This window comes from Ranitomeya imitator, chromosome 2 (assembly GCF_032444005.1).
Source record: "Ranitomeya imitator isolate aRanImi1 chromosome 2, aRanImi1.pri, whole genome shotgun sequence".
NCBI classification, from domain to species: Eukaryota; Metazoa; Chordata; class Amphibia; order Anura; family Dendrobatidae; genus Ranitomeya; species Ranitomeya imitator.
In genome coordinates, this window is record NC_091283.1 from 635,998,074 (window position 1) to 636,142,252 (window position 144,179).

Sequence of the window (144,179 nt, forward strand, 5' to 3'; positions counted from 1 at the left end):
CAGGTTATAGGCTTGTTGGAAGAGGTGGGTTTTCAGGCTCTTTTTGAAGGCTTCGATTGTAGGCGAGAGTCTGATGTGTTGTGGCAGAGGGTTCCAGAGTAGGGGTGATACGCGAGAGAAATCTTGTATACGATTGTGGGAAGAGGAGATAAGAGGGGAGTAGAGGAGGTCTTGTAAGGATCGGAGGTTGCGTGCAGGTAAGTACCGGGAGACTAGGTCACAGATGTATGGAGGAGACAGGTTGTGGATGGCTTTGTACGTCATGGTTTTGTACTGGAGTCTCAGGGCAATGGGGAGCCAGTGAAGGGATTGACAGAGGGGGGAAGCTGGGGAATAGCGGGGGGACAGGTGGATTAGTCGAGCAGCAGAGTTTAGAATAGATTGGAGGGGTGTGAGAGTGTTCGAAGGGAGGCAACAGAGCAGGAGGTTGCAGTAGTCATGGCGAGAGATGAGGGCATGGACTAGGGTTTTTGCAGATTCTTGGTTGAGGAATGTACGGATTTGTGAAATATTTTTGAGTTGAAGTCTGCAGGAAGTGGAAAGGGCTTGGATATGTGGTTTGAAGGAGAGATCAGCGTCAAGGATTACCCCGAGGCAGCGAGCTTGTGGAACTGGGGAGTGTGGGCAGCCATTTACTGTAATGGATAGGTTTGTTGGGGGGGTCACGTGAGATGGGGGAAAGATGATGAATTCTGTTTTGTCCATGTTAAGTTTCAGAAAGCTAGCGGAGAAGAAGGATGAAATAGTGGACAGACATTGAGAGATTCTGGTTAGTAGGGAGGTGATATCTGGTCCAGAGATGTAGATCTGTGTGTCATCAGCTTAGAGATGATACTGAAAGCCATGAGATTCTATGAGCTGTCCCAGGCCAAAGGTGTAAACGGAGAAAAGCACGGGCCCTAGGACTGAACCTTGTGGGACTCCGACAGATAGGGGGTGAGGTGAGGAGGTGGTGTGTGAGTGGGAGACGCTGAATGTCCGGTCTGTTGGTTATGATGAGATCCAGGATAGGGCCAAGTCTGTGATGCCAAGGGATGATAGGGTCTGTAATAATAGGGAATGTTCCACTGTGTCAAAGGCAGCCAACATGTCCTGGAGGAGGACAGAGTAGTGTTGCTTGCTCTTGGCGGTTAAGAGGTCATTGGTGACCTTAGGGCAGTTTCAGTGGAGTGGTGTGACCGGAAGCCAGATTGTAAGTGGTCGAAGAGAGAGCAAGAATAGAGATGGGAGGACAGTTCAAGGTAGACGTGTTGTTCCAGTAGCTTGGAGGCATAGGGGAGAAGTGATATAGGGTGATAGCTAGATACAGAGGATGGGTCAAGAGAGGGCTTTTTGAGGATAGGTGTGATGGAGGCATGTTTAAAGCTTGAGGAGAAAACACTAGTTTATAACGCAGAGCCGTGAAAATAAAAAATCTTTCTTTTTTCCCCACAAAAATTATTTTTTAGCCCCCAATTTTGTATTTTCCCAAGAGTAACAGGAGAAATTGGACCGAAAAAGTTGTTGTCCTATTTGTCCTGAGTACGCTGATACTGCATATGTTGGGGTAAACCCCTGTTCGGGCGCACGGGAGAGCTCGGAAGGGAAGGAGCACTGTTTTACTTTTTCAATGCAGAATTGGCTTGAATTGAGATCGGACGCCATGTCGCGTTTGGAGAGCCCCTGATGTGCCTAAACAGGGGAAACCCCCCCAATTATAACTGAAACCCTAATCCAAACATACCTCTAACCCTAATCCCAACAGTAACCCTAACCACACCCCTAACCCTAATCCCAACCCTATTGCCAACTGTAAATGTAATCTAAAACCTAACCGTAACTTTAGCCCCAACCCTAACTGTAGCCCTAGCCCTAACCCTAGCCCTAATGGGAAAATGGAAATAAATACATTTTTTTTTTATTTTTCCCTAACTAAGGGGGTGATGAAGGGGGGTTTGATTTATTTTTTTGATTGGCAGCCGTCACACACTGAAAGACGCTTTTTATTGCAAAAAATATTTTTTGCGTTACCACATTTTGAGAGCTATAATTTTTCCATATTTTGGTCCACAGAGTCATGTGAGGTCTTGTTTTTTGCGGGACGAGTTGACGTTTTTATTGGTAACATTTTCGGGCACGTGACATTTTTTGATCGCTTTTTTATTCCGATTTTTGTTAGGCAGAATGACCAAAAACCAGCTATTCATGAATTTCTTTTGGGGGAGGCATTTGGTAAAATGGATAAAGCAGTTTTATTCTTTGGGTCAGTATGATTACAGCAACACCTCATTTTATATCTTTTTTTTTTTTATGTTTTGGCGCTTTTATACGATAAAAACTAGTTTATAGAAAAAATAATAATTTTTGCATCGCTTTATTCTGAGGACTATAACTTTATTTGTTTGCTGATGATGCTGTATGGCGGCTCGTTTTTTTGCGGGAGAAGATGACGCTTTCAGCGGTACCATGCTTATTTATATCTGTCTTTTTGATCGCGTGTTATTCCACTTTTTGTTCGACGGTATGATAATAAAGCGTTGTTTTTTGCCTCGTGTTTTTTTTCTTACGGTGTTTACTGAAGGGGTTAACTAGTGGGCCAGTTTTATAGGTCGGGCAGTTATGGACGCGGCGATACTAAATATGTGTACTTTTATTGTTTTGTTTTTTTTATTTCGATAAAGAAATGTATTTATGGGAATAATATATATATATAATTTTTTTTTCTTCATTATTTAGGAATATATATATATATATATATATACATACATACATACATACATACATACATACATACATACATACATACATACATACATACTTTTATTTTTTTTTATTTATTTTTTTTTAAACATTTGGAAATTTTTTTTTTTTTTTTTTTACTTTGTCCCGGGGGGGACATCACAGATCGGTGATGTGACAGTTTGCACAGCACTCTGTCAGATCACCGATCTGACTTAGAGCAGTGCCTGCTTCACAGTGCCTGCTCTGAGCAGGCTCTGTGAAGCCACCTCCCTCCCTGCAGGACCCGGATGCCGCGGCCATCTTGGATCCGGGTCTGGAGCAGGGAGGGAGGTAGGAGACCCTCGCAGCAACGCAATCACATCGCGTCGCGGGGGGCTCAGGGAAGCTCGCAGGGAGCCCCCTCCCTGTGCGATGCTTCCCTGTACCGCCGGCACATCGCAATCATGTTTGATCGCGGTGTGCCGGGGGTTAATGTGCCGGGAGCGGTCCGTGAGCGCGGCCGATCGCGTATGACGTACTATCCCGTCGGTGGTCATAGGGGCCCACCCCACCTCGACGGGATAGTACGTCTAATGTCAGAAAGGGGTTAAAATAGGGGGACCCCCCAAAAAATGACGTGGGGTTCCCCTATAACTTATAGCCAAAAAGGCTACGCAGACAGCTGTGGGCTGATATTCATAGCCTAGAGAGGGGCCATGGATATTGCCCCCCCCCCTCCCCTACAGGTACCAGCACCCAGCCATCCCAGAAATGGCTCATCTATAAGATGCGCCAATTCCGGCACTTAGCCTCTCTTTTCCCACTGCCCTGAAGCGGTGGCATATGGGGTAATAAGAGGTTAATGTCACCTTTGTATTGTAAGGTGACATCAAGCCCGGTTAGTAATGGAGAGGTGTCAATAAGATACCTATCCATTACTAAACCTATAGCAGTGAAAGAGTTAAAAAAAAAAAAACAGCCAGAAAAAAGTATTTTAATATTCTTAATGTCACAATACTTACAACCACACCTAATTCCCCGAAGTCATCGATCACCTGCAAAAAAATAATAAACCAACTGTATTCTCCCTGGTCCAACACAGTCCAATTAACAAGTGTCCCACGATGATCTCCCCTATAGAACAGTGACATCAGGAAATGTGACCGCTCTATAGGCCTTCAGTGACACACTGACGGGACAATGACTCCTGCACTGTTATCACTGAGGGTTCAATGAGTTCTTTGCACTCACTTTATGGCACTGCTGTGTGAGAATTTTTCCACGCAGCTGTGCCGCAAGTGACAGTATGATCTGTACTGACAGCGGCGGAGGGATACGGTGCAGAAGGATGCATCTGCTGATGTGACAGCTCTCCACGGGAGATAATTGTGGGACACTCGTCATTACATGGCTTACTGCGGATCAGGGAGTATACTTTTGGTTTATTTCAATATTTTTTTTACAGGTGATCGATGGCTTCGGGGACCAGGTGATTGGTGAGTATGTACTATATATGTGTTTTTTTTTTTTTTTTTTTTACTACACTTTAACACAGTAGCCAGATGATGGGGCTATACTGTCCCATCATCCGGCTAGCTCTCACTGTAGCAGGCATAGCCGGATGGGACTGTAGTCCCATCGGACGATGCCTGCCTGCATACAGCCCGGCATACGCGCACACAGCCCTGCAGATCCCCGCAGAAAGACTCGCACACAGACACGCACATCTCCACACATAGTCTCCGCCCACACATAGTCTCTGCCTACACACTCCTCGCTCTCCCTATCAGCGTTTCTCACACGCAACTCCGCAGCAAAACCGCAAATCCTGCAGTTTTGCTGCAGATTTGATTGAATCAATAGCAGTCAATGGGTGCAGAAACGCTGCAGATCCACAAAAAGAATTGACATGGTCCTTTTTCGAATCTGCTGCGTTTTCAGTGTGGAATTTTCCGCACCATTAGCACAGCATTTTTTTTTCCCCTATTGATTTACATTGTACTGTAAATCAGTTGCGGATCTGCAGCATTTCTGCAAGGAAAAAACTGCTGCGGATCCGTAGGAAATCTGCAACGTGTGCACATAAAAAATAATCTGAATTTTTATATAGCGCTAACATATTCTGCAGCGCTTTACAGTTTGCACACATTGTGAACCCCATCGGGGACAGCGATGACAATCTACAATCACGATCAGTATGTCTTTGGAATACCTACATCCCCTAAGAGACAACTGTCCACAACCTCAAACAGTCATACTCCAAACTCCACTATGGTGAAGACCAAAGAGCTGTCAAAGGACACCAGAAACACAATTGTAGCCCTGCACCAGGCTGGTAAAAACTAAATCTGCAATAGGTAAGCAGCTTGGTATGATGAAATCAACTGTGGGAGCAATAATAAGAAAATGGAAGACTGACAAGACCACTGATAATCTCCCTTGATTTGGGGCTTCACGCACGATCTCACCCCATGGGGTCAAAATGATCACAAGAACGGTGAGCAAAAATCCCAGAACCACACGGGTCCTAGTGAAATGACCTGCATAGAGCTGGGACCACCATAACACAGGCTACCATCAGTAAGACACTACGCCGCCAGGAACTCAGATCCTGCAGTGCCAGATGTGTCCCCCTGCTTAAGCCAGTACATGTCCAGGCCCGTCTGACGTTTGCTAGAGAGCATTTGGTTTATCCAGATGAGTATTGGGAGAATGTCATATGGTCTGATGAATCCTAAGTAAAACCGTTTAGTAGAAACAAAACTTGTCGTGTTTAGAGGAGACAGAATGCTGAGTTGCATCCAAAGAACACCATACCTACTGTGAAGCATGGGGGTGGCAACATCATGCTTTGGGGCTGTTTCTCTGCAAAGGGACCAGGATGACTGATCTGTGTACATGAAAGAATGAATGGGGCCATGTATCGTGAGCTTTTGAGTGCAAACCTCCTTCCATCAGCAAGGGCATTGAAGATGAAACATGGATGGGTCTTTCAGCATGATAATGATCCCAAGCACACTGCCAGGGCAACGAAGGAGTTGCTTCGTAAGAAGCATATGATGGTCCTGGAGTGGCCTAGCCAGTCTCCAGATCTCAACACCATAGAAAACATTTGGAGGGAGTTGAAAGTCCGTGTTGCCCAGTGACAGGCCCAAAACATCATTGCTCTAGAGGAAATCTGCATGGAGGAATGGGCCAACATACCACCAACAGTGTGTGCCAGGCATGTAAAGACTTACAGAAAACGTTTGATCTCTGTCATTGCCAACAAAAGATATATCACAAAATATTGAAATGAACTTTTGTTAATGACCAAATACTTATTTTCCACCATAATTTGCTAAATAAATCTTGCCAAATCAGACAAGGTGATTTTCCGGATTCATTTTCTCATTTTGACTCTCAGGGTATGTGCACACGTATTTTGGAGCTCTGCGGAATTTTCCGCAGCAGATTTGAGAAATCTGCAGGTAAAAGGCACTGCGTTTTACCTGCGGATTTACAACGTTTTTTTGTGCAGATTCCACCTGCGATTTTACACCTGCGGATTCCTATTGTGGAGCAGGTGTAAACGCAGTGGAATTCGCACAAAGAATAGACATGCTGCGGAATGTAACCCGCGCGTTGTTTTCCGCAGCATGGGCACTGCGGATTGGTTTACGTTGCACGGATCCGCAGCAAAATCCACAACATGTGCACATAGCCTCATAGTTATGGTCTACCTATGATGTCAATTACAGGCCTCTCTCATCTTTTTAGGCTATGTGCACACATTGCGGATTTTGCTGCGGATCCGCAGCGGATCTGCAGCTGCTGGTCTGCAACAACTTTCCATGCTTTTACAGTACAATGTAAACCTATGGAAACAGCAATCCGCAGTGCCCATGCTGCGGGAAAAAACGCGTGGAAACATTCTGCAGCATGTCAGTTCTTTCCGCTGCGGTTTACACCTGCTCCACAATAGGAATCTGCAGGTGGAATCCACGCAAAATCTGCGGTAAAACGCAGTACCTTTTACCTGCGGATTTCTCAAATCCGCTGTGGAAAAATCCGCAGCGCTCCAAAATACGTGTGCACACACCCTTAATTGGGAGTAGTTGCACAATTGGTGTCTGACTAAATACTTTTTTTTTTGCTACTGTATATGTACCGTATTTTCCAGCGTATAAGACGACTTTTTAACCCCTGAAAATCATCTCAAAAGTCGGGGGTCGTCTTATACGCCAGGTACAGCGTGTGCAGGGAGAGCGGTCCTGTATGGATCCCAGGATCTGGAGGAGAGGGGACTCTCCTTCAGGTCCTGGGATCCATATTCATGTAAATAAAAAGAAAAAATATGGGATATACTTACCCTCCGACGGTCTGCGGCTCTCAGCTGTGCAAGTGGTGGCGTCTGTTCCTAAGGATGCATTGAGCAAAGGACCTTCGATGACGTCACGGTCAATGCTCAATGCATCCTTAGGAATGGAGGCCACCGCTGAGAGCCGCGGGCCGTCGGAGGGTAAGTATATCCCAGATTTTTTATTCTTTTTTTTTTTACATGAATATGGATCCCAGCACCTGAAGGAGTCTCCTCTCCTCCAGACCCTGGGAACCATCCGCACCGCACACGCCGTGTAAGATGACTGGGCGAATAAGATGACCCCCGTCTTATACGGCGAGTATATCCCAAACTCCATATTTTATATGGAAAATTTGGTCTTATACACCAGAAAATACGGTATGTATGTGTAATTTTTCATTGTTTTATTGCAGCCATTTGGTAAATTCCAAAAAGTTCATTTTTTTCACATTAATGTACACTTTGCACCCCATCTTAACTGAAAAAAAAAATGTAGATGTTTTTTAACCCCTTAAGCCCCGAGGGTGGTTTGCACGTTAATGACCGGGCCAATTTTTACAATTCTGACCACTGTCCCTTTATGAGGTTATAACTCTGGAACGCTTCAACGGATCTTGGCGATTCTGACATTGTTTTCTCGTGACATATTGTACTTCATTTTAGTAGTAACATTTATTCGATATAACTTGCGTTTATTTGTGAAAAAAATGGAAATTTGGCGAAAATTTTGAAAATTTCGCAATTTTCCAACTTTAAATTTTTATGCCCTTAAATCACAGAGATATGTCACGCAAAATACTTAATAAGTAACATTTCCCACATGTCTCCTTTACATCAGCACAATTTTGGAACCAAAATTTTTTTTTGTTAGGGAGTTATAAGGGTTCAAAGTTGACCAGCAAGTTCTCATTTTTACAACACCATTTTTTTTTAGGGACCACATCTCATTTGATGTCATTTTGAGGGGTCTATATGATAGAAAATACCCAAGTGTGACACCATTCTAAAAACTGCACCCCTCAAGGTGCTCAAAACCACATTCAAGAAGTTTATTAACCCTTCAGGGGTTTCACAGGAATTTTTGGAATGTTTAAATAAAAATGAATATTTAACTTTTTTTCACACAAAATTTATTTCAGCTCCAATTTGTTTTATTTTACCAAGGGTAACAGGATAAAATGGATGCCAAACATTGTTGTACAATCTGTACTGAGTACGCTGATACCCCATATGTGGGGGTAAACCACTGTTTGGGCGCATGGCAGAGCTCGGAAGGGAAGGAGCGCCATTTGACTTTTAAATGCTAAATTGACAGGAATTGAGATGGGACACCATGTTGCGTTTGGAGAGCCACTGATGTGCCTAAACATTGAAACCCCCCACAAGTGACACCATTTTGGAAAGTAGACACCCTAAGGAACTTATCTAGATGTGTGGTGACCACTTTGACCCACCAATTGCTTCACAGAAGTTTATAATGCAGAGCCGTAAAAATAAAAAATCATATTTTTTCACAAAAATGATCTTTTCGCCCCCAATTTTTTATTTTCCCAAGAGTAAGAGAAGAAATTGAACCTCAAAAATTGTTGGCCAATTTGTCCTGAGTACGCTGATACCCCGTATATGGGTGTAAACCATTGTTTGGGCGTATGGCAGAGCTCGGAAGGAAAGGAGCGCCATTTGACTTTTCAATGCAAAATTGACTGGAATTGAGATGGGACGCCATGTTGCGTTTGGAGAGCCCCTGATGTGCCTAAACATTGGAACCCCTCACAAGTGACACCATTTTGAAAAGTAGACCCCTTAAGGAACTTATCTAGATGTGTGGTGAGCACTTTGACCCAACAAGTGCTTCACAGAAGTTTATAATGCAGAGCCGTAAAAATAAAAAATCATATTTTTTCACAAAAATGATCTTTTCGCCCCCAATTTTTTATTTTCCCAAGGGTAAGAGAAGAAATTAGACCACAAAAGTTGTTGTGCAATTTGTCCTGAGTGCGACGATACCCCATATGTGGGGGTAAACCACTTTTTGGGTGCATAGCAGAGCTCGGAAGGGAAGGAGCGCCATTTGACTTTTCAATGCAAAATTGACTGGAATTAAGATGGGACGCCATGTTGGTTTGGAGAGCCCCTGATGTGCCTAAACATTAAAAACCCCCACAAGTGACACCATTTTGGAAACTAGACCCTCTAAGGAACTTATCTAGATGTGTTTTGAGAGCTTTGAACCCCCAAGTGTTTCACTACAGTTTATAACGCAGAGCCGTTAAAATAAATTTATTTTTTTTTCGCAAAAATTTTTTAGCCCCCAGTTTTGTATTTTCACAAGGGTAACATAATAAATTGGACCCCAAAAGTTGTTGTCCAATTTGTCCTGAGTACGCTGATACCCCATATGTGGGGGGGAACCACTGTTTGGGCGCATGGCAGAGCTCGGAAGGGAAGGAGCGCCATTTGGAATGCAGACTTAGATGGATTGGTCTGCAGGAGTCACGTTGCATTTGCAGAGCCCCTGATGTACCCAAACAGTACAAACCCCCCACAAGTGACCCCATATTAGAAACTAGACCTCCCATGGAACTTATCTAGATGTGTTGTGAGAACTTTGAACCCCTAAGTGTTTCACTACAGTTTATAACGCAGACCCGTGAAAATAAAAATTCTTTTTTTTTTCACAAAAATGATTTTTTAGCCCCCAGCTTTGTATTTTTACAAGGGTAACAGAATAAATTGGACCCCAAAAGTTGTTGTTCAATTTGTCCTGAGTACGCTGATACCCCATATGTGGGGGGGAACCACTGTTTGGGCTCATGGCAGAGCTCGGAAGGGAAGGAGCGCCATTTGGAATGCAGACTTAGATGGATTGGTCTGCAGGCGTCACGTTGCATTTGCAGAGCCCCTGATGTACCCAAACAGTAGAAACCACCCACAAGTGACCCCATATTGGAAACTAGACCTCCCATGGAACTTATCTAGATGTGTTGTGAAAACTTTGAACCCCCAAGTGTTTCACTACAGTTTACAACGCAGAGCCGTGAAAATAAAAATCCTTTTTTTTCCCACAAAAATGATTTTTAGCCCCCCAAATTTTTATTTTCCCAAGGATAACAAGAGAACTTGGACCCAAAAAGTTGTTGTCCAATTTGTCTCGAGTACGCTGATACCCCATATGTTGGGGTAAACCCCTGTTTGGGCGCACGGGAGAGCTCGGAAGTGAAGGAGCACTGTTTTACTTTTTCAATGCAGAATTGGCTGGAATTGAGATCGGACGCCATGTCGCGTTTGGAGAGCCCCTGATGTGTCTAAACAGTGGAAACCCCCCAATTATAAATGAAACCCTAATCCAAACGCACCACTAACCCTAATCCCAACTGTAACCCTAACCACACACCTAACCCAGACACACCCCTAATTCTAATCCCAACCCTAATCCCAACCGTAAATGTAATCCAAACCCTAACCCTAGCCCCAACCCTAGCCCTAACCCTAACCCTAACCCTAACCGGAAAATGGAAATAAATACATTTTTTTAAATTTTATTATTTTTCCCTAAGGCTAGGTTCACATTGCGTTAGGGAAATCCGTTTAGCACTAGCGGATTGCGCTAACACAATGTCTTTTTAGGTGTCGTGTTTAGTGGTCGCGTTAACGTCCCCGCTCTGGAAGATCGGGGATCGGACCTCGGGCGCGCCGCGGACGCTGCAAGCAGCGTCTGAGGCGCGCCACAAAAGAATGGCACCTTGCTAGCGCGAGCCGAAAATGGCACGCTCTAGCGATGCGCTACACCTGAAAATCACATTGCTGTCAATGGTTGTGCTAACGGACCCGTTGCACGGCGTTAATTGTGACATTTTCGCCGTGCAACGCTGTCCGTTAGCGTTAACCCATTAACGCAATGTGAACCTAGCCTAACTAAGGGGGTGATGAAGGGGGGTTTGATTTACTTTTATAGCGAGTTTTTTAGCGGATTTTTATGATTGGCAGCCGTCACACACTAAAAGACGCTTTTTATAGCAAAAAAGTTTTTGCGTCTCCACATTTTGAGACCTATAATTTTTCCATATTTTGGTCCACAGAGTCATGTGAGGTCTTGTTTTTTGCGGGACGAGTTGACGTTTTTATCGGTTACATTTTCGGACACGTGACAGTTTTTGATCGCTTTTTATTCCGATTTTTTTGTGAGGCAGAATGACCAAAAACCAGCTATTCATGAATTTCTTTTGGGGGAGGCGTTTATACCGTTCCGCGTTTGGTAAAATTGATGAAGCAGTTTTATTCTTCGGGTCAGTACGATTACAGCGACACCTCATTTATATCATTTTTTTTATGTTTTGGCGCTTTTATACGATAAAAGCTATTTTATAGAAAAAATAATTATTTTGGCATCGCTTTATTCAGAGGACTATAACTTTTTTATTTTTTTGGTTATGATGCTATATGGCGGCTCGTTTTTTGCGGGACAAGATGACGTTTTCAGAGGTAACATGGTTATTTATATCCGTCTTTTTGATCGCGTGTTATTCCACTCTTTGTTCAGCGTTATGATAATAAAGCGTTTTTTGGCTCGTTTTTTTTTTTTTTTTCTTACGGTGTTCACTGAAGGGGTTAACTAGTGGGCCAGTTTTATAGGTCGGGTCGTTACGGACGCGGCGATACTAAATATGTGTACTTTTATTGTTTTTTTGTTTTTTTTTTATGTAAAGAAATGTATTTATGGGAATAATATTTTTTTTTTTCAAGTGTGGAAATTTTTTTTTTTACTTTTTCACTTTGTCCCAGGGGGGACATCACAGATCACCGATCTGACAGTGTGCACAGCACTCTATCAGATCGGTGATCTGACATACAGCCGGGCAGGATTAGAGCTGCAGCTGCAGCCTGATCCTGACCCGGAAGTGCTCCCTGCAGGACCCGGATGCAGCCCGGCGGCCATTTTGGATCCGGGGACTGCAGGGAGAAGACGCTCGGTACACGGTGAGCACATCACCGTGTACCGATCGTCTCAGGGAAGCCCGCAGGGAGCCCCCTCCCTGCGCGATGCTTCCCTGCACCGCCGGCACACCGCGATCATCTTTGTTCGCGGTGTGCCGGGGGTTAATGTGCCGGGAGCGGTCCGTGACCGCTCCTGGCACATAGTGCCGGATGTCAGCTGCGATAGGCAGCTGACACTCGGCCGCGCTCCCCCCGTGAGCGCGGCCGATCGCATATGACGTACTATCCCGTCCATGGGAATTAAGTCCCAGGTCACCTGGACGGGATAGTACGTCATATGGGATTAAGGGGTTAAAATTTAATTAAAAAAAATATCACATGGTCATAAATATGCAGACCCTTTTCTCAGACACTCATATTTAAGTCACATGCTGTCAATTTGCTTGTGATTTTCCTTGATGGTTCTACTCCTTCATTGGAGTCCAGCTGTGTTTAATTAAACTGACTTGATTTGGAAAGGCACACTCCTGTCTATATAAGGCTACTTTCACACTAGCGTCGGCCCGTCGTACCAACGCATCCTGTGACAACGCAGCACAACGGGGGCAGCGGATGCATTATTACAACGCATCCGCTGCCCCACTGTGAGCTGCGGGGAGGAGGGGGCGGAGTTCTGGCCACGCATGCACGGTCGGAAATGGCGGACACGACGCACAAAAAAATGTTACATGTAAAGTTTTTTTGTTCCGACGGTCCGCCACAACACGACGCAACCGTCGCACGATGGTTGCGACGTGTGGCAATGCATCGCTAATGTTAGTCTACGGGGAAAAAACGCATCCTGCAGCCAACTTTGCAGGATGCGTTTTTTCACCAAAACCACGCATTGCGACGTGCGTCATATGACGCTAGTGTGAAAGTAGCCTAAGACCTCACAGCTCACAGTGCATGTCAGACCAAATGAGAATCATGAGGTCAAAGGAACTGGCCAAGGAGCTCAGACAGAATTGTGTCAAGACACAGATCTGGCCAAAGATACAACAGAATTTCTGCAGTACTCAAGGTTCCTAAGAGCACAGTGGCCTCCATAATCCTTAAGGCTATGTGCACACGTTCAGGAATTTTTGCGTTTTTTTCGCTATAAAACCACGAAACAAATGCATACATGTAAGCATCCTATTTATTAGAAAGCAATCTGCATTTTTTGTGCACACGTTGCATTTTTTTCCGTGGTGGAATCGCATTCCGGAAAAAAACGCAGCATGTTCATTCTTAGTGCGGAATCACGGGAATGCATTGATCCGCTTACTTTCCGCATGTGGCTATGCCCACCATGCGGGAATTAAGCATATCATGTGCAGTTGGTACCCAGGGTGGAGGAGAGGAGACTCTCCTCAGGCCCTGGGAACCATATAATTGTTAAAAAAATTAAAATAATAAATCGTGATATTCTCACTTTCTGGTGTCCGTCGCAGCGTTCCCGCTCCTCGCGATGCTCCCGTTCCCAATAATGCATTGCGAGAATGACCTGTGATGACATGCGGTCTCGCAAGACCGTACGTCATCTGGGGTCATTGCCACAAAGCATTACTGGGACCGGAGGAGCGGGAAAGGCTGCCGGGGACGCCGGAAGGTGAGAATATCATGATTTTTTACATTAGATCTTTTTACTATTGATGCTGCATAGGCAGCATCAATAGTAAAAAGTTGGTCACACTTGTCAAACGCTGTCAATCAGTTTTCCAAGCGATGCTACAGATCGCTTGGAAAATGCTAACATTCTGCAAGCTAATTACGCTTGCAAAACGCTAGTGTTTAGCAAGAAAACGCATGCCAATTCCGCATGCGTTTTTCCAGCAGCAGGGAGTTCCAGAACTGCAGCGGAAATTTCCGCGACAATTACGGACGTGTGCACATAGCCTAAATGGAAGACGTTTGGGACCACCAGAAGTCTTCCAAGACCTGGCCGTCCAGCCAAACTGAGCAGTCGTGGGAGAAGAGCTTTGGTGAGCGAGGTAAAGAAGAACACCAACATCACTCTGGCTGAGCTCCAGAGATTCAGTAGGGAGATGGGACAAAGTTCCACAAAGTCAACTATCTCTGCAGCCCTCCACCAGTCTGGCCTTTATGGCCGAGTGGCCCGACGGAAGCCTCTCCTCAGTGCAAGACATGAAAACCCGCATAGAGTTTGCTAAAAAAACAAACCAAAAAACACATGAACTCCCAGACTGAGAAATAAGATTCTCTGGTCTGATGAGAGGAAGATAGACCTTTTATGGTAATAATTCTATGTGGTTTGTGTGGAGAAAACCAAGCACTGCTCATCACCTGCTTAATACAATCCCAACAGTGAAACATGGTGGCAGCATCATGCTATGGGGGTGTTTTTCAGCTACAGGGACTGGACGACTGGTTGTCATTGAAGTAAACATGAATGCGGCCAAGTGCAGAGATATCCTGGATGAAAACCTCTTCCAGAGTGCTCTGGACCTCAGTCTTGGCCAAAGGTTCACCTTCCTACAACACAATGACTCTAAGCGCACAGCTAAAATTACAAAGGAGTGACCATTCTTGACTGGCCCAGCCAGAGCCCTAACCTTAACCCAATTGAGCATCTCTGGAGAGACCTGAAAATGGCTGTCCACCAACGTTCACCATCCAACCTGATGGAACTGGAGAGGATATGCAAGGAAAAAAGGCAGAGGATCCTCAAATCCAGGTGTGAAAAACTTGTTGCATCATTCTCAAGAAGAGCTGTACTAGCTCAAAAGGTGCCTCTACTCAATACAAGCAAAGGGTCCGAATACTTATGACCATGTGATACTTCAGTTTTTCTTTTTTAATTAATTTGAAAAAATTACTGCATTTTTTTTTTCAATCAAGATAGGGTGCAGAGTGTACATAAATGAGGGAAAAAATGAACTTTTTTGAATTTACCAAATGACTGGGGGAAATAATTTTGATCCCTTGCTGATTTTGTAAGTTTGCCCACTGACAAAGACATGAAGAGTCTATAATTTTAAGGGTAAGTTAATTTTAACATTGAAAGAGAGAGTATCAAAAATAAAATCCAGAAAATCACATTGTATGAATTATATAAATTTATTTGCAATTTGCAGTGAGAAATAAGTATTTGAACTTCTACCTGCCATTAAGAGTTCTGGCTCCTACAGCTTCTAATCAACTCATTACCTGCATTATAGACAGCTGTCTTACATACAAATCCAAACTGAAGAAAGGGACAGCGCCACACCGGATAGTGAAAAAAGCAGCTCACATTTTATTCTGCCTCCTGCAGCAACGTTTCGGTCAGAAGACCTTTGTCAAGCCCAGTACAAAACTGTTGTGAATTCTGCTCTTGGGCTCCCTCCGGTGGTTGAGTGGTAGTGCTGCTGTCTGTGGATCGCACCATTTATCAGGTGTGTTCAATTTGGACTCAGCTATTTAGTCCTGCTTGATCCTTTAGTCAGTTCCAGTTGTCCATTGTTTTTGGAGGATTCACATCCCTTCTGGTCTCTCCTCTTCGCTGTGCTTTTCTTCAAAGATAAGTCCTGGCTTTGTTTTTGCTGTCCACCTGCTGTGGACCTTATAGTTCTGTGCATTTCCATGTTTCATCTTGTCCAGCTTTGTCTGTGAAGGATTTTTTGCAGCCTAGCTGTGTCTCTGGAGATGCAGATATACCCTCCATGTCTTTAGTCAGATGTGGTGATTTTGTATTTTCTGTGGTGGATATTTTCTAGTGTTTTAATACTGACCGCATAGTACTCTGTTCTATCCTTTCTTTTTAGCTAGTATGGCCTCCTATGCTAAATCCTGATTTCATGTCTGCGTATGTTATTTCCCTCTCCTCTCACAGTCAATATTTGTGGGGGGCTATCTATCCTTTGGGGATTTTCTCTGAGGCAAGATAGGTTTCCTGTTTCTGTCTTTAGGGATAGTTAATTCTTAGGCTGTGTCGAGGGGTCTAGGGAGCGTTAGGTACCCCCCACGGCTACTTCTAGTTGCGCTGCTAAGTTCAGGGTTTGCGGTCAGTACAGGTACCACCTTCTCCAGAGTACGTCTCATGCTGCTCCTAGGCCACCAGATCATAACAGTACAACTGGCCAACAATGAGTTAATTGCATCTCAAAAGAAGGGAGGAAAGGTTTTGAGCCATTTTTTTTTCCTAAGCCTGTTCCTCCATCTTAATCTCTGGGTGGCTACGGAACCTAGTAATAACATGAGTGTTCAGGAGTTAGTTTCTCGTGTGGATCAGCTTGCTGCTAGGGTACAGGGTATTTCAGATTATATTATTCAGACTCCTGCCATAGAACCTAGGATTCCCACTCCTGATTTATTCTTTGGTGACAGATCCAAATTTTTGAGTTTCAAAAATAACTGTAAACTGTTTTTTGCATTGAGACCCCGGTCTTCTGGTGATCCCATTCAGCAGGTTAAAATCATCATATCCCTGCTGCGTGGTGACCCACAGGATTGGGCATTTTCCCTGGAAACTGGCAATCCTGCTTTGCTTAATGTTGATTCTTTCTTTCAAGCATTGGGGTTATTGTATGATGAGCCTAATTCTGTGGATCAAGCTGAGAAGATCTTGTTGGCCCTGTGTCAAGGTCAAGAAGCGGCAGAATCGTATTGCCAGAAATTTAGAAAATGGTCTGTACTGACTAAATGGAATGAGGATGCCTTGGCTGCAATTTTCAGAAAGGGTCTTTCTGAATCCGTTAAAGATGTTATGGTGGGGTTCCCCACGCCTGCTGGTCTGAGTGATTTTATGTCTCTGGCCATTCAGATTGATCGGCGCTTGCGCGAGCACAGAGTTGTGCACACTATGGCGTTGTCCTCTGAGCGGAGCGCTGAGCCTATGCAGTGTGATAGGATTTTGTCTAAAGCTGAACGTCAAAGATTCAGGCGTCAGAATAGGTTGTGTTTTTACTGCGGCGATTCTGCTCATATTATTTCTGATTGCCCTAAGCGTACAAAGAGAATTGCTAGTTCTGTTACCATCAGTACTGTACAACCTAAATTTCTGTTATCTGTGACCTTGATCTGCTCATTATCATTTTCTGTCATGGCATTTGTGGATTCAGGCGCTGCTCTGAACTTAATGGACTTAGAATTTGCCAGACGTTGTGGTTTCCCCTTGCAGCCTTTGCAGAACCCTATTCCTTTAAGGGGCATTGATGCTACACCGTTGGCTAAAAATAAACCTCAGTTTTGGATACAGCTGACCATGCGCATGGCGCCAGCCCATCAGGAAGATTGTCGTTTTCTGGTGTTGCATAATTTGCATGATGATATTGTGCTGGGTTTTCCATGGTTACAGGTACATAATCCGGTGTTAGATTGGAGATCTATGCCTGTGACTAGTTGGGGTTGTCAGGGGGTTCATGGTCACATTCCTTTGATGTCAATTTCCTCTTCCCCCTCTTCTGAAATTCCTGAGTTTTTGTCAGATTTCCAGGATGTATTCGATGAGCCCAAATCCAGTTCCCTTCCACCGCATAGGGACTGTGATTGTGCTATTGACTTGATTCCAGGTTGTAAGTTCCCTAAGGGCCGACTTTTCAACCTGTCTGTGCCAGAACATGCCGCCATGCGGAGTTATATTAAGGAGTCTTTGGAGAAGGGGCATATTCGGCCATCTTCTTCACCATTGGGAGCAGGTTTATTTTTTGGTGTTGCCAAGAAGGATGGCTCCTTGAGACCCTGTATTGATTATTGCCTCTTGAATAAGATCACGGTCAAATTTTAATACCCTTTGCCTTTGCTTACTGATTTGTTTGCTAGGATTAAGGGGGCTAGCTGGTTTACTAAGATTGACCTTCGAGGGGCATATAATCTTATTCGTATTAAGCAGGGTGACGAATGGAAAACTGCATTTAATATGCCCGAAGGCCATTTTGAATACCTTGTGATGCCATTCGGACTCTCTAATGCCCCATCTGTGTTCCAATCCTTTATGCATGATATCTTTCGGAGTTATCTTGATAAATTCATGGTTGTATATTTGGATGATGATCTGATTTTTTCCGATGATTGGGAGTCTCATGTGAAACAGGTCAGGATGGTATTTCAGATCCTCCGTAATTATGCTTTATTTGTGAAGGGGCCAAAGTGCCTTTTTGGAGTGCAGAAGATTTCTTTTTTGGGCTTCATTTTTTCTCCCGCATCTATAGAAATGTATCCGGTTAAGGTTCAGGCCATTCATGATTGGATTCAGCCCACATCTGTGAAGAGCCTTCAGAAATTCTTGGGCTTTGCTAATTTTTATCGTCGTTTCATTGCCAACTTCTCCAGTGTGGTTAAACCTCTGACCGATTTGACGAAGAAAGGCGCTGATGTGACGAATTGGTCCTCTGCGGCTGTTTCTGCCTTTCAGGAGCTTAAACACCGATTTACTTCTGCCCCTGTGTTGCGTCAGCCGGATATTTCTCTTCCATTTCAGGTTGAGGTTGACGCGTCTGAGATTGGGGCAGGGGCCGTTTTGTCTCAGAGGAATTCTGATGGTTCCTTGATGAAACCGTGTGCCTTCTTTTCTCTGAAGTTTTCGCCTGCGGAACGCAATTATGATGTCGGCAATCTGGAGTTGTTGGCTATGAAGTGGGCATTTGAGGAGTGGCGACATTGGCTTGAGGGGGCCAAGCACCGTATTGTGGTCCTGACCGATCATAAGAATCTGATTTACCTCGAGTCTGCCAAACGGCTGAATCCTAGACAGGCTCGATGGTCTCTGTATTTCTCCCGTTTTGATTTTGTGGTCTCGTACATTCCTGGTACTAAGAATGTTAAGGCGGATGCCCTCTCTAGGAGTTTTTTTCCTGATTCCCCTGGGGTTCTTGAACCGGTCGGCATTCTGAAGGAAGGGGTGATTCTTTCTGCTATCTCCCCTGATTTACGACGGGTTCTTCAGGAATTTCAGGCTAATAAACCTGACCGCTGTCCAGTGGGGAAACTGTTTGTTCCTGATAGATGGACTAGTAAAGTGATTTCTGAGGTTCATTGTTCTGTGTTGGCTGGCCATCCTGGGATTTTTGGTACCAGAGATTTGGTTGGTAGGTCGTTTTGGTGGCCTTCTTTGTCGCGGGATGTGTGTTCTTTTGTGCAGTCCTGTGGGATTTGTGCGCGGGCTAAGCCTTGCTGTTCCCGCGCTAGTGGGTTGCTTTTTCCTTTGCCGGTCCCTGAGAGACCTTGGACGCATATTTCTATGGATTTTATTTCAGAGTTTCCGGTTTCCCAGAGGATGTCTGTTATCTGGGTGGTTTGTGACCGGTTTTCTAAGATGGTTCATTTGGTACCTTTGCCTAAATTGCCTTCCTCTTCTGATTTGGTTCCGTTGTTTTTTCAGCATGTGGTTCGTTTGCATGGCATTCCGGAGAATATTGTGTCCGATAGAGGTTCCCAGTTTGTTTCTAGGTTTTGACGGGCCTTTTGTGCTAGGCTGGGCATTGATTTGTCTTTTTCTTCCGCATTCCATCCTCAGACAAATGGCCAAACCGAGCGAACTAATCAGACTTTGGAAACTTATTTGAGATGCTTTGTGTCTGCTGATCAGGATGATTGGGTGGCTTTCTTGCCATTGGCCGAGTTTGCCCTTAATAATTGGGCTAGTTCTGCTACCTTGGTTTCGCCTTTTTTTTGTAATTTTGGTTTTCATCCTTGTTTTTCTTCAGGGCAGGTTGAGCCTTCTGATTGTCCTGGTGTGGATTCTGTGGTTGACAGGCTGCAGCAGATTTGGGCTCATGTGGTGGACAATTTGGTGTTGTCTCAGGAGGTGGCTCAGCGTTTTGCTAACCGTCGTTGGTGTGTTGGTTCCCGGCTTCGGGTTGGGGATTTGGTCTGGTTGTCTTCCCATCATGTTCCTATTGAAGGTTTCTTCCCCTAAGTTCAAGCCTCGGTTTATTGGTCCTTATAGGATTTCAGAGATTATCAATCCTGTGTCTTTTCGTTTGGCCCTTCCGGCCTCTTTTTCCATCCATAATGTTTTCCATAGATCTTTGTTGCGGAAGTATGTGGTGCCCGTTGTTCCCTCTGTTGATCCTCCGGCTCCTTGATTGATGGGGAATTGGAGTATGTGGTTGAGAAGATTTTGGATTCTCGTTTTTCGAAACGGAAACTTCAGTATCTGGTCAAATGGAAGGGTTATGGCCAGGAGGATAATTCTTGGGTTGTTGCCTCCGATGTTCATGCTGACGATTTGGTTCGTGCCTTTCATTTGGCTCGTCCTGATCGGTCTGGGGGCTCTGGTGAGGGTTCGGGGACCCCTCCTCAAGGGGGGGTACTGTTGTGAATTCTGCTTTTGGGCTCCCTCCGGTGGTTATGAGTGGTAGTGCTGCTGTCTGCAGCATTTATCAGGTGTGTTCAATGTGGACTCACCTATTTAGTCCTGCTTGATCCTTTAGTCAGTGCCAGTTGTCCATTGTTTTTGGAGGATTCACATCCCTTCTGGTGTCTCCTGTTCGCTGTGCTTTTCTTCAAAGATAAGTCCTGGCTTTGTTTTTGCTGTCCACCTGCTGTGGACCTTATAGTTCTGTGCATTTCCATGTTTCGTCTTGTCCAGCTTTGTCTGTGAAGGATTTTTTGCAGCCTAGCTGTATCTCTGGAGATGCAGATATACCCTCCATGTCTTTAGTCAGATGTGGTGATTTGTATTTTCTGTGGTGGATATTTTCTAGTGTTTTAATACTGACCGCATAGTACTCTGTTCTATCCTTTCTTTTTAGCTAGTATGGCCTCCTATGCTAAATCCTGATTTCATGTCTGCGTATGTTATTTCCCTCTCCTCTCACAGTCAATATTTGTGGGGGGCTGTCTATCCTTTGGGGATTTTCTCTGAGGCAAGATAGGTTTCCTGTTTCTGTCTTTAGGGGTAGTTAATTCTTAGGCTGTGTCGAGGGGTCTAGGGAGCATTAGGTACCCCCCACGGCTACCTCTAGTTGCGCTGCTAAGTTCAGGGTTTGCGGTCAGTACAGGTACCACCTCCAGAGTACGTCTCATGCTTCTCCTAGGCCACCAGATCATAACACAAAACATTTCAACCACCATTATATACCCATAAGCCCTCCCCTTTAATTAACCATCTACCAATGGGGATACAATAGAAAAAACACATAACACAATTCACATATATATATACACATAAAAAAACAATTATACATGAGTAGCAATCACTGCAACACCCTCTCTAACATAGATCAACTAACCTCGATCGCTCTTTTGTACACATCCTGTCACAGAAAAACAGATAAACATTGAATGTAAACAGACCATGTCCCACCTATCAGAGCAGTGCTTTAGCAGTTGCCATGGTATCCAGACACTCCCACAGGCGTGCTCATAGAGGATACAGTCCAATCATATCGCCAGACTACATGCCCCCATGTAATGTGCATCACTGCGCAGGTCCAGCTAACACATCCATAGTCCAAATGATATTCTCAACTGCGCATGTCACCAGCAGGACTCCGCTCATAAATAACAAAGTCCAACACACTAGTACGCATGTCTGTGAGGTCCGTAAATCCGGGAATATCATTGCGCATATGTATTGTTCCAATCAATGTCCGCAAAGAGGAAACAGGTCAGTAATGCGCATGTCCGGAAATCTTCCTCGGCATTCTTGCATTCTGCACCAGCATACAACAGAGTGATTGTGCGCATGTCTGGAATCCCAGTCCGTGTCCATATAAAAAAGATAGAGCGATATTGTGCATGTCCAAAAGATCTCCTTCAGCCTTCATATATTCGGTAGAATGATAGCACATATATCCGGTAACCATCTCCAGTATTATTCCTTTATATGTGTCCTCAATATTCCAAATATTATGCCGAGACCTATAACAGAATACCATATACGGTACCTAGAAAGGAAAACGGAGCTCTCCCAATAATTTAATGTTAGAAATATCACAATATAAAGATGGGAAACCACACTCACATACTGTAATATAACGCCCTGACAAGATCATAATGGCATGTTGATCATTTGGTTCTAAATGCAGGTAAAAAAGAAATATGACAACACACACAACTAGAACCATACCAGATTATCCCGGAAAAATAGGAGGGTCCATTTATGTTACTAAAGCGTATCGCCGAGAATAATGAGAACATATGGCCACAATAAAACTATAAAATATCCCTCATCCGAACAAAGAAAGGTAAAGAATATAACGTACCAGACATCATAATATATAGTCCATATCTTTTAGTTAGGGAAACCCCATAGAGACAATATGATTATAGGGTGCGGTTTTACTGTTTTCTTTGGAATTTGAGCTGTCTTACATAGTCACCTTTATAAAAGACTCCTGTCCACAGACTCAATCAGTCAGACTCTAACCTCTACAATATTGGCAAGACCAAAGAGCTTTATAAGGATGTCAGGGACAAGATCATAGACCTGCACAAAGCTGGAATGTACAACAAAACCATAAGTAAGGTGCTGGGTGAGAAGGAGACAACTGTTGGTGCAATTCTGTGAGTGATTGGGAGAAGGTGCTGTGGTCAGATGAGACAAAAATTGAACTCTTCGGCATTAACTCAACTCGCAGCGTTTGGAGGAAGAGAAATGCTGCCTATGACCAAAATATCACTGTCCCCACTGTCAAGCATGGAGGTGGAAACATTGTTTTGGGGGTGTTTCTCTGCTAAGGGCACAGGACTTCACCGCATCAATGGGAGAATGGATGGAGCCATGTACTGTAAAATCCTGAGTGACAACCTCGTTCCCTCTGCCAGAACAATAAAAATGGGTCATTGCTGGGTCTTCCAGCAAGACAATGACCCAAAACATACAGCCAACAAAGGAGTGTCCCAAAAAGAAGCACATTAAGGCTATGGAGTGGCTTAGCCAGTCTCCAGACCTTAATCCCATAGAAAACTTATGGAGGGAGTTAAAGCTCCGAGTTGCCAAGAGACAGCCTCAAAATCTTAATGATTTTGAGATGATCTGCAAAAGGAGTGGACCAAAACTCCTCCTGACATGTGCGCAAACCTCATCATCAACTACAAACAACGTCTGACTGCTGTGCTTGCCAACAAGGGTTTTGCCACCAAGTATTAAGTCTTGTTTGTCAGAGGCATCAAACACTGCAAAATGCAAATAAATTTATATAATTTATACAATGTGATATTCTGGATTTTATTTTTGATATTCTGTCTCTCAATGTTAAAATTAACCTACCCTTAAAATTATAGACTGTTCATGTCTTTGTCAGTGGGCAAACTTATAAAACTAATGAAAAATAAAATAAATAATATATATATTCTAGTGTGTGGCATTGTTGCATATAGCACAAGTGATTGTACGATTGCTTCAAGTCCTCTAAGGGGATAACAAGATCAGGTAGAACAAAATTGTTTAACATATGACAAAAAAATAAAACAAAAAAAATAAAAGTTCAATTTACCCTCCTTTCTCCCCACTGAAAATAAAGATATTAAAATAATACACATGTGATATCTCTGTGTTCAGAAACATCTGATCTATCAAAATATAAAGACCATTAACGCAATTGGTAAACACCGTAAACAGAAAAAAAATCATGAATGCCAAAATTATTTATTTTTTTTATTGCCACAGTTCCCCAAAAAATGCTGTAACAAGAGGAAAAGTCAAATTTATCCCAAAATAGTACTATTAAAAACGTTGTCTCGCCCCTCAAAAAATAAGCCACAAACCGCTCCATCAGCCGAAAAATAAAAATGTTACGAGTCTCAGAAAAAGGGGACAGAGCTCCAAAAATTTTTGCTCCAAGTGTTTTTCTTTTACCCCTAAAATAAAAAAGCTGGACATGTTTCATATCGCTGTAAACGTATTAATGTGAAGAATAATATCTCAAATTAATTTTTACCATAATGTACACCGTTAAACTAACTCTCCAAAAATGTCAGAATTGTGGTGTGTTTTTTTTCCCAACAATTTCACCGCACTTGGAATTTATTGCCTGTTTTTGAGTACACTATGTGGTAAAATAAATGACATCATTCAAAAGTGCAACTCATCCCGCAAAAATAAGCCCTCATATGTCTGTGGACTGAAAAATAAGATTTTTGGCTCTGGGAAGAAGGGGAGGAAAAAACGGAAACGCAAAAACTGAAATTGGCTGTGGCCTGAAGGGGTTAAGATGAATTTGCTTCTTTCTCCCCACTGGACTAATCTTTTATTATGAAAATTATCAGGCAAAATCTGCCTACAGGCTTTCCCAATACCGAGAGGCTATCACACAGCATCATGGGCATACACCTTGCCATTCGGAGACTTGACACTATGAAGAAAAGCGTTCTCTTCGGGCTATACCCTCTCCTTGGACACCAGGCAACTGTGTTAGCTTTGTGTCTGTAGGTGCCAGACATGACCTGTATCAGGTATTCTGCTGGTTTTCTTTACATTTTTAAGTTTTCTTATTTTCACAGGTGTTGCGGATGTCCTCCACCTTGTGTTCACCATCCCAGGGAGGACACACTGTGCACTCCAACAGTATTGTACCTCCCTGCGAAAGTCACTCATCCTCCATCACTTCAGACATAGTAGAGTGATAGAAAAAAATTGGAACCTTGTAGCCCGGAGACACCAGTTCTCTGACCCAGGCACTGTGCATGTAAGCCATCCAGATCTCCCTGGCTCAACAGGACTGGATTTTCCTTTTCTTTTTCAAAAGAAAATATAGTGCATACAAAAGAAAAATTTACATGGTCGACATGACCCAGTCGACGCGTTTCGACTGCACTAGGCAGTCAACCATGTAAATTCTACTTTTTGTATGCACTATATTTTCTTTCGAAAAATAAAAATAAAATGAAAATCCAGTCCTGTTGAGCCGGACTCCAATTTTTTCTATTTTCCTTGATGTGAGGCCAGGGTGAGGCCAATGTCTGAGTCCCAAGTGGATGAGCATAGAGCAACTGAGTGAGCTGGAATAAAGTTTCTATAGTAGTCATGTCCCTATGATCTGTGCGAGAACCACCAAAAGGATGACCGTATGGGCCTCAAAAGACGTCGGATGGCTGAGTATAATTCTCTCATATGGTTTTCAAGCTATTTTTTTCCTGTGTTCCAGACGGTGTACACAGTTCTGCAGACACCCTATTTCCGCCTCTCTTTTTCTTGTCTTTGCACACGCTTCAGTAAGAATTCAGGCCCAACTGCAATCCGTCGCCAGCACCATTTGGCGGACACAGATATGTGGCGGTACAGCGCCTGCACCTCTTGGTATCAGTAAACCCCTTTCTGGGCCTATTTTCATGTCTTCTTCTCAGAAGGACTACCCACAGTCACCCCAAAGGCAACCCCATGTCACCTTGGATTCTTATTTAGTTTGTGCTGCGACAAACGTTTGCCATGCAGTTGGCTGGCCTCCCTCTGCACCCAATACCTTAACACCCCTCCTCCCTGCCTGGTTAAGACCCTTCGAATCCTCTTCAGGAACAGAGCTACCCTGAATGGGCCCAATCCATGACCCATGCCTTAGATAACTTAGTCATTCTCTCCCAAGCTATGGTCGATTCATTGGAGTGTTTGCCCAGCTTGCCTGTCAGTGTTTGCTTGCCCAAATGCATCCTGCAGCTGACACAGCTTGCGGACACTCCCAATGCTTTCCATAGATACTGCCCCAGGAAACATAGAACGTCTTCTCACAGATCCACTTTTGGCGCCTCCTGATAATTCATGGCACAGACCCACAGCAGATGTCATCGCTTCTCCCCCTGCCCAGTTCAATTTCTCAGGAAACCCCCTGAGTCAGAGCAGAATTTGAAATAGTCTTTGCCTATTCAGGACCTTATTCGGGCATGACGGACACTCTCAAGTTAATGAAGTTGTCCACTACTTGGACAACTTCTTTTCATACCCCTCGCTTGGCCCCCATAAAATAATACTCACCTCCCATGCTGGCATTCCATCTCCTGGGGCTTCCGTGCTGTTTTTGTGACTTAACTTATCCATCAGGGAGATCTGGATGGCTTACATGCACAATGCCTGGGTTAGAGAACTGGTGTCTCCGGGCTACAAGGTCGAATTTGCCTATCTGCTCCCAAAACAGGTCCTTTCCTTCATACCCTTACTTGTATGTAATCCCTTCTCATGTACAGCACCATGGAATCAATGGTGCTATATAAATAAATAATAATAATACCCTCCGATGGTTCACTATTGCATGCTTGCATTTTTCGGAGCCATCCATGACCTTCAGCTACAATGAGTTATTGTTCCTGTTCCATACATGCAACATTTCCTGGAATACTACTTCAACCTGTTCACAAAAAGGATGGCTTGGTCAGACATATCCTGGATTTGAAAAGACTGCACAGATTTGTATCCATGCAATCTGTGATCACATCTCTGGATCATTCCTCACTTCAATAGACATGCGCATCATGTATCTTAACCTACCCATTTCCAAGCACTTTCTTCACTTTGCTGTTGGTTCTCTTCACTTCCAGTTTGTCACATTCTCATTTGAACTGCTTACAGCTGGCAGAGTTTTCACCAAAATGCTTGCTAACCTGATGACACTTCCCGGAGGAATGGAATCTACTTTTTTTGTATTCGTTCTTGGCAGGATGTTCTGCTTTTCAAAGCCGTATACTTCGCACAATTTCACACTCGCCTGCTTCTGCTTCAACAGTCCGTTCTGTATCTCTGGAACAAGTCAGTGGAATCCTTAGATCGTAGTATCTGTCTCCCCATTTGAGTTCACAGAGAACTTCTTTGGTTGACACACCTTTTCTGGTTTTTGGAAGATTATTTCTTTCCTTTCAATGGCAAGTGGTGATGACTGACACCAGTCTCTATGGCTGAGAAGTAGCGTTCAAGCATCATGCCACTCACGCATCCAGATCAAATTACTGGAACTGAGAGTCATCTTTCTGGACCTACAATTCGAATGCGGTGACCTACATATACCATCGGGAGCACTAGGAGCCCTTCATCCATGAGGGACACTGCCAGAATTCTTTTTGGGAAGAACTCTACTTTTCAGCTCGCCCCATAGTCCACATTCCCTGACCTGGAAAACTGGTCTGTAGACTTTCGTAACTGAGAAACTTTGGATTCGTTAGAGTTGACTTTACTCTGAGAGATCTTCTGAGGTCCAAAGCCATGAAAGCCTTTGTGCTATATATGTTCTGGTAACTACTTGTACAGAGTTTTCTTTGCTCTATCTTTTCCCTTTTTTTTATTTTTCTACTGCTTTTCCATGTTCTCCACTGGCTTAAGGCAAAGTGCATTACAGTGATCCTGATGGCTCTAGACTGGCCTCGCTGGGCATGGTATTCTGACCTTTATATAGCTGGTCACCAATGCTCTATGGATCTTCCCTTCTTTTCTTGATCTTCTTTCACAGGGTCTTTTATTACACCCCACTTTTAATTCAGCTACATTTAATGACATTGTAGAAGCAAAGCTTCTAAGATCCAAGTGCCTGACTCCGTTGTAAAACCCATTCTCAAGGCTTGTAGGCTGCAATCTGCCATTAGAGCCCATCTTTCAGTTACAAAAGCATTTCAGAGTTCCAATATCTCTTTTTGTGATCCCTGATGGGACACGCAAGGGCTTAGTGGCCTACACTATGATTATTTCTACATAGACAAGGTTGACTACTGTGGAACACTGCAACTCCCAAGGACAAACCTTAATCCTTTTGGATAAACTGTTCATTCCACAGGGGCGCGTGGTGTCCTCCGAGCAGTCAGGGATCAGTCCCCTGTTTTGTCAGGTCTGCAAGGCTGTCACCTGGGCCTCTGTTCACACGTTTGTCAAATTGTGCAAGATCCACTCTATGGTTTCCGCCTATGCCGGCTTGGGATGAAATGTATTGTAGGCTGCTATGCAGTCCATATGTTCCGCTGTTTCTTTTCCCCCCACCCATTGCTACTCCTAAGGAAAGTCCCATTGCCCTATGTGCTGCAATGCTATTAATGAGAAAATTGTATCTTTATCATTGCTATAAAATCTCTTTCTCTTTGAAAACCTTGGGGGACACACCTCCCACTATTTCCTGTTCCTGGGAATCATTTCTGTTGCCTTGGCTAATTATTTTTTTTTTTTTCTCATCCCCAGGTTCAGGTCATATTGTTAAACTTAGCTGCCTAATGTCTGAGAAGGTATTGCCAACCAGATGGTGCCAACATTTTTTTTCAGCTGTCAAGCTGTCTAGGGGCAGGCATACACCTATGGCCCTGTGTCTGCCAATGTTTTTAACGAAAGAGGGATTTTTCATTAGGTAACAAAATACAAATATATGTAAATAAAAGTTTTATAAAGGGATTGAATGTTAAATACGTTAAAATTGAAAATATAATTAAAGTTAAATATTTGTGTTTTTAAACCTGGTGGAAAGTGCTGCTGTCATTTATTATAGTTTTTGTTGCCTAACCCAGAAGTGATCCAACAGAAAGAAGTATTAGCCCTTTCTCTAAATTATACATATCCTACAGCAAGATAGCTGGTATAACCAGAACACTACAGTCAATATGTGTGTGTCTTAGTTTTAGGTGTGTGGCACCTGTGAAGTAAAGTGGGAGATACATGTATCTTACAATAGAAGAAAATGTAGTACAGCCGCTGCCAAAATGAAAATATAGCCTGTTAGGACAGATCAATTATGATGTATAATAACAAATTGTATTGTGGTACCGTGTTAGCCAGAAAAATCGATGTGAATACTTTTCTGCCCAATGATGACAGAAGTATTCTCGGAGTGATACCTTTATTGGCTAACCAGAAAATAATATGTTTGCAAGCTTTCAGAGCACAGTGGCTCCTTCTTCAGGCTGAATTACAAATAGATTAATAAGAAACAAGCACAACATTTAAAGAATACTACAGTAGGACATTTGCTAGGGGGTGGGAAGTGTGATGAGTCCATAGATAAGCCAAGGAAATCAAATTAGGCATTTTCTTACAAATGGAGAGGCAGTGGGAATAATGTTCTTAGTTGTCTGGAGTATGTCAGGTGGAGGTGTGAATTGTATCCATCTAGCGACTCATAAATCACTTCCCACCCCCTAGCAAATGTCCTACTATAGTATTCTTTAAATGTTGTGCTTGTTTCTTATTAATCTATTTGTAATCTTGCCTGAAGAAGGAGCCACTGTGCTCTGAAAGCTTGCAAACATATTATATTCTGGTTAGCCAATAAAGGTATCACTCCTAGAATACTTCTGTCATCATTGGGCAGAAAAATATTTACATCGACAAATCAATTAAAAAGCCTAAAAATCTAAAAAGATCTAGACCTGTGAAAATAGATGAGCCAGAACCTAGAGCAACCAATAGAGGTGGCAGAAGTCAGGAACCTACATTTTTTGTGGTTAACATTCTTTTGCAGACAGGCTCACTGAAAAATCACAAAAAGGACCTCCCGAGTCTTAAAGGGAACCTGTCACCCCGAAAATCGCGGGTGAGGTAAGCCCACCGGGATCAGGGACTTATCTACAGCATTCTGTAATGCTGTAGATAAGCCCCCGATGTTACCTGAAAGAGGAGAAAAAGACGTTATATTATACTCACCCAGGGGCGGTCCCGCTGCTGGTCATGTCGGATGGGCGTCTCCGGTCCGCTGTGGCGCCTCCCATCTTCATTACAAGACGTCCTCTTCTGATCTTCAGCCACGGCGCAGGCGTACTTTGGACAAAGTACTGCAGTGCGCAGGCGCCGGGCCTCTGACCTTTCCGGCGCCTGCGCACTGCAGTACTATCCTCTGCCCTCAAGAGGGCAGAGCAAAGTACGCCTGCGCCGGAGCCGTGGCTGAAGATCAGAAGAGGACATCTTGTAATGAAGATGGGAGGCGCCGCAGCGGACCTGAGATGCCCATTTGACCTGACCAGCAGCGGGACCGCCCCCGGGTGAGTATAATATAACGTCTTTTTCTCCTCTTTCAGGTAACATCGGGGGCTTATCTACAGCATTACAGAATGCTGCAGATAAGCCCCTGATGCCGGTGGGCTTACCTCACCCGCGATTTTCAGGGTGACAGGTTCCCTTTAAGAATAAAGATGTGCCATATGAAGTTAGAATGGTAAGTATCTCTAGCTAGTACTATTGTCACCCAGAGCTATCTCTGGCAAGGCCAACTGGGCTTCAGCTCTGCCTGAGATGCTACATTGATTTTTGCCCTATCGTCTGATACGGCATTTGCAGAAGACATTGAATACTTCATGTCTAAGGAGTTGGAATGCCTTGTTGCCCAATTAATACCAACCCGTACTCATCTGGTCTCAGTCGTCGTTCTCCTGGGTTTGATTTCACTTTTTTTTTTAAATACTATTAGAAGATTTTGGATAACTTTAAGCTAGGGCTACAGATTCATCACTACTGAAGGCTTCTAGGTGCATCTCTAACTTTGATGGCCCTGAAAAAGCGATGAGGAAAAATTCCAGCATCCGCAAAAGGTAAAGATATTAACAAATGAGACATCTGGCATAATTAAACACAGACCATGAATAATTACAATGAATGAAAATTAAGAAACAGATTCCACAGGAGAGACATAATTACAGAGCTCATAAAAGGAAACTATGATGTGGATACATGTCAGAAGAACATTATACATACTACGATAACAATTGCGTGATAAATAATATTCACGGAATATCTCCAAAGCTATCACATATATTGTATGCAGATACAGTTTGCACAAAAGAGACCTAATCAATTGGCACGAGGCAAAAAAACCCCACTGCAGTGCGAATGCATACCAAAAAAGAAATCTACAGTATACACAATACAATTCAATACACTCCCCCGGAAGAAGGCACACGCGGCCGAAACGCGCGTAGTGGCTCTGGCACCATCTGACCTGAGGTAATGTAGTGCGTGACTTACTATGTATGTCTTTTTATGCCACATTTGTGATAGTGAGCTATGGGATATAGGATTATCATGCCACTTGGCGTAATGAATTGTTAATCTATGGGAGATCTATATAATGTGGCAGTAAGGATATTTATAACAGGTCTATGGTGCCTTATCATTGGTAATTATCCCCATCATTGTTGTCTTTTGTTGTGTTTTAACCTTAATAAAGTTTGGTATTATTTGTACTTTGAGGTTTGACTTGTACAATTTATTATAGGTATATAGATTTGTTTGTACGGGACCGGTATGGTTTAAGTATCTCCTGACGGTCACAGGGGTTCATTTTCATTTACTCTGTGTTTTGTTTGTCCTAATTGGTAATTTTAGTATACACAATAGTGAAACAAACTGCACAATAATTAGAAAACACAGAATATATCCAAATATATCAAACACATACTATGTATAAGGGGCTAATGTAAGTATAGTAAGTCAGTTTTATAGCTAAGTCCCCTAGGGTATCTTGTGTCCAGTTTCAAGATCCAATGTGCCTCACACTTTTTAAGAGCGTTTTTTTCCAGTTGCCCCCTCTACGGGTCCGATTAACCCTCTCAATACTAGTCGCCCTGAGCGAAGCTGTACTACCCTGATTTACGTCTAGTAAATGCCTGGAGATGCCTGACAATGAGCGTTTGGTTTTAAGAGGATTCTAGGCGGCATCATATATGTGCTCCGCTCTCCTCACTAATTTACGGGGACTGCAGCCTACATATTGTGTAGCACGTTTTACATTCGGCTAAGAAAACAATATGGGTTGTGTTACAATTTATGAATGTATTTATTTGGTATTGTGTCAGAGAGCTGTAAGATACTATGGTTGAAGTTTTGGACATATATCCGCATACATTATATTTGGATAAGTGTGAGTTATAATTAGCCAATTATTATGAGCGTGAACCGGCTCGGGGAGAGCATGTCTCCAATTGATCTGGCCCGGCGTGCAGAATGTCTTAGGCTATGCATTAATTTGTTGGTCGGTTTGTCATCTTGTAATAGAATGGGTAAGTTCTTATTGGCAATAGAGTAGCCTGATAGTCAACGCTAAAGGAAGTTACTATCGTAACGGTAGCTAATATGTTGCGTAGTCGCAAGGATGCATTAAGGAGATCGCGCCATGATTCAGAAGCCGATCTCCCTTCCCCTCACACGATTGCCCTGAAAAAGAAACCGGTTATTAAGTTATTTTTTCTGCTGAATGACCATAAATCACATTGCAGGTTCCTTATCGATTTCTCAGGGATAGGTTCTTGTGTCTACAGATCATGGGTATTTCTCCTTCTTGGTCAATATCTGTACTGCTGACCTTCACATCCCTTTTTGTCCAGGCTTCACAGCATATTGTGCACTTGGCTATTTAGTCACAAAAGTATGTTGCCCTTCTCTTTTCGCTTACATTTGTGCCCAGACTATTTACCAAGTAACTGCAGCAATCGGGGCAACTCTCTGCTAGTCACCTATCTGTTAGCCTTCCTTGGGAGATCATTAAGTGAACACAGTGTGTAAGTTTGGATGGATCATCAAGAACTAATTTTTCTGCCATATTCAATATATGCAGTTCTTGGGAATACTCTTCAACAAACGAACGTTCTCAGAAGAAAACAGTTACATGTGTCAGAATAACAAGGTCTTGCTTCAGCCAGGCCTGTGAAGTCTGTAAACCAAACCACCGACTCTACTTCATCAGTTTCCCTGACTTCTGACTCCACAGCTCTGGCTCACTACTGAACATGTACATACCCCGACTCCACCGCACTGCCTCACTACTGAGCATGTACATACCCCGACTCCACCGCACTGCCTCACTACTGAGCATGTACATACCCCGACCCCACAGCACTGCCTCACTAGTGAGCATGTGGAGCACCCACCAGGGCAGTGGGCTACTCAGTACCGGGTCCGGTCTTAAGGGGATATCACGGTGGCCGCAACCCGGTCCGTGGCCCTGGGAGTCCAATTAAACGAGAAAGGTCTTTTAAGGGGAATTCTCGTAAAGTCTGTCGTGACGCCACCTGTGGTGTCCGGTCAATAGTGGGACCGAAGCTGAATTAAACAGGTCCTCTGGGGGATGTTATCGCAGAAATGATGGTAACGCTTCCCACAGGTGAATCGGGGTCCCCATTGAGTCACTAGTGAGCATGTACATACCCCAACCCCACAGCACTGCCTCACTACTGAGCATGTACATAATCCGACTCCACAGCACTACCTCACTACTGAGCATGTACATACCCCCACCCCACAGCACTGCCTCACTACTGAGCATGTACATACCCCAACCCAACAGCACTACCTCACTACTGAGCATGTACATACCCCCACCCCACAGCACTGCCTCACTACTGAGCATGTACATACCCCAACCCAACAGCACTACCTCACTACTGAGCATGTACATACCCCCACCCCACAGCACTGCCTCACTACTGAGCATGTACATACCCCGACTCCACAGCACTGCCTCACTACTGAGCATGTACTTACCCTGACTCCACAGTAGTGCCTCACTACTGAGCATGTACATACCCCCACCCCACAGCACTGCCTCACTACTGCGCATGTACATACCCCGACTCCACAGCACTACCTCACTACTGAGCATGTACATACCCCCACCCCACAGCACTGCCTCACTACTGAGCATGTACATACCCCCACCCCACAGCACTGCCTCACTACTGAGCATGTACATACCCCGACTCCACAGCACTACCTCACTACTGAGCATGTACATACCGCCACCCCACAGCACTGCCTCACTACTGAGCATGTACATACCCCGACTCCACAGCACTGCCTCACTACTGAGCATGTACTTACCCTGACTCCACAGTACTGCCTCACTACTGAGCATGTACATACCCTGACCCCACAGCACTGCCTCACTACTGAGCATGTACATACCCCGACTCCACAGCACTGCCTCACTACTGAGCATGTACATACCCCCACCCCACAGCACTGCCTCACTACTGAGCATGTACATACCCCAACCCAACAGCACTACCTCACTACTGAGCATGTACATACCCCCACCCCACAGCACTGCCTCACTACTGAGCATGTACATACCCCAACCCAACAGCACTACCTCACTACTGAGCATGTACATACCCCCACCCCACAGCACTGCCTCACTACTGAGCATGTACATACCCCGACTCCACAGCACTGCCTCACTACTGAGCATGTACTTACCCTGACTCCACAGTAGTGCCTCACTACTGAGCATGTACATACCCCCACCCCACAGCACTGCCTCACTACTGCGCATGTACATACCCCGACTCCACAGCACTACCTCACTACTGAGCATGTACATACCCCCACCCCACAGCACTGCCTCACTACTGAGCATGTACTTACCCTGACTCCACAGTACTGCCTCACTACTGAGCATGTACATACCCTGACCCCACAGCACTGCCTCACTACTGAGCATGTACATACCCCGACTCCACAGCACTGCCTCACTACTGAGCATGTACTTACCCTGACTCCACAGTACTGCCTCACTACTGAGCATGTACATACCCTGACCCCACAGCACTGCCTCACTACTGAGCATGTACATACCCCGACTCCACAGCACTGCCTCACTACTGAGCATGTACTTACCCTGACTCCACAGTACTGCCTCACTACTGAACATGTACTTACCCTGACTCCACAGTACTGCCTCACTACATGTACTTATATCACAAGGGGTTTGATCACATAGTGGAAAAGAAGTGACCTAGACCATGGTACTGGTAAAAACTAACATTTTATTAAAGAATAATACAATTTAAAAACAGGGTATAACAAATAAAGAAAGGTACTTGACCCTAAAAAAGAGGGACACAAAAGCCATAGGCTACACCCCAATTGTGGACCTAAGCAGCATACAGGCACAATCAATATGCCTTTGAAAAATGTATCATATATACATAATTACCAGCAATAAGAAAATCATGGGCTCAAACTGTACTAATATTATTAATGATATTTATAGGTGTGCTATGCTCATCCTCTTGATATGGCACATGATGATATGCAACAGGCACTATGTGTTATGCTGAAATGGGTAAATTACCTTAAGATCGGCCACAAGGGTGGATGCCCCGGCGTCCCTCTGCCCCGACGCGCGTTTCGCACTGCTTCTTCGGGAGGCGTGTCAGGGCAGGGGGCTGGCCGGTTTAAATATAGTGGGCAAGTTGTTTATTGGATCTAGGGCATTCCGTAACTTAAATCAGGTGGATGCAAGTGATTCTTGGCCTGGCCGCCAAGCCCGGCGTATAATTGTGCGACCGTACAGGAAGTGAAGCAGAAAGTTCCCATGTTTCAATAGTGTACGGACACCGGAAGTTCAGCACAGAGGCAGTGGTGTACGAATTCCGGAAGTTTCACAAAAAAGCCTCTAGTGGATATGCCCGGCTAAACACATGTAATGTACGGACACCGGAAACAATATGGCGGGGCTCTGATGTACGGATATCAATCGTATCCAAATGAAGGTACAGGTGATCAATTTGGGCAGTAAGATGGATATGGCGGCGCCTGCACAGATTTGCGCGATCCTGCCATAATGGAAGACCAGGTCGCGGTCGTGGGGCAAGAGGCAGCAGGTCGTCCAATAGTGCGACTATGCCATCTCACTCCCCCAAGTGACCGCTTGCCGATCCTCCCAGGTCCGCAATCCGCGCAGGCGCACTATCCTAAAGGACGCATCTGAAGAAGAAAAATAGATGTATAATGTATAGTATTGAAAGATGGGGATATAATAATGTAATAAAAAAATAATAAAGATAAATGAAATAATAAAATCGGGGGTCTAAGTATAGACAGAAAAGGTAACCTAACCGTAATAATGAATCTGGTGAGATGATAATAAATATATATAAGAAAGTGACAAAAGGGTAGAATTATCCCAATAAAATGTCGAGTGTGAATAAAAGTGCACTCTATTGTGGATAGTAATGTGATCAGAAAAATAATGTAATAATTGGTATGGTGTTATCCCTAAAACTGGATTGTAGACTCTTCACAAGATTTTTGATATATAAAAGGATTTTCTATATAAAATGTGATGTAATGTGTACCAATCTGTATGTGCGCATATAGTCACTATGTGGTGGTGTCTCAAATATGTTAGTGACATATGTCCACTGTGTATGTGCACAAATATCTAAATATATTATATGTTTTTTGATAATCAATTTATATAATCATACTAAAATAGTCTAAAATGTGTCTAATATACGCTATGCACCCACTTACCGGTGCAAATGTGTGTAATAAAATAATCCCTCATAAATTGAAATGAGGGAATATAAAGCCCTAACTGGAATATAAAAACCCCCAAATATAAAAAAAAAAAAAAAATAAGAGGTACATGAATATATTTCATAGGAAGAGACAACACCTGCTATCTCCTATAACAACGATACCCGTGGCGAGTGTGTAATAAGATCCTTCACATAATAGTCTCTAGGATTGGTATGTTAATGAAAATAAAGATATCCCCTCTTTTTCTTCCTTTTTCTTCCTAGGTGCAATCTTCTCCACGGGCTCCAAACCACCCGAGTCCCTCAAAAGATGGTCCTCCAGGTTCGATCACCCCCCATCCACATGGAAGACGCCAATGCCCAATCTCTCCAGTACGAGTAAGTAAATATACTAAAAAAAGCATAAAACAGAAAAATCAATAAAACAACACCAACATACTAACAATATAAATAATAAAAAGAGAGTTTTCATAATGTCTCTTATAGAGCATGTATAACCCCCTGCCATACTACTACCTCAAAAAAAATTCTTGTTTTTTAAAAGATGTGAAAAGTTTCTACAAAAATGCTCCAAAGCCGAAACTTTCATTAAGGCCATACGGAACCACCGTTCCCAATCGGTAGATCCACTGGCATTCTTTTTTTGCCAGCCTTTTACCAATGTCTCCCCCTCTACAACCCAAATCCAGTATGTCAATACCTTTAACGGAAAGTAATTTCGAGTTACATTGATGGTAACGCTTAAAATGCCTGGGAAGGGTCTTCAAGGTGGTATCATCTAAGGCTGTTTTTGCTTTGTCAATATCCAGGCAGTGCTCACGAACCCTGATTTTGAGCTCCCGACTGGTCATTCCCACATAAATTTTGCCGCAAGGGCATGTGGCATAATAAATTATACCTTTTGATGAGCATGTAATACTCGCTCTGATTTCAAATGTTCGTGTGCCCTCCTGATTTTTGAAAGTAGTACTTCTTTTCATGTTGGCACACCCTTTGCATATACCACATGGAAAAAACCCCTTCCTAGTGGCATTTCTTTTCTCCTTAATTGTTTTTTTAGGGTCATATGTACTGTGTACTAACATGTCTCGTAGACTGGGGGCTCTTTTTGCCACCAAGGATGGAGAACTGGGAAGAATCTTTTTGAGAATCGGGTCCGTAAACAATATATTCTAGTGTTTCTGGATAATATTACGAAGTTTGTACCATTCATTACTATAGTTGGTAATAAATCTTACCTGACTTTCCTGTTCCTTTTTCATTGGGATAGGTTGGTTTTTATATAGCAGTTGTTGTCTAGGAGTGTTTTTTGCTCTCCAGTATCCATTTTGAATGATTCGTTGGTTGTATCCTCTCTCCTGGAATCTTTCTCTAAGGGCTTGTGATTGTGCTTCAAATTGGGTTTCCTCCGAACAGATTCTTTTAACACGTAGAAATTGCCCGATGGGTATGCTGTTGGTAGTAGATTTGGGATGTAATGAGGACGCATGTAGCAGTGAATTTGTTGCTGTAGGTTTACGGAATACAGTTGTGGATAATGTCCATCGGGTAGTGTTGTCATGTATAGGTCCAGGAAATCAATCTCTCGTCCGTATTTATATGTTAATTTAATGTTTTTATTGTTCTGATTTAATTTATTCATGAGAGAATTGAGTTCCTCCACTGGTCCCTCCCAAATGAACAGAATGTCATCAATGAAGCGAATCCAATTGTGGATTCGCTCCATTCCCTGAATCTCATATTCCTGAAAAATTGACCACTCCCACGCTCCCATGAACAAATTTGCGTACGAGGGGGCACATGAGGCCCCCATCGCCGTACCCTGTAGTTGTAGGTAAATTTTACCTGCAAATGTGAAAACATTGTGTGTTAGAATAAATTTGAGCAAGGTAAGCACAAATTCAGATGTCTCTTTCCATATTGCTGTGCATAAGGTATTTCTCCACCGCCTGCAGGCCATCTGAATGTCTAATACATGAGTACAATGCCTCAACGTCTGCAGTAACTAGGACCATGTTTTCTGTCAATTGAATATTTTCTAAGTGCCCCAAGGCTGCTGTGGTGTCCTTAATATATGACGGAAGCTGCACTACTAAAGGTTTGAGATAGTATTCAACGATGTCACATATTCACCCCTTCATGACCCAGCCTATTTTGACCTTAAAGACCTTGCCGTTTTTTGCAATTCTGACCAGTGTCCCTTTATGAGGTAATAACTCAGGAACGCTTCAACGGATCCTAGCGGTTCTGAGATTGTTTTTTCGTGACATATTGGGCTTCATGTTAGTGGTAAATTTAGGTCAATAAATTCTGCGTTTATTTGTGATAAAAACGGAAATTTGGCGAAAATTTTGAAAATTTCGCAATTTTCACATTTTGAATTTTTATTCTGTTAAACCAGAGAGATATGTGACACAAAATAGTTAATAAATAACATTTCCCACATGTTTACTTTACATCAGCACAATTTTGGAAACAAAATTTTTTTTTGTTAGGAAGTTATAAGGGTTAAAATTTGACCAGCGATTTGTCATTTTTACAACGAAATTTACAAAACCATTTTTTTTAGGGACCACCTCACATTTGAAGTCAGTTTCAGGGGTCTATATAGCTGAAAATACCCAAAAGTGACACCATTCTAAAAACTGCACCCCTCAAGGTACTCAAAACCACATTCAAGAAGTTTATTAACCCTTCAGGTGCTTCACAGCAGCAGAAGCAACATGGAAGGAAAAAATGAACATTTAACTTTTTAGTCACAAAAATTATCTTTTAGCAACAATTTTTTTATTTTCCCAATGGTAAAAGGAGAAACTGAACCACGAAAGTTGTTGTCCAATTTGTCCTGAGTACGCTGATACCTCATATGTGGGGATAAACCACTGTTTGGGCGCACGGCAGGGCTTGGAAGGGAAGGAGCGCCATTTGACTTTTTGAATCAAAAATTGGCTCCACTCTTTAGCGGACACCATGTCACGTTTGGAGAGCCCCCGTGTGCCTAAAAATTGGAGCTCCCCCACGAGTGACCCCATTTTGGAAACTAGACGCCCCAAGGAACTTATCTAGATGCATAGTGAGCACTTTGAACCCCCAGGTGCTTCACAAATTGATCCGTAAAAATGAAAAAGTACTTTTTTTTCACCAAAAAATTATTTTAGCCTCAATTTTTTCATTTTCACATGGGCAACAGGATAAAATGGATCCTAAAATGTGTTGGGCAATTTCTCCTGAGTACACCAATACCTCACATGTGGGGGTAAACCACTGTTTGGGCATATGGTAAGGCTCGGAAGGGAAGGAGCGCCATTTGACTTTTTGAATGAAAAATTATTTCCATCGTTAGCGGACACCATGTCGCGTTTGGATAGCTCCTGTGTGCCTAAACATTGGCGCTCCCCCACAAGTGACCCCATTTTGGAAACTAGACCCCCCAAGGAACTTTTTTAGATGCCTAGTGAGCACTTTAAACCCTCAGGTGCTTCACAAATTGATCTGTAAAAATGAAAAAGTACTTTTTTTTCAGAAAAAAATTATTTTCGCCTCAATTTTTTCATTTTCACATGGGCAGTAGGATAAAATGGATCATAAAATTTGTTGAGCAATTTCTCCCGAGTACGCCGATACCTCATATGTGGGGGTAAACCACTGTTTGGGCACTCGGCAGGGCTCGGAAGGGAAGGCGCGCCATTTGACTTTTTGAATGGAAAATTAGCTCCAATTGTTAGCGGACACCATGTCGCGTTTGGAGAGCCCCTGTGTGCCTAAACATTGGAGCTCCCCCACAAGTGACCCCATTTTGGAAACTAGACCCCCCAAGGAACTTATCTAGATGCATATTGAGCACTTTAAACCCCCAGGTGCTTCACAGAAGTTATAACGCAGAGCCATGAAAATAAAAAATAATTTTTCTTTCCTCAAAAATGATATTTTAGCCTGGAATTTCCTATTTTGCCAAGGATAATAGGAGAAATTGGACCCCAAATATTGTTGTCCAGTTTGTCCTGAGTACGCTGATACCCCATATGTGGGTGTAAACCACTGTTTGGGCGCACGGCAGGGCTCGGAAGGGATGGCACGCCATTTGGCTTTTTAAATGGAAAATTAGCTCCAATCATTAGCGGACACCATGTCACGTTTGGAGAGCCCCTGTGTGCCTAAACATTGGAGATCCCCCAGAAATGACACCATTTTGGAAACTAGACCCCCAAAGGAACTAATCTAGATGTGTGGTGAGGACTTTGAACCCCCAAGTGCTTCACAGAAGTTTATAACGCAGAGCCATGAAAATAAAAAAAAAAAATTATTTTCTCAAAAATGATCTTTTAGCCTGCAATTTTTTATTTTCCCAAGGGTAACAGGAGAAATTTGACCCCAAAAGTTGTTGTCCAGTTTGTCCTGAGTACGCTGATACCCCATATGTGGGGGTAAATCACTGTTTGGGCACATGCCGGGGCTCGGAAGTGAAGTAGTGACGTTTTGAAATGCAGACTTTGATGGAATGCTCTGCGGGCGTCACGTTGCGTTTGCAGAGCCCCTGATGTGCCTAAACAGTAGAAACCCCCCACAAGTGACCCCATTTTGGAAACTAGACCCCGAAAGGAACTTATCTAGATGTGTGGTGAGCATTTTGAACCCCCAAGTGCTTCATAGAAGTTTATAATGCAGAGCCGTGAAAATAATAAATACTTTTTCTTTCCTCAAAAATAATTATTTAGCCCAGAATTTTTTATTTTCCCAAGGGTTACAGGAGAAATTGGACCCCAAAAGTTGTTGTCCAGTTTCTCCTGAGTACGCTGATACCCCATGAGTGGGGGTAAACCACTGTTTGGGCACACGTCGGGGCTCAGAAGGGAAGTAGTGACTTTTGAAATGCAGACTTTGATGGAATGGTCTGCGGGTGTCACGTTGCGTTTGCAGAGCCCCTGGTGTGCCTAAACAGTAGAAACCCCCACAAGTGACCCCATTTTAGAAACTAGACCCCGAAAGGAACTTATCTAGATATGTGGTGAGCACTTTGAACCCCCAAGTGCTTCACAGACGTTTACAACGCAGAGCCGTGAAAATAAAAAATCATTTTTCTTTCCTCAAAAATTATGTTTTAGCAAGCATTTTTTTAGATTCACAAGGGTAACAGGAGAAATTGGACCCCAGTAATTGTTGCGCAGTTTGTCCTGAGTATGCTGGTACCCCATATGTGGGGGTAAACCACTGTTTGGGCGCACGTCAGGGCTCGGAAGTGAGGGAGCACCATTTGACTTTTTGAATACGAGATTGGCTGGAATCAATGGTGGCGCCATGTTGCGTTTGGAGACCCCTGATGTGCCTAAACAGTGGTAACCCCTCAATTCTAACTCCAACACTAACCCCAACACACCCCTAACTCTAATCCCAACTGTAGCCATAACCCTAATCACACCCCTAACCACAACCCTAATTCCAACCCTAACCCTAAGGCTATGTGCCCACGTTGCGGATTCGTGTGAGATATTTGCGCACCATTTTTGAAAAATCCGCGGGTAAAAGGCACTGCGTGTTACCTGCGGATTTTCCGCGGATTTCCAGTGTTTTTTGTGCGGATTTCACCTGCGGATTCCTATTGAGGAACAGGTGTAAAACGCTGCGGAATCCGCACAAAGAATTGACATGCTGCGGAAAATACAACGCAGCGTTTCCGCGCTGTATTTTCCGCACCATGGGCACAGCGGATTTGGTTTTTCATATGTTTACATGGTACTGTAAACCTGATGGAACACTGCTGCGAATCCGCAGCGGCCAATCCGCAGCCAAATCCGCACCGTGTGCACATAGCCTAATTCTAAAGGTATGTGCACACTGCGGAAAACGCTGCAGATCCGCAGCAGTTTCCCATGAGTTTACAGTTCAGTGTAAACCTACGGGAAACAAAAATCGCTGTACACATGCTGCGGAAAAACTGCACGGAAACGCAGCGGTTTACATTCCGCAGCATGTCACTTCTTTGTGCGGATTCCGCAGCGGTTTTACAACTGCTCCAATAGAAAATCGCAGTTGTAAAACCGCAGTGAAATGCGCAGAAAAAAACGCGGTAAATCCGCCATAAATCCGCAGCGGTTTAGCACTGCGGATTTATCAAATCCGCAGCGGAAAAATCTGCAGAGGACCAGAATACGTGTGCACATACCGAAACCCTAACCCTAACCCTACCCCTAACCCTACCCCTAACCCTACCCCTAACCCTAACCCTACCCCTAACCCTAACCCTACCCCTACCCCTAACCCTACCCCTAACCCTACCCCTAACCCTACCCCTAACCCTACCCCTAACCCTACCCCTACCCCTAACCCTATTCTAACATTAGTGGGAAAAAAAAAATTTCTTTATTTTTTTATTGTCCCTACCTATGGGGGTGACAAAGGGGGGGGGGGGGTCATTTATTATTTTTTTTATTTTGATCACTGAGATATAATCTATCTCCGTGATCAAAATGCACTTTGGAACGAATCTGCCGGCCGGCAGATTCGGCGGGCGCACTGCGCATGCGCCCGCCATTTTGGAAGATGGCGGCGCCCAGGGAGAAGACGGACGGGACCCCGGCTGGATCGGTAAGTATGATGGGGTGGGGGGGACCACGGGGGGGGGGGGATCGGAGCACGGGGGGGGAATCGGAGCGCGGGAGGGGTGGAACGGAGCACGGGGGGGGCTGGAATGGAGCACGGGGGGGTGGAACGGAGCACCGGGGGGGTGGATCGGAGTGCAGGGGGGGTGATTGGAGCACGGGGGGGTGATTGGAGCACGGGGGGAGCGGAAAAGAGCACGGGGGGAAATGGAGCACTGGACGGAGGGGAGCCGGAGCAGTGTACCGGGCAGATCGGGGGGCTGTGGGGGGCGATCGGAGGGGTGGGGTGGGGGCACATTAGTATTTCCAGCCATGGCCGATGATATTTCAGCATCGGCCATGGCTGGATTGTAATATTTCACCCGTTATAATAGGTGAAATATTACAAATCGCTCTGATTGGCAGTTTCACTTTCAACAGCCAATCAGAGCGATCGTAGCCACGAGGGGGTGAAGCCACCCCCCTGGGCTAAACTACCACTCCCCCTGTCCCTGCAGATCGGGTGAAATGGGAATTAACCCTTTCACCCGATCTGCAGGGACGCGATCTTTCCATGACGCCACATAGGCGTCATGGGTCGGATTGGCACCGACTTTCATGACGCCTACGTGGCGTCATGGGTCGGGAAGGGGTTAATTCACATAGTCCTTCATTGGCCGCCACTATAGGTCTTCCGGGTGGATTGGTAGGATTTTTATGGACCTTAGGTACCAGGTACAAAGTAGCCAACCTAGGATGTAACTTCACATATGTGTCCACCAGTTTTTTTGGGATGACATTATTCTCAAAAGCCGTTGTAAGGATGTGGATTAATTCCTCCTTATATTGATTTATTGGGTTATACGCAAGTAGCTTATATTCTTTGGTGTTATGTAGCAGTTTTTCAGCTTGTGCTTCATACATGTAATTGGGCCAAATTACTACATTGCCTCCTTTGTCGGCATTTTTGAAAACAACGTCATCCCAACTGCCTAATTCTCTTAAAGCTATTCGCTCCCTCTGAGTCAAATTGTCCCTAGTACCTCCTCTACATTTGGTTCTTATATCTTCAATCTCCAACGTTACCATCTTGGTAAACGTGTCTATTGCAGGGACCATAGTGAGTGGGGGAAATTTGTTAGATTTGTTAATCAATGTCATTGGGAACTTACTTTTGTCAGTGGTATTCTCCTCAAGAAGGGAAACAAGGGCCTCTAGGGCTTCTTGTTCTCCAGTGTCCGTCATAATATCTTCTGGATCCTTATGGTGTAATTTCTTTAGAATTAATTTTCTAGAGAATAGGTGTAAATCTTTTATTGTAGTGAATGTATCTATAGTGGATGGAGAAAAATTTAGACCCTTTTGTAACACACTTTCTTGGGCATCTGTTAGTACACGTGTTGAAAGGTTAATTACCTTGACGGGTTCCCCTTTACGGGTATGATTTCCATAAGTGGATCCCTTTTTGGTATACGGTCGGGTTCTCGGACCACTATATCCATTATGAGTAGATTCACCTCCTTCGCTCAGTGATGATATTGATGAGCTTCTTGATACATTTCTCTGAATGGGATTTTTTACGATTTGCCATTTAAAGATTTTTTTATTTTCAAAGTCCGTCAGATCTCTCTCATATTTTTTCTGTTTGTTTAGAGAGATTGTACCCTCCCATTTTTCAATTTCCTTATCCAACTTGGCAATCATTTCTTGAAAGCAATCAGCCTTTAAGAGAGATTGTACCCTCCCATTTTTCAATTTCCTTATCCAACTTAGCAATCATTTCTTGAAAGCAATCAGCCTTTAACTCCTTTTGTAATATTTTCTGCAAGGAATCAATTTCCATCTCAATATTTTTCAAAGAGGCTGTATTGCTTTCAATTATGATATTGATAAATTCCAATGAGCAGGCATTGGCTGCTTTTATCCATCTGTCCTTGAGGGATTCATTATTAAGATCAAACGTAGGGAACAGGTTTATTCTCAAACCTCTTGGAACAATTTGTTGTGCAACATAATTTTCCAAGGTTGTTTTCGTCCACCAGATTTTAATATTTTTATGAAGAGCATTTTTGTACTTTTTAACATTAACATTTTAACACTAGTGAGCATGTACATACCCCGACCCCACAGCACTGCCTCACTACTGAGCATGTACATACCCCGACTCCACAGCACTGCCTCACTACTGAACATGTACTTACCCTGACTCCACAGTACTGCCTCACTACTGAGCATGTACATACCCCAACCCCACAGCACTGCCTCACTAGTGAGCATCTACATACTCCGACTCCACAGCACTGCCTCACTACTGAGCATGTACATACCCCGACCCCACAGCACTGCCTCACTAGTGAGCATGTACTTACCCTGACTCCACAGTTCTGCCTCACTACTGAGCATGTACAGACCCCAACTCCACAGCACTGCCTCACTACTGAGCATGTACTTACCTTGACTCCACAGTACTGCCTCACTACTGAGCATGTACATACCCCGACTCCACAGCACTGCCTCACTACTGAGCATGTACAGACCCCAACTTCACAGCACTGCCTCACTACTGAGCATGTACTTACCTTGACTCCACAGTACTGCCTCACTACTGAGCATGTACATACCCCGACTCCACAGTACTGCCTCACTACTGAGCATTTACAGACCCCGACTCCACAACTCTACCTCACTACTGAGCATGTACTTACCCTGACTCCATAGTACTGCCTCACTACTGAGCATTTACAGACCCCGACTCCACAGCACTACCTCACTACTGAGCATGTACGTACCCCAACTCCACAGTACCGCCTCACTACTGAGCATGTACATACCCGACTCCACAGCACTGCCTCACTACTGAGCATGTACATACCCCGACACCACAGAACCGTCTCAATACTCAGCATGCACATACCCCGACTCCACAGCACTGCCTCACTACTGAGCATGTACATACCCCGACTCCATAGCATTGCCTCACTACTGAGCATGTACATACCCCGACTCCACAGCACTGCCTCACTAATGAGCATTTACTTACCCTGACTCTTCAGTTCTGCCTCACTACTGCTCACAACTGAGCATTTACAGACCCCAACTCCACAGCACTGCTTCACTGCTGAGCATGTACTTACCCTGACTCCACAGTACTGCCTCACTACTGAGCATGTACATACCCCGACCCCACAGCATTGCATCACTAGTGAGCATGTACTTACCCTGACTCCACAGCACTGCCTTACTACTGAGCATTTACAGACCCCGACTCCACAGCTCTACCTCACTACTGAGCATGTACATACCATGACTCCACAGTACTGCCTCACTACTGAGCATATAGACCCCGACTCCACAGCTCTACCTCACTACTGAGCATGTACATACCCCGACTCCACAGCTCTACCTCACTACTGAGCATGTACATACCCCAACTCCACAGTACCGCCTCACTACTGAGCATGTACATACCCCGACCCCACAGCACTGCCTCACTAGTGAGCATGTACTTACCCTGACTCCATAGTACTGCCTCACTACTGAGCATATAGACCCCGACTCCACAGCTCTACCTACATGTGTCAGAAGAACAAGGTCTTGCTTCAGCCAGGCCTGTGAAGTCTGTAAACCAAACCACCGACTCTACTTCATCAGTTTCCCTGACTTCTGACTCCACAGCTCTGGCTCACTACTGAACATGTACATACCCCGACCCCACAGCACTGCCTCACTACTGAGCATGTACATACCCCAACTCCACAGTACCGCCTCACTACTGAGCATGTACATACCCCGACCCCACAGCACTGCCTCACTAGTGAGCATGTACTTACCCTGACTCCATAGTACTGCCTCACTACTGAGCATATAGACCCCGACTCCACAGCTCTACCTACATGTGTCAGAAGAACAAGGTCTTGCTTCAGCCAGGCCTGTGAAGTCTGTAAACCAAACCACCGACTCTACTTCATCAGTTTCCCTGACTTCTGACTCCACAGCTCTGGCTCACTACTGAACATGTACATACCCCGACCCCACAGCACTGCCTCACTACTGAGCATGTACATACCCCAACTCCACAGTACCGCCTCACTACTGAGCATGTACATACCCCGACTCCACAGCAGTGCCTCACTACTGAGCATGCACATACCCCGACTCCACAGCACTGCCTCACTACTGAGCATGTTCATACCCCGACTCCACAGCACTGCCTCACTACTGAGCATGTACTTGAATCTGTGCTGCACTTTATCTCAACTAAAAGCCGCCGAGATCCTTAGATCAGGAACACATCAGACATTTATAGGACATTTAATAATTTTCTCAATTTATGATAGCAATTTGTATATTTTAGAAGTTAGTCCGTCCATTTTTTACCAACTCTGACTCCACAGCCCTGACTTCAGCATTCCTCAACAGAGTTTTCTGCTCTTTTGTCATTTATAGCATTTCCCATCTACTAGAGAACATCTAAAGGCTTCTATTCATTGTGCACTGATTGCACCCTACCGATATTCCCAACATAAATTTATTTCTAGGGGTCTCAGCTTGGTCCTGAATTTTATGAACCAGACTTTGAATAACTACATGAAATATCTCATAGGTTTCTCTCCTGAAAAGTGTTTATTTTCCCTCTTACCATTACCACCATCTGGCAATTTTTTTGAACTGGCAAAGTTGAGTGTTCCAAATCATAAGGACTAGCCTTGCACTCTCTAATCTGCTTGATTGCTCTCTTTAGGGTATGTGCACATGATGCGGATTTTGCTGCGGATCCGCAGCGTTTCCCATGAGTTTACAGTACAATGTAAACCTATGGGAAGCCAAAAACGCTGTGCCCATGCTGCGGAAAAAAACGCACGGAAACACAGCGTTTTATTTTCCGCAGCATGTCAATTCTTTTTGTGGAATCCGCAGCGTTTTTACAACTGCTCCAATAGAAAACTGCAGATGTAAATCCGCAGTAGAAAACGCGATAAATCCGCAGTAAAAACCGCAGCGGTTTTCCCCTGTGGATTTATCAAATCCGCTGCGGAAAAATCCGCAGAGGAGCTCTATACGTGTGCACATACCCTAAGTGGCTTGGTATCAGAAAGCCTACGTGTGTGCACCTAGGTTACTTTCTGAAAAACGACTTTGTTTAACCCCTTTACCCCCAAGGGTGGTTTGCACGTCAATGACCAGGCCAATTTTTACAATTCTGACCACTGTCCCTTTATGAGGTTATAACTTTGGAACGCTTAAACAGATCCTGGTGATTCTGACACTGTTTTCTCGTGATATATTGTACTTCATGATAGTGGTAACATTTCTTTGATATTACCTGCGTTTTTTTGTGAAAAAAATGGAAATTTGGCAAAAATTTAGAAAATTTCTCAATTTTCCAACTTTGAATTTTTATGCAATTAAATCACAGAGATATGTCACACAAAATACTTAATAAGTAACATTTCCCACATGTCTACTTTACATCAGCACAATTTTGGAACCAACATTTTTTTTTGTTAGGGAGTTTATAAGGGTTAAAAGTTGACCAGCAATTTCTCATTTTTACAACACCATTTTTTTTTTATTTACTTTTATAGCGGGTTTTTTAGCGGATTTTTATGATTGGCAGCCGTCACACACTGAAAGACGCTTTTTATGGCAAAAAATATTTTTTGCATTACCACATTTTGAGAGCTATAATTTTTCCATATTTGAGTCCACAGAGTCATGTGAGGTCTTGTTTTTTGTGGGACGAGTTGACGTTTTTATTGTTAACATTTTCGGGCATGTGACATTTTTTGATCGCTTTTTATTCCGATTTTGGTGAGGCAGAATGACCGAAAACCAGCTATTCATGAATTTCTTTTGGGGGAGGCGTTTATACCATTCCGCGTTTGGTAAAATGGATAAAGCAGTTTTATTCTTCGGGTCAGTACGATTACAGCGATACCTCATTTATATCTTTTTTTATGTTTTGGCGCTTTTATACGATAAAAACTATTTTACAGAAAAAATAATTATTTTTGCATCGCTTTATTCTGAGAACTATAACTTTTTTATTTTTTCGCTGATGATGCTGTGTGGTGGCTCGTTTTTTGCGGGACAAGATGAAGTTTTCAGCGGTTCCATGGTCATTTATATCCGTCTTTTTGATCACGTGTTATTCCACTTTTTGTTTGGCGGTATGAGAATAAAGCGTTGTTTTTTGCCTCGTTTTTTAAAAAAATTTTTTTACGGTGTTCACTGAAGGGGTTAACTAGTGATATAGTTTATAGGTATAGGTGGGGTCGTTACGGACGCGGTGATACTAAATATGTGTACTTTTATTGTTTGTTTTTTTTATTTAAATAAATGTATTTATGGGAATAAGATATATATATTTTTTTTCATTATTTAGGAATTTTTTTTAAATTTTTTTTTACACATTGGGAAATTATTTTTTTTTACTTTGTCCCAGGGGGGGACATCACAGATCGATGATCTGACAGTTTGCACAGCACTCTGTCAGATCACCGATCTTACTTACAACACTGCAGACTTACCAAGCGCCTGCTCTGAGCAGGCACTTGGTAAGCCACCTCCCTCCCTGCAGGACCCGGATGCCGTGGCCATCTTGGATCCGGGCCTGGAGCAGGGAGGGAGGTAGGGAGACCCTCGCAGCAACACGATCACATCGCGTTGCTGCGGTGGTCTCAGGGAAGCCCGCAGGGAGCCCCCTCCCTGCGCGGCGCTTCCCTATACTGCCGGCACACCGCGATTATGTTTGATCGCGGTGTGCCAGGGGTTAATGTGGTGGGGCGTGGTCCGTGACCGCTCCTGGCACATTGTGCCGGATGTCAGCTGCGAGAGGCAGGTGACACCCGGCCGCGATCGGCCGCGCTCCCCCCCGTGAGCGCAGCCGATCGCTATGGCGTACTATCCCATCGAGGGTCAGATAGGCCCAGGGCACCTCGACGGGATAGTACGTCTAAGCTCAGAGAGGGGTTAAGGTCCTCAATGGGTCTATGGCTTTAAATCCACTTTCTTCCACTGCACCTATTACTAGAAACAGAGTCTCCTGAACTCTATCCCTCTTAGTTCTTTCTCTAGGGGCCATCTCACTGAGAGGCGCGTATTCATCTTTAGTCTATTTTTTGTGTGAAATATGGAAACAGCTAAGCTTAGCAATAAATTGCAATGCCGTCACTTCCTTCACAACCAGGGGCTGTCTCATCAATCAGAATGGGGGTCCAGGATCCATAGGTGACTTCCTACGTATACACGTGATACATTTCTGCTCCCAAGACTGTGTGGCTCTTTAAAGATGTCTAACAGTGCTGTGTCCCAAAAAAACAAATGACAACTAGATCTTTTGTACTTAATGTACATTGCTTTTCTTGTTGGAGTCATTTGGGAAACATAGAAACCTATTGGTTTCTGAATATAATGTATATAGACCACAACCCGCTCCATTCTTTTCATGGATAGTACTTGGGCTTAAAATATGATTGTGTGGACAAGCCCTGATATGAATAATTTGACTTCACTGTCATCTGTAAGGGTGCTTTCACATTGTGTACTGTGTCCCCATTGGGGCAAACGTCCGAAATCCTTTTCAAAATGGGGTTCGGACGCATGTGCACACGGGGCCATAGACTTAATGGTGACGGCCTACAGGAGGCGGACATTCACACCCAGTCTACTACATCTGAGTATCCACCTACAGGAGGCATACAATTCTGAAAATGATGCACAGCAGAGCGCACAGTCGCTCTGTCGTCACCATTGCAATCTATGGCCCCGTTGGCGCATGTGTCCAGACCCCGTTTTGAGGAGGATTTTGGACGTTTGCCCCAACGGGGACACGAAGCACAATGTGAAATCGCCCTTACTAATGCCAGTGCAATCAAATTATTCATATCAGGGCTTGTTCCCACGATCGTATCCCAGAGTCTTTCCTTCATTGCTGACGGTGGGACCGGTGATTTCTGGGAAATAGCTGCGATCCAGTTACCAAGGAGGCATTTTTCTCCAACCCCACTTCAGAGCTTTGCACATCTCTTTCTGTCTTTGTTTTTTGGGGGTAGTTTTTAACTCTTAGAACAACACAACCATGAGTTTTAGGAGAAAGCTTTCTTTTTATGTCCATAACCAAACCATAGATGTTCAAGAACCCTCCAGGTAATCAAACGATCTGACGGCCCATAAGATATTAGTAGTAAGATATTTCGTCACAAATGTGCCACAATGGAAGTTGCTTTGTGATCTAACGCTGCTTGACTCGACCTGGGGCCTAGGTTTTATAGCTATCACGTGGAAGTGAGTATTGTTAAATATTAATTAATTGAATTATTCTTATTCTCAATTCTGTACTAAGCACATTGCTTCTTGCTGACATTGCAAAAGCTATTTCTGGGTATGTAGCTCAGAGTATAAGTTAACACCATATACAGAGAACACGTGGTCTGTGGGACATATAAATAACGTCTCTTAGGAGGGTGGGGCCTTTTGTCACGTGGGAGCTGTCACCTCCTGCCTTCACCATCATTCTCCATGGACATCGGACAGGTCGGACAAGAAAGCAACAGCTGATAGCCATGAACAGCTGATAACCATGATGATTTCGGACTTCACACAAACAGACAGACGGTCTTATTATTCAGAACTCTGGGAAAGATGAGTAACAAGCGCTGATATTTATACATGGACAATCTGTTCGTAACTATTTCATCTATTTTTATGTTTTGCTGCAATGTGGTTTTTCTGTGGACAATTCAATAAACCACTATACTTTTTATGAGAATACCATGACATTTTTCTTTAAGAGTAAGCACCTGGTGAATAGTCCTGATTAAATAAATGTGTGAAATAACCATATTTTAACATTGGCCAAGCCAGCCAGTTTTGAATTTTTTTTGTGCTATTTTTGCGTGAATTTCCTTCAATCTTGCACACGGGGAAGACAGAAGAGCTCTGCTAGATGTTATGCAAGTTTTCAGGAATTCCACTTCAAAACTTCAAGTCACAAAGATCTCACAAGAACCTATGAGTAAAGAGACTTTAACAGGTGTCAAACGGTTTGACAAGCACTAGCATCGGAGGTGCTGAAGACAGACGTGCTGAAAACAGACGTGCTGATGACCAGAGCCAGCGTTGTACAGCAAAGTAACTACAAGCTGAGACATTTCAAGGTAAGACAAATGGATTTAATTTATTCATATGCTAAATCAAGTCAGATAGAATTTGTAAGTTTGTACAAATCTAGTGTAGAAATTTTCTGGCTTAGCTTATTTGCAGAATGCAAGATAGCAAATCTAAAGTTAGATTCTAAGCTAGTATCTAGGAAAAAAGAAAAAAAGCAACTGAAAAATATTTTACATATGGTTTATGTATTTAACGAGTTTGTTACAGAGAAGTCCAAAAAAGACTGTGTAGAAAGAATTTCTAAGGAAACTAATGATGTTCCCAAGATTGACTGTAATGTGAAGAGTGAGGAAGATGTGACACACGTCTGTGATGACCACCCAAGGTGACTTTGTGACTCATGATGAAAAACAAGATGGAGGAAACGTAGGAGACATGACATCTGACAAAGATGATGTACAAGGGCCATTAAAAATAGACGACTCAGAAGCCCAATTCCAAATTAAATCTAGAAAATTTTGCTAAAATTATGCAAAATCATTCCTGCATATGATGACAAAATCCATGTGTGCAGAAATTCAGAGATATTTGAGAGTTTTGCTGATAAGTTTGATTTGACTTATAAGAATAAAAATCAATTATTTAAAATGTGGCTTCCAGTAACTTTCTCCAGGAGACTCTCATTAAAAATCCAGAATGATGAGATCCATGAAGACATGACTGATGTAGAAAGATTAAAAATTTTCATATTCTGCGGATTAAAAGAAAATTTTCCAGATATTGATATTCTTCTAAAATTGAGGATTGGCCGAAAAGAATGTACTTTTACATTCATGTCCATTTTTGAAAGGGTGTACAAATTGGTCAGTACGAATTTGAATAAACAATCAATGATAAATTGTTTTGTAAACAAATTTAAATTCTTAAATCCTGCATCTCGTGTTATTGCGTCACAAAAAGATTCTTTATTTGAATGTGTGCAATCCCTTGATTTTTCTAGAAAACATGAGAATCTTGAAAGGAAAACAAATCACACTAAGTTTTTTAAAACATGCAGAATTCAATCTTATCAAAAGCCAAAATCAAAATCTTCAAACCTGATCCAAAATCACATCTATAAAGTACGAAGAAAATTACAAATTTGCTACAAACCCTATGAGTCCATTAAAGAAGTTGCTCTGAATGGGTTAAAAGCTGAAGGGCCAGTTCTGTCTGTAAAGATGGCGGAAATTGACAAACAGAAGCAGGTGTGCAACAACATAGGGAGTGAGCTGAACACTCAATTATCACAGCAGCTCTTCAAAGGTCTAAAACTGACCTTATTAAATAGAGCTTTTCAACAGATTATCGACAGAGAGTTGAATTTTGGTTTAGGAATTTGCTAAAAATGTAATTATATTATATGATGAGTTATACAATGTATTATTAATGTAATTATTTTATACAATATAATTCTGCAGTTACCGTATTTTCCGCTTTGTAAGACGCACTTTATTTCCCCCAAATTTGGGGGGGAAATGTGGGTGCGTCTAACAAAGCGGATATACCGCTTACCATTACAGGCTGGGATGAGGGGGTGTCCGCCGCCGCTACCGCCCGCCGCCGCTGTCGTCCGCCGCCGCTGCCGGGGTTGTCCGCTGCTGCCCCGGGTGATGCTGGAGGCTCCGGTGCTGTGGGGGGCTCTGGCGACATTTTGTGAAAGACCAGAGCCCCCCGGCAGTTCATCCATGCGTTCCAGTATGACTAATTCCGGGAAAATGGCCGCCGGAATCTCGGGAGATGAGATTTCAGCGCTGAGATCTCATCTCTCGAGATTCCGGCGGCCATTTTCCCGGAGTCAGTCATACAGGAACGCATGGACGAACTGCCGGGGGCTCTGGCCTTTCACAAAATGTCGCCAGAGCCCCCCGCAGCACCGGAGACAGCCCTGCAGCACAGGAGCCCCCTGCAGACCCCTCATCCCAGCTTGCAGCACAGGAGCCCCCCTGCAGACCCCTCATCCCAGCCTGCAGCACAGGAGCCCCCCTGCAGCACAGGAGCCCCCTGCAGACCCCCTCATCCCAGCCTGCAGCAATGCTCCACTCCTGCCTCCAGCAACGACCCTGGGACCCTGATCCACAGCAGCCACAACCCCTGGTAAGTAATAAGACGCATGGATTATAAGACGCCCCACCAATTTATTAAAAAATTTTTTTTCCTATTTTTCTCCTCAAAATTTGGGCTGCGTCTTATAATCCGGAGCGTCTTACAAAGCGAAAAATACGGTATATATATTAATATAGTATACAGTAAATACTGTAGCATATTTGTATAAGTAGAGATTATATATTAACTGTATTTTTATATGTATCATGAAATAATTAAAATTGACTCCAGTAATAATATTTAGAATTACATTAAATACATTTATTAAATATATACATATGTATAAGATATTTAAATTTTGTTTTTAAATAAATATGAAATTAACCTTTATCTGCATCCCCCCTACTTTGGAATGCTCTACCACAACATATCAGACTCTCGCCTACCATCGAAACCTTCAAAAAGAACCTGAAGACCCACCTCTTCCGACAAGCCTACAGCCTGCAGTAACCACCGATTGACCAAACCGCTGCACGGCCAGCTCTACCCTCACCTACTGTATCCTCACCCATCCCTTGTAGATTGTGAGCCCTCGCGGGCAGGGTCCTCTCTCCTCCTGTACCAGTTGTGACTTGTATTGTTTAAGATTATTGTACTCGTTTTACTATGTATACCCCTCCTCACATGTAAAGCGCCATGGAATAAATGGCGCTATAATAATAAATAATAATAATAATAATCTTTCATTTTCCCTTAGAATTTTACTTTCAAAGCAGGAATTGAACACAGAAACCTCTTACATAACCTTATGTCTTATTCACACAGGAAGTTATATTATTAACTGCATGATTTTTATATATTTAACACTTAATAGGTATAATATATAACTAACAATCTAAAATTTGTGTACTACATGTAAGTTTTTCTTGTAACATAATTTCCTTTGCATGGTAATAATATTTTCCCCAGTGCATGGTGCATGACATGTCCCACCCCTGTTTCAATTTAGAGCTGTAAGAAGAAGCTTTAGGAATTTCCTCAGCCTTTACATTCAAATGGATTTGGAGCGTGGAATGTGCGGTATGAGAGGCCTCATGATTCATGGTATGTTGGGAAGAAAAGAAAAAAACAAACAAAGGAAAAAACCTTGTGTTAATGAGAAAATAAGATTCAGTTAAATTATTAGAATATTAAGATATATTTAAATATTATTTACTCAACATATATTTCTATATTTCTTTAGTAATTATTATTTCTTGATTTAGTTAATAGTGAATAAGTGCAATCACACATCAATATGGTTTATCAAGAAAATCTACATTTAGAACATTTTTCCTAATGATAATTTTATGATATTCAGTGTTTTTTTTTAATAGTTACATAGATGAGTACATATCTTCAAACAAATATAAGTCACAAAGTTGATATGACAGTTATGAAAACAATTATTTTTAATTTGGGTTTTTACAAATTAATTTTTTCATAAAATAATATTTTTTTATATTAAGGGGGAAATGTGTTTTTGATCCTAATCACATCATCACATTTCATCAATACCTCTTCTTCACACATTTTAATAAAGAAGAAATGTTAATAAGGTATTATTGGGTACAATAACATTAAATATTATAAAAGTAATTTTTTTCCTCTAATGAAGGGTATTATATGCAAAGCTGCATAATTTCAATATTTTGGTAATCCAAGGTTATGACAGCATTTAGATTATGAAAATATTAAGGGAATGTGTTGCTGAGACATAACCTCAGCATTTGTCATCAACATATAAAGGCCTTATTCTTATTCTCATTTTTTTCTCATTTTTATTTTTCATTTTTTCATCAACATATAAAGGCCTTATTTTTATTTTTATTTTTCATTTTTAATTTTTTCTTCATTTTTATTTTTAATTTTTATTTTTTATCTCAAGAAGAAAAAAATCAATATTTAATAAAGTAATGTTTACAAGAATATTGCTTTATTAAATATAATGATCATATGGTTTCATTATATAAGAAATGTTTCAATTCTAAGTTAAATACGACAATTCTTTCACTCATTCATTCATTTATTCATATATATATTCTTATTTTGGTTCATGGCTACACATTCTTACATATTATTGGTCTAATAATTATAGTTTATTAATAAAGTTTTAATAATAATAATAAAAAAATACTTGTTACATAAAAGGACACGCTGACATCTATGGGTTCAAAAAGAAATTACACCTATGACATAAAAATGTCCTATCACATGAAGAATATGGTTAATAATGTATTACTTTATTTTTCCAAATATGAACTCCATATAAATATCATTTAATAATTATATGGATATTATTGATTGCTATGGTAAGCTATGATATTATAAGTTAGGAAAATTACCAGATTTGGTATAGAATAGGGAATGAAGACTTCAATCAAGATACTGACGTTAAGTTAATAAAGTCTTTTCATATTTCTAAATTCAATTGATTCTTAAAAGTTGCAAGAAGAAAAAGTCGTTATCCAGAAGTCTCACAAGTAGTGTTGAGCGATACCGACCGATACTTGAAATTATCGGTATCGGATACTATCGGCCGATACCCGAAAAATATCGGATATCGCCGATACCAATATCCGATACCAATACAAGTCAATGGGACATCAAGTATCGGAATGTATCCTGATGGTTCCCAGGGTCTGAAGGAGAGGAAACTCTCCTTCAGGCCCTGGGATCCATAGTGAGGTGTAAAATAAAGAATTAAAATAAAAAATATTGATATATTCACCTCTCCGGCGGCCCCTGGACATCACGCTGGTAACCAGCCGGCTTCTTTGTTTAAAATGAGCGCGTTTAGGACATGCGAATGACGTCGCGGCTTCTGATTGGTCGCGTGCTGCTCATGTGACCGCCACGCGACCAATCAGAAGCCGTGACGTCATTCGCAGGTCCTTAATTCCTAGAATTAGGAGTTTAGTGAATGAGAATGACGTCACGGCTTCTGATTGGTCGCGTGGCGGTCACATGAGCGGCACGCGACCAATCAGAAGCCGCGACGTCATTCGCAGGTCCTGAACGCGCTCATTTTAAACAAAGAAGCCGGCCGGTTACCAGCGTGATGTCCAGGGGCCGCCGGAGAGGTGAGCATATCAATATTTTTTATTTTAATTCTTTATTTTACACATCCCTATTGATCCGATACCCGATACCACAAAAGTATCGGATCTCGGTATCGGAATTCCGATACCGCAAGTATCGGCCGATACCCCATACTTGCGGTATCGGAATGCTCAACACTACTCACAAGGTAACAATGCTATGATTTCTGAGTAATAATAGACTGTGTCAAATACAATTCATGTCACCACTCACAACTGCAGCATCCATCACTGACAACTGAGTACAGTATCAAAGATGAACTGTGTTACTACGTTTTTATCACATTCCAGTGGTTTCCTATCACCTATAAGACTTCCATGAAAGCTGGTGAACAATCAGGTAATTGTCAGGACGCTACAACCCTGACATGTGTCCTGTGCACTAAGGACTGGTTATGGTGCTATGTTTAGCAAGGAAGAGTCATTGTAACCCTTGCTGTGCTGACCAAAGACGTCACATCTGTTCCAAGACCAATGCGGATGATATGGAAGGATTCCAGATGATTTCCAAGGCGAGCCAATGTAAGTCCAGGTCTCTAAAGGTGACACTGCACAGATATTAAAGCTACATTTCATCTATGAACTTTGTTTTCTTATCAACATTTGAATTTATGGACTTTGATTGACACATGACACACAGTCTCTACATATCTACATGCTATCATCTATTACAAAAGACTTATAATAAAGATTGTTTTAAAAGAACCAAGAAGAAGACATCAAGATGAAGACCAGATGACATCAGACCTGAGATGCTTCACGTAGATATAGGGAAGTATAATATATATATATTTTATATGAATATTAGTCACGGCTTTCCATAACATGAATTTACATATTATTGAGAACATATAACAAATATTATTGATATTATTATTATAACATAAAGAAAATCTAATATGTTTAATTTGAGGGTTCCAATCAATGTCTGTCACCCTCAAAAGGGTGAATTGTTAAATGTTAAATATTAATTAATTGAATTATTCTTATTCTCAATTCTGTACTAAGCACATTGCTTCTTGCTGACATTACAAAAGCTATTTCTGTGTATGTAGCTCAGAGTATAAGTTAACATCATATACAGAGAACACGTGATCTGTGGGACATATAAATAACATCTCTTAGGAGGGTGGGGCCTTTTGTCACGTAGGAGCTGTCACCTCCTGCCTTCACCATCATTCTCCATGGACATCCGATGGGTCGGACAAGGAAGCAACAGCTGATAGCCATGAACAGCTGATAACCATGATGATTTCGGACTTCACACAAACAGACACACGGTCTTATTATTCAGAACTCTGGGAAAGATGAGTAACAAGCGCTGATATTTATACATGGACAATCTGTTCGTAACTATTTCATCTATTTTTATGTTTTGCTGCAATGTGGTTTTTCTGTGGACAATTCAATAAACCACTATACTTTTTATGAGAATACCATGACATTTTTCTTTAAGAGTAAGCACCTGGTGAATAGTCCTGATTAAATAAATGTGCAAAATAACCATATTTTAACAAGTATGAATGGCCACAATGGCGCTCCTGACTGGTCTCTTAACCCAGCGGCAGATAATCTGACCAATGCAATGAAAGAAAATCTGAAATTGTGAACCCGCGCTTAGGAGGAGGGATTGGGATTATCGAAGTGCTCCCTCTGATAGAGATACTAGAGTAATAGGTATAGACGCCACTACAGTGATAGTGTGCACAGAATAGGTTAGTAGCCTTATAGTGCCATCATACAAGAATAAAATTAGGCATGTGTATATTGAAAATGTTGGCTTTTAGAGCACGCACAAAGCTAGAATTCCAATGCAGGTGGATATATTTTCCTATATGCAAATTCAAGAGGTGCTAATTTGCATATGAAAGGGCCACAAAATCATGCTTGAGGTTTAGTAGTATTCCCCACGAAAAACAATCAGTAGCAGACAATATACAGCCAGCAGGGGTGCATTTGCTCAACAATACCCCTTGGAATACTGTGTGCATCAGATCAACACGTGGGAGGCCACTATTTCCTGCAGGCAAATGAAGTGCCCGCAGGGGTATATTTACTAGGCAGTGTCTCTTTAAAATCCTGAAGGCATGAAATCAACACATGGTTATCCACAGTTTCCTGTAATGAACAGGTATCATATGCAAATTAGCACCTCTTGAATTTGCATGTAGGAAAATAAATCCACCTGCATAGAAACTCTAACTTTGTGTGGGTTCTAGGCCAAACATTTTCAATGAATATACATGCCTAATTTTACTTGGACGTACCCCGCCACAGCTCCCGGGCATCTGTGCATGCCCAGGGTCCAGGCTATCTGCCTAGCTTTCCCCAGCCATGCGCGGCCTCCCTTGATTGCGGCGGGCTGTGCACATGCGCCAACATTCCCGGCTGTTATTTATTCAGGGATGCCATGTGATCACATGTCCTAGTGGTCAAAAAGCCTGTGGAGGGTCCTACTCTGTATCTCCCTTGAGGAAGCAACACTGTGCATGCGAAACGCGTGGTGGTTCCTGCGTTCTCCCTGGTGACACTTTTGCTACTACTATGGGAATGGGTGCATTATTTATATTTATCATGTAGCTATGCACAAGCACTTTGGGTGACTTTGGTAATTATTATTGTTGCATAGCCTTCCAAACAGCCCAGACTTGCCTTGCCATACGCTTGCTCAGCATCCCTGTCTGTCTAGGGTGGGATACAGTGATCAAGTGTCACCAGGGTGCAGAGTATATTGGATATTGTTATGTGTCGCTGTACGATACCTTTTTTCTAAATAATAAAATGAATTGATGTTTTGCCACAAAGCTCCTGATTCTCGTATAAAGCTACTAACCATCTCCTACCTTTATGCTGTAGGCACAGGACACGCCATTGGTGCACAGCAGGTGCAGACCCCCGCAATGGGACCCCTAGCCCATTATCAGGGAAAAGGTGGGCATTCATTGGTATGGGAGGGCTGACCACCTCTTCACTGACAGCAGCAGATACAGGGGGTCCTTCTGGTGAGACCTGCACCTTCTACACATTGATGGAGTATCCTGGGCATATGACCTGACTAGAAGATGGGAACACCTCATTAATGTGGAGATAGTGTTCACAGATAGGCCAGTAGTAAAGACAAACCCCTAGCAGTGTTCAGCTTGCGGTCACCTCAGGATTGCAGTGCCTCTCCTATATACTGTCTCCTATGCTGTGACTGGCAGCCGCCATTTTGTCGGAGCCTGTAAAGCGCTCGCTATAGAGCCAGCCGTTCTTTCCCCTCTCGTAAATGCCATTCCCCGCGTCCACCAATCACAGCCTCGCTTCTCGTCAGGAACCAAGCAGAGCTCGAAAACCACCGAAGGGGGCGGGGATAACGCTAGACGCAAATCAGAAGCGAGGAGGAACGCCGCTGCTATTGACGTCACTCTCGGTAACGTCCAATAGGAGGTGACTAGGCCCGAGAGCTAGTTGAGTGAAGTCCAGGGGAAACGCGAACGACCGGAGGCTACAGCGGAGAGGACTAACCGCAACACGTCGCGATAGACTCCCGGATTATATGTGGGAGGGGCCTGGAAACTGCATCTCCACCCTTTAATTGCCAGGTGAGAATAGCAAAATGGTGTTCCGGGCGTTCCGCTCCCGGTTGTCATTTCGACCCGGATTTGGTGCAAATATCACGAGCTCGGCTACTCCCTGTGTGATTGTGTTACCTGTACTGTGACTGTACTGTGACTGTGGCGCCTGGTGTCGAGATGGGCTGCGTGGCGGTCTGTGGAGGCAGGAGTGGACGTGTGTGATTTCCTGTCTGTGTGTCCTGCCCGTCTATACATCGCCCAGCACCCGTGCCCCGATCGCCCTGCACCCGTGCCCCGATCGCCCAGCACCCGTGCCCCGATCGCCCTGCACCCGTGCCCCGATCGCCCAGCACCCGTGCCCCGATCGCCCAGCACCCGTGCCCCGATCGCCCAGCACCCGTGCCCCGATCGCCCAGCACCCGTGCCCCGATCGCCCAGCACCCGTGCCCCGATCGCCCTGCACCTGATCACTACAGATTAGCCGCCCCCTTTGATGTTCCCAGACATGGGCTTAGATACTGGTGGTGCCAGTGTGCCCCGATCGTCCTGCACCCGTGCCCGGCAGCACCTGTGCCCTACAGATAAGCCGCCCCCTCTGATGACCCCTGACATGAGCTTAGCTACATGGATATTAGACCCATTACCCTGGTGGTGCCACTATGCCCTGATCACCCACTACCTGAGCCTGGTTTATTTCCCTGGCAGTACCAGTGTATGGCCTAGATCGGGTATTGGGGTAGGTCGCCAACGCTCTCCTCCTGGTATTGACCTGTACCTATTTCCCATTTCTCTTCCCCCAGCTCCCCACCCCATGCATCACCATGGTCCCCCCTCCCTCCCTCCCCAATATCTATTTTTCCTGAAGGCTCCTCACATGGAGAGAACGTGCCAGTGCCCCCTATCTTCCCGCTGCACCTCTCCCATACGCGTGCTGCTTGCTCTACACATCAAAACCTATGTGGTCGCATTGCTCACAGATCTAATTTTTGTGATTGGGTTGTCGGACTGGATTGTCAGGTTTGTGGTCAATACTTATTGGTGTTCCCTGGTCTCGCAGGGCACGGTGCCAGCTGGGTACAACCCCTTTACTTACTGTATCATGTAATGTTCTGCAATATTCCTATATACAGCTGCTACAACATGTAACCCTTGAACGGAGCTGCCCCATGTGTGGCGGCTGCTACCAGCTCTGATTCAGGAGAATAGCCGCTGTTCTGCAGGACCTGGCAGCTACGCAGGGAGTAAATGATTAAATCTAGTTGTGGGTGGGGTTCTTGGAGTCGGACCCCCACATATTTCATATTAGTCACCTATTGTAAATATCTTGTGACCAGACAACCCCTTTAAGACTGTCTACTGTACAATGTCGCTAACTACCTCTCCCAGACAGCAGAGACAGAGGCCTTAGGAAAAGTAACAATGTAAGGGAAGAGTGGAGGGGTCGTCCATGGCCGCCAGGTTGTAGGTGTTCCCAAGCCTTCCCTGGGAGGAGTTGGCCAGGATCAGAGGTGTCTCAATCTTGCCCATTTAGGAGGAGTGTGTTGGTCACGAGCAGCGGGTCATGGCGGTGCCCACATAATTTATTGGGTTGGTCGAGGGACATGTCTCCGGGCGTGTGACTAGCCCCATGGAATATGATGTGGACATGTTTGGCCGGTGGGAAAACGGACAGAACACGTATGACAAACACTGACATGTGAATAAGGCCTAATGGGTGATAAGTCATCGAGCATGGTGGTCCGACACCTGGAACCCACCAAGAATCATATCATGGTCACTACTTATCATGGGAGGGGGGGTGAAAAAGTGTCTGGTAATCGGCGGTATCTCCACTCTGGCTCCTTCTGCTCAGTCTCCTGGGTCTGGTTTTCTGAGATTAAACATAATGTAGCATCGGTGGATTTAGAGGTGATGAAGTCATTATTGCCCTCTACTCCTCCTTGGTCAGACCTCATCTGGAATACTGTGTCCAGTTCTGGGCACCACGTTTTAAGAAAGACCGTGAAAAACTGGAGAAAATTCGGAGAAGAGTGACCAGAATGGCGTTTAGTCTGCAAACCATGTCCTATGAGGAACGGTTACAGGATTTGGGAATGTTTAGCTTGCAAAAAAGAAGACCGAGAGGAGACTTAATAGCTGTCTACAAATATCTGATGGGATGTCACAGTGTAGAGGGATCATTCTCATTTTCACGTGGAAATACGAGAAGCAATGGAATAAAACTGAAAGGGACAAGATGCAGATAAGATATTAGAATTAAAAAAACTTTTTGACAGTGAGGGTGATCATTGAGTGGAACAGGCTGCCAGGAGAGGTGGTGAGTTCTCCTTCAATGGAAGTCTCCAAACAGAGGCTGGACAGACATCTGTCTGAGATGTTTAGTGAATCCCGCTTTGAGCAGGGGGTTGGACCAGATGACCCAGGAGGTCCCTTCCAATTCTTCTTCAACATTCTATAATTTCGGCTGCCTATGCACCTTTAATGAGGGCTAGATTACACAGAATTAGCCCCGATGGGGGCAGATCAATTGATGATAGGATTGTTCTGTCCTGCAAAATCAAGTTGTCAGCAGTGACGTCACCGCTCTGCTTTACGGCGGGCGATTACACAATGCAGGGAAGCTGACACCGGGGGACGCGACAGACATCGGAATGTAAGTATGTAGTGTTTTTTTTTTGTTTTTTTTTTTACAATGGTAACCAGGGTAAACATCGGGTTACTAAGCGCGGCCCTGCGCTTAGTAACCCGATGTTTACCCTGGTTACCCGGGGACTTGGGCATCGTTGGTCGCTGGAGAGCTGTCTGTGTGACAGCTCTCCAGCGACCACACAACGACGAAACAGCGACGCTAGAGCGATCGACATCATTGTCTATATCGCTGCAGCGTCGCTTAATGTGACGGTACCCTTAGTTCTTTGGGTTATCGCTGGTCTGCTTATAGGGGCTGATAATGGGGTGAAGAATGTCCCAACGAAGGCTCATTCACCGATTATCTACCCATCTGAATGCACCAATGGATTATAAGAGTTTCTGGATTATTGGCTGCTGCTGGGTTAAAATCTTTCTCCTATTTTAACAGGAGTGAAAGCTACCACTGAAGCTATCTAATGCTGCGCTGTGACTCATGTATGTGTCATTGTTGTGCTGAAGGCTATGCTTGTCATTCATTAGTACTTTATAATCCTTATAATGGGAGCTATCATAGGGCCGGCTCAGGCTGCATAACTGTTTGCCTAAAAAAGTAGAAATCAGCAACGCAGGGGGATATTCCAACACTGTGTATATACCCTCTGTTAGGATATGGGCAGGGATGCTCTAAAGAACACCACCTGTACGTCAGGTCTCAAGATCTCTCTTTGCTGCCATTCATTCGGTACCTTGCATATATATGATGCGATGGGTCCCCCTTTGGTCAATAGAAAATAGTCATGCAGTAAGTCTTCTGAGGATACATGACAGGTCCTCTCACACTGCTGACCTCTCTGATACTATTGAGGGTGGTATGGAAACTGTACTAAAATGGGCGTAACTGACCCATGACTGTGCCAACACTACACTGCGGACTGAATAGTGTCAGCGCTTACACTAGACTGTGGTCTGTCTGGCGGCAGCCTTTTTAGACCTGTGGAATGACCGGTGGCAGCCTTGACACTGACCTGTGGACTGGGCAGCGGCAGCCTTTCTATTCTGGCCTGTGGACTGACTGGCAGCAGCCTGACACTGACCTGTGGTCTGAGTGGCGGTGGCCTTTCTACTCTGGTCTGTTTACTGACCGGCTTCAGATTTTACACACTGGATTGTGGACTGACTGGTGGCAGCTTCCTACTCTGGCCTGTGGGCTGACGGTGGCAGCTTTCTACTCTGGGTTGCAGATTGACCGGTGGCAGCTTCCTACTCTGGCCTGTGGACTGACCGGTGGCAGCTTCCTACACTGGCCTGTGGACTGACCGGTGGCAGCTTCCTACTCTGGCCTGTGGACTGACCGGTGGCAGCTTCCCGCTCTGGCCTGTGGACTGACCGGTGGCAGCTTCCCGCTCTGGCCTGTGGACTGACCGGTGGCAGCTTCCCGCTCTGACCTGTGGACTGACCGGTGGCAGCTTCCCGATCTGCCCTGTGGACTGACCGGTGACAGCTTCCCGCTCTGGCCTGTGGACTGACCGGTGGCAGCTTCCCGCTCTGGCCTGTGGACTGACTGGTGGCAGCTTCCCGCTCTGGCCTGTGGACTGACCGGTGGCAGCTTCCTACTCTGGCCTGTGGACTGACCGGGGGCAGCTTCCTACTCTGGCCTGTGGACTGACCGGGGGCAGCTTCCTACTCTGGCCTGTGGACTGACCGGTGGCAGCTTCCCGCTCTGACCTGTGGACTTGACCGGTGGCAGCTTCCCGATCTGGCCTGTGGACTGACCGGTGGCAGCTTCCCGATCTGGCCTGTGGACAGACCAGCGGCAGCCGCAGTGAGTATGTGTTACCTCCAGGCTCTGGTTGCTGTGGATCTCTCTACCATCTCCATTGGTCGTTTAGGAATGAGGCCTGCACTGTGCATGTGCTGTATTACGGGGTACACCAGTTTATGATGGGAGATGCCGATATGACTCTTACTTGGAGATGCCAGGGCGGCACATGAGAACAGTATTTTTATCTCTGGAGCCGTTCTTCAGACATATGATCTTGTTAGTAGGAAATCTCTTTTAGCAGTAATTGGCTTTAATGTCGGTCTGCCAGCATGTCGGTGTCTCGTGTCCTGTATGTATTTATTAGGACATTATTTACATCATGGATCGTCTACATAACCGGATAGCGTGGTTCTCCAAGACCTTACCTTTTATAGCTTATCCTAAGGGGGCAGCTGAAACTGCCCACCTCCTGCTTTCCAAGAGCCACATGACCGTGAAACAAAATTATGCCGCCAGGGTGGGCAGAGTGTTGGCCGAGCCAATACCAACCCCCATAGGATAGACCATAAATGATTGGTGGGTTTGAGACCTCTGGGAACCCCACAGATCAGAAGGGAGAAGGGGACTCCATTGTTTTGCCTGTATGAACAAAAATGGGGTCTGATCAGTGGGGTTTTTGGCGATCAGACCCCAAACAGTCAATGATGACCTAAGCTGTGATTTGGCCTGGAGGTAGTAGTCAATGCCTAAAAATCTGCTGATACCTTCTCGACTCTTCCCTTTTATTCTCTCTGAGAATCTTGTGTACAATATTTCCCAATGTTGCACACTGGGGTTGTACTTTTGCAACTTCTGGGGAGTCCTATACTATTGCTCTTGACGGTAGATTTCCCACCAGCACTTTGAGTCTCCTCCGGTCTTCCCAGCAGCAGTTTAGTAAGCTCCGGGAGATCAAAGAGAGAGCGGAGCTGAGCGATTAGCAGACACTTGGGGAGGAGAAGACACGGTCCAGGGACACCCAGAAGACTGGAGGCGATAGCTCCTGCAACAAACCATGTCATACTGGTTCGTTAGGGCTGCAAATTGTTCTACCCCAGGGCACAGTATATGATTGATGGGTTAATGGGTGATAGTTGTGTGCACGCTCCGCTGGTCCTATCACAGGGCCTCTAGTGCAGTGTGTGCTTGTCCGCCGCGTGCCCTGAAGAGGGTGCTACCACCCAAGCTTGACCTGGGATCACGGGAACCTTGGACAACCACGTACAAACATACTGGAACCACAGAGGCTTTGGAGGATAGCAGTGTGGAGATGTGTTCTCTTTTGAAAATGAATTTTATTTCAGAAGTCTTATCCCAACCATGGGAGACAGCCACAATGGGTTTGGGGGAGTACCCTCGGGACCACCTTTTTCCGAAATCCTTTCCAACAGCTGAAACTCTGGAAAGCTGCAGGTAGCAGAGGCCACTGCTGGAGAAATGTGGCATTCCAGTATACTCATAGTCTGCTCTTTATAGTGGCTCTCCACTCTGGCTTAATAGAGAGGAGTATTGTACTGCCATTCCCAGGTGCCATGGCTGTGACGTGCGGTAATCTGGGTGCACTCCGAGGCTTGCAGCCATATGCACTGATTACCTACAGATGTCACCTTGCATGGAAGTGATTACATTGTTAGCTCTGGATTCCCTCTCCTGTTTTCCAGGGTATTAAAGGAAATCTGTCACCAGGTTTCTGCAATATAATCTGAGAGCAGCATGATGTAGGGACAGAGAGCTCCTTATTCCACTGATGTGTCACCTTCTGGGCTGGCTGCTGCAGTTTTGATACAAATCACTGTATTTGCTGCAGTGCTCAGAATGCTGAGCTCTGTATAACCCCGCCCACACCACTGATTGGCTGCTCTTTCTGTGTATATTGTACATTGAAAAGACCTCTATGTCCCGTCTTAATTCAATTCTATGGCACTTCAAGCCTTTAATAACCAACAAAAAGCGGACTTATATCTCATTAGCTGCAAGAAGAGAACCATATATAAAAACACATTTCTTTATTTTGAAAATTAAAATCCACAAGGCAGAAAAAAACATCACAAAAACAGAGTGTGTAGAAGGACACGATACATAGCATTCCATATAAACATATAGCAGCATTCAGGAATATACTTTCACTTCAGGTGGAATAATATCATGTACTGTTTTAATTTATTAATAAAGGTTAAATAACCATATCAGTACATCCACTATATATAATCTGGTATAAAGTATTGAATTTTTTTTTAGGTCCCATTAAAGGTCATCTATTTATGCAAAGTGCATATCATTAGGGGTAACATTAATCCCAGATATTATGCCATTACGGTACCATATACTATATATATACCATGCATAGAGAATAACTCATAATAACCAGATCCTATGTAATAAAAGCCATTCCGGGTTCTGTATAAGGTATAATAGTCACATGCAGAGTAGTAAATACCTGAGACAAGTTGTGACCCAGAGGACCAAATAAAGTGCGAGGTGCCAACTGTACTTGCCTTCCTGATGCGCCCCGACGCAATATAATCTGAGAGCAGCATGATGTAGGGACAGAGAGCTCCTTATTTCACCGACGTGTCACTTTCTGGGCTGGCTGCTGCAGTTTTGATACAAATCACTGTATTATTTGCTGCAGTGCTCAGAATGCTGAGCTCTGTATAACCCCGCCCACACCACTGATTGGCTGCTCTTTCTGTGTATATTGTACATTGGTAGAAAGCTGCCAATCGATGGTGGGGGGCGGGGTTACATTGAGCGGGAGGACTACATGGCACAAGACACCTAGTCCTATAGTGATAGTCTCCTGCTGATATAACACTGATGTAATTGAATCAACAACACCAAGTCCCAGGCGCCCTGGTCTGGACAGTCGCCTATTAGCCAGAGTGGACTAGCAGCTGCAAAGTGAACCTACGAATCATTAGAGACTCAACCCATGGACTATCCAGCACTGCGAAGATGAGAAATCTGACTGTAGGAAAGACATTAAAGTGACACATGGAAAGTGCCGGAATAAAAGCATTGTAAAGGGCAAACAAGCTTCTTATGAACCTGGTGGTTGATTCATGGTGCCCGATCTACACGCAGCATGTATCAGACATTGGTTTTGTCATTTCAGCCAGGTATGTTTCACTATGGAAAGCTGCAGTGTTTCAAGGAAAAAATACTTTTAAAATGCGTGTATGGACTAAGCTGCACGGGAGACTAGTCCTAAAGGCTTCTCCATACCCTGCTCCCTGTGCGTGACCGCTCTCTCCTAATATACACATAGGGAGCCAAGTGTAGTCTCAGACAAGCCTCTAATTACTAGGAGGTGTTGTACATCTCAAGCTGTGCTTGAAGAATTTTAGCCACAATCATTTATTTTTATGCTTTTTTTTTTTTTACAAAACTTTGCTAAGAAGTGAATGGATTCCACACCGACATTGTGCAGTCCATGCAAGAGACAGGGTATTTTATGTAGCTGGAACACTGTTGGGAGTAATGAGCCAGCTGTGCGTTTTACAATCCACGGCATGTCCAGTATTAGGCTGCCGTCACACTATCAGTATTTGGTCAGTATTTTACATCAGTATTTGTAACCCAGAACCAGGGGTGGAACAAATAGAGGAAAAGTATAATAGAAACATATGCACCACTTCGGTATTTATCACCCACTCCTGGTTTTGGCTTACAGATACTGAGGTAAAATACTGACCAAATACTGATAGTGTGACGGCAGCCTTTGTCTGCATTCTGCTCCAAAAAGCCACGGATTAGCACTACTCAATCTAGTAAGGCTAATCGACATGGGGTTCTGCAGGCGCTGTTGTCAGTCGGTCGGTGTCCTTTTTGATGGGTCAGTCTATATAAAAGGGACTGACTCCGGAAATGTATAATAAATTGGGTTCAGTAGTACAGTGCAGGATGTGCTGTAAATGGTTTCATACAAATTTGGCAAAGTTATGAAATATCATATAAATGTTTGTTCTGTTCCTGATCTAAGAATCTCGGTTTTTAGTTGAGATGAATCTGTTCTGCACTTCATGTGCTTAGTCGTGAGGCAGTGCTGTAATGTCAGGGTATGTACATGCTCCGTAGTGAGGCAGTGCTGTGAGGTCGGAGTATGTACATGCTCAGTAGTGAGGCAGTGCTGTGGGGTCGGGGTATGTACATGCTCAGTAGTGAGGCAGTGCGGTGGAGTCGGGGTATGTACATGCTCAGTAGTGAGGCAGTGCGGTGGAGTCGGGGTATGTACATGCTCAGTAGTGAGGCAATGCTGTGGACTCTGGGTATGTACATGCTTAGTAGTGAAGCAGTGCTGTGGAGTCGGGGTATGTCCATGCTCAGTAGTGAGGCAATGCTGTGGGGTCGGGGTATGTACATGCTCAGTAGTAAGGCAGTGCTGTGGGGTCGGGGTATGTACATGCTCAGTAGTGAGGCAGTGCTGTGGAGTTGGGATATGTACATGGTCAGTAGTGAGGCAGAGCTGTGGAGTCGGGGTATGTACATGCTCAGTAGTGAGGCAGTGCTGTGGGGTCGGGGTATGTACATGCTCAGTAGTGAGGCAGTGCTGTGGAGTCGGGGTATGTACATGCTCAGTAGTGAGGCAGTGCTGTGGAGTCAGGGTATGTACATGCTCAGTAGTGAGGCAGTGCTGTGGAGTTGGGATATGTACATGGTCAGTAGTGAGGCAGAGCTGTGGAGTCGGGGTATGTACATGCTCAGTAGTGAGGCAGTGCTGTGGGGTCGGGGTATGTACATGCTCAGTAGTGAGGCAGTGCTATGGAGTCAGGGAAACTGAGGAGTAGGACGTTTGGCTTACCCACCCCATAGCCCTGGTCATGGGTTCCAATTTGGGCCTTGGATTTCGAACTTTGATTCTATAAAAATATAAAACATGGTTGTTACATTGAGGGATGTAACTTTACATGTGTTGCATCATTACACTCCAGTATCACTCATTCTGTTTTGTCAACCTTCTCGGGGCAGGAAGATGCAGTCAGTCCCATCATTGTACTGCTCTAGGCTGGGTTCACACAGGATCCAGCAGGGCATATACTGTAGATGTTTTTGGTGAAACAGCAAAGAGTTATTAACAAGCTCTGCCATTTACTCTGGTGGATCTGCTGGCTTAGGTTTTGCTATTTTTTATGGGGACTCACCCTTAAAGGAAATATGTTACCAGGATTATGCTACCTAATCTGAAAACATAGAAGATCGGAGGAAACAGGAGTATTTAGGGTTAAAAAATAGTAAGCTTTATTACAAAAACATATCAAGTCATATAAATATATTCCAAAAAGTGATACTAAAACCGGATGATGTGCCAGATCAATAGCGCCACCTATGCCCCAATAGTACATAATACATAGTGAGAGGTAAAGGGGAAAGTATGTTCCCAAAAAAAAAAAAAAAAAAAAATCTATGTTCTGACCAAGTGGTCAAAAATGTGCAAATATGCAGCAGGAACAACACTAACCAAAGGATAGATGGGGGAAGTGGCACTAGATCGCATCCAAGAGCGCCCCAACGTACGTTTCGCTTTTTAGTATGTCAGCTTCATCAAGTATTTTATCAGCAGGAGATTATCACTAGAGGACCACTTGGCCTTCTGCCAGGTAGTCAAACCATGCCCCACCCACTGATTGGCAGCTTTCTACCTATGAACAATGTACACGGCTGCCAACCAGTGGTGTGGGCAGGGTTATACAGAGCTCATCAATCAGAGAACTGGCAGATCTGAGGCATATAAAACTGATTTTATCAAAACTAATACATGCAAACCAGTAAGTTACATATCATTGGAATAAGGGTCTCTGCCCCTACATTATGCTGTGCTCAGATGGGGTAGCAAAAACCTGGTACAGATTCCCTTTAAGACCCCATTAAACCACTGTTTTACCGAGGGTTTCAGGAGTCAGATCACCACAACCTGGGGTAAAATTAAAATTTTCAATTGAGACACGCACTGATCGGCAGATCAGGGAATTTTCACCCCAGTTACAAAATGGTGTGACCGCCACTCCATTCATTCTCTTTGGGGCTGCGGGAAAAGGCTGAGAAAAGAACTGAGCAGCCCCATATTAAATGAGCGGACCAGTGGCCGAGCATGCACATTGTCGCTCCATTCTAACTGGGACAAACGGTTCAAGAATATCCATGTCGGCAGTAAGACCGCTCGACACTGAAGATGCCGCGGCTCGAAAACTGCGTAAAAAAACAAAACAAAAAAAAACAGGTTACGGTTTTTAATTGCATGTGGGGCGAGAAGGCTTCTGGTCGGAAACAAAAATTCAACTATTCATCTTGTTTTTTCTTTCTCCAGCAACTTTACACTTTTTTTCCTATTTTTTTTTCTATTATAACCACGTAGTGTATTGCACAGCTACGTGGTGTATTGCACAGGCACGTAGTATATTTCAGAGCCACGTAGTATATAGCAGAGCCACGTAGCATATTGTAGAGCCACGTAGTATATTGCACAGCCCACGTAGTATATTGCCCAGCCCACGTAGTATATTGCACAGCCACGTAGTATATTGCACAGCCCACGTAGTATATAACAGTCACGTAGTGTATTGCACAGCTACGTAGTGTATAACAGAGCCCACGCAGTATGTAACACAGCCCACGTAGTATATAGCAATGTGGGCACTATATGCGTGGTTAAAAAAGACTTAAAATAAAAAATAAACATATACTCACCCTCCGAAGGCCCCTTGAAGTCCTGGCGCCTGTGTGCACGCGGCAGCTTCCGGTCCCAGGGTTGGTATGAGCGCAGGACCTGTGATGACGTCGCGGTCACATGGCCGTGATGTCATGGCAGGTCCTTTTCGCATAGCATCCTTGGCACCGGAACCTGCCGCTTGCACTGCCGAGTACAGCGCGCGACGTCGGAGGGTGAGAATAACGTTTTTTTTAATTATTCTTATTTGTAACATTAGATCTTTTTACTATTGAAGCTGCATATGCAGCATCAATAGTAAAAAGTTGATCACACAGGGTTAATTGTTGCGTTAACGCTGCCATTAACCCTGTGTGAGGGCTGACTGGACCGGAGTATGGAGCGGGCACTGACTGCGGGGAGGAAAGAGTGGCCATTTTGCTGCCGGACTGTGCTCGTCGCGCAATGGTCGTGGGCGTTTTGCCACGACCAGTCAATGACTTGGATTTCCATGACAGACAGAATATCTGAGACAGACAGACAGAAGTGACCCTTAGACAATTATATAGTAGATAGATAGATAGAGATATATAGATATGTAAGCAATATCTCAAGACATCAGTCAAGGAGTTAAAGCTTGGGTGCAAATAGGTCTTACAAAAGAAAGTTTAGACCAGGTAGACTTTCAAAGTTGTGGCAAAGTGGCTGACATAACACACCAGTCTGAGGTCTCTCATACAGACAAATCTGATCTCATGCTTTGCACTGAGGAGGGGTAACACCCTGAAACACGTGTCAGCAAATTGAGATTCTGGTTTGGCTTTTATCCTAAGTCACATGGCAAGGGTCGATAAAGGGTCAATGCTGACTTTTAGGATTGTTGCTTCCAATAGGTGGCACTAGAACTCTAGTCATCTTTCTTTCTGAAGAGATAATTTACATATAACAAAGTGAAGGTAATCGAGTGGTCATCACAAAGCCCAGACCTCAATCCCGTATGGGCAGAACTGCCAGCGAGTGTGAGCGCGGAGGCTGAAAATCTGGCTCAGCTACACCAGTTATGTCAGAAGAATGAGCCAAAATTCCAGCATCTTGTGGAGAATATGGACACATCCTCTATGTAAAATTGCAATAAATATTACTGAACTCCAACTGCAAATTAGGTTTATTAGTAACATTTACACACTTTCTGCTTTTGCAATAAGCCAATGAAACAAGAACAATTGAAATAGCTGAGCAGAACGAATATAACGAGTGGTTTCTCCAAATTCTGCACGTAGTGCCACCTTTACTGATTACTGCCGTCTCAGTTACAACAGTCATTTGCTGCAGGTTATAACAGCCTGAGTACTAAAAACGCTTGTCATGGAGGAGTGATCCATTTTGAGAATGCAGTTATCAGTAAAATGTCATTTTGGGTGGACTTTGGAGAAACCACATGCATGGATGGATGATTAGCGTTTCAGCACTTCAGGAACTGCAGCTCGCATTTAATCCATGGACTTGTGTTTCCCGTCTCTATTGCAGCTGCTATGAAAGTGGGGAAGGTGGGGCGCAGCACCTAGGAGGGTATAGGTGCTTGGTGGAGGATTTAGCCGTTAACCTGTTCTGCGATCTAGTAACGATTTTTCCATCTGGAGCTGTAGAACCGCCCAGAACCATTTATGCGGCTCATTATCTTTCATATGCCTTCTCTAACATTGCTTTGGACTTAAATTATAAGTTATATAGGTTTCTCTGTGGGATCTGTAGCTGGAGGGTCCTAGGCTAAAACCTAAGAAGAATGTAGAAGCTACTGGCACAAAAACATCCACATATTCTCCAGTGAAGGAGGGGGGATTGGAACCATGTAAAATGAATTTTAAGGGGGTTTAGCCCCTTTATAGAGCAATTGCAGGACACCTGTCTGCACACACAGCATGCACAGTGCCAGGCCTCTTCTTGCACTTTCCCTTTGCTGTATGTGAATGACTAAGGCTACGTTCACATTAGCGTTGCGCCGGTGGCAGCCGCGGCGACGCATGTTTCATGCACCCCTATATTTAACATGGGGGGCGCATGGACATGCGTTGCTCTTGCGTTTTGTGACGCATGCGTCACTGGCGCAACTGTCAGGGCGCAGAGGATGCTGCATGATGCAGTTTTTTCTGCGCCAAAAATCATGCAAAAGTGAACGCATGCGTCACAAAACGTTGCGTTGTGCATGCGTTTACATTTACGTTGTGCGTTGCGTCGCCGACGCTGCACCGCACAACGCAAATGTGAACGTAGCCTTACATGGGGAAGGATACTTGCATAGAGTATATACAGTAGATTACACATTTACATTGGCACTGCTATAGGTAGTATAATAAGTGCTGGGCTAAGTGCCAGCAGGAAGATCCAGCTAGCTGTCAAACAAGCCTGGACATAGCTGTGAAAAGCTCTGAGTTGGAGTTTTTGGCTTTTTTCCATCAGACCATGAAGGTACTTGCTTTACTTGTTTTACTCAATCTTGCACTGCGAGTACTAATGAAAAAAACACCTACTTCAGGCTAAAAGTCATAAATCGGATGATACAGTGCAATTTCCACACTTGTAGCTTTCTGTCTCTGGCTGGTTTGTGTGTTGTGTGCGGTTTCTGCCTGTGTGTAGCATGGCTTACTATATCACTGTTCCCTCTTCTCTCCGGCTGGTTTGTGTGTTGTGTGCGGTTTCTGCCTGTGTGTAGCATGGCTTACTATATCACTGTTCTCTCTTCTCTCCGGCTGGTTTGTGTGTTCCGTGCTATTTCTGCCTGTATGTAGCATGGCTTACTATATCACTGTTACCTCTTCTCTCCGGCTGGTTTGTGTGTTCCGTGTTATTTCTGCCTGTATGTAGCATGGCTTACTATATCACTGTTACCTCTTCTCTCCAGCTGGTTTGCGTGCTGTTTCTGCCTGTATGTAGCATGGCTTACTATATCACTGTTCTCTCTTCTCTCCGGCTGGTTTGTGTGTTGTGTGCGGTTTCTGCCTGTATGTAGCATGGCTTACTATATCACTGTTCTCTCTTCTCTCCAGCTGGTTTGTGTGTTCCGTGCTATTTCTGCCTGTATGTAGCATGGCTTACTATATCACTGTTCTCTCTTCTCTCCGGCTGGTTTGTGTGTTCCGTGTTATTTCTGCCTGTATGTAGCATGGCTTACTATATCACTGTTACCTCTTCTCTCCAGCTGGTTTGCGTGCTGTTTCTGCCTGTATGTAGCATGGCTTACTATATCACTGTTCCCTCTTCTCTCCGGCTGGTTTGTGTGTTGTGTGCGGTTTCTGCCTGTATGTAGCATGGCTTACTATATCACTGTTCTCTCTTCTCTCCGGCTGGTTTGTGTGTTCCGTGCTATTTCTGCCTGTATGTAGCATGGCTTACTATATCACTGTTCCCTCTTCTCTCCGGCTGGTTTGTGTGTTGTGTGCGGTTTCTGCCTGTATGTAGCATGGCTTACTATATCACTGTTCTCTCTTCTCTCCGGCTGGTTTGTGTGTTCCGTGTTATTTCTGCCTGTATGTAGCATGGCTTACTATATCACTGTTACCTCTTCTCTCCAGCTGGTTTGCGTGCTGTTTCTGCCTGTATGTAGCATGGCTTACTATATCACTGTTCCCTCTTCTCTCCGGCTGGTTTGTGTGTTGTGTGCGGTTTCTGCCTGTATGTAGCATGGCTTACTATATCACTGTTCTCTCTTCTCTCCGGCTGGTTTGTGTGTTCCGTGCTATTTCTGCCTGTATGTAGCATGGCTTACTATATCACTGTTCTCTCTTCTCTCCGGCTGGTTTGTGTGTTCCGTGCTATTTCTGCCTGTATGTAGCATGGCTTACTATATCACTGTTCTCTCTTCTCTCTGGCTGGTTTGTGTGTTTCGTGCTATTTCTGCCTGTATGTAGCATGGCTTACTATATCACTGTTCTCTCTTCTCTCCAGCTGGTTTGTGTGTTGTGTGCTGTTTCTGCCTGTGTGTAGCATGGCTTACTATATCACTGTTCTCTCTTCTCTCCGGCTGGTTTGTGTGTTGTGTGCGGTTTCTGCCTGTGTGTAGCATGGCTTACTATATCACTGTTCTCTCTTCTCTCCGGCTGGTTTGTGTGTTGTGTGCGGTTTCTGCCTGTATGTAGCATGGCTTACTATATCACTGTTCTCTCTTCTCTCCGGCTGGTTTGTGTGTTGTGTGCGGTTTCTGCCTGTGTGTAGCATGGCTTACTATATCACTGTTCTCTCTTCTCTCCGGCTGGCTTGTGTGTTCCGTGCTATTTCTGCCTGTATGTAGCATGGCTTACTATATCACTGTTCTCTCTTCTCTCTGGCTGGTTTGTGTGTTCCGTGCTATTTCTGCCTGTATGTAGCATGGCTTACTATATCACTGTTCTCTCTTCTCTCCGGCTGGCTTGTGTGTTCCGTGCTATTTCTGCCTGTGTGTAGCATGGCTTACTATATCACTGTTCTCTCTTCTCTCCGGCTGGTTTGTGTGTTGTTTCTGCCTGTGTGTAGCATGGCTTACTATATCACTGTTCTCTCTTCTCTCCGGCTGGTTTGTGTGTTGTGTGCTGTTTCTGCCTGTATGTAGCATGGCTTACTATATCACTGTTCTCTCTTCTCGCCGGCTGGTTTGTGTGTTGTGTGCGGTTTCTGCCTGTATGTAGCATGGCTTACTATATCACTGTTCTCTCTTCTCTCCGGCTGGCTTGTGTGTTCCGTGCTATTTCTGCCTGTATGTAGCATGGCTTACTATATCACTGTTCTCTCTTCTCTCCGGCTGGTTTGTGTGTTGTGTGCGGTTTCTGCCTGTATGTAGCATGGCTTACTATATCACTGTTCTCTCTTCTCTCCGGCTGGCTTGTGTGTTCCGTGCTATTTCTGCCTGTATGTAGCATGGCTTACTATATCACTGTTCTCTCTTCTCTCCGGCTGGTTTGTGTGTTGTGTGCTGTTTCTGCCTGTGTGTAGCATGGCTTACTATATCACTGTTCCCTCTTCTCTCTGGCTGGTTTGTGTGTTGTGTGCGGTTTCTGCCTGTGTGTAGCATGGCTTACTATATCACTGTTCTCTCTTCTCTCTGGCTGGTTTGTGTGTTCCGTGCTATTTCTGCCTGTGTGTAGCATGGCTTACTATATCACTGTTACCTCTTCTCTCCAGCTGGTTTGCGTGCTGTTTCTGCCTGTATGTAGCATGGCTTACTATATCACTGTTCTCTCTTCTCTCCAGTTGGTTTGTGTGTTACGTGCTGTTTCTGCCTGTGTGTAGCATGGCTTACTACAGGTCCTTCTCAAAAAATTAGCATATAGTGTTAAATTTCATTATTTACCATAATGTAATGATTACAATTAAACTTTCATATATTATAGATTCATTATCCACCAACTGAAATTTGTCAGGTCTTTTATTGTTTTAATACTGATGATTTTGGCATACAACTCCTGATAACCCAAAAAACCTGTCTCAATAAATTAGCATATTTCACCCATCCAATCAAATAAAAGTGTTTTTTAATAACAAACAAAAAAACCAACAAATAATAATGTTCAGTTATGCACTCAATACTTGGTCGGGAATCCTTTGGCAGAAATGACTGCTTCAATGCGGCGTGGCATGGAGGCAATCAGCCTGTGACACTGCTGAGATGTTATGGAGGCCCAGGATGCTTCAATAGCGGCCTTAAGCTCATCCAGTGTGTTGGGTCTTGCGTCTCTCAACTTTCTCTTCACAATATCCCACAGATTCTCTATGGGGTTCAGGTCAGGAGAGTTGGCAGGCCAATTGAGCACAGTAATACCATGGTCAGTAAACCATTTACCAGTGGTTTTGGCACTGTGAGCAGGTGCCAGGTCGTGCTGAAAAATGAAATTTTCATCTCCATAAAGCATTTCAGCCGATGGAAGCATGAAGTGCTCCAAAATCTCCTGATAGCTAGCTGCATTGACCCTGCCCTTGATGAAACACAGTGGACCAACACCAGCAGCTGACATGGCACCCCACACCATCACTGACTGTGGGTACTTGACACTGGACTTCAGGCATTTTGGCATTTCCTTCTCCCCAGTCTTCCTCCAGACTCTGGCACCTTGATTTCCGAATGACATGCAAAATTTAATTTCATCAGAAAAAAGTTCTTGGGACCACTTAGCAACAGTCCAGTGCTGCTTCTCTGTAGCTCAAAAGTGGCTTTACCTGGGGAATGCGGCACCTGTAGCCCATTTCCTGCACACGCCTGTGCACAGTGGCTCTGGATGTTTCCACACCAGACTCAGTCCACTGCTTCCTCAAGTTCCCCAAGGTCTGGAATCGGTCCTTCTCCACAATCTTCCTCAGGGTCCGGTCTCCTCTTCTCGTTGTACAGCGTTTTCGGCCACATTGTTTCCTTCCAACAGACTTACCATTGAGGTGCCTTGATACAGCACTCTGGGAACAGCCTATTTGTTGAGAAATTTCTTTCTGGGTCTTACCCTCTTGCTTGAGGGTGTCAATGATGGCCTTCTTGACATCTGTCAGGTCGCTAGTCTTAAGGTACCGTCACACATAGCGACGCTGCAGCGATACCGACAACGATCCGGATCGCTGCAGCGTCGCTGTTTGGTCGCTGGAGAGCTGTCACACAGACCGCTCTCCAGCGACCAACGATCCCGAGGTCCCCGGTAACCAGGGTAAACATCGGGTAACTAAGCGCAGGGCCGCGCTTAGTAACCCGATGTTTACCCTGGTTACCATCCTAAAAAGTAAAAAAAAACAAACACTACATACTTACCTACCGCTGTCTGTCCTCGGCGCTCTGCTTCTCTGGTCTGGCTGTGAGCGCCGGGCAGCCAGAAAGCAGAGCGGTGACGTCACCGCTCTGCTTTCCGGCTGACCGACGCTCACAGCCAGAGCAGGAGGAGTGCAGAGCACAGCGCTGGAGGACAGACAGCGGTAGGTAAGTATGTAGTGTTTGTTTTTTTACTTTTAGGATGGTAACCAGGGTAAACATCGGGTTAGTAAGCGCGGCCCTGCGCTTAGTTACCCGATGTTTACCCTGGTTACCAGCAAAGACATCGCTGAATCGGTGTCACACACGCCGATTCAGCGATGTCTACGGGGAGTCCAGCGACGAAATAAAGTTCTGGACTTTCTTCCCCGACCAGCGATCTCCCAGCAGGGGCCTGATCGCTGCTGCCTGTCACACTGGACGATATCGCTAGCGAGGACGCTGCAACGTCACGGATCGCTAGCGATATCGTCTAGTGTGACAGTACCTTTACCCATGATGGGGGTTTTGAGTAATGAACCAGGCAGGGAGTTTATAAAAGCCTCAGGTATCTTTTGCATGTGTTTAGAGTTAATTAGTTGATTCAGAAGATTAGGGTAATAGGTCGTTTAGAGAACCTTTTCTTGATATGCTAATTTATTGAGACAGGTTTTTTGGGTTATCAGGAGTTGTATGCCAAAATCATCAGTATTAAAACAATAAAAGACCTGACAAATTTCAGTTGGTGGATAATGAATCTATAATATATGAAAGTTTAATTGTAATCATTACATTATGGTAAATAATGAAATTTAACACTATATGCTAATTTTTTGAGAAGGACCTGTATATCACTGTTCTCTCTTCTCTCCGGCTGGTTTGTGTGTTCCGTGCTGTTTCTGCCTGTGTGTAGCATGGCTTACTATATCACTGTTCTCTCTTCTCTCCGGCTGGTTTGTGTGTTGTGTGCGGTTTCTGCCTGTGTGTAGCATGGCTTACTATATCACTGTTCTCTCTTCTCTCCGGCTGGTTTGTGTGTTCCGTGCTGTTTCTGCCTGTATGTAGCATGGCTTACTATATCACTGTTCTCTCTTCTCTCCGGCTGGTTTGTGTGTTCCGTGCTGTTTCTGCCTGTGTGTAGCATGGCTTACTATATCACTGTTCTCTCTTCTCTCCGGCTGGTTTGTGTGTTGTGTGCGGTTTCTGCCTGTATGTAGCATGGCTTACTATATCACTGTTCTCTCTTCTCTCCGGCTGGTTTGTGTGTTGTGTGCGGTTTCTGCCTGTGTGTAGCATGGTTTACTATATCACTGTTCTCTCTTCTCTCCGGCTGGTTTGTGTGTTCCGTGCTGTTTCTGCCTGTGTGTAGCATGGCTTACTATATCACTGTTCTCTCTTCTCTCCGGCTGGTTTGTGTGTTCCGTGCTGTTTCTGCCTGTATGTAGCAAGGCTTACTATATCACTGTTCTCTCTTCTCTCCGGCTGGTTTGTGTGTTCCGTGCTGTTTCTGCCTGTGTGTAGCATGGTTTACTATATCACTGTTCTCTCTTCTCTCCGGCTGGTTTGTGTGTTGTGTGCGGTTTCTGCCTGTGTGTAGCATGGCTTACTATATCACTGTTCTCTCTTCTCTCCGGCTGGTTTGTGTGTTCCGTGCTGTTTCTGCCTGTGTGTAGCATGGCTTACTATATCACTGTTCTCTCTTCTCTCCGGCTGGTTTGTGTGTTCCGTGCTATTTCTGCCTGTATGTAGCATGGCTTACTATATCACTGTTCTCTCTTCTCTCCGGCTGGTTTGTGTGTTCCGTGCTGTTTCTGCCTGTGTGTAGCATGGTTTACTATATCACTGTTCTCTCTTCTCTCCGGCTGGTTTGTGTGTTCCGTGCTGTTTCTGCCTGTGTGTAGCATGGTTTACTATATCACTGTTCTCTCTTCTCTCCGGCTGGTTTGTGTGTTCCGTGCTGTTTCTGCCTGTGTGTAGCATGGTTTACTATATCACTGTTCTCTCTTCTCTCCGGCTGGTTTGTGTGTTCCGTGCTGTTTCTGCCTGTGTGTAGCATGGCTTACTATATCACTGTTCTCTCTTCTCTCCGGCTGGTTTGTGTGTTCCGTGCTGTTTCTGCCTGTGTGTAGCATGGTTTACTATATCACTGTTCTCTCTTCTCTCCGGCTGGTTTGTGTGTTCCGTGCTGTTTCTGCCTGTATGTAGCATGGCTTACTATATTACTGTTACCTCTTCTCTCCGGCTGGTTTGTGTGTTCCGTGCTGTTTCTGCCTGTATGTAGCATGGCTTACTATATCACTGTTCCCTCTTCTCTCCGGCTGGTTTGTGTGTTCCGTGCTATTTCTGCCTGTATGTAGCATGGCTTACTATATCACTGTTCTCTCTTCTCTCCGGCTGGTTTGTGTGTTCCGTGCTATTTCTGCCTGTATGTAGCATGGCTTACTATATCACTGTTCTCTCTTCTCTCCGGCTGGTTTGTGTGTTCCGTGCTGTTTCTGCCTGTGTGTAGCATGGTTTACTATATCACTGTTCTCTCTTCTCTCCGGCTGGTTTGTGTGTTCCGTGCTGTTTCTGCCTGTGTGTAGCATGGTTTACTATATCACTGTTCTCTCTTCTCTCCGGCTGGTTTGTGTGTTCCGTGCTGTTTCTGCCTGTGTGTAGCATGGCTTACTATATCACTGTTCTCTCTTCTCTCCGGCTGGTTTGTGTGTTCCGTGCTGTTTCTGCCTGTATGTAGCAAGGCTTACTATATCACTGTTCTCTCTTCTCTCCGGCTGGTTTGTGTGTTCCGTGCTGTTTCTGCCTGTGTGTAGCATGGTTTACTATATCACTGTTCTCTCTTCTCTCCGGCTGGTTTGTGTGTTGTGTGCGGTTTCTGCCTGTGTGTAGCATGGCTTACTATATCACTGTTCTCTCTTCTCTCCGGCTGGTTTGTGTGTTCCGTGCTGTTTCTGCCTGTGTGTAGCATGGCTTACTATATCACTGTTCTCTCTTCTCTCCGGCTGGTTTGTGTGTTCCGTGCTATTTCTGCCTGTATGTAGCATGGCTTACTATATCACTGTTCTCTCTTCTCTCCGGCTGGTTTGTGTGTTGTGTGCTGTTTCTGCCTGTATGTAGCATGGCTTACTATATCACTGTTCTCTCTTCTCTCCGGCTGGTTTGTGTGTTCCGTGCTGTTTCTGCCTGTGTGTAGCATGGCTTACTATATCACTGTTCTCTCTTCTCTCCGGCTGGTTTGTGTGTTCCGTGCTATTTCTGCCTGTATGTAGCATGGCTTACTATATCACTGTTCTCTCTTCTCTCCGGCTGGTTTGTGTGTTGTGTGCGGTTTCTGCCTGTGTGTAGCATGGTTTACTATATCACTGTTCTCTCTTCTCTCCGGCTGGTTTGTGTGTTCCGTGCTGTTTCTGCCTGTGTGTAGCATGGTTTACTATATCACTGTTCTCTCTTCTCTCCGGCTGGTTTGTGTGTTCCGTGCTGTTTCTGCCTGTGTGTAGCATGGTTTACTATATCACTGTTCTCTCTTCTCTCCGGCTGGTTTGTGTGTTCCGTGCTGTTTCTGCCTGTGTGTAGCATGGTTTACTATATCACTGTTCTCTCTTCTCTCCGGCTGGTTTGTGTGTTCCGTGCTGTTTCTGCCTGTGTGTAGCATGGCTTACTATATCACTGTTCTCTCTTCTCTCCGGCTGGTTTGTGTGTTCCGTGCTGTTTCTGCCTGTGTGTAGCATGGTTTACTATATCACTGTTCTCTCTTCTCTCCGGCTGGTTTGTGTGTTCCGTGCTGTTTCTGCCTGTGTGTAGCATGGCTTACTATATCACTGTTCTCTCTTCTCTCCGGCTGGTTTGTGTGTTCCGTGCTGTTTCTGCCTGTGTGTAGCATGGTTTACTATATCACTGTTCTCTCTTCTCTCCGGCTGGTTTGTGTGTTCCGTGCTGTTTCTGCCTGTATGTAGCATGGCTTACTATATTACTGTTACCTCTTCTCTCCGGCTGGTTTGTTTGTTCCGTGCTGTTTCTGCCTGTATGTAGCATGGCTTACTATATCACTGTTCCCTCTTCTCTCCGGCTGGTTTGTGTGTTCCGTGCTATTTCTGCCTGTATGTAGCATGGCTTACTATATCACTGTTCTCTCTTCTCTCCGGCTGGTTTGTGTGTTCCGTGCTATTTCTGCCTGTATGTAGCATGGCTTACTATATCACTGTTCTCTCTTCTCTCCGGCTGGTTTGTGTGTTCCGTGCTGTTTCTGCCTGTGTGTAGCATGGTTTACTATATCACTGTTCTCTCTTCTCTCCGGCTGGTTTGTGTGTTCCGTGCTGTTTCTGCCTGTGTGTAGCATGGCTTACTATATCACTGTTCTCTCTTCTCTCCGGCTGGTTTGTGTGTTCCGTGCTGTTTCTGCCTGTGTGTAGCATGGTTTACTATATCACTGTTCTCTCTTCTCTCCGGCTGGTTTGTGTGTTCCGTGCTGTTTCTGCCTGTATGTAGCATGGCTTACTATATTACTGTTACCTCTTCTCTCCGGCTGGTTTGTGTGTTCCGTGCTGTTTCTGCCTGTATGTAGCATGGCTTACTATATCACTGTTCCCTCTTCTCTCCGGCTGGTTTGTGTGTTCCGTGCTATTTCTGCCTGTATGTAGCATGGCTTACTATATCACTGTTCTCTCTTCTCTCCGGCTGGTTTGTGTGTTCCGTGCTGTTTCTGCCTGTATGTAGCATGGCTTACTATATCACTGTTACCTCTTCTCTCTGGCTGGTTTGTGTGTTCCGTGCTATTTCTGCCTGTATGTAGCATGGCTTACTATATCACTGTTACCTCTTCTCTCTGGCTGGTTTGTGTGTTCCGTGCTATTTCTGCCTGTATGTAGCATGGCTTACTATATCACTGTTCTCTCTTCTCTCCGGCTGGTTTGTGTGTTCCGTGCTATTTCTGCCTGTATGTAGCATGGCTTACTATATCACTGTTCTCTCTTCTCTCTGGCTGGTTTGTGTGTTCCGTGCTATTTCTGCCTGTGTGTAGCATGGCTTACTATATCACTGTTCCCTCTTCTCTCCAGCTGGTTTGCGTGCTGTTTCTGCCTGTGTGTAGCATGGCTTACTATATCACTGTTTCCTCTTCCCTCCGGCTGGTTTGTGTGCTGTTTGTCACAGTTTATGTCTGTGTGTAGTCTGGTTTACTATATCTCTGTTCTCTCTTGGCAGGTTGTGAATTAATCCAGGAGTGCAGCTCCAACACGGACCGAACCCCCGCCCCCAGTGTCATCAGCCACATGGATTACCAAGGGATTACTGCAAAGAGGGAGACGGACTAATAAGGGGAGGGGGCAAAGGGCTGCAAGACATTGTATGCTCCCCTCACTCTGGAGATTTAGAGGAGGGGAGGCTTTCACCATTAGCGACCCCCGAATTATTAGTCGCTGATTTGTTTGATCATGTGGGGACATATTTAGTAGCCTTTGTATACTGCCCCCTTTCCATAGCTTTTTGTATATATTTCTCACATTGCCTACTAGTGCTGTGTGGGGATATGCTGTACCCCCTAGTCCCATCCTCCCATCTTCACGATGCCTGCAGGAACTGTCAAGTCATTCAAACCCAGCAAGTACATCCCTGTGTCAGCAGCAACCGTGTTTCTAGTGGGATCCACAACGCTTTTCTTCGCTTTCACGTAAGTCCTGCAAGGCAATAAAAAAAACTGTGTATGCAGAATGCATGATTGCCTTCAGTAATCTTATCGTTTAGGCTAAGACCTGAGTGCAGTACCCGTGTCCAGACACTGTTGGTGTGCCCCCTATCACCTGGCTCCATCCGACAGTCCGTGCACGGGACACATTTACTATTAGATTTATTTTCTGCCATCTATTTATTGACCCTTTGTTTCCTACCTGCTTCTTTCTGTGTCTCTTCATTTATCTCCCGTTTATTTGTCTGTCTGGCACCCCATCTGTCCCTTTAATTCTGTCCCAGATTTGGGGATTACTTGGTATATACAAACCATCCAAAGAGATTACACCAGTCTGAACCTCATGATATATCCATCAGCGCATGACTACTTCAAAATAAAAAAAAGCAACGCTGTGACCTCCCTTTTAATCATTTAATCACGTGATGACAGGAAAAAAAAGGGCCAAGCACGATTTATCCGTCTGATAGATGCAAACACTGTCAAGAAAAAAAAAGAATAGTTCCTAATGTGAAGAGATTGGCGTATGGTAATAAATATGTGCAAAATAGTAATATATCAAGAAAAGTCTCGTAGTAAAATAGTACTAAATAAATAGAATATAATAACAAATATGGAAATCAGTAAAATGGCATTAAATGTGCAAAAAATATTAATACAGTACTAAATATATAAAAGTATAAAATTCTAATAAACACAAAAATAGTACTATGCATGTAATGTACTAAATATCTAAAAAAACAACAAGCTTGCACAGCGTTCAAGACTAAGGTAGTCACATGAGTGAATAAAATTTAGCTTTTATTAAATATAAAGTTAAAAACTTAAGTATGCTACAAAATAGACATGATGGTTGAACGAAGAGAAAATCCCCCATGAAGAGGATAAATCGCACAGTTGGCAAAGTGAGCCTTGTGTACAACGCAAAAGGAGTGATGGAGTAGTAAGAGTGAGTTAAGTACACGTAATAATTCACATTGTAATGCCCACAAATCTCCAATTAAACACACCTGACTCGCGTTTCACTAATGCTTTGTCAGGGGTTTTTGTTTTTTTCTCTCTAAATATGTAAAAAGAAATGGTAATATGTTTATTTTTTTTTATAATCAACAACGTCCATGCTAATATAATAGCCCATGGACAAAAAGTGATAAGGCAACGTAGGATATGGATATATAAAAAGTTATATCTTTATTATACACAAAAACACAAGTTTAAAATACGAGACCAAAAACAATAACAGGGCTAAAATAAACCTCCATAGGGAAGGACTAATAGTGTGACGGACGCACATACACTATTGAATCGCTGGCAGTATATATAGGAATATGCTGATGCTAAAATATTGAAATAACTGCGAGTGATCCAACCACAAGTATAAACCATAAGCGGATACTCAATCTCCTCAATCCACTTGTCGATACAAGACTAGGATATAGTATACACATATACAATGTAATAGGTATATAATAAACCAGGGATATAAATCAAAGCCAAACAAACGGTCATATACCAAGTACAAACGCAGTGTATAATATACAAAACAGAGGGGAAATACAGATACCACAATGTTAGCACCGCAATAATGTCACAATAATAAATGACCCAGTGGCTATATATATATATAAACCTAATCCCTAGACAAAAAATCAGTATAGGCAAATAAATCCGGCTTCAGACAAAGTCCGAGCGCTAGTGCCGGCAAGTAGTCACAAGTATAGGAGAGCTTACCGCTAAAGTAAGATGCGTCCGGTGTCCTTCCCGCCTGCCCGACGGGCGCCGTTTCGCTGCTCGCTTCTTCCGGGGGCGTGTGACACTATTATTGTGACATTATTGCGGTGCTAACATTGTGGTATCTGTATTTCCCCTCTGTTTTGTATATTATACACTGCGTTTGTACTTGGTATATGACCGTTTGTTTGGCTTTGATTTATATCCCTGGTTTATTATATACCTATTACATTGTATATGTGTATACTATATCCTAGTCTTGTATCGACAAGTGGATTGAGGAGATTGAGTATCCGCTTATGGTTTATACTTGTGGTTGGATCACTCGCAGTTATTTCAATATTTTAGCATCAGCATATTCCTATATATACTGCCAGCGATTCAATAGTGTATGTGCGTCCGTCACACTATTAGTCCTTCCCTATGGAGGTTTATTTTAGCCCTGTTATTGTTTTTGGTCTCGTATTTTAAACTTGTGTTTTTGTGTATAATAAAGATATAACTTTTTATATATCCATATCCTACGTTGCCTTATCACTTTTTGTCCATGGGCTATTATATTAGCATGGACGTTGTTGATTATATGCTATGGGAGTGTGGTCATTGAGGCACTACTATAGATTGTTTCTAGAGACATTTAGTAATATTATTTTTTTTTATATAGTACAAAGTATGTAAAACGATGTAAATATTTAAAACAATACGAAACTTACAATGCACTATATATTTTTAAAAAATGTAATATACTAATAACTGTGCTCAAATTAGTACAAAAATATAGGTTCTAGTACTAAATATTTAAAATAAACGTTATCACTAAGTATAAAAAATAGGAATGCTGAGATATGTGAAAAAAGTAAAATTAAGCTAAATGTGTAGAAGTACTTACTACTAAATATGCCAAAAAATGCACAAGTTATGTAATAAAAAAAGGATCATAGAGTAGAGGGAGGAGTAGCTTAAGGGGAAACGTGATTGGCTTAGATGACCAGCAGGGGGAGACGTGATTGGCTTAGAGCACACAACACCATTCTGACACCACACCACGAGGAGCCTGTCCACTCTTTAGACGGGGGGAATATGGCTACCTTTATCAAAAGACACAGTGGGATGGAAAAGACCCCAAAATATGTAGGATAGACTCGGCTCATATCTGCCTGCACTGTATCCTATGCGCATCATAGTTTCACTGCTGTAACTGAAAATAACCCTTTCCTGTCTTGGTAATGAACTAGCTTTTCTCCACACACGAATGATCCCTTAGTGGATTGTATATTGACTTTATGTATATTTTCCATGGTGTCTCTCTTATTCTTTTTCTCTCTCCAGTTGCCTTTGAACCTTCTCTGGTTCTCCTACTGTACCTCGTTCCCACAGTTTTATGAGCTTGATACGTGTTACTAGCTTGCATCTCTGTTTAGCTTCACCAAAGAAAGTCGTGGGCATGGTAAATGACTCACAGGGTGTAAAATACGTGTCGGATCCCTTTATTACAACATTGTAAAACCTAAGTCAATGTGTCACTGGGTCAATCAACTTAAAGTACCCATGTCAATACAGCCCTCGCCATCTCAAGGGGTTAACAGATGGAGTTGCACCCACAAATTGATATTTTCAGAGCTTCTCTGTTGTCAAATGTCCCTGGCCCTTAGGCTTACATTAGCTAAAATACTCATAAAATCCGTGGGTGTTTACTTGCATCATAGGTGACCTCATGACTACAGTTCATGTTTACCGCTGCAGCCAAACACTGGACTCAGCGGTAATGCAGAGATAACATGAGTCATTGAGCCCAGTGATTGGCTCACATATAAAAGGGGTGTAGTCTTGACACCACCGCACTGCAGCCTGTCGACCGTCGGTGGAAGGTGAGGAACGCTAATTTTATTACTTGTAGCTAGCTCAAGCCTGTGATCTGGAGAAGCTTGAAAACTGAAACCCCCTTCAAGGAGCATTGTTAGGATGGGTTTTATTCCAAGCTGACTCTTTTGCAAAAATCTGGATCGTGACTGGTGGCAGGAGAGTATATTTTTCTAGAAGGCTACGTTGGCTGAAGGCCTTCCTCACAGACCATCATTTTTGGTGTTCTGTTCTTATGAGGTATAAGATGTAAAAATGAGAAACGAGCCTTCATGGTTGGTGTTGAGTTGTCCCGTAATATTCGTCCTCCTGGTTTGCTGACTTCTCTATCTTGTCTTCTTAGGTGCCCGTGGCTCAACGTGGAGGTGTCCCCTGCTCTTCCTGCGTATAATGCTGTTATGTTCTTATTTGTTTTGGCCAATTTCAGCATGGCCACTTTTATGGACCCTGGAATATTCCCTCGAGGTAAGAACTACATGCTCACAAGTCTGGCTCTTTTAATTTGTCTTTATGGCACAAAATGTACAGGTTAATTAATTTTCTACTGGATTTTTAAGGTCACAGTGATGCCAAACATGATTTTCTTTTTTATTAATTTCTAACTGGGGCGGGGCGTTTGATATTTGTACATTTTTTTTTTTATAGTTGTAGTTATTATTATTATTTTTTTTTTTAAGATTTATTTCTAGTCCCTTTAGGTAACCTGAACCTTTTTTCATTAACTGTGGTAATACGTTCTTGTAGTCTATAAAGGAATTGATGTTCTTTTTTGAAGGCCAGCCAGAGGTTAATGTTACAGGCAGATGCCGGCTGTTTAACACTGCCAGCACCTGTCTTGTTTGGTGCTGCTCACCTCTTGAGTCTGCTCAGAACATGGAGACCTGATGTCAAGAAGGGATTTATTTGTGTTAAAATCCTCTGCATAAACCTTGATTTAAAAGTAACCTGACTCCTCCTATTTACCTGCAGATATAGGGTTAACCTGCAGGTGAACAGGATCACAATGCTGCCTGGCTGCCTTGCCTTGGTAGCCTGGCCGCCTTGCCTTAGTAGCCTGGCCTCCTTGCCTTGGTAGCCTGGCCTCCTTGCCTTGGTAGCCTGGCCGCCGTGCCTTGGTAGCCTGGCCGCCGTGCCTTGGTAGCCTGGCCGCCGTGCCCTGGTAGCCTGGCCGCCGTGCCTTGGTAGCCTGGCCGCCGTGCCTTGGTAGCCTGGCCGCCGTGCCTTGGTAGCCTGGCCGCCGTGCCTTGGTAGCCTGGCCGCCGTGCCTTGGTAGCCTGGCCGCCGTGCCTTGGTAGCCTGGCCGCCGTGCCTTGGTAGCCTGGCCGCCGTGCCTTGGTAGCCTGGCCGCCGTGCCTTGGTAGCCTGGCCGCCGTGCCTTGGTAGCCTGGCCGCCGTGCCTTGGTAGCCTGGCCGCCGTGCCTTGGTAGCCTGGCCGCCGTGCCTTGGTAGCCTGGCCGCCGTGCCTTGGTAGCCTGGCCGCCGTGCCTTGGTAGCCTGGCCGCCGTGCCTTGGTAGCCTGGCCGCCGTGCCTTGGTAGCCTGGCCGCCGTGCCTTGGTAGCCTGGCCGCCGTGCCTTGGTAGCCTGGCCGCCGTGCCTTGGTAGCCTGGCCTCCTAGCCTTGGTAGCCTGGCCTCCTAGCCTTGGTAGCCTGGCCTCCTAGCCTTGGTAGCCTGGCCTCCTAGCCTTGGTAGCCTGGCCTCCTAGCCTTGGTAGCCTGGCCTCCTAGCCTTGGTAGCCTGGCCTCCTAGCCTTGGTAGCCTGGCCTCCTAGCCTTGGTAGCCTGGCCTCCTAGCCTTGGTAGCCTGGCCTCCTAGCCTTGGTAGCCTGGCCTCCTAGCCTTGGTAGCCTGGCCTCCTAGCCTTGGTAGCCTGGCCTCCTAGCCTTGGTAGCCTGGCCTCCTAGCCTTGGTAGCCTGGCCTCCTAGCCTTGGTAGCCTGGCCTCCTAGCCTTGGTAGCCTGGCCTCCTAGCCTTGGTAGCCTGGCCTCCTAGCCTTGGTAGCCTGGCCTCCTAGCCTTGGTAGCCTGGCCACCTTAGTAGCTTAAATGCAGCTGCTGATATGAACCTATTTGTTCCCGGGAGTCGCCAGAGCTTTGTCATAGAGGCGGTGCATGGAGCGATTTCTGTCCTGGCTCCCAGCACCGTGCACTGTACAGTGAGTGTCAGCTGTAAGCACGCCCTGGCACTTCAATTAGCAGCTGATTCTGCAGCTCCTCTATGCACATCGAGCTGTCAATCAAAGTACTGGGGCGCTTACGGCTGACACTCACAGTATAGACTATCGGGCACGCCACTGCTGCCTGTCATGCCCACCATGGCAGAAAGCCGATTGCTCCTGGGAAGATATATGTTAATTTTCTCCCAGCAGCTGCACACCATTTCAGCGTTATTTAACCCTATATCTGCAGGTAAAATACTGGTTTCCAAGGTGACAAGTTCCCCTTAAGTTTTTTTCTCTCTAAAATACTTGTTTCTTTTAATCAAACACCATTTCAGGAAAGCAAACAGGGAGTTTCTAGATGACGTTTTCAGACTGCTTCTTTGATGGATTTCACATTGCAAAACATGCATAATACAAAACACAATTTCCATGTTTTCACAAAACCCAATCAGATACATTTTTTCTACATTTTATTTCAGTAAAACATGCCTCCAAAAAGGTGTCCATAGTCTTAACCCCTTCATGACCCAGCCTATTTTGACCTTAATGACCTGGCCATTTTTGGCAATTCTGACCAGTGTCCCTTTGTGAGGTAATAACTCAAGAATGCTTCAACGGATCCTAGCGGTTCTGAAATTGTTTTTTTTGTGACATATTGGACTTCGTTAGTGGTAAATTTAGGTCGATAATGTTAGCGCTTATTTGTGAAAAAAAACGGAAATTTGGCGAAAATTTCACAATTTTCAAATTTTGAATTTTTATTCTGTTAAACCAGAGAGTTATGTGACACAAAATAGTTAATAAATAACATTACCCACATGTATACATCAGCACAATTTTGGGAACTAAATTTTGTTTTTGTTAGGAAGTTATAAGGGTTAAAAGTTGACCAGTAATTTTGTCATTTTTACAACAAAATTTACAAAACCATTTTTTAGGGACCACCTCACATTTGAAGTCTCTTTGAGGTGGTCTATATGGCAGAAAATACCCAAAAATGACACCATTCTAAAAACTGCACCCCTCAATGCGCTCAAAACCACATTCAAGAAGTTTATTAACCCTTTCAGATGCTTCACAGCAGCAGAAGCAACAAGAAAGGAAAAAATGAACATTTAACTTTTTAGTCACAAAGATGATCTTTTAGCAACAATTTTTTTATTTTCCCAATGGTAAAAGGAGAAACTGGACCCCAAAAGTTGTTGTCCAATTTGTCCTGAGTACGCTGATACCTCATATGTGGGGGGGAACCACTGTTTGGACATACGACAGGGCTCGGAAGGGAAGGAGCGCCATTTGACGTTTTGAATGGAAAATTAGCTCCAATCGTTAGCGGACACCATGTCACGTTTGGAGAGCCCCTGTGTGTCTAAACATTGGAGCTCCCTAGATGCATAGTGAGCATTTTGAAACCCCAGGTGCTTCACAAATTGATCCGTAAAAATGAACAAGTACATTTTTTTCACAAAAATTTTCTTTTAGCCTCAATTTTTTCATTTTCATATGGGCAACAGGATAAAATGGATCTTAAAATTTGTTGGCCAATTTCTCCTGAGTACACCGATACCTCATATGTGGGGGTAAACCACTGCTTGGGCGCACGGCAGGGCTCGGAAGGGAAGGAGCGCCATTTGACTTTTTGAATTGAAAATGAGCTACAATCGTTAGCGGACACCATGTCGCGTTTGGAGAGCCCCTGTGTGCCTAAACATTGGAGCTCCCCCACAAGTGACCCCATTTTGGAAACTAGACCCCCCCCCAAGGAACTTATCTAATGTGTGGTGAGCACTTTGAACCCCCAAGTGCTTCACAGAAGTTTAAAAAGCAGAGCCGTGAAAATAAAAAATCATTTTTCTTTCCTCAAAAAATTATTTTTTTTAGCCTGCAATGTTTTATTTTCACAAGGGTAACAGGAGAAATTGGACCCCAACAGTTGTTGTCCAGTTTGTCCTGAGTACGCAGATACCTCATATGTGAGGGGGAACCACTGTTTTGGGCACACGTCGAGGCTCGGAAGGGAAGTAGTGACGTTTTGGAATGCAGACTTTGATGGAATGGTCTGCAGGTGTCATGTTATGTTTGCAGAGCCCCTGATGTGCCTAAACAGTAGAAACCCCCCACAAGTGACCCCATTTTGGAAACTAGACCCCCCAAGGAACTTATCTAGATGTGTGGTGAGCACTTTAAACCCCCAAGTGCTTCACTGAAGTTTATAACGCAGAGCCGTGAAAATAAAAAAAAAAAACATTTTTTTTCCACAAAAAATTTTTTTTAGCCCCCAATTTTTTATTTTCCCAAGGGTAACAGGAGAAATTAGACCCCCAAAGTTGTTGTGCAATTTTTCCTGAGTACGCTGATGCTCCATATGTTGGGGTAAACCACTGTTTGGGCGCACGTCGGGCTTAGAAGTGAGGGAGCACCATTTGTCTTTTTGAACGCAAGATTGGCTGGAATCAATGGTGGCGCCATGTCGCGTTTGGAGACCCTTGATGTGCCTAAACAGTGGAAACCCCTCAATTCTAACTCCAGTATTAATTCCAACCCTAACCCTAATTCCAACCCTAACTCTAGTGGAAAAATGAAAATAGATACCGTATATTTTCTTTATTTTATTATTTTCCCTACCTATGGGGGTGATAATAGTATTTACTATTTTTTTTATTTATTTTGATCTCTGTGATAGACCCTATCACGGTGATCAAAATGTACCTGGAATGATTGAATGAATGAATTGGCCGGCAGATTCGGCGGGCGCACTGCGCATGTGCCCGCCATTTTCGAAGATGGCGGTGCCCATGGGGGAAGATGGACGGACACCGGGACTCAGGAGGCACGGGGGTGGGGGTATTGGGATCGGACCGCGGGGGGAGCGGAGGGCAGGACAGAGGGCAGCGGAGGACAGGACGAAGGGGAGGAAAGACTGACGGCGGCGGCAGATCGCTGCCATAATTCGGTGGCAGGGGCAGATCGCATCCTCCAGCCGTGGCCGATGATATTGCAGCGTCGGTCATGGCTGGATTGTAATATTTCACCAAGTTTCATTGGTGAAATATTACAGTTGCTCTGATTGTTTCACTTTCAGCAGCCAGTCAGAGCGATCGTAGCCATGGGGGAGCAAAGCCACCCCCCCATGGGGTCAAGTACAAGTCCCCCTGCACCTGCGGGTCGGGTAACCTTTCATTCACCCCGGTCACCCGACCCGCAGGAACACGATCATTCTGTGACACAGCATATGCGTCACGGGTCGGATTGGCACCGACTTTCATGACGCATACGCTGTCACAGGTCGTGAAGGGGTTAAATGACAAAATTGTGCCAGGCTACAGCTACCACTAGGGGGTGATGTAAGGGCTCAGTGCATGCTGTTCATACGTTGAGCTTAATAATAAGACTGTATGCAGCGAGCTCCCTCTAGTGGTGGCTGAAGGCAGCTTGGATGCTATTGTTTAAACCTTGGATTAATTTGCTCACTTTTCTCTAGCGGAAGAGGATGAAGATAAGGACGATGATTTCCGAGCTCCCTTGTATAAGACAGTGGAAGTAAGAGGAGTACAGGTTCGCATGAAGTGGTGCTCGACGTGCCGATTTTACAGGCCACCGCGATGTTCCCACTGCAGTGTGTGTGACAACTGTGTTGAGGTGAGTTGTGTCTGAACAACTCTGGAGTTACCCTGTAAAATACTTTAATGTCCATAATGTGTAGTTTTCTCAGCTTCACTGGGCTATGAGCTGTTTCAACTTCCAATGAATATTTGTATAAATGTGTCTTCCGGTAACTCCCTCTAGTGGCAGCTGTGGGCAGACAGAAATATTTGGACAGGGACACAAGTTTGGGCATTTTAGCTGTTTTCATTTGAGTGCATTCACATCCTAATTGGAGTTAGGGTTTAAGTATTACAGCTTTTTAATATGTAGCTGGCTCTTTTTATAGGGACCAAAAGTAATTGGGCAGATATCTCAACAGCTCTTTAATAGACTTCCATCGTTAATCCATCATCAGTCAAGCGGGTAAAAGGTCTGGAGCTGATTCCAGGTGTAGTATTTTTATTTGGAAGCTGTTACTATGCACCCACAACATGCGGTCAAAGGATCTCTCGGTGGAAGAGAAACCAACCATCATTAGGCTCGAATAAAAAGAACAAATCCATCAGAGAGATATCAGAAATGTTAGGAGTAGCCAAATCAACAGTTTGGTACGTTCTGCAAAAAAAAAAGAGCAGTTGTTAGTTGGAACTCAAAGTCCTGGACTTCCAAGGGTGACAACAGTGGTGGATTATTGCAGAATCCTTTCCATGGTGAAGAAAATTCCCTTCACGACATCCACCCACTTGAAGAATACTCTAGGGAGCATGTGTTTCAGTATCTGAGTCTACCATAATAAGAAGAATTCATGAGTTCAAATACAGAGGGTTCACGACAAGCCTCAAACCATTAATCAGCATTACAATTGCAATGCCTGATTAGACTTTGCCAAAAAACCTCTAAAGAAGCCAGCCCAGTTCTGGAAGAACATTCTTTGGACAGAGGAAGCTAAGATCAACCCATACCACAATGATGGGAAGAGAAAAGTATGGAAAAGGCGTGGAACCGCTCATGATCCAAAGAACACCACATCATATGTAAATCATGGTTGAGGCAGTGTGATGGCATGGGCATGCATGGCTTCCTATGGCACTGGATCACTTGTGCTTATTGATGATGTGACTGAAGGCAGAAGCAGCCGGAGGAATTATGAAGTGTACAGGGCGATACTTTCTGCTCCGATTGAACCAGATGTGTGTTGATTGGACGGTGCTTCACAGTACAAATGTACCATAACCCAAACATACTGCAGAGGCAACCCAGGAGTTTAAGGCAAAGAAGTGGAATATTCTGCAATCCTGGGGAAATCTTGAAAACATGATCCATAGGAGAGCCTGGGAAGACTGGAGTTGGGGAACTCTGCTGTAAGTGGTTGCTGCTCAATAATTTTCTGGTAAGAAAGGACTGAAAACTAAAAGGATAAAAGGAGGTAATGTGATTGTTACTGGCAGATTGTCACTGTGACCAGCACTAGTGAGGAGGAATCTTACTGGTACTGTGATTGGCACTGAGGTTACATATAGGCACTGTGATTGGCACTGAGGTTACATATAGGCACTGTGATTGGCACTGAGGTTACAGATAGGTACTGAGGTTACTTACAGGCACTGATTAGTACTGAGGTTACATGTAGGCACTGACTGGCACTGAGGTTACATATAGGCACTGTGACTGGCACTGAGGTTACATATAGGTACTGAGACTGGCACTGAGGTTACATATAGGTTCTGTGACTGGCACTGAGGTTACATATAGGCTCTGTGACTGGCACTGAGGTTACATATAGGCTCTGTGACTGGCCCTGAGGTTACATATAGGCTCTGTGACTGGCACTGAGGTTACATATAGGCTCTGTGACTGGCACTGAGGTTACATATAGGCTCTGTGACTGGCACTGAGGTTACATATAGGCACTGTGACTGGCACTGAGGTTACATATAGGCTCTGTGACTGGCACTGAGGTTACATATAGGCTCTGTGACTGGCACTGAGGTTACATATAGGCTCTGTGACTGGCACTGAGGTTACATATAGGCTCTGTGACTGGCACTGAGGTTACATATAGGCTCTGTGACTGGCACTGAGGTTACATATAGGCTCTGTGACTGGCACTGAGGTTACAAATAGGCTCTGTGACTGGCACTGAGGTTACAAATAGGCTCTGTGACTGGCACTGAGGTTACATATAGGCTCTGTGACTGGCACTGAGGTTACAAATAGGCTCTGTGACTGGCACTGAGGTTACATATAGGCTCTGTGACTGGCACTGAGGTTACATATAGGCTCTGTGACTGGCACTGAGGTTACATATAGGCTCTGTGACTGGCACTGAGGTTACATATAGGCTCTGTGACTGGCACTGAGGTTACATATAGGCTCTGTGACTGGCACTGAGGTTACAAATAGGCTCTGTGACTGGCACTGAGGTTACATATAGGCTCTGTGGCTGGCACTGAGGTTACATATAGGCTCTGTGACTGGCACTGAGGTTACATATAGGCACTGTGACTGGCACTGAGGTTACATATAGGCACTGTGACTGGCACTGAGGTTACATATAGGCTCTGTGACTGGCACTGAGGTTACATATAGGCTCTGTGACTGGCACTGAGGTTACATATAGGCACTGTGACTGGCACTGAGGTTACATATAGGCACTGTGACTGGCACTGAGGTTACATATAGCCACTGTGATTGTCACTGAGATTACTTACAGGCACTGTGATTGGCACTTTTAAGAAGGGGTAAGTACAGGCACTTTGACTTGTTTCTTCCTTAAAAATAAGTTGTCTCCTTTTAATGATTTGGTAAGCAGGTTATTTACAAGTACGTACACGGGAGAACTTAACTAAGGGTCTGTTTCCATGAGTCTACACCATATGATGACTGCCAATTGGTGATCATTGAATAGCCTGTATACACAGGTTCCCTTCATGTGTGCACTGTATGATCCATAGATCGCTCAGGACACACAGGCTGCTGTTGTTCTCGGCAGCACGAGTCCTGTATACATAGGATGATGTGCTGTCAAGAAAGATGAATTTTAAGCTTGCTTAAAAATAGTTTCCCCGAACGAGCAAGTGTTTCTCACCCCTATTGGGTGATCGGCAGTCTTTTCACAATACATGATTATTGATCCTAGGAACGCTTGTTGACGATAATTTTGCAGCATAAATACACTTTAAGGGACAAAGAAAGGGAAAAATGTAGTAGGAGAGTATGGTGGAAGATGGGCAGTGCCTCACCAGCTCTTCCACTAAAGGTACCTTCACACTGAACGATATCGCTAGCGATCCATGACGTTGCAGCGTTCTGGCTAGCGATATCGTTTAGTTTGACACGCAGCAGCGATCAGGATCCTGCTGTGATGTCGTTGGTCGCTGCAGAAAGTCCAGCACTTTATTTCATCATTGGACTCCCTGCAGACATCGATGTTTACCCTGGTTAAAAGCGTAAAAGTTAAAAAAAAACAAACACTACATACTTACCTTCCGCTGTCTGTCCCTGGCGCTGTGACGCGGTGACGTCACTGCTCTGCTTTCCGGCCGCTGTGCTCACAGTCAGAGCAGGAAAGCACAGCGCCGAGGACAGACAGCGGAAGGTAAGTATGTAGTGTTTGTTTTTTTACTTTTACGATGGTAACCAGGGTAAACATCGGGTTACTAAGCGCGGCCCTGCGCTTAGTAACCCGATGTTTACCCTGGTTACCAGTGAAGACATCGCTGGATCGGCGTCACACACGCTGATCCAGCGATGTCAGCGGGAGATCCAGCGACAAAATAAAGTTCTGAACTTTCCTCAGCGACCAACGATGGCACAGCAGGGGCCTGATCGTTGGTCGCTGTCACACATAACGATTTCCTTAACGATATCGTTGCTACGTCACAAAAAGCAACGATATCATTAACAATATCGTTATGTGTGAAGGTACCTTAACAATAGTGTTATCCAATCTGGTCACTATCTTCCAGGAATATCCAGGAACTTACACAGTCATGGCTGCCAATGTCCAAACCTTCCAAATTGGACTAGAGACACCAGGGTCATTTAGAGGGTCCTATCATGGCTCCCCTGGACTGGTCACTATCACACTAGGCCACTGCATTGTCCAGCAATCCCAGCCATTCTTTGTTCTTTAGAGCTACTTCATTCCTCAGGAGACAAACGGTTTCTTTACTATGTAAATGTTCAGGTACCCTTCAAAGAACAAGGCATTTACAAGTACAAACATGGAAGACCTTAACTAAGGGCCTGATTACACTAAACAACTAGGACTGCTGATCAGCCACCATTTAATACACTGCTGACACAGGCCAACCCCCACTTCAGAAGCCACTTCAGATGCCCACTGAATGGCCAGTAATAGATGAGCCAAACAAATAGGCTGCCATTGTTCTCCACAGCACACAGGGTAGTAGGCTGACATTGGCAGTGACATTTTGTGATGCACTCAAGGTCATTTCACCTTACGAACAAGCATTTTGGAGCCTGTTTCGAGAGCACAATTATCGTGAAACAAGCTCTCCTAGGAACACTTGTTCAAGATAATCATGGACTTTAAAGGGCAAGGGTACCAGGAAAAATATGTTATAGGACAGGGTAATGGAAGATGGGAAGTGCCTAATTAGCTCTTACTGTTACCTTTTATGTAGCCCATATTATTCCCATCACTTTAACACTTCCATCCTATAGTACCATCCAATCAGGGCACTGTCTTCCAGGAGTTCTCCAGAAAGGGTCACATGGCTGCTGAAGTCCACACCTTCCAGAATGGATAGAGATTCAAGGGCCATATCACAGCTCCCCTTACATGCACAAGGCCATGGCATTGTCCAGCAACCCCAGCCAGTTGACCCTGGAGACCAGCTTTGTTCTTGGAGACACTTCATTCCTCAGGAGACACAGGGTTTCTGTGATATGTAAATGTCAAGAGACCCTTCCTAGATACTCAGGTTTTTCTTTGCAGCAAAGGGTCCTTATGATATTCATCCTGCCAATCACAGGTGGTAAAGACATGGCATGTTGGCTTCTAACAATGCGTGTGTTATATTCACGTGGTACACGTATCCCTTATCCTACAACCTTATAATGTGAGAGTCGCCACAGTGATGAGCTGGGTAGGATTCTTAAGCCCATTATACACGAGCTGGCTGTCCTACTAACGAGGCTTCGGCTGATGGTTCCTTCTACAGCCATCTTGGCAGTCTCTCCAATACACGGGGGCACTCCTTCAGCTGAATACCCCTGTGTTCTCCATGAGAGAGCCAATACCTGACGACATGTCTGACCGTGGCTTCCCTTCAGGAGAACAAAAGGATCAACAGTCTGAAATGGGACAATCTACATCTTTAAAAATGGTTGTCCAGCCGCCTTGTGATACAAGCCTCTAGTCACTTTACGTGACTGCTGACTTGTGCGAAGTGCGCCATGCACACGCTATAAAAAGATCTCCAGTGCTAGCGCCAAGAGCAGGAGGTCATGTGACGGCAAGTATATAATTTGCATACTTTGGGCCACATTCCGACTACATGTGTTTGGTCTCGCTCAATACATTTGCTTTGATCTAGGCCACGTGTTGGCATGTGACCACATGTATACAAATCAAATACTTGCGATCATGTGTCTGCCGCTCCCGGCACCAGTGAATTCAAATATAGTGACTGCAAGCTTGTACCCTAAGGCCAAAGAACCCCCTTTAACTGCCCCGACAATTGTCCAGGGCCCCCATACATACTATATTGTCAGTCAAACCCGTCAATATCAATGGGTTCAGCTGATATTAGTCTGTGTATGGGGGGGGCTGAAGACCCCTAGAAAACACCAGATTGAGAACCACTTCTTTTGAGTGGCTCTCTGGTTCCTGAGTGGGGGACTTCCCTGTATGACCTCTATATGCCCTAATAAAACCACTTTTGCTCCTGCCATGATTTGGATGGTTCACTACCGCTGATGTGTATTTTTTCTCCTTGCAGGAGTTCGATCATCATTGTCCGTGGGTAAACAACTGTATTGGACGACGGAACTACCGCTACTTCTTCCTTTTCCTGGTGTCTCTGACATTGCACATAATGAGCGTCTTCATCTGTGGCCTTTTCTATACATTAGGACATCCAAACCAGCTCCGAGACATCCCAGCAGCTGTTACGTATCCTTCTAGCTGTTACGTGTTCACTTGGAAGATAAGACCCTACCAAAGAGGTGTCCATATAAGTGTCTGTGTAGATGGATTGTTACACATGACCCTGTGGTGCTCTTCTGTGCCCTTGTGACTCCTGGCCTGTCATTTATTTCTCTACTCACCGCGGTACCTTGTGTATATCTCCACTCCCCGTTGTACCTTGTGTATATCTCCACTCCCCGTTGTACCTTGTATATTTCTCCTCTCCCCGTTGTACCTTGTATATTTCTCCTCTCCCCGTTGTACCTTGTATATTTCTCCTCTCCCCGTTGTACCTTGTATATTTCTCCACTCCCCGTTGTACCTTGTGTATTTCTCCTCTCCCCGTTGTACCTTGTGTATTTCTCCTCTCCCCGTTGTACCTTGTGTATTTCTCCACTCCCCGTTGCACCTTGTATATTTCTCCACTCCCCGTTGTACCTTGTATATTTCTCCTCTCCCCGTTGTACCTTGTATATTTCTCCTCTCCCCGTTGCACCTTGTATATTTCTCCACTCCCCGTTGTACCTTGTATATTTCTCCTCTCCCCGTTGTACCTTGTATATTTCTCCTCTCCCCGTTGCACCTTGTATATTTCTCCTCTCCCCGTTGTACCTTGTATATTTCTCCACTCCCCGTTGTACCTTGTAGATTTCTCCACTCCCTGTTGTACCTTGTAGATTTTTCTCATATAATGTACAGCAAGTATAGAATTACATAATTCCTCAAATCCCCACTATACCTGATTTAATCCTACAATCCCTACTGTACCAAGTTTATTCCTTCAGTCCCTATTATACTTGGTATATTCCACCACTACTACCTCTAGTATACTGTTCCTCTAATCTACAGTGGACTGTAATATCTTGTATTTCCCTTCAATCCCTTCTCTACATGGTTTATTCCTCCAGTCCCTACTGTAACTGATTTAGTCCTATAATCCCTATTCTAAATGTCATCCTGATTGAGTTCTCTCCTGATATTTCTTCAGTCCCTGCTGCACCTTGTGAATCCCTTCAGTCTCTGCTGCACCTTCTGATTCCCTTCATTCCCTGCTGCACCTTGTGAATCCCTTCAGTCCCTGTTGCACCTTGTGAATCCCTTCAGTCCCTGCTGCACCTTGTGAATCCCTTCAGTCCCTGCTGCACCTTGTGAATCCTGTCAGTCCCTGCTGCACCTTGTGTATCCCTTCAGTCCCTGCTGCACCTTGTGAATCCCGTCAGTCCCTGTTGCACCTTGTGAATCCCTTCAGTCCCTGCTGCACCTTGTGAATCCTGTCAGTCCCTGCTGCACATTGTGAATCCCGTCAATCCCTGCTGCACCTTGTGAATCCCGTCAGTCCCTGCTACACCTTGTGAATCCCTTCAATCTCTGCTGCACCTTGTGAATCCCGTCAGTCCCTGTTGCACCTTGTGAATCCCGTCAGTCCCTGCTGCACATTGTGAATCCCGTCAGTCCCTGCTGCACCTTGTGAATCCCTTCAGTCCCTGCTGCACCTTGTGAATCCCTTCAGTCCCTGCTGCACCTTGTGAATCCCTTCAGTCCCTGTTGCACCTTGTGAATCCCGTCAGTCCCTGCTGCACCTTGTGAATCCCGTCAGTCCCTGCTGCACCTTGTGAATCCCGTCAGTCCCTGTTGCACCTTGTGAATCCCGTCAGTCCCTGTTGCACCTTGTGAATCCTGTCAGTCCCTGTTGCACCTTGTGAATCCCGTCAGTCCCTGTTGCACCTTGTGAATCCCGTCAGTCCCTGTTGCACCTTGTGAATCCCGTCAGTCCCTGTTGCACCTTGTGAATCCCGTCAGTCCCTGTTGCACCTTGTGAATCCCGTCAGTCCCTGTTGCACCTTGTGAATCCCGTCAGTCCCTGTTGCACCTTGTGAATCCCGTCAGTCCCTGTTGTACCTTGTGAATCCCGTCAGTCCCTGTTGCACCTTGTGAATCCCGTCAGTCCCTGTTGCACCTTGTGAATCCCGTCAGTCCCTGTTGCACCTTGTGAATCCCTTCAATCTCTGCTGCACCTTGTGAATCCCGTCAGTCCCTGTTGCACCTTGTGAATCCCGTCAGTCCCTGTTGCACCTTGTGAATCCCGTCAGTCCCTGCTGCACCTTGTGAATCCCGTCAGTCCCTGCTGCACCTTGTGAATCCCGTCAGTCCCTGCTGCACCTTGTGAATCCCGTCAGTCCCTGCTGCACCTTGTGAATCCCTTCAATCTCTGCTGCACCTTGTAAATCCCTTCAATCCCTGCTGCACCTTGTGAATCCCGTCAGTCCCTGTTGCACCTTGTGAATCCCTTCAATCTCTGTTGCACCTTGTGAATACCGTCAGTCCCTGCTGCACCTTGTGAATCCCGTCAGTCCCTGCTACACCTTGTGAATCCCTTCAATCTCTGCTGCACCTTGTGAATCCCGTCAGTCCCTGTTGCACCTTGTGAATCCCGTCAGTCCCTGTTGCACCTTGTGAATCCCGTCAGTCCCTGTTGCACCTTGTGAATCCCGTCAGTCCCTGTTGCACCTTGTGAATCCCGTCAGTCCCTGTTGCACCTTGTGAATCCCGTCAGTCCCTGTTGCACCTTGTGAATCCCGTCAGTCCCTGTTGCACCTTGTGAATCCCGTCAGTCCCTGTTGCACCTTGTGAATCCCGTCAGTCCCTGTTGCACCTTGTGAATCCCGTCAGTCCCTGTTGCACCTTGTGAATCCCGTCAGTCCCTGCTGCACCTTGTGAATCCCGTCAGTCCCTGCTGCACCTTGTGAATCCCGTCAGTCCCTGCTGCACCTTGTGAATCCCGTCAGTCCCTGTTGCACCTTGTGAATCCCGTCAGTCCCTGTTGCACCTTGTGAATCCCGTCAGTCCCTGTTGCACCTTGTGAATACCTTCAATCTCTGCTGCACCTTGTGAATCCCTTCAATCTCTGCTGCACCTTGTAAATCCCTTCAATCCCTGCTGCACCTTGTGAATCCCGTCAGTCCCTGCTGCACCTTGTGAATCCCTTCAATCTCTGTTGCACCTTGTGAATACCGTCAGTCCCTGCTGCACCTTGTGAATCCCGTCAGTCCCTGCTGCACCTTGTGAATCCCTTCAATCTCTGCTGCACCTTGTGAATCCCTTCAGTCCCTGCACCTTGTGTATCCCTTCAGTCCCTGTTGCACCTTGTGAATCCCTTCAGTCCCTGCTGCACATTGTGAATCTCATAAATCTCTGCTGCACCTTGTGAATCCCTTCAGTCCCTGCTGCACCTTGTGAATCCCGTCAGTCCCTGTTGCACCTTGTGAATCCCGTCAGTCCCTGTTGCACCTTGTGAATCCCGTCAGTCCCTGTTGCACCTTGTGAATCCCGTCAGTCCCTGTTGCACCTTGTGAATCCCGTCAGTCCCTGTTGCACCTTGTGAATCCCGTCAGTCCCTGTTGCACCTTGTGAATCCCGTCAGTCCCTGTTGCACCTTGTGAATCCCGTCAGTCCCTGTTGCACCTTGTGAATCCCGTCAGTCCCTGTTGCACCTTGTGAATCCCTTCAATCTCTGCTGCACCTTGTAAATCCCTTCAATCCCTGCTGCACCTTGTGAATCCCGTCAGTCCCTGCTGCACCTTGTGAATCCCTTCAATCTCTGTTGCACCTTGTGAATACCGTCAGTCCCTGCTGCACCTTGTGAATCCCGTCAGTCCCTGCTGCACCTTGTGAATCCCTTCAATCTCTGCTGCACCTTGTGAATCCCTTCAGTCCCTGCACCTTGTGTATCCCTTCAGTCCCTGTTGCACCTTGTGAATCCCTTCAGTCCCTGCTGCACATTGTGAATCTCATAAATCTCTGCTGCACCTTGTGAATCCCTTCAGTCCCTGCTGCACCTTGTGAATCCTGTCAGTCCCTGCTGCACCTTGTGAATCCCGTCAGTCCCTGTTGCACCTTGTGAATCCCGTCAGTCCCTGTTGCACCTTGTGAATCCCGTCAGTCCCTGTTGCACCTTGTGAATCCCGTCAGTCCCTGTTGCACCTTGTGAATCCCGTCAGTCCCTGTTGCACCTTGTGAATCCCGTCAGTCCCTGTTGCACCTTGTGAATCCCGTCAGTCCCTGTTGCACCTTGTGAATCCCGTCAGTCCCTGTTGCACCTTGTGAATCCCGTCAGTCCCTGTTGCACCTTGTGAATCCCGTCAGTCCCTGTTGCACCTTGTGAATCCCGTCAGTCCCTGTTGCACCTTGTGAATCCCGTCAGTCCCTGTTGCACCTTGTGAATCCCGTCAGTCCCTGTTGCACCTTGTGAATCCCGTCAGTCCCTGTTGCACCTTGTGAATCCCGTCAGTCCCTGTTGCACCTTGTGAATCCCGTCAGTCCCTGTTGCACCTTGTGAATCCCGTCAGTCCCTGCTGCACCTTGTGAATCCCGTCAGTCCCTGCTGCACCTTGTGAATCCCGTCAGTCCCTGCTGCACCTTGTGAATCCCGTCAGTCCCTGCTGCACCTTGTGAATCCCGTCAGTCCCTGCTGCACCTTGTGAATCCCGTCAGTCCCTGCTGCACCTTGTGAATCCCGTCAGTCCCTGCTGCACCTTGTGAATCCCGTCAGTCCCTGCTGCACCTTGTGAATCCCGTCAGTCCCTGCTGCACCTTGTGAATCCCGTCAGTCCCTGCTGCACCTTGTGAATCCCGTCAGTCCCTGCTGCACCTTGTGAATCCCGTCAGTCCCTGCTGCACCTTGTGAATCCCGTCAGTCCCTGCTGCACCTTGTGAATCCCGTCAGTCCCTGCTGCACCTTGTGAATCCCGTCAGTCCCTGCTGCACCTTGTGAATCCCGTCAGTCCCTGCTGCACCTTGTGAATCCCGTCAGTCCCTGTTGCACCTTGTGAATTTTGTCAGTCCCTGTTGCACCTTGTGAATCCCTTCAGTCCCTGTTGCACCTTGTGAATCCCTTCAGTCCCTGTTGCACCTTGTGAATCCCTTCAGTCCCTGCTGCACCTTGTGAATCCCTTCAATCTCTGCTGCACCTTGTGAATCCCTTCAATCTCTGCTGCACCTTGTGAATCCCTTCAGTCCCTGCTGCACCTTGTGAATCCCTTCAGTCCCTGCTGCACCTTGTGAATCCCTTCAATCTCTGCTGCACCTTGTGAATCCCTTCAATCTCTGCTGCACCTTGTGAATCCCTTCAATCTCTGCTGCACCTTGTGAATCCCTTCAGTCCCTGCTGCACCTTGTGAATCCCTTCAATCCCTGCTGCACCTTGTGAATCCCTTCAATCCCTGCTGCACCTTGTGAATCCCTTCAATCTCTGCTGCACCTTGTGAATCCCTTCAATCTCTGCTGCACCTTGTGAATCCCTTCAGTCCCTGCTGTACCTGGTTTATTTTTCCAGTCCCTGTTATATCTGGTATTTTCAACCCCTACTGTAGCTTATTTCCTTTAGTCCCTACTATACCTGATTTATTCCTCCAATCCCTACTGTACCTGGTTTATTATTCCAACAATGTTGATAGCCCTTTTCTCTTAACTCGGTCTCAGTATTTCGGTCATGTGCGTCGCTGGCCTATTTTTCTTTCCCGTGGCTGGTCTCACAGGATTTCATATTGTTCTGGTTTCCCGAGGTCGTACGACAAACGAGCAGGTCAGAACCATTTTATAATGTACTAATGTATAATTTTACTATAGTTTTAATGTATGTGTTATACCGCATGGCATCCTTGATTTTTTTTTTTTTCCCATTTCCTAAAGGTTACTGGAAAGTTCAGAGGAGGAGTCAATCCCTTTAGTAATGGATGTTGTCGAAATGTGAGCCATGTACTTTGTAGCTCTTCACCACCCAGGTAGGTGTTTACTCCTGGTTTCTGTCACTTTAGACATGGGACACTACATTTCAAACTGAAGGGAACACTCCAGGAGACTCTAATACTACCGTATATAATCGAGTATAAGCCGTCCCCCCTAATTTTGCCACAAAAAACTAGGAAAACTTATTGACTCGAGTATAAGCCTAGGGTGGAAAATGCAGCAGCTACCGGTAAATGTCAAAAGTAAAAATAGATACCAATAAAAGTAAAATTAATTGAGACCTCAGTAGGTTAAGTGTTTTTGAACATCCATATTGAATCAGGAGCCCCATATAATGATCTATATATGATGGGCCACATAAGATGCTCCATATTAAAATATGCTCCATATAATGCTGCATAAAGGTTAATAATGGTCCCATAAGATGCTCCATAGACACATTTGCCCAATATAATGCTGCACAAATGTTGATTATGGCCCTATAAAGACACTTGCACCATATAGTGCTGCACAAACGTTATGGCCCCATAGATGCTCCATACAGACACTTGCCCCATTTGCTGTTGCTGCGATAAAAAAAAAAATCACATACTCACCTCTCCGTCTCTCAGGCCCCCGACATTTTCAATATTCACCTGCTCCTCGTTCTGGCGCCGCTCCATCTTCAGCGTCTTCTGCACTGACTTTCAGGCAGAGGGCGCGCACTAACCACGTCATCGCGCCCTCTGACCTGAGCGTCACTGCAGAAGATTCTGAAGACAGAGCGGCGGCTGGAACGGGGAGCAGGTGAATAACGCGCAGCCCTCCCCCTCCCCGTATACTCACCTGCTCCTGGCGTATAAGCCGAGAGGGGGACTTTCAACCCCAAAAAATGGGCTGAAAATCTCGGCTTATACTCGAGTATATAGGGTAATTAAAATGCCAATAGACTATAAATGTCTGGGCCATCAGCACAAAAGAAGTGTTGTGTATACAATATAGGAATCACTCACAGTGCTTCCTCTTCCAGACCCAGCAAATCAGTGATTGTGGGGCATAGCGAGGGAGCAAGCGCTGCCAGGCCTCAGGACGTTCAGTCTACTATGCAGCCAGGAGGCTGAATTTCCCCTGTAACAGGGCTAATATGTCGGTCACAGTTACAGGGAAAATCGGCTACAAAGAAAAAAAGTAAATGTTGAAATGCCCCTCTCCAAATGTGTTTTATGACCTCATGGGGGCACAATGCTAGATAAATAGCAGAATTAATAATAAAAAACATCCGCTGCCAATCCAAATTACTGTTACTTGCCCCACCTGTGAGAATATTGTGAGCTGTGCCCCTTGTAAAAAAAAAAAAAACAAACATAAAAATTAACACTTGATACAAAGGCCCATGTTTTTGGAATCGCATGGCGCATTTACAAAAGGGGAAAAAAAAAACGGAGGTGGGGGGAGGCACAATATCCTGAGCAAATCTGGCCACTTATGTTTAGGTGACAGAGAAGCTTTGTTTAGAAAATGCCCCATTGTTTAAATCAAGTTTTTGTGTTAAATGTTTTGTTTTCCATCTCCACCATTGGATTTCCCAGGAGATGTCCAGTGATCCAACATTAGAAAAAATATAGCCAATATGTCTGTTGTAGGAGACCCTCACTATGCACCCAAAGAATGTATGCCTTTGTGTAATATGCCGATATGTTGTCTATTTCTCAGATATATAAAGCGCAGTCATAATCAGACATTTCTGTCTGTATCCCCGCCATTTCTACGACCCGAAGTGTCGGAGAGTCAGATTGGCCTTAAAATACTGGATAATGGTATACAGAGCCCTCTTCAACACTACCAGGTATGATGTCTCCAAGGAATCCTCTTGTAACCTAACGTGGGCAGCATTGCTTATATCTGCTGGCTGTGGAGTTGCCATGGTGACAGTATCCCACTTGCTCTGGATGAATATCCTGCCATGTGACCTTTACATTTAGGAGAGATGAGGTCACATGATGAATATTCTTGCAAAGTCTGTTACCATGGCAACCCCAGAGCAACTATGCATGCAAGGAGGTGGGGAAGCCACACCTATTGCATTATATGGAGCTACTTTTTAATGTTATCAAGCTACCACCATTCTAGAGATCTGCTTTATGGGTCTACTACCCTGCTTCCCCAAAAACATGGCCTACCCCAAAAGTAAGCCCTAGCACGATTTTTCAGGATTTTTGGCGTATGCTTAAAATATAAGTCCAAAAATAAGCCCCAGTTACAATTCAATAAATGTAAGAATACAGCAGAACCCGTCATCAAGGAAAGCGGACACCCCCAATAAAATTACACTCACCGGACCCCAAACAATTAGAGTTGGCAAGTGCTGATGGTGGATGGGCTCTGTCACACGGAGATGTGCATCACTGTGAGGTCCCCGCCATTCTGGACGCATTGCACTGCAGCGCTCATACACAGATCGGGTACCGGTATCACTCCGCTCCCGAGCCCAAGTATCGTGGCTGCTTCCGGTCACGGGCGGGGGAGCCAAACTCTGTGGAAGCGGACAGTGCTGCCGATCTGTGTGTGAGAGCCCATCCACTATCGCCACTTGACGTCTGTAATTGTGTGGGGTCTGCTTTTCTTGATGAAGGGTCCTGATGTGTTCTACCATATTTACTCTTTTACATTGACCATAACAAAAGTTCATCCAGCAGAGAGGAACTTTAGGGAGACAAGAAGTCTTTTTATAGAAGGTTTAAAAGCACCATGTAATTCCAGTATTGGTAGTGTATCGTAGTATCAGTGATGGCACCCTGGAAACGTTTTACTATAAATGTGGCTATAAATACTGCAGCATTGAAAAAGACCTATTCACATGTGTGTAGCCATGAATAAATGATAAAACTATAGCTCTGTTACTTGGATCAAATATCACAAAGGGTTAAAAACGAGGAGCACTTTCTAATTGACTCATGGCTATACCTCATTTGTGAATACCACAGATCTGTATAACTATTTTTTTACATGTATCCCGGCACAGTAACTGCCTAAAACCTTTTTTTTTTCCATTTTTTTTTATACTGATTTTGCTTTTCTTGGCGTATAGACATCCAACATCCACTGCGGCACACTACAGTATGTATCAATAAACGGAGGAACAAGGAATATACCGTATCGGTACGGTACATTTTGACCCACGGACTTCATTAATTGAAAAAGGAAAGAGCTATTCTGTCGAATATAGCAAAGGAATCGTGGAGGATTTCCTGGGCAAAAATATTACCGCTTTCTACAAAGAGATTTTAGATGTCGAAAATGGCGAGCAGAGGACGATAACTTCAGTCAACAAGTGTGCAAGGGAATGGGTAAGAAGCGCAAGTGTGGATCAGGTCGGCATCCATTATTTCCTGAGCTAGAAGACCATCTGTGAATGGGTTGCTGAAACGGGCGCAAAGGCTTTGGTTGTGCGCAGGACTCATATTCAAGAACTTGCCCTTACAATGACACCACAATTAGAAATATCCCCAGAAGGTTTCAAAGTATCACATCAGTGGGTAGATGGCTTCCTTCAAAAATGTGAACGGTCTCCAAGAAGATCCAGAACACTATTTAAGATGGAAGATGTTTTAAGTTATTAAACGTGCACTTTCTTTCAAGTCCTTTCTTGATGGCATCGACTTTTCTCAATACCAACTTTCCAACATGTTTTCTATGGATGAAACTGCAGAGTTTATGGGTCAAGGATCACAGACGACAATTGATGAGCGAAGTGCCTCCTCTGTCTACTTTCCCTCCACTGATTATGAAAGTTCATATGTTACCTGTATTTTGGCAATTCATCTGGATAGTACTAATCAATAGTAGGGGCAAAGAGGAGAAGATTGAACGTGCTTCAGGTATTTATATTCTCGAAACGGAAAAAGCCTGGTGCACATAAGCAGTTATAAGGAAATGGTGGCACGTGTTTCGCGAGGTGGCCAAAGAGGCCTGCTAGTCTGGGGTTCAGCCACTGCATACTGTACTAAAGACATGAAGAATTTCCTTCATCAGAAGAAAGTAGATGAAATGATTCCTGCAGGAATGACGACTACCCATCTCCAGACTCTTCATATGAAAATTATTCACTACATTGAAAATGGAATGGAGAAAAATTAGCGTTGTGAAGCCTAAACTGCAAGAGGTTGTAACTTGGGTGAAGAATTCACTGGAGAGAATCACCGCTACATGAAGGCTACATGGACAATTGCTAGACATGAGAAATTGGGGCCAATGATTCTAAAGGCAACAGAGTCGCAAGAAATTCACAAAGCAATCCAAATCCCGAAAAGTTATGATGATGTTCCAGAAGATGATGACTTGATTGTGGATTTTTGTTCTCAAAAAACTCATGATGGAATTCAAGATTTGGAGAGATGTGCTGATGTTCCAGATGATGACTACATGACTGTGTTTGGATAAATGTGGATTTTTGTTCATAAAATACTGTTTAATGTAGATTGTTGTACATGGGAAAAGGAAATAACGTAGGATCTCAAGAAATTCATGATGGAATTCAAGGTTTGGAGAGTTACGATGTTCCAGAATATGATGACATGATTATATTTGAATACATTTTGATTTTACTTTTTTTTGTTCAAGAATAAATATGGAATGTTTATGGAAAAAAATTAGACATCCCCAGAAAATAAGCCCTGGCGCATCTTTCAGAGTAAAAAAAAATAATATAAGACCTTCTCTTCTTTTTGGAGAAACACGACATCCATTACCAAGTATGAGATCTGCGTCCTCCATTAACCTGGTCAATACCTGGAGATCAGAAGCTGAACGTTTTTGGTTTTTAACTCCATAGAAAGATTTGAGATTGTTCAGTTTGATATTGCGACATAAGGTGACAGTGCTGACTACGTAATTGTTATGACAAGTAATTACTAAGTAGTTGGTTCCTTTTATAAAGGTTGTCTCGTCACAGGCATGACCAGAGTGATTGAGGCGGTGACGGTGGTCTTCAGTGCACAGCCAGTATTGTGGTATTATGTAACGTGCGTCTAGAATAAGACACTCCTTTTAATAAGACGGTTTCTAACATTATTCCGATTTTTTTACCATTTCACAGTCCCGGAGCAGTCTGGAGTTGACAGAATCTCAGTCAGCCGATGCTGAACCTCCACCACCACCAAAACCTGACTTGAGTCGCTACACAGGACTGCGAGGCCAGTTAAGCCTGGGAGACAGAGAAGGTGTGTTACTTAGCACGGTCACACTGCGCACGCCACTGTCTTATTAGTGCTCCTTATGGTTTGAGTACGTATTGCTGCCATATTTAGGATAAATCCCAGGTATTACAGTCTTACCATTAACCCCTTCCAGACATTCGCTGAACATATACTGCTCTTTGGGATCGGCGTTCCCGCAAACAGCAGTATATGTATGGCGTGGCCTCGCACTGAGTGCCGCAGCAGTCGGGTGCCGGTGTCCGCTCTGTGTGAGAGCTGACACTCTGCAGCAATTCCCATGATCGGTGCTAGCACCAATCGCAGGCGTTTAACCCCTCTGATGCCGCTGTCAATAGTGACATCGAGGAGTTTGCATGCAGGGAGGGGGCTCCCTGAGTGCTCCCATCAGAACAACGCAATGCGATTGCGTTGTTCTGATGGTCTCCATGGAGATCCCTGGCCCCAAGATGGCCACCGGGTCCTGCAGGTAAGGTGGCTTGTGAGCGCCTGCTCTGACATGCCTCCTTCCCTGCCTGTCAGACGCTGCTCTGATGCTCTGGAGTGCAGAAGCATTGCAGAGTATCAGATCAGCGATCTGCTACTGTACAGTGAGGTCCCATCCTATTACAATGTAAAATAAAAATTGTAACAATGTTTTTTAAAAATCCCCAACTAAAGATTAAAAAAAATAAATATTTTTCCAATAAATACATTTTTTTTATTGTGTAAAAGCGCCAAAACATAAAATAACTACATATATTGGGTATTGCTGTAATCGTACTGACCCGAAGAATAAAACTGCCCTATCAATTTTACCACACACGGAATGACATAAAAAACCAACATAATTCCTGAATTGCTGTTTTTTGTTCATTCTGCCTCTCAAAAATCAGAAAAGAAAACGATAAAAAAAATGAAAAAGTGCCCGAAAATGGCACCAATGTGATCATTTTTTTTTTTCTTCCATGGCTCTACGTTATAAGCTTCTGTAAAGCACCCATGGGTTCAAGGTGCTCAATACACATCTAGAGAAGTTCCCCTAAGGGGTCTAGTTTCCAAAATGGTGTCACTTGTGTTTTTTTTTTTTTTTACTGTTTATGCACATCAGGGGCTCTCCAAACATGATATGGCGTCCACTAATTATGCCAGCAAATTTTACATTCAAAAAGTGAAATGGCGCTCCTTCCTTTCCGAATGGTCAATTTTTAACCCGGATAATTTTTATTTTTTTTTTAGTTAGGAAGTTATGTGTCAAAAATTGTGCTGATGTAAAGTAGATATGTGGTAAATGTTATTTATTAGCTATTTTGTGCGATGTGTCGCTCTGATTTAAGGGCATACAAATTAAAAGTTTGAAAATAAGCACAAGTCATATCAACGAAATGTTACCACTAACATGAAGTAGAATGTCTCGAGAAAACCGTCTCGGAATCTCTGGGATCCATTGAAGCGTTCCATTATTTCCTGGGCTCTGCACTAAACAGTACTGAAGTGCAGTGATTAGATATGAAATGCTTCTTAAAGATTACCTGTAACCAGGCGAAAATTGGCCAATAATTTTTGCAATAATTTTATTCCCCCGGAGTATGTCGTATTTTTTTTTTAATCTGCTATATGGTTCCAGAGATATGTTTTGTTTTTTTATTTAGTGCTAATTTTTATGTCCGTAGAAGGGGGTATATCTCACAGGAGTCACAGGGTGTGTCTCTAGGCTGCTCTGCATAATTACCTATGAGCACCGCCCCCTTGGAAAGGCCATGTACATCAACATTGGAACAGTGGACAGTAAAATATTAGCAAAAATGGCCATTTTTCACCTACCAAAAGGTCTCTATAAAGATTAACTACACTTTTTTCTTTTTTTTTTATATAGTTACAATTTTTTGTAATATACTTTATTACCTTGTTTTGTTTCCTTCTCTCCCCGCTTCAACAAGAATCCGTACACTGTACTCAGACAATTTTTTTTGTGTGAGAATCCTCCTGTGTTGAATACAGGGTGGGATCCAGAAAGTCTCAGACAAGGAAAGTTGTATTCACATATTGTTTGAAGGCGCTGTAGGGAATCTTGCCAGCAGCAGTTGAAAGCAGCCTCTAAAGGAGCATAAATTGGGCATTGATATAGGAATGTAGAATAGTATTTGGGGGACAAAGATGTAAAAGAAGGTAATGAAGTATAAAAGAAATATAAGGTAATGAATTCTATTACAAAAATTCAGAACTTTGCTATGCCTGGAGGATAATGTATTAAAAAATAAAGTTTAGATGCGCTTTAAATTGTGTATTGCGTAACTTCTCCCATGGCAGTGCGCAGGGTGTTATTTGGTTTGTATGTGTGCGGTGTTCATTTTGGCAACTTGTATAACTTTTAACCAGACTGTTTCCTTTTGAACACAGAGAGCCCACCTACTCCTACAATGTATAGATTTCGGCCGGGCTTCAGCAGTGGAAGTGGTGGACCAGCACCCATTTCAAAGGTGAGATACCATTTTGGATATGTTCTAAGTCGTCTACATCTTGCCGGTTGGAGAAGCTAGTCCTCGAGTCCTTCCTTTCAGTTTATTATTTGCTGCAGAGTTGAGTGTAATATATTCTATGCCCTGTTATCAACCATTTCAGGCTGAAGACTTCTGATTCTAACATCCTTTTAATAGCACGACAGACAACCTAGACAATTGCCTTCTCCAAGATTCCTGAACTTGCACTTGTATAAAACTCCGTAGCCCTTTAAGACTGTTGCCAAACTTCTGGCTATCAGGCCATGGTCATATACAAAGATGAGTGATATTTTATGTTAAGGGCATAGGAAAGGATCTGCAAAATATGACTGCTACTCTTTCAGAAACAGCACCACTCCTGTCCACAGGATGTATGTGGTAATGCCTCACAGTCACAGTGACTTTTAGTTTATAAAAATTGGGCTGAGATTCATCAGTGTTTTTGATCAGTGTCATCAGAGTTTGGTCAATGTCCGTTTTTTATCGTCAGTTTTTCTTGGATGAAAAAAAAAGCAGATAAAGGTTTCTCAAGCTTCTCATACCAAACTGTTCTTTAAAATCAGACAACACACTGATGCCATCCAAGTGCTGTCTGATTTTTAATTTTTTTTTCATGCATTGGCAAGTTTGATCTGAGACTTGGATCAAAATCAGACACGTCTCCGTGATTTTGTGCAGACCGCTTAGGTTTCAATAATACACTGACATATGAATGGCTCCATAGACTGTAATAGGTACGAGTTCTATCCTTGAAATTCACGGGCAGGACTTGTACGAGAAATAGCGATGTCTGACTGAGCTCTGGTTTTAAGGGAGCTGAGGTTCTTGGCACAACCCATGGACAGGTTTGATACTGCTACAGCAGCCATGTTCTTCTAATCCTGTAGAGTCCCATCTTCGATATTTCTCTGTAGGGATGAATCTCCAGTGAAGTCGCTCGTTGAGCCCTTCTCGCCCAGAAAGTGTACAGACTGTCAGGCCATGGCGTAAAGGTCTGATTGCTTTGCTCTGAGACTAACGTCTGGGACCTGCATTTATCTTGAGAAAATGCCCCTTGCCCGTACCACTGTGAATGGCTTTATTCGTTCACTTCTGTGGGCATTCCATACATGATGGGAAAATCACTCTGACAAAACAAGTCTGACTTCTTGTAGGTATGTCCCTACTCCCTACCTAGCATCAAGACCTTTATTGATGTTAAGCTTGGAAAACAGAAGCCACGCGTCTTTTACACAATGTATAACCTAGTCCACGAAAGCCTGAATGTTTAGGGCAGGCACACACTGGCCATCATGGAGTTAGTATCCTGATATTTGTCTTGTCTGTTTCAGCTTCCACGGGTAGACAGCCTCCAGGACTCCAATATGCCAAACTCAGATCTGTCTCGTCCTCCAAGTTCTCGCTCAGAACCCAGTCTAGAAGCAGACTCATGCCATGCACCGCCAGCCCGGTCCTCCAGTCTGCGCTCTGCCACAGGGACTTCTGCACCACTTCCATCCCTTCCTTCAGAAGGAACAACATCCACCTCATACAAGAGTCTAAATCAGACACAGAATGGCAGCCTGTCCTACCAGAGCCTATTGAGCCCATCTGATGAGACCGAGCCTGAAACGGCTGGATACTCTTCACCATATCTCTCGGCTCGAGAACGCCTTCGACCAGCTTGTCCTCCTCCAATTGCCCCCCGGTACGGCAAGCCACGAATCACTCACCATCGTCCCGTAGATACCGATGCCGCAGCTCTGCCATTGTTGACGTTAAAGTAAGTGTTCTGTTCATGCCTTCCATGTTCATGTCCTCGTGAGTCTGGGCAGCTGTAGATCATGTTCTCACCATGAGTTTTTGGTGCATTTTTCACTCTGTAAGTGTTCTGCTCATGCCTTCCATGATCATGTCCTCGTGAGTCTGGGCAGCTGTAGATTATGTTCTCACCATGAGTTTTTGGTGCATTTTTCACTCTGCGTATTTTCTCCGCACAACAAACGCAGCATCTTACAGTTCCAAAAAGAGCCAAAATAAACGAATCGCTAAAAACGCAATGAAATAAAAGAAGTAACCTAATTTACATAATGGGTTCATAAATGCTGCTCACCAAATACTCATTGTGGGAACGTGGTGTAAAGTCTTCTGGTCTATAATAGTTTCTCCCTGAATTTGTCAGTGTCGCTACTTCTAAATGCAGAGACGGGGCGCGTTGAGCTAGCGTATAAGGGTCAGTTTTGGAGGGACATGGTTTTAAGCGCCCACCAAGAATGAAATCCTAGGAGCAACCTGAGAAACCTTGTGATGCGTCAAACGAGAGCTGTTCTGCTGTTAGTACATGGCCACAGTCCTGTCTCCACAAAGATATTACATCATGTGGTAATCTAATGTGGACAGTGGATGGGAGTATTATTCGGGCACTGTATGGAGGTATTAATTGGACAGTGAATGGTAGTTTTTAGTTGGTGGTATTATATCCGAACTATATGGTGGTATGATTTGGATACTGTATGGGCTTATTATCTAGGCTTCGTATGGAGATATTACTTTATACATGCCACTTTTGCTTTGCTTGTTGCCCATGCCTCAGACAGCGCTTCTTGACTATTTTCAGCATTAGTAGTCTTTCATTAGGAATCTCCTTTTCTCTAACCTGTATGTCTTGTCTTTCTTGTAGGGATGAGTCTCCTGGGAAGTCGGTGCACTCTCGAAGCAACGGCCAAGCTACTGTCTCGCCTCCAGTGAGCCCTTCTCGCCCAGGGGGTGTAAAGACTGTGTCGGGCGTGGGGGGGACTACGTATGAGATATCCGTATGAGAACTTCCAGACACACAGACGGTCAAAGTGACCACGTTATCAGTGTGAGAATCAAAAATGGCCAATGGACCCCGCTGTGTGTGCCCCCCTCATTTCCGTGGAGTCGCTTGTGGGATCTTGTTTCTTTTTAAACTTTCAAAAAAAAAAAAAAATTTCCAATTCACTTTATTCTGAGTTTTCTGGGGACAGAAGATGGGCAGTGTGACACCGATGCGTTTTTACTGAGCTCCACCTGTCTTTTAATGATAAAACAGTTATTCCTTACTCCGTATTCATGTTGACTCTTCTGCTGACACCAGAGAGTGCCGGCTGCCGCCATGTGTTCTCTGAGATGATGCTTACGGTTACACCTGGTGATTTTGCTTTCAGGTCCAAGGTCCTTCTCTTTCTTAGGCGTGGAAGTTGGGGTGCATTTCTTTTTTTTTTAAATATTTTATATATTTTTTTTTATTTTCCTGTATCTGAGAAGGAACGTGATCTGCACAAGTTTATAAATACAGATGAATATATGATATTATTTTACAGCTGGGGAGCAGGCAATAAATACCCCTCCACCTCCATACAAGGGAGAAATGAGGGAGGGTGCCTTCATTTTTATGATTTCATTTAAAAATAAATAAAACAAAGACCAAATTGTTGAGACATGTATCATGGAAGGCTGATTACTTAATATATGTTTTATGATGTATTTCACCTTTGCTCCATTTATTTATGTACTTTCCAGAACATTTGCTCATTTTACTCCCTTTTTTTTTTCTAAATTTTTTTGGCTCAGATGTCTGTTTTTTGCATACGAGCACTAGCTGTGTTTTTCACCTATGGCACCCGTACCTATAGTAGTGAATGAGGCCGTTCACATGTCTGGAATTCTTCATGGACCGAGCGGTCTGTATAAAATGGCATAGACAAGTCCAATAGGGCTCTAACGTCAGTTCTTAATCTGCAATGTAAATTTATTAATCCGTAAAAAATATCAGACAGCGCTTGGGTGCCATTCAAGTGTGGTCTGATATTCATTGGCGGCTGAGAAAAACTGATGGCCAAACTCTGATGGGAAAAACTGACTAATAACCAAAGTCTGCTGAAAATCTGCTGCAAAAAAACAGTAATGAAGCTCAGACAAGAAAAAAATGACGGCTGAGTGAACCCTTAGGCCGGTTTCACACACCCACAAAATAGAGATTGTGTTCGGATCGGAAGACACTGGGTCACCTGTCTTGACCAACAGCAGTCAGGCAAAGTCTTCTGAAGCCCACACCATCTATGTTTCATGGATATGGGAAACCCGGCTTTATTCTTCTTTCGACTTTCAAGTCCATACTTTCATAGAACCATAGAATGTTGGAGTTGGAAGGGACCTCCTGGATCATCGTGTCCAACCCCCTGCTCAATGCTGGATCCACTAAACCATCTCAGGCAGATGTCTGTCCAGCCTCTGTTTGAAGACTTCCACTGAAGGAGAACTCTCCACCTCTCGTGGTAGACTGTTCCACTCATTGATCACCTTCACTGTCAAAAAGTTTTTTTCTAATATCTAACGTGTAACTTCTTCCTTTCAGTTTCATTCCATTGCGTCTTGCGTTTCTTGCTTATCTTTCTCGAATCCTTATATTGTACTCTTGCAGATCTGGCTGGCAGTCTTTGGGGGCACATTTTCTTGGGAATATATCCAACATATCTCTCCCCAGAAGGAAGGAATGAAACTCTACTAGCCTTTCTTTAGGCGGCATAGTTTTGTAGATTGTTGTCAATGTTGAATTAGAATTTCTTTGTTTGCACCTTTGTTTTTCACAAAGATCTTTCAAGATGATGTGCCCTTATTGTAGGTGTTAAGGGGAGACTTGGCCATCAGGTTCCAGAATCCGGTTTCTTCCTTCAGGGAGAATCAAACTAGATTTTCAGGCCTGTGGGCTACATGTATTGGTTCGATACCAGAACACAGACAAGTCTCCTTAGAGAAAAGACGTATTGTTAAAAACTCAATAGAGTGTGGGAAAATAAGTGTCATTGCTCAGCATCATTGAGTACACCCTGTACTGATTCTGATCAGTATCTCACGGGATTCAAGAAAAGGCTCCAAAATTTTGACCAGGCTGAGTTTTTTGTTAAAAAAAAATGTTGTATAAGATAATAAGGTTAATATATGGTAACTTTCATTACCATACTTCAGTTTCACTCAAATTAGTTGATGCAAAAATGAATACCACTCGCATGAAAAACATGGAGTTCATACAAAATACTTGATGTAGTTGTTTTTGAAGGACAGCACAAAGTCTTCCAGGCATAGAATTAACAAATTGGCGACCTATTGCAAAATCTATCTTTGGACATGCTTCTAGAATTACCTCTTTTAGGGCCTGGATGCTGGATGGAGAGTGATGCTCAACTTGTCTCTTCAGAATTCCCCATAAGTGTTTCAGTTGGGGTCAGGTCAGGAGACATACTTGGCCACCAAATCACTCTCATACTGTTCTTCAGAAATGCAATTCTCTTGTAGCTGGAGTGCAATTTCAATTGTGGATGATGATGTTTGACAGCGAGATTCCAAAACCATGTGAGAATGAGATAAAAACGACATTATGTCCAGTAGCTGTGGGGTAGAGATGGATGGATAGTTATGGGGTAATAATTGATGTGCGATAAAGGCCGCCTACCAGAAGTCAAGAGACTGAAGCTCCAGAAGAGTGTATAAAGAGGCCAAGAGTGTTGATGATTATATTAGTGACATGTTGGGTTTTTTGCATTGATATGGTAAAAATAATGCTTTGCATCACTCCAGAGATTTTTTTTCCCTTAGCAATTCCACATTAACCTTTTCATGACTGGAGGTATTTTAGGTTTTGCATTTCGTTTTTTGCTCCCCTTCTTCCCAGAGCCATAACATTTTTTATTTAATATCAATATGGCCATGGCTTGCTTTTGTGCGGGACAAATTGTACTTTTGAACGGCACCATTGGTTTCAACATTTTGTGTACTGAAAATTGCTATGAAATTGCAAAAAAAAAAAAGTGCAATCCCACAGTTGTTTTTTTGTTTTGTTTGGCTTTTTTGCTAGGTTCACTAAATGCTAACATTGACCTGCCATTGTGATTCTCCAGGTCATTACGGGTTCATAGACACCAAACATGTCTAGGTTCTTTTTTTATCTAAGTGGTGGAAAAAAATACCAAACTTTAAAAAAAAATTGCGTCATTTTCCGATACCCGTAGTAGCTCCATTTTCGTGATCGCTGGTCTCGTGAGGTCTTTTTGCGTGCGGAGCTGAAGTTTTTAATGATATCATTTTGGTGCAGATACGTTCTTTTAATCGCCCGTTATTGCATTTTAATGCAATGTCGCGGCGACCCAAAAAATTAATTCTGGCATTTTGAATTTTTCTCGCTACGCCGTTTAGCGATCAGGCTAATATTTTTTTCTTTCATTGATAGATTGGGCGATTCTGAACGCGGCAATACCAAATATGTGTATGTTACTATATTTTGATTTTTTTTATTGTTTTATTTTGAATGGGGCAAAAGGGTGGTGATCTGGACTTTAATAATTTTTTTAAAACTTTTTTTGTTCACTTTTGGCATGCTTCAATGGTCTCCATGGCAGACTAGAAGCTGCCACAAACCCGATCGGTTGTGCTACACCATCGGGTGGAGTTCATAGCAATCTGGCAGTGACAACCATAGAGGTCTCCAGAAGACTTCTGGTTGTCATGCCAACCCATCGGTGGCCCGCGATCACGTGACGGGGGTCACCAATGGGTGGATTTCCAGCTCAATTGCCGGAATTGCATGTTAAATACCGCTGTCAGTGTTTTACAGCAGCATTTAACGGGTTAACAGCTGCTGGTGGATTCCACCCGCAGCTGTTCCAGGCACATGTCAACTGTTCACCGCCGGAGCCCACCTCAAAGGGAGGGTGTCTGACATCGGCATACTATTGTCCCAATGTCAGAACGGGGTTACGACTTGTGACTATTGATGGGTGAACCCGCACAGTAAAGTTTGCCGTCGGTACCGAACACCTACTGTCACAGACCCATGTGCGCCAGCAGCTGTGACCGGCGGTAAAAAGGATATGGCAGTTTAGGTCACAGTCATCGTCTTACATCTGCCCTCTGTCATACAGCGAGCGGTGACATTAGTAAAGTGACCGGGGTTCGTCATTAGTGATGAGCGAGTACTCGTTGCTCAGGTTTTCCTGAGCACGCTCGGGTGACCTCCGAGTATTTTTTAGTGTTTGGAGATTTAGTTTTCATCGCCGCAGCTGAATGATTTACAGCTACTAGCCAGGCTGAGTACATGTGGGGGTTGCCTGGTTGCTAGGGAATCTCCACATCTGATCAGCCTGGCTAATAGCTGTAAATCATTCAGCTGCTGTGATGAAAACTAAATCTCCGAACACTAACAAATACTCGGAGGTCACCCGAGCAACGAGTACACTCGCTCATCACTAATTATGCTCCTGTCTCAGTGTGTTCTGGCATCATGCCACTGTTCAACAAACCACCCAGATGTAGCAGAGCTGGAGTTTTGTGGCACAGATATGGATTATCTTCTGGTCAGACAGGTAAGGAATATGGTGGCTTATTATTTTTAATTCTTTTAAACTAAAAAGGTGGGGAGTTTTTTTTTGTTTTTTTTTCAAATAAAGGTCTTTATTTTGGATGTGTTTTATTACAATATCACTATGGGGTTATTAATGGGGAAGTCTTATAGATGCCTCTCCATTACTAACCTGTGGGCTTGATATCAGCTGACATTACAAAGCTGACATCAACGCCACAACTATTTCCCCACTTGCCACCACACCAAGGCAAGTGGAAGGAGCGAGACTAAGCGCTAGGATTGGCGCACCTAATACTTGCACCATTTCTGGGGCGGCTGAGAGCTGATGTTTTTAGTCTGGGAGGGGGCCAATATTCTATTCCTGGCCCCTTTCCAGGCTATCAATATCAGCCCACGGCTGTTTAACGTTGGCTGGTTATTGATTATATGGGTTACCACATGTCATTTGTTTTTTTTAGGTGGGGTGGGGTTTCCCTTATAATAACCAGTAAAGGCTAAGTAAACAGCTGTGAACTGATATTAATAGTCTGGGAACCTTTAATGCTATTGGCCCGTTCCAAGAATATTAATATCGGTGTTCCCTCTGCTGGCTATGAAAATTACGGGGGACCCCCACACCATGTTTTTTTTGTTGTAATTAACAAGTACAGTAAAATTTACATCCAAGGGTGACCTTAGTTAACAGTCAGCAGCTGGAAACACAAGTAACCGTAAAATGTCTTTTAAAGTTTCCCATGTATTTTCTGTGCCTTGCAGCTGACGGGAGACCTGGTGGCCATGAACTCTGGTAACTTACCAGAGTTCACAGCCAAAGGGTTTTACGGTAGCTCGAGTCGAGGGGAACCCACACCATTTTTATTTATTGCAGAGGTGCCGACTGATGAATACTCTCATCAACCTTGCCTACACTCGCTGCTGTAGGATGATGAGAGTAGTACTTTCAGCTAACGGCTGTGACCGGCGGTAACCTTTTTACTGCCAGTCACAGCTGACACACACGCTGTTATCTGCATGGGAACTGTCTTGTAACGATCTTTACGCCGATCAGAGCCCATGTTTCCCGTGCTGTTACGCAGATGACAGTGTGGGAAATAATGGATGTTTGGGTCTCCCATATGAATGTGGGTCCAGTTTTGAGTTCTGGTACCTTAACTGAGCTTATTTTAGATGTTCGGCCAGACCCAAACATTTATGGGTTCACCTATCACTACCTGTGACCCATGTAGGCCTTCTAGCATGAAGGGTTAGCGTTTACTGAAAGAGCTCTTCTCTTTTTAGTGCAGATGTCTTATAAACCAGCTCTGTAAGATGTCTACCGATCAGTATTTGTACCTGAAAATCCAAAGTACAGGTCCTTCTCAAAAAATTAGCATATAGTGTTAAATTTCATTATTTACCATAATGTAATGATTACAATTAAACTTTCATATATTATAGATTCATTATCCACCAACTGAAATTTGTCAGGTTGTTTATTGTTTTAATACTGATGATTTTGGCATACAACTCCTGATAACCCAAAAAACCTGTCTCAATAAATTAGCATATTTCACCCATCCAATCAAATAAAAGTGTTTTTTAATAACAAACAAAAAAACCAACAAATAATAATGTTCAGTTATGCACTCAATACTTGGTCGGGAATCCTTTGGCAGAAATGACTGCTTCAATGCGGCGTGGCATGGAGGCAATCAGCCTGTGACACTGCTGAGATGTTATGGAGGCCCAGGATGCTTCAATAGCGGCCTTAAGCTCATCCAGAGTGTTGGGTCTTGCGTCTCTCAACTTTCTCTTCACAATATCCCACAGATTCTCTATGGGGTTCAGGTCAGGAGAGTTGGCAGGCCAATTGAGCACAGTAATACCATGGTCAGTAAATCATTTACCAGTGGTTTTGGCACTGTGAGCAGGTGCCAGGTCGTGCTGAAAAATGAAATCTTCATCTCCATAAAGCATTTCAGCCGATGGAAGCATGAAGTGCTCCAAAATCTCCTGATAGCTAGCTGCATTGACCCTGCCCTTGATGAAACACAGTGGACCAACACCAGCAGCTGACATGGCACCCCACACCATCACTGACTGTGGGTACTTGACACTGGACTTCAGGCATTTTGGCATTTCCTTCTCCCCAGTTTTCCTCCAGACTCTGGCACCTTGATTTCCGAATGACATGCAAAATTTGCTTTCATCAGAAAAAAGTACTTGGGACCACTTAGCAACAGTCCAGTGCTGCTTCTCTGTAGCCCAGGTCAGGCGCCTCTGCCGCTGTTTATGGTTCAAAAGTGGCTTTACCTGGGGAATGCGGCACCTGTAGCCCATTTCCTGCACACGCCTGTGCACGGTGGCTCTGGATGTTTCCACACCAGACTCAGTCCACTGCTTCCTCAGGTTCCCCAAGGTCTGGAATCAGTCCTTCTCCACAATCTTCCTCAGGGTCCGGTCTCCTCTTCTCGTTGTACAGCGTTTTCTGCCACATTGTTTCCTTCCAACAGACTTACCATTGAGGTGCCTTGATACAGCACTCTGGGAACAGCCTATTTGTTGAGAAATTTCTTTCTGGGTCTTACCCTCTTGCTTGAGGGTGTCAATGATGGCCTTCTTGACATCTGTCAGGTCGCTAGTCTTACCCATGATGGGGGTTTTGAGTAATGAACCAGGCAGGGAGTTTATAAAAGCCTCAGGTATCTTTTGCATGTGTTTAGAGTTAATTAGTTGATTCAGAAGATTAGGGTAATAGGTCGTTTAGAGAACCTTTTCTTGATATGCTAATTTATTGAGACAGGTTTTTTGGGTTATCAGGAGTTGTATGCCAAAATCATCAGTATTAAAACAATAAAAGACCTGACAAATTTCAGTTGGTGGATAATGAATCTATAATATATGAAAGTTTAATTGTAATCATTACATTATGGTAAATAATGAAATTTAACACTATATGCTAATTTTTTGAGAAGGACCTGTATGGTTGAAGGCTCTTTAGAGGATGGTCACACAAGTTTTGAAGACAAAGGATTATGCTATTCGAGTTCTGAACTTATGAAAGTAATCCCTAGAATGTTTTTATTGCAGATATAAAAGTGTTAACACTGGTTTTCGGCTCAGATATATGGGAGGGAGTATATAGCTACATAGGTTGGAAAAAAGACCTAGATCAATCAAGCTCAACCTTCTTCCACCAATTGGACATTTTGCCACTCATATAAGAATAACCTGCAATGTTATCGAGGAAATCATCCAGCCCTCTTTTAAAAGCTGTTATAGTGTCTGCCATTACTGCATCTTGGAAACAGGAACACATGGGCTACTTGCACAGTGAACAAGTCTGTATGATCATGTTCACACACCACCAAGAAACCTGAAGACACAAAAGAGAATAGTAAAACCAAAAACACTCAGTTTGAAAAAAAATCGCAGTAATCCGCAAGTGCTAGTAAAAGATGTAAAAAAAGAGGGTATTTGGTTGATACGTTTTTTGCAAAAAATGTATACTAAGCTGCTCTACCAATCTTCACGGTATACCCTTATCAGAGCAGTCCTAACTAATGTATGCAATCCCTATCTGATGTATTTAAAAACCTGATCATCTGTATATTTTTCAATAGAAAAAAAGTCTACACACTGATAAGCCACCCCCCACCATCAAGGTGATAAAGGGATCCTAACCCTAGCCATTTCTATTTATAGTGGGTTTTCTAGTTGATTTTTATGATTGGCAGCTGTCACACACTAAAGACGCTTTTTATTCCAAAAAATATTTTTTGCGTTACCACATTTTGAGAGCTATAATTTTTCCATGTTTTGGTCCACAGAGTCATGTCACACGCCCTCTGTAGTCCCATTGGCGGTGTCTGGATCTTGATTTTTCTCTTGTGAAATTTCTCATCATGCGTATCAAAAACGCAAACGCAGGAAAAAACGCATGTAAACGCGTAAAAATGTGGCTTTTTTTAACCCATACGAAAACGCATGCGTCTAAAAAACGCAGCGTTTGTACGCGTTTACATGCGTTTTTTTCACCACCTGCGGATGTGTTTTAAACGCGTTTTTAAACGCAAATGTGAAACTAGCCCGAGATGTATCCTCAACCCTCATTCTAATGGCAGAGACACATGGCTGTATTTCTCCTGTGAGAATCGCATTGTAAACCTCGTACTGGCTGTCAGCTCTCCTGACCTGAGCTTGACAGCTGCATAGTAATCCATCATGCTGTCATCTCAGGTCAGGAGAGGTGCCGGCCAGTCCGTGCAGAGCGATGCGATTCTCACATGAGAAATACGGCAGTGTGTCTCTGCCCTAACCTGCAAACTCACTACAAAGTGTAAGGAACTATCCCTTTAGGGTTTGCTAGACTCACCCATATAAATATCTGTCCGTGTCCTATAGCGGCCCCAAAGGGAAGGGGAAATAATTATTTGATCCCTTGCTGATTTTGTAAGTTTGCCCACTGACAAAGACATGAACAGTCTATAATTTTAAGGGTAGGTTAATTTTAACATTAAGAGATAGAATATCAAAAATAGAATCCAGAAAATCACATTGTATAAATTATATACTGTGGGTATGGAAAGTATTCAGGCCCCTTTAAATTTTCACTCTGTTTCATTGCAGCCATTTGGTGAATTCAAAAAAGTTCATTTTTTTCTCATTAATGTACACTCTGCACCCCATCTTGACTGAAAAAAACAAACAGAAATGCAGTAATTTTGGCAAATGTATTGAAAAATAAAAACTGAAATATCACATTGTCATAAGTATTCAGACCCTTTGCTCAGTATTGAGTAGAAGCATCCTTTTGAGCTAGTACAGCCATGAGTCTTCTTGGGAATGAGGCAACAAGATTTTCACACCTGGATTTGGGGATCATCTGCCATTTTTCCTTGCAAAATTTAAAGTCTGAATACTTTCCCGTACCCACTGAATATTTATTTGCATTTTGCAGTGAGAAATAAGTATTTGATCCCCTACCAACCATTAAGAGTTCTGGCTCCTACAGACCAGACGCTCCTAATCAACCTGCATTAACTCTTTTACGACATCCGCCTCTCCCTTTGATGTGGGCTCAGGCGGTGAGCCCACATCTTTCCTGGCACGTCAGCTGTTTTGAATCACAAGCCACCCGTGGCTGTTAACCCGTTAAATGTCGCTGTCAAGCGCCGACAGTGGCATTTAACATGCGGTTCCGGCAATTGGGCTGGAAATCCACCCATCGGTGACCCCCCAGAGACCTTTGGTTGTCACTGCCGGATTGCCATGAGCGCCACCCCGTGGTTGGCGCTCATAGCAAGTGAGGTATTATGCTACATACAGGTGATCTGATCATGGCCAGTATGTAGCAGAGCCAATCGGGTCATGGCAGCTTCTAGTCTCCCATGGAGACTATTGAAGCATACCAAAAGTAAAAAAAAATAAACATATAAACGTTCAAATCACCCCCCTTTCGCCTCATTCAAAATAAAACAATATAAAAAAAAAATCAAACAGACATATTTGGTATCGCCGCCTTCATAATCGCCCGATCAATATAAAAAAAATCTTTAAATAACCCGATCACTAAACGGCGTAGCGAGAAAACAATTCATAACACCAAAATTAAATTTTTTTGGTCACCAAAACATTGCATTAATAAATGGGAGATAAAAATATTGCATCTACACTAAAATGGTATAATTAATCCATTACTGCCAGCTGACGGAATAGTACGTCAGCTGGCAGCATCCCTCGCTTTGAGGTGGGCTCCGGCGGTGAGCCCACCTCAAAGCCGCGACATGTGAGCTGTTTTCAACAGCTGACATGTGCCCTCAATGGACGTGAGCGGAATCACGATCCGCCCGCACCCATTAACTAGCTAAATGCCACTGTCAAACTCTGACAGCGGCATTTAACAAGCGCTGACTGCTATGCGGCCGGAAGTACGCGTACCGCTGACTCCTGTCACGTGATCGGTGGTCATCGGTGCAGCGGCATGACAACCAGAGCTCTATGGTTGTTGATAGCAGATTGCTATGAGCGCCATCCTGTGGTCGGTGCTCATAGCAAGCCTGTAATTCTGCTGCATAGAGGTGATATGTGCATCACCTCTATGTAGCAGAGACGATCGAGTAGTGGATGCTTCCAACCTCCCATGGAGACTATTGAGGCATGCCAAAATTAAAAGTTTTTAAAAATATAAAAAAAAATGAAAGTTCAAATCAACCCCGTTTTGCCCCAATCAAAATAAAATAAAAAAAAAATCAAACCTACACATATTTGGTATCGCTGCATTCAGAAAAAAAAAGGATTAACCTGATCGCTAAACGACGTAGTGAGAAAAAAAGTCAAAACGATCAAACGATCACATCTGCACCAAAATGGTATTAAAAACATCAGCTCGGCACGCAAAAAATAAGCCCTCAACCGACCCCAGATCACGAAAAATGGAGACGCTACGGGTATCGAAAAATTGCGCAGTTTTTTTTTTTTTTAGCAAACATTGGAATTTTGATGTTACCACTTAAATAAAGGATATCCTAGACATGTTTGGTGTCTATGAACTCATAATAACCTGGAGAATCATAATGGCAGGACAGTTTTAGCATCTAGTGAACCTACCAAAAAAGCCAATCAAAACAAGTGTGGGATTGCACTTTTTTGCAATTTCATCGCACTTGGAATTTTTTCCCCGTTTTCTGTTACAAGACATGGTAAAAACAATGGTATCGTTCAAACGTACAACTCGTCCAGCAAAAAAATAAGCCCTCACATGGTCATATTGACAGAAAAATAAAAAAGTTATGGCTCTGGAAAGAAGAACGAAAAAAGCTCCGGGGGTTAAGGGGTTAAAAATATCAGCTCAGCACGCAAAAAAATAAGCCCTCACCCAACCCGAGTTCACGAAAAATGGAGACGCTTCGGGTATCAGAAAAGGGAGTAATTTATTTTTTTTTTTAGCAAAAACAGGATTTTTGGTTGCTTACCGTAAAATCTGTTTCTTGAAACCTCCATTGGGGGACACAGGAACCATGGGTGTATGCTGCTGCCACTAGGAGGCTGACACTATGCAAATAAAAAAGTTAGCTCCTCCTCTGCAGTGTACACCCCACCGACTGGCATTAAACTCTTCAGTTAGTGAGAAAGCAGTAGGAGATAATGAAACAAGGTTGAAAAACCATAACCACAAACTTGAGAACTGAAACGTGAGAACAGTCATAGAACAGATAACAACAGAAAACATTGGGAGGGAGCTGTGTCCCCCAATGGAGGCTTCAAGAAACAGATTTTACGGTAAGCAACCAAAAATCCTGTTTTCTTTATCGCCTCTCATTGGGGGACACAGGAACCATGGGACGTCCCAAAGCAGTCACAAGGGCGGGAAAAACAGACTTCCATCAGGTCAGAGGACTCACCACTGCCGCCTGCAGGATCCTTCTGCCTAGGCTGGCGTCCGCCGATGCGTAGGTATGGACCTTGTAAAATTTGGCGAACGTGTGGATGGAAGACCAAGTTGCCGCTTTGCACAGCTGTAGGGCGGAAGCCCTGTGGTGCACCGCCCAGGAGGCGCCGACTGCCCGGGTAGAGTGAGCCTTAATCCCAGGAGGGGGCACTCTGTTCTTGACCCGGTAAGCCTCCAAAATTGCCATTCTGATCCATCGAGCAATAGTCGCTTTAGAAGCCGGCTGGCCTCTGCGCGTGCCATCAGGAATGACGAAAAAGGAATCCGTCTTCCGGAAAGTGGACGTTCTGTCCAGATAGATCCTCACAGCCCTGACAAGGTCCAGCTTGTTCAACGATCGCTCCAGAGGATGAGTTGGAGCTGGACAAAAGGAAGGTAGAACGATGTCCTCGTTGAGGTGGAAGGTGGAAACCACCTTAGGAAGAAAAGAAGGTGGGGGCCGGAAAACCACCTTGTCCTGGTGAATGCCCAAAAACGGAGGACGGCAAGACAGGGCCACCAGCTCGGAAACGCGGCGAATGGACGTGATGGCCACAAGAAAGGCTACCTTCCATGATAAAACTGATAGAGGAATCTCCCTAAGAGGTTCAAAGGGAGAAACCTTCAGAACGTCCAGTACTAGGTTTAGGTCCCATGCCTCCACAGGGGCCCTGTACGGCGGGACGGCGTGGGCTACCCCCTGAAAGAAGGTCTTAACCTGTGGCCGAGAGGCCAAGGTCTTCTGAAAGAGGATGGAAAGCGCAGAGACCTGACCCTTCAGGGAACTTAGAGCCAGGCCCGAATCCAGTCCTGCCTGAAGGAAGGCCAAAAGAGAAGGCAGGGAAAAAACCATAGGCGGAACGCGGTTGAACTCGCACCAACGGAAGTAGGCCTTCCAGGTGCGGTAGTAGATCCTGGAAGATGAAGGCTTCCGAGCCTGAATCATGGTGTGAATCACCCGGTCCGAAAGGCCGGACGCTCTTAGAACCGCGGTCTCAACAGCCACGCCTGAGCGACCGAGAATTCGGGTGGAAGATCGGACCCTGGGACAGCAGATCGGGCCTGTCTGGAAGGCGCCAGGGAGCGTCCGCGAGAAGGTTGACGAGCTCCGCGAACCAAGCTCTCCTGGGCCAATCCGGGGCGATCAGGATGACCGGCACCCCTTCCGCTTTGATCTTCTTCAACAGTTTGGGAAGTAATGGAAGGGGTGGGAACAGGTAGGGCAGCTCGAACTGTGACCAAGGAATGGCCAGAGCATCGACGCCCACTGCGAGAGGATCGCGGGACCTGGAGACGAACTGCGGAACCTTCCTGTTGACTCGGGACGCCGTGAGATCCACATCCGGAGCTCCCCATCGAAGACAAATCTGATGGAAGACCTCCGGATGCAAGGTCCATTCCCCTGCCGCGAGGCCCTCGCGGCTGAGGAAGTCGGCGGCCCAGTTTTCCACGCCGGGGATATGCACCGCGGATATCACCGGAACAGTTGCCTCTGCCCAAAGGAGGATCTTGGATACCTCGGCAAGGGCCAAGGAGCTCCGAGTCCCCCCTGATGATTGACATATGCCACAGCCGTGGCGTTGTCCGTCTGGATCCGGACTGGAAGGCCCCTGAGGATCCTTTCCCAGTGGCGGAGGGACAGAAAGATGGCCCGAATTTCGAGGACGTTGATCGGCAGAGATGACTCCTGCGGCGACCAACGGCCCTGAACCGTCAGGTGGCGAAAAACCGCACCCCAGCCGATCAGGCTGGCGTCCGTTGTCACCACCTGCCAGTGAACCGGAAGGAAGGACCTGCCCTGGGAGATGAGAGGTGACGTCAGCCACCAGTTGAGAGACCGCCTGACCCGAAAGGAGAGTTTGATCGGTCGATCCAGGGAGAAGACCGACCTGTCCCACTGAGACAGAATGGCTTGCTGAAGGGGTCGCGAATGGAATTGGGCGAAGGGAATCGCTTCCAATGTAGCTACCATCCTCCCCAGAACCTTCATGGCCGAACGGAGGGAGGGATGTCGAGGACCCTGGAGCAAGCGTATGTCCCGACAAAGAGTGGATCTCTTGTCTTTGGGAAGGAAGACTTTGCTCTGACGAGTGTCGAAAAGCATGCCCAGAAAGATGATGCGCTGAGAAGGAATAAGGCAGGACTTCTTCCGGTTTACCAGCCACCCTAAACGGGCTAAGGTGTCGAGAACAATGGACAGGCTTTCGTGGGCCTGAGCGAAGGACGGAGCCTTGATGAGGATGTCGTCGAGATATGGAAATAGGACCAAGCCTCTGACTCTCAAGATGGCCATCAGCGCCGCCATGATCTTCGTGAACACTCTTGGCGCGGTTGCGAGACCGAACGGCAGGGCAACGAACTGAAAATGATCTCGTTGCACTGCGAAGCGCTGGAAACGGTGATGTCCGGGAAATATCGGGACATGGAGGTAGGCGTCCTGGATATCTATTGAGCATAGAAACTCCTGAGCCTCCATGGAAGCAATTACTGAACGAAGGGATTCCATCCTGAAGTGTCTCAGGCGAACCCTCCTGTTCAGCAATTTGAGGTCCGGAATGGGGCGAACTTTGCCGTCTTTTTTCGGTACCACAAAAAGATTCGAGTAGAAACCCGTGAAGCGTTCTTTTTCTGGGACGGGAACGATTACCCCGGATTTGAGCAGAGAAGCGATGGCTGAGAAGAAGCCCGGAACTAGAGCGGGGTCTCTTGGAGGACGGGATTGGAAGAAACGATCCCGAGGTTGGGAAGCAAACTCTATTTTGTATCCCGAGGATACAACTTCCCTGACCCATGCATCCTCTACTGCAGAAATCCAGACGTCCCTGAAAAGGAGAAGACGGCCGCCCAATCTGGGAGTTGGGCTGGAGTCTTGTCGAGAGTCATGCCGAGGTGGATCTTCCAGTCCTGGGCCTGGAGGATCTACCCTGGGAGAAACGAGGACGCCAGGACGGAGTGGGCCTAAAGGACACCGCCTTCTTCTCTTGACGTGCCTGTGGCCTCTGTTGCTGCTGGGAAAAGGAGTTTGACGCAGCGAAGCGACGAAAAGGCTGAAAAGAACGAAACTGTCGTCTAGGAGGAGGGCGACGAGGCTTAGCCTGGGGGAGAAGAGAACTTGTACCCCCGGTGGCGTCCTTAATTATTTGGTCCAGCTGGGAACCAAAGAGGCGAGAGCCCTGGAAGGGCAGACTAGTAAGGGACTTTTTGGAGGACAAGTCCGCCTGCCAGGCCTTGAGCCAAACGGTCCGGCGGATGGCAAAGGCATTGCTGGAAGCTTGAGCCGCACAAGACGCGACATCCAGGGAGGCGGAAACCAGGTATTCACCAGCGTGGGAAATCTGGTTGGCAAGTTCCGCTAATTGTGCGGGAGGCGCCCCGTCCAGGATACCTCGCCGAAGATCCTTGGCCCATTTTGAAATGGATTTTGAAGCCCAAGTGGACGCAAAAGCTGGACATAGAGCCGCTGAAGCCGCTTCAAAAGCAGATTTCGCGAAGGATTCTATAACTCTATCGTTTGAATCCTTCAGAGATGCTCCGCCGGACAGTGGAAGCACCGTGTTGGTGGACAGCCTGGACACAGGTGGATCCACTGAGGGAGAGACCGTCCAATTGGCGGTAAGTTCTGGAGAAAAAGGATATAGCACACCCAGGCGTTTTCCCCTCTGAAAACGCCTAGTGGGGTTCTCTCTCTCTCTGGACAAGATTTCCTCGAATTCAGGATGAGGAGCGAAAAATTTAGAAGGTGGTTTGGCCCGTCTAAACGAAACCGCCTGATCTGCGGGTTCCGTAGAGGGATCCTTGATGCCACAGGTTTGGTTTATTGCCCCAATGAGGTTCTGTACTGTCTCACTCATGGTGGCGATTTGGCTAGGATCCAGCTCTGAAATATCCTCCGAAGGCGCATCAGATAATGCCTCGCCCGACTCAGGGGAGGAGGATCGGTGGGACACCAACCGCGGGGGAGGGCCAAGCGGCGAGATGGAGCGCGAAGAGGACTCAGACCGACGTTCCTGTCTGGACCTTTTGTGGCTTATCAAGGAGGGCTCGGGCGGCGGTTCCTGCGACCCGCTGGCCACTGCAGGGGTCTGCAGGGGTAACCGATCCAGCGCGGACACTAGGGTTTGAGATACCCGTGTTAAATCGGCAACCGATTGTGACAGAGAGGCGGCCCAGCCTGGGATGGGGGGATCACTCTCGGGCAGAACAGCCGGGGGATCCTGGGCGGTGGGAACAATCGGGTTGCTGCAGGACTGACACAGCGGGGAGGACTGACCTGAGGGAAGTTTGCTGTTACAGGACGAACATGCAAAGTACGTGACTAAGGCAGAAGATGAAGAAGTCGGGGGACGAGAGCGGCCCCCTTTAGAGTTAGACATTTTGAAGAGGTCCCTGAAGAAAATGCCAGCAGGTTAGGGGACAGTGGGGCAGAGGAGGGTGTCAGTCTGCAGTGCAGAGCTACTCACGGCAGACGAAAAACCCCGGATACCAGGAGCTGCAGGCCTGGAGGAAGATGCTGTGGATCCTCAGCGCAGATGGCGTGCGGTGTTCCCAGCAAGAGCGCTCTGCGAAGTTCCCCCGGCGCAGGAGCGTGGCACGATGAAGAGAACTCGTGCCCTGAGCGTCCAGCAGCGGCGTGGAGGAAGGGGCGGAGCCAGCCGAGATGGCGCCGGTGGGTGGGGAATGCCGGGCAGAGTTTGTCGGGCGGGAGAAAGCCCGCCCGATGATACCGGAAGTGACGGAGCGCGTCACCGGAAGTAGGCCCCGGGGGAAGCCGGGGCCTAAATTAGCGGCCGGTGACCGCTGAAATGGGTGCCGGCGCCGAGGAAAAGGTGCGGGCGTCCTGTCTGACAGGCGCGGCAGCCGCCGCAGAAACAGCGGAGCGCCGGTGTCGGTGCCGGAAGTAGGCCCCGGGAAGAGCCGGGGCCTACATTAAAAGCCGGCCGCCGCAGGAAACGACCGTGGCCGCTGAAAAGGAGGGACTGCCGTGGAGATAAAAACAGAGCGGCTGTCTGTAGTGGGGGCCGCGCCGCAGAGGAAAGGGTCTGGGGCACCGATTAGAGGTGCAGAGCCACCGTGGGAAGGTAGCGCGGCCGGAATTAAGAGCCGCCGCGCAAAGGATGGGCCCCGAAAATTGTCCCTAATTGCTGGTACAGGAAGGGTGCTGCCACAGGAATAGCAGTGCGGCCGCAGAAATGCAGGAAGAAGGGAATCCCGAGGCCCCCCAAATACTCACCTAATATCCCACGCCGTCTACTAACCTTAAAAACGTGGAAGATATTAGACGTCCTTGGAGCTGATGGACGTCCTCGTCTCCTCCGACCGACAGGCTCTGGAAGGCGAGTGGGTGGGGGACGGAGCCAGGACCGGACTTCTGAGCACGCTTGTGTGCTAGGCTCTTGGTCCTGGAGAGGGATCTATGAGGATACGGGGTGGCAGTACACGCCGTACTCATAGTCCGCTTTGTGGGACTACAGGTGTGACTGCTCACCCTGTATCCCTTCCAAAAACCTGAAAAAGAAACGACGCACATTGAGGTAGATAAGGGTCTAATGAAAGACCCGTGTCCACCTCCTACTGACACTAAGCTAAACTGAAGAGTTTAATGCCAGTCGGTGGGGTGTACACTGCAGAGGAGGAGCTAACTTTTTTATTTGCATAGTGTCAGCCTCCTAGTGGCAGCAGCATACACCCATGGTTCCTGTGTCCCCCAATGAGAGGGCGATAAAGAAATTTGGATTTTTTTTTCACCACTTAAAGGGACACTGTCACCTGAATTTGGAGGGAAGAATCTTCAGCCATGGAGGCGGGGTTTTCGGGTGTTTGATTCACCCTTTCCTTACCCGCTGGCTGCATGTTGGCTGCAATATTGGATTGAAGTTCATTCTCTGTCCTCCATAGTACACGCCTGCACAAAGCAAGATTGCCTTGTGCAGGCGTGTACTACGGAGGACAGAGAATGAACTTCAATCCAATATTGCAGCCAGCGGGTAAGGAAAGGGTGAATCAAACACCTGAAAACCCCGCCTCCATGGCTGAAGATTTTTCCCTCCAAATTCAGGTGACAGTGTCCCTTTAAATAAAAAAGAACCTAGACATGTTTGGTGTCTATGAACTCATAATGACCTGGAGATTCATAATGGCAGGTCAGTTTTAGCTTTTGGTGAACATTGTAAAAAAAAAATCCAATAACTGTTGTGGAATTGCATTTTCTTGACGTTTTTTAGTACACTATATGGTAAAAACAATAGTGTTGTTCAAAATTACAACTTGTCCCATAAAACACAAGCCCTCACATGGCCATATTTTCGGAAAAATAAAAAAGTTATGGCTCTGGGAAGAAAAAAAATGCAAAAACGAAAAAGGGCTTTGTCTCAAAGGGGGTTAAAGACAGCTGTCTTACATAGTCACCTTTATTAAAGACTCCTGTCCACAGACTCAATCAGTTAGACTCTAACCTCTACAACATGGGCAAGACCAAAGATGTTTATAAGTATGTCAGAGACAAGATCATAGACCTGCACAAAGCTGGAATGGGCTACAAAACCATAAGTAAGACGCTGGGTGAGAAGGAAACAACTGTTGGTGCAATAGTAAGAAAATGGAAGAAATTTAAAAATGACTGTCAATAGATATCGATCTGGGGCACCATGCAAAATCTCACCTCGTGGGGTATCCTTGATCATGAGGAAGGTGAGAGATCAGCCTAAAACTAAACGGGCGGAACTCGTTAATGATTTCAAGGCAGCTGGGACCTCAGTCACCAAGAAAACCATTGGCAACACATTACGCCATAAAGGTTTAAAATCCTGCAGTGCCCGCAAGGTCGCACTGATCAAGAAGGCACATGTGAAGTTTGCCAATGAACACCTGGATGATTCTGTGAGTGATTGGGAGAAGGTGCTGCGGTCAGATGAGACAAAAATTGAGGTCTTCGGCATTAACTCAACTCACCGTGTTTGGAGGAATAGAAATGCTGCCTATGACACAAAGAACACCGTCCCCACTGTCAAGCATGAAGGTGGAAACATGTTTTGGGGTTGTTTCTCTGCTAAGGGCACAGGACTACTTCACCACATCAATGGGAGAATGGATGGAGCCATGTACTGTAAAATCCTGAGTGTCAACCTCCTTCCCTCCGCCAGGACATTAAAAATAGGTCATGGCTGGGTCTTACAGCAAGACAATGACCCAAAACATACAGTCCTGGCAACAAAGGAGTGGCTCAAAAAGAAGCACATGACGGTCGTGGAGTGGCCTAGCCAGTCTCCAGACCTTAATCCCATAGAAAATTTATGGAGGGAGTTAAAGCTCCGAGTTGCCAAGTGACAGCCTCAAAATCTTAATGATTTAGAGATGATCTCCAAAGAGGAGTGGACCAAAATTCCTCCTGACACATGCACAAACCTCATCTTCAACTACAAAAACGTCTGACTGCTGTGCTTGCCAACAAGGGTTTTGCCACCAAGTATTAAGTCTTGTTTGCCAGAGGGATTAACCCCTTTCTGCCATTAGACGTACTATTGCGTCCATGTGGGGTGGGCTTTACTTCCCAAGGACGCAATAGTACGTCATATGCGATCGGCAGCGCTCACGGGGGGAGCGCCGCCGATCGCGGCCAGGTGTCAGCTGTTTATCGCAGCTGACATCCGGCACTATGTGCCAGGAGCGGTCACGGACCGCCCCCGGCACATTAACCCCCGGCACACCGCGATCAAAGATGATCGCGATGTGCCGGCGGTACAGGGAAGCTTCCCGCAGGGAGGGGGCTCCCTGCGGGCTTCCCTGAGCCCCCCGCAGCAACGCGATGTGATCGCGTTGCTGCGAGGGTCTCACCTCCCTCCCTGCTCCCTCCAGCCCCGGATCCAAGATGGCCGCGGATCCGGGTCCTGCAGGGAGGGAGGTGGCTTCACAGAGCCTGCTCAGAGCAGGCACTGTGAAGCCTGCAGCGCTGCATGTCAGATCAGTGATCTGACAGAGTGCTGTGCAAACTGTCAGATCACTGATCTGTGATGTCCCCCCCTGGGACAAAGTAAAAAAGTAAAAAAAAAAAATTTCAAATGTGTAAAAAAAAATATTCCAAAATAATGAAATAAAAAATAAAAATATTATTCCCATAAATACATTTCTTTATCTAAATAATAAAAAAAAAAACAATAAAAGTACACATATTTAGTATCACCGCGTCAGTAACGGCCCGACCTATAAAACTGGCCCACTAGTTAACCCCTTCAGTAAACACCGTAAGAAGAAAAAAAAAAAAACGAGGCAAAAAACAACGCTTTATTATCATACCGCTGAACAAAAAGTGGAATAACACGCGATCAAAAAGACAGATATAACTAACCATGGTACCGCTGAAAACGTCATCTTGTCCCGCAAAAAACGAGCCGCCATACATCATCATCAGCAAAAAAATAAAAAAGTTATAGTCCTGAGAATAAAGCGATGCAAAAATAATTATTTTTTCTATAAAATAGTTTTTATCGTATAAAAGCGCCAAAACATAAAAAAATGATATAAATGAGGTGTCGCTGTAATCGTACTGACCCGAAGAATAAAACTGCTTCATCAATTTTACCAAACGCGGAACGGTATAAACGCCTCCCCCAAAAGAAATTCATGAATAGCTGGTTTTTGGTCATTCTGCCTCACAAAAATCGGAATAAAAAGCGATCAAAAAATGTCACGTGCCCGAAAATGTTACCAATAAAAACATCAACTCGTCCCGCAAAAAACAAGACCTCACATGACTCTGTGGACCAAAATATAGAAAAATTATAGCTCTCAAAATGTGGTAACGCAAAAAATATTTTTTGCAATAAAAAGCGTCTTTCAGTGTGTAACGGCTGCCAATCATAAAAATCCGCTAAAAAACCCGCTATAAAAGTAAATCAAACCCCCCTTCATCACCCCCTTAGTTAGGGAAAAATTAAAAAAATGTATTTATTTCCATTTTCCCATTAGGGCTAGGGTTAGGGCTAGGGTTAGGGCTAGGGTTAGGGCTACAGTTTGGGTTGGGGCTAAAGTTAGGCTAGGGTTAGGGCTAGGGTTAGGGCTGGGGTTAGGGCTAGGGTTAGGATTAGGGTTAGGGCTAGGGTTAGGGCTAGGGCTACAGTTTGGGTTGGGGCCAAAGTTACAGTTAGGGTTTAGATTACATTTACGGTTGGGAATAGGGTTGGGATTAGGGTTAGGGGTGTGTCAGGGTTAGAGGTGTGGTTAGGGTTACTGTTGGGATTAGGGTTAGGGATGTGTTTGGATTAGGGTTTCAGTTATAATTGGGGGGGTTTCCACTGTTTAGGCACATCAGGTGCTCTCCAAACGCGACATGGCGTCCGATCTCAATTCCAGCCAATTCTGCGTTGAAAAAGTAAAACAGTGCTTCTTCCCTTCCGAGCTCTCCCGTGTGCCCAAACAGGGGTTTACCCCAACATATGGGGTATCAGCGTACTCAGGACAAATAGGACAACAACTTTTGGGGTCCAATTTCTCCTGCTACCCTTGGGAAAATACAAAACTCGGGGCTAAAACATATTTTTTGTGGGAAAAAAAAAGATTTTTTATTTTCACGGCTCTGCGTTATAAACTGTAGTGAAACACTTGGGGGTTCAAAGTTCTCACAACACATCTAGATTAGTTCCCTGGGGGGTCTAGTTTCCAATATGGGGTCACTTGTGGGGGGTTTCTACTGTTTAGGTACATTAGGGGTTCTGCAAACGCAATGTGACGTCTGCAGACCATTCCATCTAAGTCTGCATTCCAAATGGCGCTCCTTCCCTTCCGAGCTCTGCCATGCGCTCAAACGTTGGTTTCCCCCAACATACGGGGTATCAGCGTACTCAGGACAAATTGGACAACAACTTTTGGGGTCGAATTTCTCCTCTTACCCTCGGGAAAATACAAAACTGGGGGCTAAAAAATAATTTTGGGGGGAAAGATTTTTTTTTTTAATTTTCACGGCTCTGCGTTACAAACTGTAGTGAAACACTTGGGGGTTCAAAGCTATCACAACACATCTAGATGAGTTCCTTAGGGGGTCTAGTTTCCAAAATGGTGTCACTTGTGGGAGGTTTCTACTGTTTAGGTACATTAGGGGCTCTGCAAATGCAATGTGACACCTGCAGACCATTCCATCTAAGTCTGCATTCAAATGGCACTCCTTCCCTTCTGAGCCCTCCCATGTGCCCAAACAGTGGTTCCCCCCACATATGGTGTATCATCGCACTCAGGACAAATTGGGCAACAAATTTTGGGGTCCAATTTCTCCTGTTACCCTCAGGAAAATACAAAACTGGGGGCTAAAAAAATAATTTTTGTGGGAAAAAAATTTTGTTTTATTTTTACGGCTCTGCATTATAAACTTCTGTGAAGCACTTGGTGGGTCAAAGTGATCACCACACCTCTAGATAAGTTCCTTAGGGGGTCTACTTTCCAAAATGGTGTCATTTGTGGGGGGTTTCAATGTTTAGGCACATCAGTGGCTCTTCAAACGCAACATGGCGTCCCATCTCAATTCCTGTCAATTTTGCTTTGAAAAGTCAAACGGCGCTCCTTCCCTTCCGAGCTCTCCCATCCACCCAAACAGTGGTTTACCCCCACATATGGGGTATCAGCGTACTCAGGACAAATTGTACAACAACTTTTGGGGTCCAATTTCTTCTCTTACCCTTGGGAAAATAAAAAATTGGGGGCAAAAAGATAATTTTTGTGAAAAAATATGATTTTTTATTTTTACGGTTCTACATTATAAACTTCTGTGAAGCACTTGTTGGGTCAAAGTGCTCACCACACCTCTAGATAAGTTCCTTAGGGGGTCTACTTTCCAAAATGGTGTCACTTGTGGGGGGTTTCAATGTTTAGCCACATCAGGGGCTCTCCAAACGAAACATGGCGTCCCATCTCAATTCCAGTCAATTTTGCATTGAAAAGTCAAATGGCACTCCTTCGCTTCCGAGCTCTGCCATGCGCCCAAACAGTGGTTTACCCCCACATGTGGGGTATTGGCATACTCAGGACAAATTGTACAACAATGTTTGGGGTCCATTTTCTCCTGTTACCCTTGGTAAAATAAAACAAATTGGAGCTGAATTAAATTTTTTGTGAAAAAAAGTTAAATGTTCATTTTTATTTAAACATTCAAAAAATTCCTGTGAAGCACCAGAAGGGTTAATAAACTTCTTGAATATGGTTTTGAGCACCTTGAGGGGTGTAGTTTTTAGAATGGTGTCACACTTGGGTATTTTCTATCATATAGACCCCTCAAAATGACTTCAAATGAGATGTGGTCCCTAAAATAAAATGGTGTTGTAGAAATGAGAAATTGCTGGTCAACTTTTAACCCTTATAACTCCCTAACAAAAAAAAATTTTGGTTCCAAAATTGTGCTGATGTAGAGTAGACATGTGGGAAATGTTACTTATTCAGTATTTTGTGTGACATATCTCTGTGATTTAATTGCATAAAAATTCAAAGTTGGAAAATTGCGAAATTTTCATAATTTTCGCCAAATTTCCATTTTTTTCACAAATAAACGCAGGTACTATCAAATAATTTTTACCATTGTCATGAAGTACAATATGTCACGAGAAAACAATGTCAGAATCACCAGGATCCATTGAAGCGTTCCAGAGTTATAACCTCATAAAGGGACAGTGGTCAGAATTGTAAAAATTGGCCTGGTCATTAACGTGCAAACCACCCTTGGGGGTAAAGGGGTTAAATATTTATTTCTCACTGCAAAATGCAAATATTTATACAATGTGATTTTCTGGATTTTATTTTTGATATTCTGTCTCTCAATGTTAAAATTAACCTACCCTTAAAATTATAGACTGTTCATGTATTTGCCAGTGGACAAACTTACAAACTCAGCAAGGGATCAAATACTTATTTACCGCGTTGTAGGTCCATTACTTTCAATTTATCTACATTACAACTCATTTGCCATTAAGTCATCTGTTATGATCTGGTGGCCTTGGAGCAGCATGAGACGGACTCTGGAGAAGGTGGTCCCTGTACTGACCGCAAACCCTGAACCTAGCAGCGCAACTAGAGGTAGCCGTGGGGGGTACCTAACACTCCCTAGACCCCTCGGCACAGCCTAAGATCTAACTACCCCTAAAGACAGAAACAGGAAACCTATCTTGCCTCAGAGAAAATCCCCAAAGGATAGAGATAGCCCCCCACAAATATTGACTGTGAAAGGAGAGGGAAATAACATACGCAGATATGAAATCAGATTTATACGGATACTATACAGATGATCAGGTTTTTAAATACATCAGATAGGGATTACATACATTAGATTGGACTGCTCTATTATGGGTATACCTTGACGATTGGTGGAGCAGCTTAGTATACATTTTTTTTGCAAAAAAACGTATCAACTAAATACCCTGTTTTTTCCATCTTTTGACTAGCACTTGCTTATTACTGTGATTTTTTAACAGAGTATTTTTTACCTCACTGTGCTCTTTTGTGTCTTCTTGTTAATTTGTTGTAGCATTTCATCCCGACCTGTTCAGTTATAATAGGAGGCTTGTAGCAAACTCCAATTAGCATCTTTCCTTTACAGGAATGTGTAGTGATACAATCTCTTTTCTTCACATTGTAAGCCCGTTCCCCATAGTGTGACTTCAGGTGTTACCGCCATCTGGTTCTCTACTTATGCCTATGAGCGTACAACTTGACCCAAACTCAACGACATCTATGAACTCTGGACATCTTCCTCTTTTATTTTTGGAGCAGTTATGTGCCTCCAGGACCATCCTGAGTACATTTTAGCCACAAGGACGACACTTTGTGTATTTTATTTTTTACCACTTTAGGTTTAGAATTCAGGTTTTATTTCTGTTAAAATATGTTCCCAACAATAAAAGCCTCATCCCCTCATGTGATGAGATAAGCTTTAACTCCTTAACAATTTTAATGTTCGTCATCATTTTTTTTTCCTTTTTCAAGAGGCATAACTTTATTTTTACATAAACAGACATTTGAGGGCTTATTTTTTTTGTCAAACTAAAGTTTACCTTGTGATGTTTGGAAAATGGTGAAACAAAATTCCAACCGAAGTGAAATGGTGACAAAATAAAATTAGATTTTTAAAGTGTTAATTTTGAGGTGCACATGACCTAGGAACACAATTCTACATGTCAGTTTGATTACAGAGATTCCAAACATTTTGAATTTTTTTTTTATTTTAGTGGCTTAAAATGAAAAAGATCTGAAATTTGAAAAAAAAAGTTTAATTTTTTTGGGAGCGGCAACTTATTTTTTTGTCACATCAAGCTATAGTTTCTAATTATATCATTTTGGGGTACATACAATTTATTGGCTTTTATTATGTATTTTTTGTGGGAGGTTTGGGGGGGGTTCCAAAAAAATTCAAATTTTCTGTATTTTTTTCCCCTTTATAACTTATTGCATGGGTTAAAATATATATTTTCTAAGTTGGACTTTTACAAATGTGTTGATGCTAATTTTTTTTCTTTTAATTATTTTTCATTGGGAATATGGGAGTGATTTTGTTTTCATTTACTCCCCATAGGGGACTTAAACCTGCTATTGTTTGATCACTTGTTCTATGTGCTACAATATTGCATCATTTCAATATATAGTAAAAATTCCATGACACTTTCTCAGATTTTTGCTGTTAGAGGAATATGCTAACTAACCCGACCAGCGTGTGCCCCGAGGAACCTAATACACACCCTGACTGGCTCAATGTGTGTCTTGGGAGTGTAAAAAAGTTGGCTGGTTAGAAGATATTGATGACCTATCCTAAGGATATGTTGTCAGTGTAAGATCTATAGGGGTCTGGCGATCCACTCGTTAGCTTTTATAAGGACCATCCGGATATGAACACATTGAACAGAGCTGCATTCCATAGCTCCATCCAATGTAGTGGCCGCTGCCGGATACTGCAGAACAGCCATTATTCCAGGACAATCCTGTACACAGAAAACACTGCTGACAGGCAGGGAAATGGGAGACTAGAAAAATGGCCATACATAAGGGGTCTGGTTTTCTACTGTTACAGGTTCTGGAGAATGCAGGCCATTTTTTCTAATCTGAGATAAGCCATTAATTAATGACGCTCAGGAGAATATACAGAGACTTCGGAAATGGTTAGAGAGGAACCCTTTATTATAGGCTCTCACGGAATAAATCGCCAATGTTCATGGTTTGGATTACATGACTCTTCTAATCGTGAGCAGACGTCACAACGTACACATAATAGCCGGCAGAGTTGCAGTTCCGTCTTGAAGATGTTGGCAAGAACGAGCAGAAATAGTGCAACAGTGGAGGGAGGACCGACACAAATGGAGACATCACAGTCCCCTGGGCTGCCTCTAACTATACATTCATTAAAAAAAATTGCCTTGATGAGGTTGAATGAAGAACTCGAAATCATTAATAGAGTGGTAGTTCTATTCTATTTACAAGAGGATGGGGGAACATGAGCAGCAGCCCCCAAGTTACTGGTCCTTCTTGCTCTCGATTGGGGGATTCTCCTTTGCTTCTGCCTCATCTTGGTTCTTATAGGTCTTCTTCGCTTGCTGGTACAGCTCGTTCAGGTTGAACTCTCTAATAACATTTTCCTGATATACAAGGAGATAAAAAACAATAAATAAATTTTAGATGCAGTCTATACCCACATGGGACATCTTCACCAGAGGACCGGCCGCTGTCCAGCAGTAAGAGGACAGCCATTTAGAACACGACTCCCCCAGAGCTGCAGTTTGCAGGGACTCTGCTGTCACTAATAGAGGAATTCCACTCGAGTCTTCCCCAAAACTGAGCAAAACCAATATGGCTGCTTCAAGAATTGACAGACATTTAGGACACAACCATTTAGCTGTCATATTTTTCCAGTCTGTGGTAATAATTCCTGGTCCTGACCAGGGGTCTCCTGCCCGGACCCACAGCCCTCATTCATAGGAGTGGTTCTAAAATTCAGAAGAGATGTAAATCTCTCCACCACTGACTCTGCCTCTGGTCTTGTTCAGCCAAACATATAAAAGGTCCGTGTGTGCCATGGATAGGTAGGATTACACATGGCTCTATTCACGCTTGTGCTCTTACAAAGAAAGTTACCTGAGAGAAGCTCCAAGACACCGCTCGCCCCTTTTTATCCACCTGTGGTCGCCGCAAGATCTCCTTGCCACCTTGAAACAAGATAAGTGTGGGAAGTTGCTTGGACAGCGGAGAGGTGCTGACGTTGTACCTGTAATACATGCAACATGTGAATGGTGGGAATAACAGGAGATACTGCAGGGCAGAACGATTGTGAAGGCACCAGCCAGATGTGGGAGCCTCAATGGCCAGGAGTTCTGGAGGCAGCCATTCTTACCTAGTGCTGACGTCTGGATATCGGCCTATATCCACTTTACCAAACTTCAGACCGGCACAGTTATACCTGTGGGCAGGAACAAGAAACATCGGGTCAGGAGAAAGCACATGTGTGTGTTAGCGTGCGCGACAGAATGGAAAGAGGACATACTTTAGTGACAGCTCTGCGTAAATGGGGGCAAATGACTGACATTCAGATGACCAGTTTGCAAAATATTCCACAATCCAGGAAACACGTCGATCCGACTGCATCTCCTCCTGCAAAGGAAGGGTAGACGATGTATGAGCTTGATGCTGCACTCCGGTCATCACAGGCGTGACCACAACTAGTGATGAGCGCAAGTGCTCGCTATTAGCGTTTCCTAGGGTGCTCCAGTGACACGTTCCAGTCCCCACAGCTGATAGAGTCAGCACTGCTGAGGGGACGTACCACTTCCTATATTTTTGACAAGCAGTCTGTGCCATTTACATTCCAGAAATAACCCCTGGTAATGAAAGGCCCCCCGGGGTATTTACCTCGATTGTTTTGTCACTGAAATATTTGATATGCTCAGGGCCCAGATAGAGCGGGGGCTTACACGTCATCAGGAAGACTGCGGAGGAAAACCGTGACAGCAGTTCACATTTAACAAGCGGTCTTTTAAGAGTTAATTTGGGGGACTAAAGAAGGGCCTGCACACATTACAATAGGTCTTTAGGACTCACCTAGGCACAGGGTGACATACAATAGGCCCATACGGATATCCAAGCGGAAGAACAGAATGGTGTTGGCCACCTTGCTGAACATGAAGATATTCCCAATGTGTTGTTCAATGGTGACTGAAAGAAAGAAATAGGTTCAAGCACTGACAATGCAGCATCACAACCAGTGTCGCCCCGCGCCATCCCAGATCAGCCACAGCGGAGGAGAACAGCTGTCAGATCCTCATATGTCTGAAATATCACTTATATATCTGATGTTAAAAAAAATAAAGTTTCTCCTTGTGGAGATTGCAAACCAGTGTAAGGAGACTTATAGGCCATGTAATGCTAACCTAAGACTATATATATGCAAATAGTCTTTCATCGAGAAAGAACTGCAAATCTAGTCCCACCCATTATGCATAGCAA

The 144,179-nt window shown here is 44.5% G+C and overlaps 2 protein-coding genes across 2 annotated transcripts in view; one reads left to right on the forward strand and one right to left on the reverse strand.

The window, feature by feature from the left end:
- The first annotated feature begins 60,410 nt into the window (after positions 1 to 60,410).
- Positions 60,411 to 116,405, forward strand: ZDHHC5 (zinc finger DHHC-type palmitoyltransferase 5). Its single transcript, XM_069752684.1, has 12 exons — positions 60,411 to 60,589; positions 83,570 to 84,035; positions 87,985 to 88,106; positions 93,282 to 93,439; positions 99,355 to 99,527; positions 105,021 to 105,123; positions 105,231 to 105,322; positions 106,980 to 107,112; positions 110,362 to 110,485; positions 112,859 to 112,938; positions 114,291 to 114,721; positions 115,619 to 116,405. Exons 2-12 carry the CDS (start codon positions 83,932 to 83,934, stop codon positions 115,755 to 115,757), a joined length of 1,659 nt encoding a protein of 552 aa, XP_069608785.1. The 5' UTR covers positions 60,411 to 60,589; positions 83,570 to 83,931; the 3' UTR covers positions 115,758 to 116,405.
- Positions 116,406 to 141,840: 25,435 nt separating this feature from the next.
- The window catches only part of TMX2 (thioredoxin related transmembrane protein 2), a 6,841-nt gene continuing 4,502 nt past the window's right edge, over positions 141,841 to 144,179 (reverse strand). Inside the window, exons 3-8 of the mRNA XM_069752685.1 lie at positions 143,775 to 143,888; positions 143,586 to 143,662; positions 143,221 to 143,327; positions 143,071 to 143,136; positions 142,815 to 142,944; positions 141,841 to 142,318 (exon numbers count right to left, since the gene is read on the reverse strand). Coding sequence (XP_069608786.1) covers positions 142,196 to 142,318; positions 142,815 to 142,944; positions 143,071 to 143,136; positions 143,221 to 143,327; positions 143,586 to 143,662; positions 143,775 to 143,888 — 617 coding nt within the window. The 3' untranslated portion in view covers positions 141,841 to 142,195. The remainder of the gene's footprint in view (positions 142,319 to 142,814; positions 142,945 to 143,070; positions 143,137 to 143,220; positions 143,328 to 143,585; positions 143,663 to 143,774; positions 143,889 to 144,179) is intronic.

Coding starts and splice junctions, on each gene's coding strand:
- ZDHHC5 (XM_069752684.1), top strand. CDS start 83,932: ATGCCTGCAGGAACTGTCAAGTCATTCAAACCCAGCAAGTACATCCCT. Junction 93,440..99,354: donor TGTGTGACAACTGTGTTGAG/GTGAGTTGTGTC, acceptor TTCTCCTTGCAG/GAGTTCGATCATCATTGTCC. Junction 105,323..106,979: donor TGTAGCTCTTCACCACCCAG/GTAGGTGTTTAC, acceptor TCTATTTCTCAG/ATATATAAAGCGCAGTCATA.